This window comes from Gymnodraco acuticeps, unplaced genomic scaffold, assembly GCF_902827175.1.
Source record: "Gymnodraco acuticeps unplaced genomic scaffold, fGymAcu1.1, whole genome shotgun sequence".
Classification (NCBI taxonomy): domain Eukaryota; kingdom Metazoa; phylum Chordata; class Actinopteri; order Perciformes; family Bathydraconidae; genus Gymnodraco; species Gymnodraco acuticeps.
In genome coordinates, this window is record NW_022990110.1 from 187,229 (window position 1) to 327,012 (window position 139,784).

The 139,784-nt window shown below is 44.3% G+C and overlaps 3 protein-coding genes across 16 annotated transcripts; all 3 read left to right on the top strand.

The window, feature by feature from the left end:
* The first annotated feature begins 18,056 nt into the window (after positions 1 to 18,056).
* Positions 18,057 to 21,196, top strand: LOC117546332. Its single transcript, XM_034216532.1, has 7 exons — positions 18,057 to 18,207; positions 18,686 to 18,985; positions 19,531 to 19,584; positions 19,756 to 19,784; positions 19,931 to 19,972; positions 20,063 to 20,473; positions 20,883 to 21,196. Exons 2-7 carry the CDS (start codon positions 18,775 to 18,777, stop codon positions 21,174 to 21,176), a joined length of 1,041 nt encoding a protein of 346 aa, XP_034072423.1. The 5' UTR covers positions 18,057 to 18,207; positions 18,686 to 18,774; the 3' UTR covers positions 21,177 to 21,196.
* Positions 21,197 to 22,360: 1,164 nt separating this feature from the next.
* LOC117546331 (histone H1B-like) lies at positions 22,361 to 119,042 on the top strand. 11 transcript variants are annotated; one of them, XM_034216530.1, is made up of 12 exons: positions 22,361 to 22,459; positions 25,564 to 25,861; positions 36,081 to 36,140; positions 36,255 to 36,317; positions 37,748 to 37,810; positions 39,414 to 39,470; positions 39,719 to 39,781; positions 41,083 to 41,139; positions 114,886 to 114,942; positions 115,903 to 115,985; positions 116,090 to 116,174; positions 118,459 to 119,042. In XM_034216530.1, the coding sequence occupies exons 2-12, from the start codon at positions 25,564 to 25,566 to the stop codon at positions 118,497 to 118,499; spliced, it is 927 nt and encodes a 308-aa protein (XP_034072421.1). In that variant the 5' UTR covers positions 22,361 to 22,459; the 3' UTR covers positions 118,500 to 119,042. The 11 variants fall into 11 exon arrangements, with proteins under 11 accessions (XP_034072421.1, XP_034072411.1, XP_034072422.1 ...); XM_034216520.1 differs by having other exon boundaries at positions 116,109 to 116,174; XM_034216531.1 differs by lacking the exon at positions 118,459 to 119,042 and adding an exon at positions 117,556 to 117,894.
* On the top strand, positions 89,867 to 109,735 carry LOC117546333. 4 transcript variants are annotated; one of them, XM_034216536.1, is made up of 5 exons: positions 89,867 to 90,141; positions 99,502 to 99,799; positions 107,787 to 107,878; positions 108,593 to 108,766; positions 109,016 to 109,735. In XM_034216536.1, exons 2-5 carry the CDS (start codon positions 99,502 to 99,504, stop codon positions 109,277 to 109,279), a joined length of 828 nt encoding a protein of 275 aa, XP_034072427.1. In that variant the 5' UTR covers positions 89,867 to 90,141; the 3' UTR covers positions 109,280 to 109,735. The 4 variants fall into 4 exon arrangements, with proteins under 4 accessions (XP_034072427.1, XP_034072426.1, XP_034072428.1 ...); XM_034216535.1 differs by lacking the exon at positions 89,867 to 90,141 and adding an exon at positions 94,907 to 96,203; XM_034216537.1 differs by lacking the exon at positions 89,867 to 90,141 and adding an exon at positions 97,924 to 97,942.
* Positions 119,043 to 139,784: the final 20,742 nt, after the last annotated feature.

Consider the following 139,784-nt stretch of genomic DNA (forward strand, 5'->3'; position numbering starts at 1 on the left):
GTATTCTGATTCTGATGACCAACACAGGCCATGGAGCCAACGTGTAAGAGAGTTGGACAGACTAACAGGACTAAACTAAACAATACAAAATAAAAATAATAATTATGATTTGTGTGTTTGTCCAGGAGGGCCAGATGAGGACGATATGAAGTAATCAGATTACTCCGCACCAACAAGACAAACGCTCACCTGCAGGTGCAGTTTGAGGGTCGTCTGCGGAAAGTTTACGGAACAATTCAAGTCCTTTCTTTGAGTCATGTTGAGAGGTTTCAATCCTCTCCAATCTCATGCTTTACTAATAAAGAGATTCTAAAAGCATCGACTGTGTTTTTAATCCTGTGCTTCAATAAGTTGGTCCTTTTATTTTCTAATTGGTGGATAAAACTATGGATGTTCTCACAGCAGTTAAAATAGATAGTAAAAAGGGAATTATGACCCTCTCTCAGTTTTGAGATTCTCCTCGCTGCCCAGCAACTGGGAACAATAAATCCAGAGATCCAACAATAGCATGAACAAAATAATTTATTGCAAAATATCAACAAATGATCAGGAAACGTGCACACTAGGGATGTTAAGATTCACCGATTCGCGAGTGCTCCGGTTGAAAGAGTTCACATTCCAAAATGAAAATTATTTGGTGTGCCTATTTCCCAAGACAGATTGAACCTACATTGTTGATGAGTTATGAGCATTTCTTTCTAAGCCCCGCCTTTTTACGAGTATGTTTTGATTAATAGCGGCAATATTTATCGTCTGAACATGCTAATTTTCTACGGTAATGTGTCTGACCCTCCACCGATGCTGTATAAGAAGTTTGGTGTTGAAAAACTGAAAATAGAAATTTAAGTGAATATTTCACTGTTTATGTAAATTATACTATTTTTTTTTTTAAATCTTAGGGTTCCAATTGGATTATTTGTAGAGCAGGTCCTCCCGGATATGTGTGCAAAATGTCAGGACATTCGGAGTTACGGTGCGACTTTGTAAATGTATTCCGAAATGGGATTTTGATAGGTGGCGCTAGTGAGCAGGTTGGAATATTTAGCCCATTGACTCCAGAATATTGTAGTTTTCACCGGTCCTGGCGTCCGTGCAAAATTATAAAACTTTGTAAGTGTCGTAAAGGCCTCAAAAACAGGAAACGCCAGCAGAAACATAAAAATAATAATTCCACCAATAACAATAGGTTCCTCGCACTTCGTGCTCGGACCTTAAATACAACTAAAATGAAGTAATGATCCCTGTCGGTAAATTAAAGGACAAAATGAATAAGTAAGAAAATAAGACTAATAATGATGAAAAGGTGATGTTGCTAAAACAAGGCCAACCTGAAAAGTTGTTTAAACTGATGTTTCCTGGCGGCTTGTTCCACAGAAGACATTATATGGAAGCTAAATAGCCAACCCAGTCTCACAAAATAACGTGTAATACCTACGGTGGTCCACAACGTAGGACGTAGTATTTCTACAAAAACGCCTCTGAAATTGTAAGATGCCTACGTTTTTTTTCACCATTCATTCTAATGGCTGGCGTCTATGTCACGTGATCTTCTTTCTCCCTGCAGAAAAAAAAACATGGCCGAACTTCGTTTTATTTTAAGGTTAGTTTGGTCATTAAAATGCGTTTTGATGTCATTTGATGCGAAAAATATGAGTTGTTATTTCAGATGATGTGTGCAGTGGATGTACATGATCTTTAGTTTGCTAGTTATTACGAAGATTACTTCAGGAAATTGTGTCTAAACAACGTTTTCATTGTTACCAAGGTGGTTGCTAGGGATGCTGCTATCGATATTATTTCTGTTATGTTGTGTAAAATGGCGTTATCTTTATTGCTAAACCATTCTTTACTGGAGGGGGGACTGACTGGATGTCATGAGGGATCAACAATGACAGTTTGGAGAATATAACCCCTTTATAAAGTAGAGACACTACATACTGATATACAAGGCAAGGCAAGGCAAGGCAAGTTTATTTATATAGCACTTTTCAACACAAGGCAATTCAAAGTGCTTTACAAAAAATGAAAGACATTAAGAAAATGGAATTTTAAATCAGTCATTAAAAAGAAAAGCTAATCAAATAAACATTAAAAGAAAAAGTACATGGATAAAAGTTACAGTGCAGTCTAAGATATGAATAGTTCAATTAAAAGCAGCGACAAAAAGAAAAGTCTTCTTGCCTGGATTTAAAGTAGTCAGAGTTGCAGCGGACCTGCAGGTTTCTGGGAGTTTGTTCCAGATATTTGGAGCATAATAACTGAACGCTGCTTCTCCATGTTTAGTTCTGACTCTGGGGACAGAAAGCTGACCAGTCCCTGAAGACCTGAGAGATCTGGATGGTTCATCATTTAGCAGGAGGTCAGAAATGTATTTTGGGCCTAAACCATTCAGTGCTTTATAAACCAGCAGCAGTATTTAGAAATCTATTCTTTGACACACAGGAAGCCAGTGTAAAGACTTCAGAACAGGAGTGATCCACTTTCTTACGGCCCGTCCACACAGCAGCTTTTGGCGATTTGTCCACCGCTTCCAGCGCGTCTCCGCCCATTGACTTTGAATGGGGATGACGTCACTTTCCCTCGCTTGTCGCCGAATTGCATTGTGGGGGGGCGAGGCGAAGATTTCCAGGATTTCCAGGATGTTCAGGATTCCAAAGTTGAACATTGTTTAACTTTTGAGGCTGAGCTGGAAGCGACAGCCAATCAGATCCGTTTATGCAAATCTGACAGTTCAAGCGCTAGCCAATCAAACCGCGTGCAAGCTGGGAGAACCAGACCCGCAGTTCATTTCTATATTCCACAAAAATGGAGGAGAACTTAGTTATTGCGGTAGCAAATCACCCGGTTCTTTATAACCAGTCCCTATTTACTTACCGGGATACAAACCGGAGGAACCAGGCATGGGGGGAAGGCAGAGGCAGTGGGTGAAACTGGTAGGTTTTCGCTCGTTTGGGGATTTTATATCCAGTTTACTTCGTTGCTAGTTTACTTCGTTGCTAGCAAGCATAGACAGTATCATTAGCCAGCATGGAATGTAGCATAAAATAGCACCATAAACATTAATCTCATAAATGTTCAAAATGTTAAAAAAATAAATGTTCATCATAGCCTTTCCTATTTGACAATAGTGTAGAAGAACCGGGTTTTTTTGCTTTGTATGTCGGGGGCGGGATATTCATGTGATATTCATGTGATTGGTTGTTGGTCGCGAAATCCCCAAGCTGTCAGACACGCCCAGCTCCAGGATTTTCAAGATTTGGTCAAAGCTGCTGTGTGGACACACCGTTAGTGTTAGTGAGGACTCGAGCAGCGGTGTTCTGAATCAGCTGCAGCTTCCTAATAGATGTTTTAGTGAGACCTGTGAAGACACCATTGCAGTAGTCCAGTCTACTGAAGATAAAAGCATGGACAAGTTTTTCCAAATCCTGCTGTGACATTAGTCTTTTAATCCTAGATGTATTCTTCAGGTGATAGTAGGCTGATTTAGTACCAGTTTTAATGTGACTGTTGAAACTCAGGTCAGAGTCCATGACTACACCTAGAGTTCTGGCTTTATCTGTTGTTTTGAACATTGCAGACTGAAGCTCAGTGCTAACTTTTATACGTTCTGACTTGGCTCCAAAAACCATTACCTCAGTTTTATCTTTGTTTAATTGGAGAAAGTTCTGACACATCCAGTCATTGATTTGTTCAATGCACTTACTCAGTGTTTTAACTGGAGCATAGTCTCCTGGTGAAATTGTTACGTACATTTGTGTGTCATCTGCATAGCTATGGTAACTTATTTTGTTGTTCTTCATTATCTGAGCCAGTGGTAGCATGTAGATGTTAAAGAGAAGAGGCCCCAAGATGGAGCCTTGAGGAACCCCACATGTCATATTTGTCAACTCAGATGTGTATTTACCGATAGAAACAAAGTTGTAGAATATCCTTCACCCAGGTATTCTACATCCTTGATCGAAGGCCCTGGCCGTTGCACTGAATGAGAGCATACGTTTGGACTGACAGTTTGATCAACCAATCAGATATTGATTTGTAGCCAATGGGCGTGTTCTTCCAGAGTTTCCTTCGGTTCCAGGTGCTCTAGAAGGCCCGCTAGTTAACTGGCTCGAGACAGAGGATCTATGAATGCGACGAAGCAATTCATGCCGTTTTATTGTTTTTAACTTGGAAATGGAAAGTGCAACCGGTGAAGTTGTTGCGGAATTGTTGTGAGTACCCTTTTCGAGATGACAATTCAGTGAAAAGACGGACATTATAATGCCGCGGAGGGGGGGCGGGGGGTGTGTGTGTCTACAGAAGGTCCAGTTGTGATAGACACGGTTCGCCACTGCTGTAATATGACTTGAGAGATTTAAACTCCGCACACTGAGTTGATCTCTTTTCTATAGACGCCGGAGGCGGGCAGCGTCAGGTAAAAAAAGTTATTTAGCCTTCCCAAACCTGAGCCTCACGCGCCGCCTGTGCCAATCACACAAAAAACATGTTGCTGTGACTGTGAGCATTAAACATTAAACTAAACAAACACAACAGTACGTTATTGTCCTTATAAAATAAAAACATACATTTTGTCCACCGAGATATGAGGCACCTTACCCTCAAGAGATCCTCACGTGCTTTGAGAATCTCCCACAATCCATTGCCGTAACAAAGCTAATGCAGGCATACGTTTGTGACACCAGATGGCGCAATTGTGTATGTGCGTGTGGGGAGTCTTGCAGTAGAACATTCGACTGTAGCGCCGCCACTGTGGGCTAAGCCCCGAATGTTTCCAGGTCCAGGCGACGCCCCTGGGTCACACAATAGGCTCTTAACACACATTACCATAATGATCCCATTCTGAGTCCTTTACGACCACATTGTGTGACATGTTATTATTAACAATAAGTTTTATTACAGCTGATTTTTACTCCATATGTTATTCCTCTATTCCATCCATCCATCCATCCATCTTCTCCCGCTTATCCGTGGTCGGGTCGCGGGGGTAGCAGTTCCAGCAGAGAGCCCCAAACTTTCTTTTCCCTGGCGACATCAACCAGCTCTGACTGGGGGATCCCAAGGCGCTCCCAGGCCAGCGAAGAGATATAATCCCTCCACCTGGTCCTAGGTCTACCCCTTGGTCTCTTCCCAGCTGGACGTGCCTGGAACACCTCCCTAGGGAGGCGCCCAGGTGGCATCCTAACTAGGTGCCCGAACCACCTCAACTGGCTCCTTTCGACGCGAAGGAGGAGCGGCTCAACTCCGAGTCCCTCCCTGATGACCGAACTTCTCACCTTATCCCTAAGGGAGACACCAGCCACCCTGCGGAGAAGAAACCCATCTCGGCCGCTTGTATCCGCGATCTCGTTCTTTCGGTCATGACCCATCCTTCATGACCATAGGTGAGGGTAGAGAACGAAAATGGCCCGGTAGACAGAGAGCTTTGCCTTCTGGCTCAGCTCCCTTTTCGTCACAACGGTGCGGTAAAGCGACTGCAGTACCGCTCCCGCTGCTCCGATTCTCCGGCCCATCTCACGCTCCATTGTTCCCTCACTCGAGAACAAGACCCCAAGATACTTGAACTCCTTCACTTGGGTAAGGGACTCATTCCCTACTTGAAGTGGACAGTCCATCGGTTTCCTGCTGAGAACCATGGCCTCAGATTTGGAGGTGCTGATCCTCATCCCAGCCGCTTCACACTCGGTTGCGAACCGATCCAGTGAGTGCTGAAGGTCGCAGACCGATGAAGCCTCTATTCCATTGCAATGTAAATACTGTTATATCTTTTTATTATCTTTTATATTTTTCTAGTTCTCTACCTTTGTTTTTATGCAGCATGAAATCAAGTCAAATTCCTCGTACGTGTAAACCTACCTGGTAATAAACCTGTTTCTGATTTCTGATTATATTTTGTGCAAATATGTTTCAAATTATAATTTGAATGTATTTTTCTTTGATGATAAAAAAAAAACTGACTCAGGAGCAGCGACCAAGAAGAAGAAACCTGCAGCTGGTAAACACACACACACACACGCACACGCACACACACACACACACACACACACACACACACACACACACACACACACACACACACACACACACACACACACACACACACACACTGGATTCATTAAAAGGTCTCCTATCATGCAAAACGCACTCCTTGATGTCTTTTCTACATCACTATGTGTCCCCGGTGTGTCAGGCAATAAAACCCTCTCACATAGACCCACACAAACACATTAAATGTGTTTCGCGCACTTGTATGCCCATCCCCCCATGTTAACCACATCTGACACACACACACACACACACACACACACACACACACACACACACCACACACACACACACACAAACACACACACACACAGATGACTACTCTGTTCTGATTTAAAACAATAGTATTGTGACTACAGTTTGAAAGGATGTTAAAAAAACATCTGGATGATTCCGGGAACAGCAAAGTAAGAGGTGGGAAACGAACACAGCAGGAGGTTAAGCCAAACCATTCTTCACTGGAGGGGGGACTGACTGGATGTCATGAGGGATCAACAATGACAGTTTGGAGAATATAACCCCCCCACCCCTCTCCGTCATATATTTGTACTATTCCAGATTTAAAAAAAATCCAGATTTCATTTGGTACGATCCAAATATTTATATTAGGGCTGTCAGTCGATTAAAATATTTAATCGCAAATTAATCGCACATTTTTGATCTGTTCTAAATGTACCTTAGAGGAATATTTTTCAAGTTTTTAATACTCTTATCAGCATATGAGTGGACAAATATGCGTTATGCTAATGTTTATTATCATTTGAATAATGACAAATATTCTCATGAATATTAAACACAACAACCTGTGTGTGGGTGTGTGTGTGTGCGTGTGCGTGTGCGTGTGTGTGTGGTGTGTGTGTGTGTGTGTGTGGGGGTGTGTGTGTGTGTGTGTGTGTGTGTGTGTGTGTGTGTGTGTGTGTGTCTGTGTGTGTGTGTGTGTGTCAGAGTTCCCATTAGCCGGTAATTACCGGACTACGACCGGTAAAATATGCTGAAGACCGGCAAATCTAAATCTCTCCGGTCAAAGTGTCCGTTCAAAATAATTTCCGTTTAGCGCAATACCGCTTCAGTTGCGCAACCTGCGCCATTTATGTGACAGACAAGAATAGTCAATTATAATGTCTAACACGTAATGTGGAGAGAGAGATGTCCTGTATGGGTTGATTGTGCGTTGATCTGTTGGTAATGCCTCGGGGTTCCGGTGGGCATGTAAACAAATGCATAATGCTGCGCTATACTTTGCGGCCTCACCCGGTTGCATAGCGACACTTATTGTTTAGGTGTCTTTTAATAAGCAGGTAGTCATATCATTAGCTAGAACTAGCTGGATCTGATCGATATGGACATAAACGAGAGTCTAATCTGACGGGAGAGAGAGATCAGCTGCTGCTGACGAGACGCAGCTCTGCATGATCACATGCAGCGGTGAGCGGAACAAAACACACACCAGGTTAGAATATCACACGTAGCTATTTTAGTTACCTCTCAAACTACCGTAACTAGTTATAGATATGTTTAGTTTCACTGTCGGTCACTCATCACTGATCCACGAGCTGCATGATACTGACGGGCTGTCAGGAGAAGGAGAGCGCTCCGTTTATTATTCCCGTGTTATTGTAAATTACTGTTCACTTTTGAATAATGTAGTTAATCTATAATTAGTTTGTTTAATATCGAATCATATCAATTTGTTTTAAAGCTCAATAAATAACAAAGAAGACCTTTGACCGGCACTTTTCTCATTTTGTCCGGAAGATTTAAACTTTAACGGACACGTTGACCGGAGAAAAAATATTCTAACGGGAACTCTGGTGTGTGTGTGTGTGTGTGTGTGGTGTGTGTGTGTGTGTGTGTGTGTGGTGTGTGTGTGTGTGTGTGTGTGTGTGTGTGTGTGTGTGTGTGTGTGTGTGTGTGGGTGTGTGTGTGTGTGTGTGTGTGTGTGTGTGTGTGTGTGTGTGTGTGTGTGTGTGTGTGTGTGTGTGTGTGTGTGTGTGTGGTGTGTGTGTGTGTGTGTGTGTGTGTGTGTGTGTGTGTGTGTGTGTGTGTGTGTGTGTGTGTGTGTGTGTGTGTGTGTGTGTGTGTGTGTGTGTGTGTGTGTGTGTGTGTGTGTGTGTGTGTGTGTATGTTCTGCCACTGTCTGTGTTTAAGTGGATGTCATTAAAGAGATATTCAGACCCTTTGAGATAATTAAGTCCAGAGTGTGCCCCTTATTGTGCGTGGGCTCCGTCACATGCTGAGTCAGTCCATAGCTATCAAGAACACAAAACAGTTCTTTAGCCCCTCTGTCCTGGGGGTTGTCAACATGGATGTTAAAATCACCAACAATGACTAGACGGTCAAAGTCAATACACACTATAGACAGCAGTTTAGTAAAGTCATCAAAAAAGCTTGCACAGTATTTGGGTGGTCTATAGATATTTAGGAACAGAGCTCGAGAGGAGCATTTCAGCCGAAGGGCCACATATTCAAAAGAATCAAAGTTTCCATACGATGTCTTCCTGCATTGAAGGGAATCATTGAACAGAATAGCAACTCCACCCCCTTTCTTATGCATTCTTTCATGACTCATAAAACTAAAGTTGGGAGGGGTTGATTCGATAAGAACAGCTGCACTGTTATTCTGTTCAATCCAAGTTTCTGTTAAAAACATAAAATCGAGATTGTGCTCAGTGATAAAATCATTGATTAAAAATGTTTTACCTGCCAAAGACCTGACATTTAATAAAGCTAGTTTAAGTTTGTTAAACACACTATCAGTCAGGTTTTTTGTAACAAGCTGTGGCTGACATGGAATCACTGCTAAATTAGATAAACTCACACAAACTTTTGAGCGCTTCCTGTTTCTATGATTCACCGCTTTTAATCTATTACCTATCAACACAGATATCAGCAAAGCTACAGGCAGGCAGGGCCCTGGCATGTCCTGGAAAGAGTTGAGAGTGCCATACGCCCTTGAGCCTGGACTCAGCACATATCAGTAAGAGTTTGTTGTGTTTTGTACACACACACATCCTTATCAGGCTTCGGAGACTGCAGATGCCCCCTCGAAGGGAGGGGAGGTGGTCGACGTAGGCACGGTGATGGAGACGGGCGAGATGGTGCGGGGGTAGAGGACATGCTGCCAGGGGGGGGAGGTGGTTGACGTAGGCGCGGTGATGAGGACGGGGGAGATGGTGCGCGTCTCCGCGGTGATTTTGGTGGGCGTCGTTGAGGAGCGGGGGTAAAGGACATGGTGCCAGCCCTGCGTATCGCCTTCGTTTGGTCTTTGAACTCCAGGAAGGAATCGGTGCTAACCTTCTGTATCTCCTTTGTGTGTTCATCGATCTCCAGGAGGGTGGGCGAGGGTGAAAGGGTGAACGGAGTATCCTCAAAGGCGTTGACAGGGGGGGGGGGGGGGGGTGACGGGCAATGGAGACTCCTCCATGTGTGTCATAGGTCTCCCATAATCAGAACATTCCTCAGGCGGGTGCAGTGATAATTCTTCAGGGTTTTCTGCGTGATGTGTTGTGTCTTTCTCGTGTTTTGATTCCTCTTGCCGCTTGTCCTCAGCAGAGGGAACAGATTGATGACGCAGGCAGTTGAATATGTTAGAGATAAACAATTTCACTCCTGACTTGTTCAGGCAAACTCCATTTGCCTTAAAAAGATGTCTGCGATCCCAGAAAAAGTTAAAATTGTCAATAAAATGAACAGAATGGTCAGTACAGGCAGTTGAAAGCCAGGTGTTCAGTACACCTGAACATCAGCAGGAGAGGACTCTTTAAAGTAGAGACACTACATACTGATATACACCTGAACATCAGCAGGAGAGGACTCTTTAAAGTAGAGACACTACATACTGATATACACCTGAACATCAGCAGGAGAGGACTCTTTAAAGTAGAGACACTACATACTAATATACACCTGAACATCAGCAGGAGAGGACTCTTTAAAGTAGAGACACTATACTGATATACACTCGAACATCAGCAGGAGAGGACTCTTTAAAGTAGAGACACTATACTGATATACACCTGAACATCAGCAGGAGAGGACTCTTTAAAGTAGAGACACTACATACTGATATACACCTGAACATCAGCAGGAGAGGACTCTTTAAAGTAGAGACACTACATACTGATATACACCTGAACATCAGCAGGAGAGGACTCTTTAAAGTAGAGGACACTACATACTGATATACACCTGAACATCAGCAGGAGAGGACTCTTTAAAGTAGAGACACTACATACTGATATACACCTGAACATCTGCAGGAGAGGACTCTTTAAAGTAGAGACACTACATACTGATATACACCTGAACATCTGCAGGAGAGGACTCTTTAAAGTAGAGACACTACATACTGATATACACCTGAACATCAGCAGGAGAGGACTCTTTAAAGCAGAGACACTACATACTGATATACAGCTGAACATCAGCAGGAGAGGACTCTTTAAAGTAGAGACACTACATACTGATATACAGCTGAACATCAGCAGGAGAGGACTCTTTAAAGTACAGACACTACATACTGATATACACCTGAACATCAGCAGGAGAGGACTCTTTAAAGTAGAGACACTACATACTGATATACACCTGAACATCAGCAGGAGAGGACTCTTTAAAGTAGAGACACTACATACTGATATACACCTGAACATCAGCAGGAGAGGACTCTTTAAAGTAGAGACACTACATACTGATATACACCTGAACATCTGCAGGAGAGGACTCTTTAAAGTAGAGACACTACATACTGATATACACCTGAACATCTGCAGGAGAGGACTCTTTAAAGTAGAGACACTACATACTGATATACACCTGAACATCAGCAGGAGAGGACTCTTTAAAGCAGAGACACTACATACTGATATACACCTGAACATCAGCAGGAGAGAACTCTTTAAAGTAGAGACACTACATACTGATATACACCTGAACATCAGCAGGAGAGGACTCTTTAAAGTAGAGACACTACATACTGATATACACCTGAACATCAGCAGGAGAGGACTCTTTAAAGTAGAGACACTACATACTGATATACAGCTGAACATCAGCAGGAGAGGACTCTTTAAAGTACAGACACTACATACTGATATACACCTGAACATCAGCAGGAGAGAACTCTTTAAAGTAGAGACACTACATACTGATATACACCTGAACATCAGCAGGAGAGGACTCTTTAAAGTAGAGACACTACATACTGATATACACCTGAACATCAGCAGGAGAGGACTCTTTAAAGTAGAGACACTACATACTGATATACAGCTGAACATCAGCAGGAGAGGACTCTTTAAAGTACAGACACTACATACTGATATACACCTGAACATCAGCAGGAGAGAACTCTTTAAAGTAGAGACACTACATACTGATATACACCTGAACATCAGCAGGAGAGGACTCTTTAAAGTAGAGACACTACATACTGATATACAGCTGAACATCAGCAGGAGAGGACTCTTTAAAGTACAGACACTACATACTGATATACACCTGAACATCAGCAGGAGAGGACTCTTTAAAGTAGAGACACTACATACTAATATACACCTGAACATCAGCAGGAGAGGACTCTTTAAAGTAGAGACACTATACTGATATACACTCGAACATCAGCAGGAGAGGACTCTTTAAAGTAGAGACACTACATACTGATATACACCTGAACATCAGCAGGAGAGGACTCTTTAAAGTAGAGACACTACATACTGATATACACCTGAACATCAGCAGGAGAGGACTCTTTAAAGTAGAGACACTACATACTGATATACACCTGAACATCAGCAGGAGAGGACTCTTTAAAGTAGAGACACTACATACTGATATACACCTGAACATCAGCAGGAGAGGACTCTTTAAAGTAGAGACACTACATACTGATATACACCTGAACATCTGCAGGAGAGGACTCTTTAAAGTAGAGACACTACATACTGATATACACCTGAACATCTGCAGGAGAGGACTCTTTAAAGTAGAGACACTACATACTGATATACACCTGAACATCAGCAGGAGAGGACTCTTTAAAGCAGAGACACTACATACTGATATACAGCTGAACATCAGCAGGAGAGGACTCTTTAAAGTAGAGACACTACATACTGATATACAGCTGAACATCAGCAGGAGAGGACTCTTTAAAGTACAGACACTACATACTGATATACACCTGAACATCAGCAGGAGAGGACTCTTTAAAGTAGAGACACTACATACTGATATACACCTGAACATCAGCAGGAGAGGACTCTTTAAAGTAGAGACACTACATACTGATATACACCTGAACATCAGCAGGAGAGGACTCTTTAAAGTAGAGACACTACATACTGATATACACCTGAACATCTGCAGGAGAGGACTCTTTAAAGTAGAGACACTACATACTGATATACACCTGAACATCTGCAGGAGAGGACTCTTTAAAGTAGAGACACTACATACTGATATACACCTGAACATCAGCAGGAGAGGACTCTTTAAAGCAGAGACACTACATACTGATATACAGCTGAACATCAGCAGGAGAGGACTCTTTAAAGTAGAGACACTACATACTGATATACAGCTGAACATCAGCAGGAGAGGACTCTTTAAAGTACAGACACTACATACTGATATACACCTGAACATCAGCAGGAGAGGACTCTTTAAAGTAGAGACACTACATACTGATATACACCTGAATATCAGCAGGAGAGGACTCTTTAAAGTAGAGACACTACATACTGATATACACCTGAACATCAGCAGGAGAGGACTCTTTAAAGTAGAGACACTACATACTGATATACACCTGAACATCAGCAGGAGAGGACTCTTTAAAGTAGAGACACTACATACTGATATACACCTGAACATCAGCAGGAGAGGACTCTTTAAAGTAGAGACACTACATACTGATATACACCTGAACATCAGCAGGAGAGGACTCTTTAAAGTAGAGACACTACATACTGATATACACCTGAACATCTGCAGGAGAGGACTCTTTAAAGTAGAGACACTACATACTGATATACACCTGAACATCTGCAGGAGAGGACTCTTTAAAGTAGAGACACTACATACTGATATACACCTGAACATCAGCAGGAGAGGACTCTTTAAAGCAGAGACACTACATACTGATATACAGCTGAACATCAGCAGGAGAGGACTCTTTAAAGTAGAGACACTACATACTGATATACAGCTGAACATCAGCAGGAGAGGACTCTTTAAAGTACAGACACTACATACTGATATACACCTGAACATCAGCAGGAGAGGACTCTTTAAAGTAGAGACACTACATACTGATATACACCTGAACATCAGCAGGAGAGGACTCTTTAAAGTAGAGACACTACATACTGATATACACCTGAACATCAGCAGGAGAGGACTCTTTAAAGTAGAGACACTACATACTGATATACACCTGAACATCTGCAGGAGAGGACTCTTTAAAGTAGAGACACTACATACTGATATACACCTGAACATCTGCAGGAGAGGACTCTTTAAAGTAGAGACACTACATACTGATATACACCTGAACATCAGCAGGAGAGGACTCTTTAAAGCAGAGACACTACATACTGATATACAGCTGAACATCAGCAGGAGAGGACTCTTTAAAGTAGAGACACTACATACTGATATACAGCTGAACATCAGCAGGAGAGGACTCTTTAAAGTACAGACACTACATACTGATATACACCTGAACATCAGCAGGAGAGGACTCTTTAAAGTAGAGACACTACATACTGATATACACCTGAATATCAGCAGGAGAGGACTCTTTAAAGTAGAGACACTACATACTGATATACACCTGAACATCAGCAGGAGAGGACTCTTTAAAGTAGAGACACTACATACTGATATACACCTGAACATCTGCAGGAGAGGACTCTTTAAAGTAGAGACACTACATACTGATATACACCTGAACATCTGCAGGAGAGGACTCTTTAAAGTAGAGACACTACATACTGATATACACCTGAACATCAGCAGGAGAGGACTCTTTAAAGCAGAGACACTACATACTGATATACACCTGAACATCAGCAGGAGAGGACTCTTTAAAGTAGAGACACTACATACTGATATACACCTGAACATCAGCAGGAGAGGACTCTTTAAAGTAGAGACACTACATACTGATATACAGCTGAACATCAGCAGGAGAGGACTCTTTAAAGTACAGACACTACATACTGATATACAGCTGAACATCAGCAGGAGAGGACTCTTTAAAGTACAGACACTACATACTGATATACAGCTGAACATCAGCAGGAGAGGACTCTTTAAAGTACAGACACTACATACTGATATACACCTGAACATCAGCAGGAGAGGACTCTTTAAAGTAGAGACACTACATACTGATATACAGCTGAACATCAGCAGGAGAGGACTCTTTAAAGTAGAGACACTACATACTGATATACACCTGAACATCAGCAGGAGAGGACTCTTTAAAGTAGAGACACTACATACTGATATACACCTGAACATCAGCAGGAGAGGACTCTTTAAAGCAGAGACACTACATTCTGATATACACCTGAACATCAGCAGGAGAGGACTCTTAAAGCAGAGACACTACATACTGATATACACCTGAACATCAGCAGGAGAGGACTCTTTAAAGTAGAGACACTACATACTGATATACACCTGAACATCAGCTGGAGAGGACTCTTTAAAGTAGAGACACTACATACTGATATACAGCTGAACATCAGCAGGAGAGGACTCTTTAAAGTACAGACACTACATACTGATATACAGCTGAACATCAGCAGGAGAGGACTCTTTAAAGTACAGACACTACATACTGATATACAGCTGAACATCAGCAGGAGAGGACTCTTTAAAGTACAGACACTACATACTGATATACACCTGAACATCAGCAGGAGAGGACTCTTTAAAGTAGAGACACTACATACTGATATACAGCTGAACATCAGCAGGAGAGGACTCTTTAAAGTAGAGACACTACATACTGATATACACCTGAACATCAGCAGGAGAGGACTCTTTAAAGTAGAGACACTACATACTGATATACACCTGAACATCAGCAGGAGAGGACTCTTTAAAGCAGAGACACTACATTCTGATATACACCTGAACATCAGCAGGAGAGGACTCTTTAAAGCAGAGACACTACATACTGATATACACCTGAACATCAGCAGGAGAGGACTCTTTAAAGTAGAGACACTACATACTGATATACACCTGAACATCAGCTGGAGAGGACTCTTTAAAGTAGAGACACTACATACTGATATACACCTGAACATCAGCAGGAGAGGACTCTTTAAAGTAGAGACACTACATACTGATATACACCTGAACATCAGCAGGAGAGGACTCTTTAAAGTAGAGACACTACATACTGATATACACCTGAACATCAGCAGGAGAGGACTCTTTAAAGTAGAGACACTACATACTGATATACACCTGAACATCAGCAGGAGAGGACTCTTTAAAGTAGAGACACTACATACTGATATACACCTGAACATCAGCAGGAGAGGACTCTTTAAAGTAGAGACACTACATACTGATATACACCTGAACATCAGCTGGAGAGGACTCTTTAAAGTAGAGACACTACATTCTGATATACACCTGAACATCAGCAGGAGAGGACTCTTTAAAGTAGAGACACTACATACTGATATACACCTGAACATCAGCTGGAGAGGACTCTTTAAAGTAGAGACACTACATTCTGATATACACCTGAACATCAGCAGAAGAGAACTCTTTAAAGTAGATACACTACATACTGATATACACCTGAACATCAGCAGGAGAGGATTCTTTAAAGTACAGACACTACATACTGATATACACCTGAACATCAGCAGAAGAGAACTCTTTAAAGTAGATACACTACATACTGATATACAGCTGAACATCAGCAGGAGAGGATTCTTTAAAGTAGAGACACTACATACTGATATACACCTGAACATCAGCAGGAGAGGACTCTTTAAAGTAGAGACACTACATACTGATATACACCTGAACATCAGCAGGAGAGGACTCTTTAAAGTAGAGACACTACATACTGATATACAGCTGAACATCAGCAGGAGAGGATTCTTTAAAGTACAGACACTACATACTGATATACACCTGAACATCAGCAGGAGAGGACTCTTTAAAGTAGAGACACTACATACTGATATACACCTGAACATCAGCTGGAGAGGACTCTTTAAAGTAGAGACACTACATTCTGATATACACCTGAACATCAGCAGGAGAGGACTCTTTAAAGTAGAGACACTACATACTGATATACAGCTGAACATCAGCAGGAGAGGACTCTTTAAAGTAGAGACACTACATACTGATATACACCTGAACATCAGCAGGAGAGGACTCTTTAAAGCAGAGACACTACATTCTGATATACACCTGAACATCAGCAGGAGAGGACTCTTTAAAGTACAGACACTACATACTGATATACAGCTGAACATCAGCAGGAGAGGACTCTTTAAAGTACAGACACTACATACTGATATACACCTGAACATCAGCAGGAGAGGACTCTTTAAAGTAGAGACACTACATACTGATATACACCTGAACATCAGCAGGAGAGGACTCTTTAAAGTAGAGACACTACATACTGATATACACCTGAACATCAGCAGGAGAGGACTCTTTAAAGCAGAGACACTACATTCTGATATACACCTGAACATCAGCAGGAGAGGACTCTTTAAAGCAGAGACACTACATACTGATATACAGCTGAACATCAGCAGGAGAGGACTCTTTAAAGTAGAGACACTACATACTGATATACACCTGAACATCAGCAGGAGAGGACTCTTTAAAGTAGAGACACTACATACTGATATACACCTGAACATCAGCAGGAGAGGACTCTTTAAAGCAGAGACACTACATTCTGATATACACCTGAACATCAGCAGGAGAGGACTCTTTAAAGTAGAGACACTACATACTGATATACACCTGATCATCAGCAGGAGAGGACTCTTTAAAGTAGAGACACTACATACTGATATACACCTGAACATCAGCTGGAGAGGACTCTTTAAAGTAGAGACACTACATACTGATATACACCTGAACATCAGCAGGAGAGGACTCTTTAAAGTAGAGACACTACATACTGATATACACCTGAACATCAGCAGGAGAGGACTCTTTAAAGTAGAGACACTACATACTGATATACACCTGAACATCAGCAGGAGAGGACTCTTTAAAGTAGAGACACTACATACTGATATACACCTGAACATCAGCAGGAGAGGACTCTTTAAAGTAGAGACACTACATACTGATATACACCTGAACATCAGCAGGAGAGGACTCTTTAAAGTAGAGACACTACATACTGATATACACCTGAACATCAGCAGGAGAGGACTCTTTAAAGTAGAGACACTACATACTGATATACACCTGAACATCAGCAGGAGAGGACTCTTTAAAGTAGAGACACTACATACTGATATACACCTGAACATCAGCAGGAGAGGACTCTTTAAAGTAGAGACACTACATACTGATATACACCTGAACATCAGCAGGAGAGGACTCTTTAAAGTAGAGACACTACATACTGATATACACCTGAACATCAGCAGGAGAGGACTCTTTAAAGTAGAGACACTACATACTGATATACACCTGAACATCAGCAGGAGAGGACTCTTTAAAGTAGAGACACTACATACTGATATACACCTGAACATCAGCAGGAGAGGACTCTTTAAAGTAGAGACACTACATACTGATATACACCTGAACATCAGCAGGAGAGGACTCTTTAAAGTAGAGACACTACATACTGATATACACCTGAACATCAGCAGGAGAGGACTCTTTAAAGTAGAGACACTACATACTGATATACACCTGAACATCAGCAGGAGAGGACTCTTTAAAGTAGAGACACTACATACTGATATATATGATATATATGAGTCGTTGAATCTTTAAAAAACATTTTCTCCCTCCGCCTCGGACTATTTCTCCAGTTATTTTTCTTTTTCTTGCTGCACAAACAGAAAGTAACAGCTCCACAATCACCCAGAAAACCCGGACTGGATCAACAGAAAACCCGGACTGGAAGGACTGACTACCGTGAGTAAGAGGATAGATTAGATCAACTTTATTGATCCCTATTTGGGACATGTTACAGTCACAGCAGCATAGATAAGACATTACACATGAATTATAGGTAAATACAATACAATTTAAGATTTAAGATTCAGAATCAGTGCATTACAAGGTGGCATCCTTACACACCTCTTTTTTTTGGACTGTTTGTTAATTCAATATTCTGAAAGAAAGCCGAAGCGGTCTTTGAGATGGATTTTGAGGGAGATTCCAAAATTTACCTTTTTGATTTTCTTTTATACAGATATTGGTTGTGTGGTTATCTTCTTATCTTTGCATTGAAAGTGGTTCAATGTGTTGGGACTTACTTTACCTTTGACTTAACATATACACAACAATATCCAAATCGCAGGACATTTGTTGAAGCCAGAATATCCGTTAACATCTCGGAGTGGAGCTGCAGAAAACCAGCACAAACCGTTTCCTTTCTCTGGTGTTTCAGATGTCGGAAATCTCAGAGGAAGATTGGAAGAGAGATCTGACCATCATCCTGGAGGATCTGTCTTCAGCACAGTTCATAAAAATGAAGGAATGTTTGAGGGGTTTCCTTCAGGTTCTGAAGGACAGCCGGTCCAGAGAAGAGATGCCTGGGTCACGATCATTGAGTTCTACGGGAAAGAAAAGTCGATCCTCGAGATGGAGAGAGTGATGGAAGAGATACCGAAGAGAAAATCTTTAGTTCAGCATCTGCTGAAACCCTACGTTCAGAAAGTGAGGAGCAAACCGGAGAAACAGCAGCATGGTGAGGAAATCCACTAACAGAATTCATCCCACGCCTATGTTCAGTTAAGCATGCTCAATAACACTTTACTCAAGTGTGGGATTATACTTCAAAGATGTGTTTCAAAGCCAAGTTCTTAAAAAAGCTACTACCATGATGTTGTGACTTTGGATTGGATATAGAGAGCACAAGATGAACATGATTAACTCTACTGTCAACCAATCCAAATGATCCAGAGTCCAACACATCTTCCAAATGGAGCAAACCTGTATCAGAATCAGTCCAGAGATATGGCCGCTTTCTGGTTACAATCTGACGTATTTGTAATCTGCCATTTTTTAGATATTGTCTGCATATGCTAGTAAATGCAACTTGTGCTAATTGTGTAACTTCTGCAGGTTAGCATCCGGCAGTTTGTATGTGGACCCTACTCTACATTTCTAACATAAGACTTTGGGGTCTCAACATGTCCGGGTTCACAACAGGACTCTATGAGCTGCTACATAATAAACATAGGTGTAGAACAATCATGTTCTGCTGAGTAAATCATGTTTTAAATGTTCCAGAGAAGAAGAGGAGACGTGAGGAGGAGCCGGAGGAAGGAACCAGTCCTGCAGCAGGTAGGTGAAGTGTTGGTAGATTGGGGCCAATCACATCAAGTGCATCGTCCGTTGTTTAAAACATTAGGTTCAGTTCTGTTAGGTGGGCTGGTTGTCTTAACGAGACGTATTTTAAGCTGAAAGTCTGATTGATCACGAGACCCTGAGTGATGTTTGTTTCTCCTGTTAAAGATCAGCTGGAGGGAAGCCAACCTGTCAAGGTAAGAGTTGGAGAGGAAGAGGCTTGAGACGTTGTGGCACCTGTCGGCCACCGCAGTTACCCAACTCACAACATTCATCATTAAAGAGTCACGGCCGTAAACCTTTGTGTGATATAAAGTAAACATATTTCTTCCTGCCCTGTTAGAAACCGAAGACTCGTGACTCCCAGGATGGAAAAGCTCCATGGGTAAATCTTATTTCTTAATTATCACTTGCAGCTTTGAGACATTTACTTTCTCCAAGCTGAGTTCATGGAGAGGCTTTTCTTTGTGTGCAGAGGAAATCCATCTTTGATCTAAAATCCAGTGGAATTCTTGAGACGGAAGAGATTGTTGGGAAAGTTGTTAAAAAATCCGAGCTGCTCACATCCACGATAAAGACCTTTTATTTTTTTCTGGGCGTCGCCGACGAGTCGGCCAGCGTCAAACTGATGGTGTGCGGAAAAGATCACCATCGAAAAGTCAAAGAGGGGAGCTCCTACATCTTCAGGAATCTAACACAAGATGGAATATATGTGAAGGTCAACGCATCGAGCAAAGTGTCAGAAACAAAACCTGTCATCGTCCCGGAGGAGTTCGAGAGAGAAGCTGAGAGACTGGTTTATCCTGAGAGTCCGCTTACCTCCATTAAAGACATCAAATCATCTCGTCCCCAGACACACGTGAGCGTCAAAGGAACCGTCACCGAGGTGAGTTCAAACTGCAGACCTACTTTACTCTCAAAGAGCCTGGTTACGATGATAATGCATTCAAAATGATCCGCTTCGCCTCGGGCCGAACCACGCCCCTTAGCTGTGATATAATGAGCATATACCACGGCCTGTCGTGAGCTATTGCTTAAATATATATATACAGTGGGGCAAAAAAGTATTTAGTCAGCCACCAGTTGTGCAAGTTCTCCCACTTAAAAAGATGAGAGGCCTGTAATGTTCATCCTAGGTACACCTCAACTATGAGAGACAGGATGGGGGGAAGAATCCAGGAAATCACATTGTCTGATTTTATATATATATAAATATTTATATATATTTATAAGGCAGTTTGTTTTGAAATGTTGTGAAATATAAATCATTGTTGTTTCTCTGCTGCTTTTTTCAGATCTATCCCGTCAACAAAGTGAAGGTGAAACACAAGGAGAAGAAGACGAATCAGCGAAGCTTCAAACTGAGTCAGGAAGATGAGGAAATCAGCGTCACCATGTGGGACGAGGCCACCAAGCTGATTAAATACCTTTCAGTCGGACACGTCTTTCTTCTTGAATACATGAAGCCCAATGAGTACCGTGAGAAAGTGTCTCTCAACTCATCTAAGTTCACCAAAATCACCAAGGTACCTGCAGCCTCCAGTCGGACATGTTGTCTCTGTGATGACAGCTTTCCTCAACATTTCTAATTCTGACTTTTTCCTCAAAATTCTGATTTTTTCAGACTAATAATGATTCAAACTCAAACTAAAAGGTGATGTTGCTGAAACAAGGCCAACCTGAAAAGTAGTTTAAACTGATGTTTCCTGGCGGCTTGTTCCACAGAAGACATCATATGGAAGCTAAATAGCCCCCAAAGCAAAATGCTCCTCACCTTAATCTGAAGACTTTACCTGATGTTTTCTCACGTCCTGAACATTGACCGTTAACGTGTCTTCATGCAGGTTCAAAGTGTCGGCATCCGGAAAGTGACTCGAGATTAGAGGGATCAAGGAAGCCACGCTGAAGGAGACTCACCTGGAGGTGGAATTAGACGCAAAGCTGCGCACGCTCATCGTGGCGTCTCGACTTCTGGCGAAAACGCTCGACTTCCAGCTGAAGACAGGCTTTGGTGATGATCTCCTTGAAAGAATACCGCTCTCAGTGGAGGCTGAAATACAAGGAAACAGAATCATCAACATGGCAGACCCTGAGAACATCTGATGGGGAGTTCTGCAAATTAATGAAAAGCTCGAAATGTTGAACTTTTTCTAAAAATTCTGACTTTTTTCTCAAAATCTCAAAATTCTGACTTTAAAAAAAACTCAATCTTAATTTAATAATTGATCTCCCTGTTTTTTATAGCTTGTGTTTGAAGTTATTAGTTTAATAAACTTCACATTAATAAAGAACCTGGTGTTATTGTTGTGTTTATGAATCGGTCAACGTTCAGCGATCCAGAATCAGAAAAACAACGTAAACTAACAATAATTATCATGTATTTAAAATGTGTTTTTACATGTATTTATTTGTCATTTACATATTTTTTTAAATGTATTATAACGTAATAACTAATTAAAACGTTCCCCTATTCAATGTTCCCCCAGTCATTCATTTTTTTTACTTTAGTATTTATGGTTGATTTATTATTCATAAACAAAAACACCAAGCCTGAAGCTGATAATACAAAATAAAATGCCATTCAATTTAACAAAAATTATAAGAAAATAAATATTCCATCATAATCTTTAATCATTTCCCTTTATTTAACTCTTATTTAACATGTATTTATTTTTATATAAGACACACTTTTGTAATATGTTAATGAGATCCTGTTCTCAATAAATGAAACTTAAGGAAGGTTTATTTTGGGCCAAACCATTCTTCACTGGAGGGTGAAGTCCAAACAGCTTCAGACTTCCCGCTCCTCTGACTTCCTCTTTATAAATCTGATTAAAACATAAACCCGGCTGAGGTTCAAGGAAGAGACGCAGTAAGTTCACTCTCAGCTTGTTCAGAACATCTATCTGTGAGATACATGTCATTATACATTTACTTAAGGGTTACTTAAGGCTTAACTTAAGGGCTACTTTAAGGGTTACTTTAAGGGTTACTATAGCCCGCAGCGAGGGCACAAGTCTGATCATTGAGAAAGAAGCAAAGAGAACTGCAAACAAAAAGATATGTTATAAAAGACGAATAGTTTACATGATTACACAAATTATTTATTTGCAAGTTATAGCTTTACGTTTGAGATGAGGTTTCTGTAGCTTGACTGAGTTTTCTTTTCTCTTAAACTCTTAGTTTTGCTTGATCTTAACGGCACAACCTGATCCCATACGTCGGAGCTCCTTACAAAATATATATTATATGTCACGTTGCTCTATTCTAATATTCTCAATGTACAGCGTTTGGTAATGACAGCGTGCTCCTTCTGCAAGCGAGTGCTTGCAGGATCTGGAAATCCCACGTTCAGAGAGTATTGCTGACTTCTGATCACTTCCCTGAGAGAAATGTCTCCCGACTTCAAAACGTTGGCTGCGCAGCGCGGGCTCAGCCTTCAGAACAATGTCAAAACGAGCCATGAGAAGTCGTCCGAGGCAAAGACGCAAAACGTAACTGTCTATCGCCTCTGCAACGATCTCTATCGATGCGTTTGATTACGCATCGAGAGAGCACGCAGTTTATGTCCATGCGGACCAGGAGGAAGGCTTGAGTTCAGGCTGGGCTACATCAGGTCAATTCAGTTCATTTATTGTAAATGGTTTGTTCATATTTTGACAGAGGCGGCTGGTGGATTGTTTTCTAGGTCGGGCTGTGCCACGTGCAATCAATTTCAGCCAGGGGCGGCGGGTGCTGTAGGCTCGGGAAGGCTAAGCCCTCCCAAATATTTGTGTCATCCTGGTAAAATAAAAATATAATATTTGTGTCTTTGACATTAGCGCTGCTATGCAGCCACCTGTGCCCTGTACCACGAAGCCAGTTCAACAGACCCTGGATATGCTTGAGTTATCTTAACTAACCCTAACAAACGCGATCTCGCTAAACGGTCCTACGGCGCTGGTTATCAACTGGGTAAATCAAGCCAGGGTTTCTCTCTCCAGCTGAGAACGCGTTCACGTGAAAGGGGCGGGGTTAGCTACGTTTGACCAATCACAAACAGGGACAAGTGTACTGACAGCGCAGCGTCATACTTCATTAATGAAAAGTAAACTAATATTAGACAAATATGAACTTTAAACATCCATGACTTAAACATATAATCCAGGATACAAGCCACATAGTTGCACCTGCAAGGAGAATACAGAACAACTGGTTAAAAAATAACTACCAAGTGTTTCAAAGCGTACAGGTTTATGATATCACTGCCCCGTCTAAGACACGAGGGGATCTGACTTTAATTACATTTGACTCCAGTGTTTCCTCAACATAATGTGTTGCTTAAAATAATACTTCTGCATGCAGTCTGTGACGCTGTGAGTGTTGCACGGCCAGATACGGCTCAGCTGACTCAGATCAGGAGATATATGATACATTATGATATTATATCGATGTACTGATTGATGATGTGATATGAATGATAAGTTCGACACGTCGGCGTCTTCTCTGCATACGGCAGTTTAAACTCTATTTCCTTTATCCTGTAATATGACTTGAGAGATTTAAACTCCGCACACTGAGCTCTGATTGGTCAGCAGGCGGTGCTTTCACTGAGTTGATCTCTTTTCTATAGACGCCGGAGGCGAGCAGCGTCAGGTAAAAAAAAGTTATTTAGCCTTCAGTGTTAATTTACCAGTCTTTCATTTTAATGCCTTCATTAACTATTCAAGCATTTGAGACTGAGGACTACAAACACTTTAAAACAATGGCATTAGCAATACTTGCATACATATGTATGTATATATAATGTATAGGCCTATCATTTATATATATGTATGGAAATATATATATATATATATATATATGATATATGTAATGTATGTATATATATATATATATGGAAATATATATATATATATATAATAAATGTATGTATATGTAAGCTAACTCAAAAGCCCCACAAAACTTCATTATTTTGGATAAAATATGCCTGTTTTTATCCACCTCCTCATTGTGTTCCTAACCTCCTGTGGGCGTCGTCCAGCTGCGTAGCAGTTGCTTACTTGGGGTGATACAATAATCGCCCTTTTCGTATTAGTTTTGAGGACGCTGATTGGCTACATTTCATGACACATCTTGAATCAGCGATTGGCTAACCTGCTCCAGAGACTCCGTGGGGCTCCATCGCCCCAGAGCTGAACTTCAGTCATACAGTGAACTAGGAAAAGCATGTATTTTGCGCAAATTATTTAAAAATCATATTTTCCACATACAGTGGGGCAAAAAAGTATAAATCCTACAATGTTATTTCCTGGATTATTTCCCCCATCCTGTCTCTCATAGTTGAAGTGTACCTAGGATGACAATTACAGGCCTCTCATCTTTTTAAGTGGGAGAACTTGCACAATTAGTGGCTGACTAAATACTTTTTTGCCCCACTGTATTTCTGGGTGCATTCCATATTTTAAACACAAATGTTGACACTTTATATAATTAATTAGTATTATTATTAATATTAGTATTATTTTTTTTAATAATGTTTTTGTGTGTGGTTAAGGGAGGGTGGCCCTCTATCGCCCCCTACTGGCCAGACGCCACTGTATTTTTATTTGCCTGTTTAGGCACAATGGCTGCTAAAAAAAAAAATCATTCATCTTCATGTTGACATGAAAAGTGACCGCACTTCGGTGTCTCTGTTCATCTTTTTTCTCTCCATGCCCTTAAATGTTCTGTGTATGAATTGTTTAAAAAAATGAATGAATGAATGAACATTAGCGTCTGCTTAGTACCCAAACATTAAATATGTCTCATCATTTAAACATGAAAAGTAAAATGACGGGTAATAATGGATTATATCGGAAATGTTAGGATCCTGTCCGTCAAAATGACGAACAACGAAAAAGTCCAACACCACCACTGCTGTTGGTGTCACTGTTTAGCAGAGGGAAGACAGCACTAACAGACTGTTACCGCCCACCTCCTCCTGTTTGTGCTCAGATGGACCTGAAGGCGTTGGAGACGAAGTGGAGGACGGCGCTGAGCTCCATCCTGGACGAGCTGACGGAGAACGAGTTCCGGAAACTTCTGTTTAACCTGGAGAAGATCCCTCAGGGGAAGAAGGAGGGGCGGCCGCGGGGCGACATGCCCAGCGTCATCATCCAGTACTACAGCACCGAGATATCCATCGCACTCATCGACAAGCTGATGAAGAACCTGCCCAGGCTGGACGCCGCCGTGCAGCAGCCGCTCAGAGGCATCAAGGACGAGCTGAAGAAACTCCAGGAGAAAAGCAAAGGTCAGCTCAGCGGGGGTCGTGTTGGGCGAGAGCCAGACCTCCTTCTCAAAACGTTTTATATAACTCTTTAACTTATTTCGTAGCAGTACGAACTGAAACAGGATCAGAAGAAGTCGCTGCAAGCAGACAAAGTTCGAAAATAACTTATAAGACAGAAAACAGAACCCGAGCAGACCCCTGGAAACTCTGTTAAACAAACGTTGCATTTTGTATATTTCTAAATGTGTGGTGAAGGCCGATGAACCTCCTCTCTGATCCTTCGTACACATAACGTTTCCGTACACGTTTTTGTACCCGATTTTTTTACTTGTTCCCGGAAATGTTTCAGTACACGTTTCCGTACCGGATTCCGTGCACGTTTTCCAAACATGTTTCAGTGCACTTTTCCGTTTCCATAAAGTTTCCGGACACTTTTCCTTCAAGGGGACCTATCATGCAGAATGCACTTTTGTACGTCTTGTATACATGAAGATGTGTCCCCGGTGTGTCAGGGAACTCACCAAGTGTCAGAAAATACAACCCTCTCTCTTTTCCTCCGAACCCAAATCTCTAAAAACGGGGCTGCAGTGGATCCGATACAGACTGATCCAGATTTGAAATATCTCTGACGTCAGAAACGAGGAGCTCCGCCTATATGGGCAACTCTCCACCAATTAGGGGAATGAGAGGTTGGGCCACGGCCGGCCATTGCCGCTCGAAAGCGCTGGAGACGCTGTAGTACATATGCCAGGCCTGTAAATGGCGCTTATTAGGATAAGGTTCAAATGGGTACTTTAATTAAGTGGCGCGGTAATAAAACAAACAGAAGGTAGACGGGGAGAGAGAAGCTGCAGCTCCCTCTCCCCGTCCGGGCCGTGGTTAAGAGACCACAACGCTCCGTCACCTAACTATATCTCATAATTTGGCTCCTCCTCTTCAGTGGCGGCTGTGGTGACGTAGGGGGTCCGCTCGCCTCGGTCTTCAATGTCCGACATCGCGTTAAACAGAGGATTTCGACATTTTACATTCATTGCTTACTTCCACGCGCCTTTTCTCCCCCTTATTTCTTTCATGACTTTTTATTTAATGCATTATAACGGCTGTAATAGTTACTTTAGTAATACTGGAAGTGCTTTACGGCAGTTATCATTTACGGTAGCCCCGGACGTCATAGCTACTAGGGCTGTGCGATTATGGCAAAAATCATAATCACGATTATTTGGGTCAATAATTGATATCACGATTATTTTGACGATTATTCATTGACCATTTATTGAACTTTAAAACAAATAATATTTTACCAATAAACAAGATCAACAAATATGTTGGAGCGCACTTCCAAAACCATACTAAACATATATTAATATGATAAATAAAAATAAATTAGACCAAAATAAATGAAATCAAATATGATGCAGTGCACTGTCACAACCTACTGAACACTCCTTAACATATAGCCAACATGTTGGTAAAACATATTCAACATATTCCACTCAGTTAAACGTTGAAGGCTGGCCAACCGTCATGGTCCAGAAGTAACAGGAAATAAATGTTGAACTACAATTTAAGACCAAATAAAATGTTTAGGCCACCATGGCAAATGCTGGTAGGGCTGCTCGTGAAACACCAGCCTGTTGACATGGTCTGGTTTCAGAGATGAGCGCAGGCAGGTGACGATAACCTGCACTGAAGACCCTCTCTGAAGAGGAACTTGTGACAGTGCTGCCACATATGACACAGGAAGAAAAGAAAAGACTCTGAACCCTTTCTTTGCCATTATATAAAAATAGTGTTGCTCCAAAAGTATAAATGAGGCTTACTAATAAGACAACTCAGATCTGAAGCTCACAGGAATCTGCTGCCAAAGTGCAATAAAAAAAGACAACATTAATAGAATCAAACCCTTTTTTTGTTGCATTTTATTAGAGTATAAAAATAAATGCCTTTAAAATAGGATGCAAGCAACACTAGTTTCTTAACCTGAATTGATAATAGACTATAATCAATTTAAACAGAACAGATCTTAATGTTTGTGTGAGCCTCTCCGCTCACACAGAGTTCAAATATGGACGGAAAGAGCAGGTTCGTGTAACACAGGCGTTTATTAGCTCCAAACAAAAGTATCCACGGGTCTCCAACGTTGCCCGTGTGGCAACCTTCACAGGTCCTTTTGCCACCTTCCAGGATCCTGCCTACTGCACACAGCCCAGAACCAGGTTACGACATGCTTTTATTCCGGCACTGATTACTTGATTCCGATCAGCTGTCTGGCCTCCGGCCGAGCACCTCCCTTCACTCCAGCAGCCGGCGCCCTAACCACACCCCGCTGCCACAGTTTGCATTCTTATATTTTGTACAATAATTATAATGAATAAGTTCAAACAAACTCAAACTTACAGCAGATTAATAACGGTATCTAACTTGAGTTTTTATTATATCAAAAACCTGTTGAAATGCTTCTGTTATTTTTACTGTCCCCAAAAAGCGTGTCGGCAGCCTCCAGGAATGCTTCTTTCACAACTTCGCCGTCTTTGAAAGACTTCATGTGTTTCTCAAGAACGTGACTGACACGATAAGATGCTCTGGTAGCAGCCTTGCTCTTGTTGTTGGGCCTGGTGGAAATGGACTGCTGTGCATTTAGCTGTCCTTTCAGGCCCCTCCCCTTTTGGGAGCGTAGGGCAGAATTAGGAGGGAATTCCGTCTCGTAGCGTTTGTGCACTGTTTTGAAATGCCGCTCCTAAATTACCCTTCTTCGATAAAGCCACGCTCGCATTGCAGATGAGACAGATGGACTTTGAATTGGAATAGATACAAAAATAATCATCCTCCCACTCGGAGTGAAAATTATATATTTTGGGCTTTTTTGCTTCTGCCATAATAGCGGTCTTGTGTGTGTGCGGACTGTCACTCCTGTTGACACGGACAATGTCAGCGAAATACTGCCCACTGCCCACCAGCCACGCCCCGACACATGGGGTCACGCCGGCCAATCACAAAACTTTGATGCGTTCAGGTGCATTATTCTGGCACAGGAAGATTATGTTATAGGACATTAATGATAACACAGAATATTGTTGTTCTATTTTTAGACACATCTCGCGATCGACTGGGAATCTCCCCGCGACCCTTCTTTTTAATGAGTTGCTGCTCTTTTTCTGACATCTTCGCTTGCGCTGATCACTCACAACACATGTCGCTCCCACGTGGCCGAGTGGGCTTTTAGGGAGGGGCGAAAGCGCACCCAGCAAAAATAATCGTATTTTGTCAATTATGCTGTTTTCATAATCGTCGCAAGCCATAATCGTAATCGCGATTAAAATACGATGAATTGCACAGCCCTAATATATAACGTTAGCTTAGCCAAGCTACATTTAGAAAACACGCATTTTAAAAGGGTTTTTCGCCTGCCGTCTGTCTGCAGACTTGTCAAAGCATTAATTCATGGTTTTTACTAACCGGTATCAGTATGTTGTTACTTCGGCATCATTTTGAAACGTGTATTACAATTAAAACACGGTCAAATATGTTCATCTTGTTGTAGTTGTAGCCCCCTTGCCAGCGATTCTCTCTCTAGTTTAGCATACTCAGCCCGACTCAGCCTGGTTGTTCCTGGCCCTAGAACCACGATTTTATGGGGCCAGAAAAACTGTGAATTAGGACCCGCTAGCCGGTACTAGGCCAAGCGGAAACGCAACCAAAAACGGGTCCCGCACGGCTCGGCACGCTTAAAGCGAGCTCCGCGCTGCACTGGAAACGCGCCATTACATCACCAGAAGTCCTAATTTAAGGGGTCATTTCTCCCACCAAAAATATTTTCCACCAGCCGCCACTGCTGCTAATGTACAGGAGGAAGAGAGATACACTGTCTGTCTAGTTGGCTTACATAACAGTTAAAGTTTACAGCCTAAAAAACATGGAGCATTTTTTCCCCTTTTATTCATTTTGATGTCAATTTGCACATTTCATGGTGACGCTCAGCCTCTCCCCTTAACTCCTAACAATCATCGTCATGGTGACGCTCAGCCTCTCCCCTTAACTCCTAACAGTCATCATCATGGTGATGCTCAGCCTTTCCCCTTAACTCCTAACAGTCATCGTCATGGTGACGCTCAGCCTCTCCCCTTAACTCCTAGCAGTCATCATCATGGTGACGCTCAGCCTCTCCCCTTAACTCCTAACAGTCATCATCATGGTGACGCTCAGCCTCTCCCCTTAACTCCTAGCAGTCATCATCATGGTGACGCTCAGCCTCTCCCCTTAACTCCTAACAGTCATCGTCATGGTGACGCTCAGCCTCTCCCCTTAACTCCTAACAATCATCGTCATGGTGACGCTCAGCCTCTCCCCTTAACTCCTAGCAGTCATCATCATGGTGACGCTCAGCCTCTCCCCTTAACTCCTAACAGTCATCATCATGGTGACGCTCAGCCTCTCCCCTTAACTCCTAACAGTCATCATCATGGTGACGCTCAGCCTCTCCCCTTAACTCCTAACAGTCATCATCATGGTGATGCTCAGCCTCTCCCCTTAACTCCTAACAGTCATCATCATGGTGACGCTCAGCCTCTCCCCTTAACTCCTAACAGTCATCATCATGGTGACGCTCAGCCTCTCCCCTTAACTCCTAACAGTCATCATCATGGTGACGCTCAGCCTCTCCCCTTAACTCCTAACAGTCATCATCATGGTGACGCTCAGCCTCTCCCCTTAACTCCTAACAGTCATCATGGTGACGCTCAGCCTCTCCCCTTAACTCCTAACAGTCATCATCATGGTGATGCTCAGTCTCTCCCCTTAACTCCTAACAGTCATCATCATGGTGACGCTCAGCCTCTCCCCTTAACTCCTAACAGTCATCATCATGGTGACGCTCAGCCTCTCCCCTTAACTCCTAACAGTCATCATCATGGTGACGCTCAGCCTCTCCCCTTAACTCCTAACAGTCATCATCATGGTGACGCTCCTAGCCTTCTCCCCTTAACTCCTAACAGTCATCATCATGGTGACGCTCAGCCTCTCCCCTTAACTCCTAACAGTCATCATCATGGTGACGCTCAGCCTCTCCCCTTAACTCCTAACAGTCATCATCATGGTGACGCTCAGCCTCTCCCCTTAACTCCTAACAGTCATCATCATGGTGATGCTCAGCCTCTCTCCTTAACTCCTAACAGTCATCGTCATGGTGACGCTCAGCCTCTCCCCTTAACTCCTAACAGTCATCGTCATGGTGACGCTCAGCCTCTCCCCTTAACTCCTAACAGTCATCGTCATGGTGACGCTCAGCCTCTCCCCTTAACTCCTAACAGTCATCGTCATGGTGATGCTCAGCCTCTCCCCTTAACTCCTAACAGTCATCGTCATGGTGACGCTCAGCCTCTCCCCTTAACTCCTAACAGTCATCATCATGGTGACGCTCAGCCTCTCCCCTTAACTCCTAACAGTCATCGTCATGGTGACGCTCAGCCTCTCCCCTTAACTCCTAACAGTCATCGTCATGGAGACGCTCAGCCTCTCCCCTTAACTCCTAACAGTCATCATCATGGAGACGCTCAGCCTCTCCCCTTAACTCCTAACAGTCATCATCATGGTGACGCTCAGCCTCTCCCCTTAACTCCTAACAGTCATCATCATGGAGACGCTCAGCCTCTCCCCTTAACTCCTAACAGTCATCGTCATGGTGACGCTCAGCCTCTCCCCTTAACTCCTAACAGTCATCATCATGGTGACGCTCAGCCTCTCCCCTTAACTCCTAACAGTCATCATCATGGTGACGCTCAGCCTCTCCCCTTAACTCCTAACAGTCATCATCATGGTGACGCTCAGCCTCTCCCCTTAACTCCTAACAGTCATCATCATGGTGACGCTCAGCCTCTCCCCTTAACTCCTAACAGTCATCGTCATGGTGATGCTCAGCCTCTCCCCTTAACTCCTAACAGTCATCATCATGGTGACGCTCAGCCTCTCCCCTTAACTCCTAACAGTCATCATCATGGTGACGCTCAGCCTCTCCCCTTAACTCCTAACAGTCATCATGGTGACGCTCAGCCTCTCCCCTTAACTCCTAACAGTCATCATCATGGTGATGCTCAGCCTCTCCCCTTAACTCCTAACAGTCATCATCATGGTGACGCTCAGCCTCTCCCCTTAACTCCTAATAGTCATCATCATGGTGATGCTCAGCCTCTCCCCTTAACTCCTGACAGTCATCATCATGGTGACGCTCAGCCTCTCCCCTTAACTCCTAACAGTCATCATCATGGTGACGCTCAGCCTCTCCCCTTAACTCCTAACAGTCATCATCATGGTGACGCTCAGCCTCTCCCCTTAACTCCTAACAGTCCTCATCATGGTGACGCTCAGCCTCTCCCCTTAACTCCTAACAGTCATCATGGTGACGCTCAGCCTCTCCCCTTAACTCCTAACAGTCATCATCATGGTGATGCTCAGCCTCTCCCCTTAACTCCTGCAGTCATCATCATGGTGATGCTCAGCCTCTCCCCTTAACTCCTAACAGTCATCATCATGGTGACGCTCAGCCTCTCCCCTTAACTCCTAACAGTCATCATCATGGTGACGCTCAGCCTCTCCCCTTAACTCCTAACAGTCATCATGGTGACGCTCAGCCTCTCCCCTTAACTCCTAACAGTCATCATCATGGTGACGCTCAGCCTCTCCCCTTAACTCCTAACAGTCATCATCATGGTGATGCTCAGCCTCTCCCCTTAACTCCTAACAGTCATCATGGTGACGCTCAGCCTCTCCCCTTAACTCCTAACAGTCATCATCATGGTGATGCTCAGCCTCTCCCCTTAACTCCTAACAGTCATCATGGTGATGCTCAGCCTCTCCCCTTAACTCCTAACAGTCATCATCATGGTGACGCTCAGCCTCTCCCCTTAACTCCTAACAGTCATCATCATGGTGACGCTCAGCCTCTCCCCTTACCTCCTAACAGTCATCATCATGGTGACGCTCAGCCTCTCCCCTTAACTCCTAACAGTCATCATCATGGTGACGCTCAGCCTCTCCCCTTAACTCCTAACAGTCATCATCATGGTGACGCTCAGCCTCTCCCCTTAACTCCTAGCAGTCATCATCATGGTGACGCTCAGCCTTTCCCCTTAACTCCTAACAGTCATCATCATGGTGACGCTCAGCCTCTCCCCTTAACTCCTAACAGTCATCATCATGGTGACGCTCAGCCTCTCCCCTTAACTCCTAACAGTCATCATCATGGTGACGCTCAGCCTCTCCCCTTAACTCCTAACAGTCATCATGGTGATGCTCAGCCTCTCCCCTTAACTCCTAACAGTCATCATGGTGACGCTCAGCCTCTCCCCTTAACTCCTAACAGTCATCATCATGGTGACGCTCAGCCTTCCCCTTAACTCCTAACAGTCATCATCATGGTGATGCTCAGCCTCTCCCCTTAACTCCTAACAGTCATCATCATGGTGATGCTCAGCCTCTCCCCTTAACTCCTAACAGTCATCATCATGGTGATGCTCAGCCTCTCCCCTTAACTCCTAACAGTCATCATCATGGTGACGCTCAATCTCTCCCCTTAACTCCTAACAGTCATCATGGTGACGCTCAGCCTCTCCCCTTAACTCCTAACAGTCATCGTCATGGTGACGCTCAGCCTCTCCCCTTAACTCCTAACAGTCATCATCATGGTGACGATCAGCCTCTCCCCTTAACTCCTACAGGTCATCGTCATGGTGACGCTCAGCCTCTCCCCTTAACTCCTAACAGTCATCATCATGGTGACGCTCAGCCTCTCCCCTTAACTCCTACAGTCATCATCATGGTGACGCTCAAGCCTCTCCCCTTAACTCCTAACAGTCATCATCATGGTGACGCTCAGCCTCTCCCCTTAACTCCTAACAGTCATCATCATGGTGATGCTCAGCCTCTCCCCTTAACTCCTAACAGTCATCGTCATGGTGACGCTCAGCCTCTCCCCTTAACTCCTAACAGTCATCATCATGGTGATGCTCAGCCTCTCCCCTTAACTCCTAACAGTCATCATCATGGTGATGCTCAGCCTCTCCCCTTAACTCCTAACAGTCATCATCATGGTGACGCTCAGCCTCTCCCCTTAACTCCTAACAGTCATCATCATGGTGATGCTCAGCCTCTCCCCTTAACTCCTGCAGTCATCATCATGTCAACCACAACACAGAGAAATACTGATATAAATGTGTGTGTAGTTGTTGATATATTGCTGACAGAGGGAACTACGTTTGAATACAGATTTAAGAAATATCAGTTTTTGAGCATGTCATAAGCATGTTTTGTCTTGACTATATTATAATAAAACAATATAGTATTTTTATTATTGAATTGATTATGATTATCATTATTAGTAGAAGTAGTTTATTTGCTAGTATTTGGCAGGAAATGCAGACGTATCCGCATACTGAACGACATACATGCACATTTACCATTTACCTCACTGTATAAAAAGTAACTGTTGATAATAATAATAAACAGGAATTATATTTGCAAACATTTTTTCACTCCTGTCGGTTGGGGGGGGGGGGGCCTCATCTCACAATGTCGCTTGGGGCCCCAAGTTGGCAAGGGGCGGCCCTGCTGCTATCGAACACGCCGACACACCGTCCTCGTCCGATCCACCACTCGCACACTTCATCGTTATTGTAGTCCACAGGGAACCCGAAATGTTCCCACACAGCAGATTTAAAAGAAGCAGGTGGTTCTAGCTCCTGTGTGTTATCTGAAATCTCCAAACTAACTTTTCTTCTTCTTGTATTTTGTTCGTTTTGTTGTTGTGTTTCTTCTTGTTCTTCATGTGTTGTTTAAGGGCGGCTGGTAAACAGCTTTTAGGCGCAATACCGCCCCCTGGATTATATATAGTGTAGTGGATACTGCCCTGAAGGACAGACTTTTTTCCCACTCGTAAAAAAAAGGTGTATTCGTCGTGTGACTGCGTGTGTCGAACCGTGACGTCCGAACCGTGACGGTACGGGACGAATACGGATACCGTTACGCCCCTAGTATCAGCTGCTTGTGTGAGTCGGACAGTGAATACTTTAGAGCGGCCGCAGCAGTGTGAGCTAACCGGGAGCTAACGGGAGAATAAACTCCCGTGGAAGAGCAGCCAACACTGCAGCGGTCGGTAAATGCTGCAGAAACACATTAATAAACAATGAACCACGGCACTCTGGAGAAAAGCATAAGGTTGGAGAAGTCGTTATTCAATTTAATCTGGCTTCGTGTGATTAAAAGCAACACGATCATCGACCCGACGCAGTTCCCCGTTGTTGTTGTTGTTGTTGTTGTTGTTGTTGTTGTTGTTGTTGTTGTTGTTGTTGTGAGCGCCATAACGCCGTTGGGGAGCAAATCAGCGATGTAAACGGTGACGTCATGACGCAGCAGTGGCAGCACCAGTCGGGTGCTGGGCGGTGTGAACAGAGCGGGACCAGAAAAGGGAAACCGGAGCTGAACCAGAAAAACTCCCGCTCGGAGCTAGAAAGGGAAAAGCGCTGGTGTGAAAGCCGCAAGAGAGGAAGTCTGAAGGAAGGGGCAGATTTGTTTCGGTTGTGTACTTTCAAGTTCTAGCGCACTCGATACTTTGAAATGCAAAAGTCTGTGTGTGTGTGTGTGTGTGTGTGTGTGTGTGTGTGTGTGTGTGTGTGTGTGTGTGTGTGTGTGTGTGTGTGTGTGTGTGTGTACGAGAGCCTCTTTAATACAAATGTTCAACTCGAGCATCAAATTTGCGTGACGCGTTCTCGCGGTAGCTAATCAGCAGTGAGGATCTCAGCCACTGACGTTGAATCAGAAAACATCAGCCGTTAGCTGTTAGCTGTTAGCACACAGAGATCACAGCTCCTCATATCTCTTCAGAAACTGGACAAAAGTTAAACATGAACAAAACACAGACTGTTTGTGAGAGCAATGAGAATATTCGCATCGCGGCCGGTGTGAGCATAATGCAGTTCAGAGACCACTGTTCTGACGCTTTTAAAGCAACTTCGAGATTTTAACAGTGTGAGGGGCCCAGAGGCCACGGTGGCCGTAGAACGTACAATTATTTTAGGGGCATCACGGCCAGACCGAGGGGCTACCATGGCCGTCTTGAAATTCCTACCCTGGTAAACACAAACACACATACACACACATTTACACGCACACACACAGTATACATATTATTTATCATATATTTATTATCATTTTGATCATTTTCAGTGCTTTAAACTTAAATGTATTTGTTTAGCGACAACAAGCAAACAAAGTGACCCAGGAGCAGCGACTATGAAGAAGAAACCTGCAGCTGGTACACACACACACACACACACACACACACACACACACACACACAATTTATCATGTGTTATTATCATATTTATCATTTTCGGTGCGTTGAACTTTTTTAAATCTATTTGTTTAGCGGCGACGAGCAAACAAACGAATGGATCAGGAGCAGTGACTGAGAAGAAGAAACCTGCAGCTGGTAAACACACACACACACACACACACACACACACACACACACACACACACACACACACACACACTGGATCCATTTAAAGATAATCATGCAAAATGCACTTTTCGATGTCTCTTATACATACATATGTGTCCCCGTGTGTCCCCGGTGTGTCCCCGGTGTGTCCCCGGTGTGTCACGAGACTCTCAAAGTGTCCGAAGTGTCTCCTCCGTACCCACATCTCTAAAAACGGGGAACAACGGAGCTGATCCAGATTTGCTGCGTCATGACCACATTACTAAAATGTGGGCGGGCTTTACCCCCACGGGCCAATCAGAAAGGTTGCTGTCAGAAACAATGAGACGTGTTCTGGAAGTAATATGGTCTGTGTTCACATTAGCATGCTAACACTCAGAGCTAACCTGTACTGGAGAGAGTCTGTGTGAAGAAGCAGGAAATGAAAAGGAAGTCACCTTGTGGTAAACCTGAGAGAGAGAAAGAGTTTGAGCTCCATCCTGTTTCAGAGAGAATCCTTGATGTGGTTTGGAACAGGATGTGGAGTTTCATCACGGCAGCATTTCGCTGAGTTTCTGCTGGGAGACAGCCTTCTCTTCACAGAGCTCACTGCTTGCAAAAAACAAAACTGCACTTATATACTAACTAAGGGCTGGCTCATCTAAAGCTAGTTGAGTAGCACTTGAAATGTGTTGGCTCTATGAAACCTGATCTTATACTTATACGATTCAGTTTTCTTCTAGTTTGTATCTTCTTGGTCGAATGCACTTATTGTAAGTTGCTTTGGATAAAAGCCTCAGCTAAAAGAAATGTAATATAATGCTTGCATGCAGACGCTCCAAAGGGGCGTGGCCAGCAGCAGCTCCAAAGGGGCGTGGTCAGAAGCAGATCCAAAGGGGCGTGGCCAGCAGCAGCTCCAAAGGGGCGTGGCCAGCAGCAGATCCAAAGGGGCGTGACCAGCAGCAGATCCAAAGGGGCGTGGTCAGCAGCAGCTCGGTTACATTTAAAGGGCCAGAATCAGCACTTTAGTAACAGGCTGAAATAGAGGGGGATGAGGCTGGAATGGGTGATCTCAGAGACATGTTTTGTATAGATATGGCCCTGTAATATATTGTTCACATATAGCATAATAGGTGAGCTTTAACTCTTCAAACCGTAATTAAGGCCTTATTTTAGACCAATCGGATCAATGCTGTTGAACATCTCTGAGGATCTCCTAAAGAGGGATCATGTTCAGGTGATATGAATATTTAGAGCCTCTACTTTCACAGGGACCAAAGCTGCAGCTGGTACACACACACACACACACACACACACACACACACACACACACACACACACACACACACACACACACACACACACACACTATTTATCATGTGTTATTATTATATTTATCATTTTCGGTGCGTTGAACTTTTTAAAATCTATTTGTTTAGCGGCGACGAGCAAACAAACGAATGGATCAGGAGCAGCGCCTAACAAGAAGAAACCTGCAGCTGGTAAACACACACACACACACACACACACACACATACACACACACACACTCACACACTCACACACACACTCACACACACACACACACACACACACACACACACACACACACTGGATCCATTTAAAGATAATCATGCAAAATGCACTTTTCGATGTCTCTTATACATAAATATGTGTCCCCGGTGTGTCCCGGTGTGTCCCCGGTGTGTCCCCGTGTGTCCCCGGTGTGTCCCCGGTGTGTCCCGGTGTGTCCCCGGTGTGTCCCCGGTGTGTCCCCGTGTGTCCCCGGTGTGTCCCCGGTGTGTCCCCGTGTGTCCCCGGTGTGTCCTCGGTGTGTCCCCGGTGTGTCCCGGTGTGTCCCGGTGTGTCCCCGGTGTGTCCCCGGTGTGTCCCCGGTGTGTCCCTGGTGTGTCCCCGTGTGTCCCCGTGTGTCCCCGGTGTGTCCTCGGTGTGTCCCCGGTGTGTCCCCGTGTGTCCCGGTGTATCCCCGGTGTGTCCCCGGTGTGTCCCCGGTGTGTCCCCGGTGTGTCACGAGACTCTCAAAGTGTCAGGAAAATAACCCTCTCTCTTCTCCTCCGTACCCACATCTCTAAAAACGGGGAACAACGGAGCTGATCCAGATTTGCTGCGTCATGACCACATTACTAAAATGTGGGCGGGCTTTACCCCCACGGGCCAATCAGAAAGGTTGCTGTCAGAAACAATGAGACGTGTTCTGGAAGTAATATGGTCTGTGTTTACATTAGCATCGCTAACACTCAGAGCTAACCTGTACTGGAGAGTGTGTGTGAAGAAGCAGGAAATCAAAAGGAAGTCACCTTGTGGTAAACCTGAGAGAGAGAAAGAGTTTGAGCTCCATCCTGTTTCAGAGAGAATCCTTGATGTGGTTTGGAACAGGATGTGGAGTTTCATCACGGCAGCATTTCGCTGAGTTTCTGCTGGGAGACAGCCTTCTCTTCACAGAGCTCACTGCTTGCAAAAAACAAAACTGCACTTATATACTAACTAAGGGCTGGCTCATCTAAAGCTAGTTGAGTAGCACTTGAAATGTGTTGGCTCTATGAAACCTGATATTATACTTATACGATTCTGTTTTCTTCTAGTTTGTATCTTCTTGGTCGAATGCACTTATTGTAAGTTGCTTTGGATAAAAGCCTCAGCTAAAAGAAATGTAATATAATGCTTGCATGCAGACGCTCCAAAGGGGCGTGGCCAGCAGCAGATACAAAGGGGCGTGGTCAGCAGCAGATCCAAATGGGCGTGGCCAGCAGCAGATCCAAAGGGGCGTGGTCAGCAGCAGATCCAAAGGGGCGTGGTCAGCAGCAGCTCGGTTACATTTAAAGGGCCAGAATCAGCACTTTAGTAACAGGCTGAAATAGAGGGGGATGAGGCTGGAATGGGTGATCTCAGAGACATGTTTTGTATAGATATGGCCCTGTAATATATTGTTCACATATAGCATAATAGGTGAGCTTTAACTCTTCAAACCATAATTAAGGCCTTATTTTAGACCAATCGGATCAATGCTGTTGAACATCTCTGAGGATCTCCTAAAGAGGGATCATGTTCAGGTGATGTGAATATTTAGAGCCTCTACTTTCACAGGGACCAAAGCTGCAGCTGACTCAGGAGCAGCGCCTAAGAAGAAGAAACCTGCAGCTGGTACACACACACACACACACACACACACACACACACACACACACACACACACACACACACACCACACACACACACACACACACACACACACACACACACACACACACACACACACACACACACACACACACACACACACACACACACATACACCCACACACACACACACACACACACACACTATTTATCATGTGTTATTATATTTATCATTTTCGGTGCGTTGAACTTTTTAAAATCTATTTGTTTAGCGGCGACGAGCAAACAAACGAATGGATCAGGAGCAGCGCCTAAGAAGAAGAAACCTGCAGCTGGTACACACACACACACACACACACACACACACACACATACACACACACACACACACACACACACACACACACACACACACAACCACTGGATCCATTTAAAGATAATCATGCAAAATGCACTTTTCGATGTCTCTTATACATAAATATGTGTCCCCGGTGTGTCCCGGTGTGTCCCGGTGTGTCCCGGTGTGTCCCCGGTGTGTCCCCGTGTGTCCCCGGTGTGTCACGAGACTCACAAAGTGTCAGGAAATAAAACCCTCTCTCTTTTCCTCCGTGCCCACCATTGGGGGCGCCAGAGATTTTCTTTTCGGGGTGCTCTGGGGTATTTAGACGTTTCATAGAGGGGAACAATGGAGCTGATCCAGATTTGCTGCGTCATGACGACATTACTAAAATGTGGGCGGGCTTTACCCCCACGGGCCAATCAGAAACGTTGCTGTCAGAAACAATGAGACGTGTTCTGGAAGTAATATGGTCTGTGTTCACATTAGAATGCTAACACTCAGAGCTAACCTGTACTGGAGAGAGTCTGTGTGAAGAAGCAGGAAATGAAAAGGAAGTCACCTTGTGGTAAACCTGAGAGAGAAAGAGAGTTTGAGCTCCATCCTGTTTCAGAGAGAATCCTTGATGTGGTTTGGAACAGGATGTGGAGTTTCATGACGGCAGCATTTAGCTGAGTTTCTGCTGGGAGACAGCCTTCTCTTCACAGAGCTCACTGCTTGCAAAAAAACAAAACTGCACTTATATACTAACTAAGGGCTGGCTCATCTAAAGCTATTTGAGTAGCACTTGAAATGTGTTGGCTCTATGAAACCTGATCTTATACTTATACGATTCTGTTTTCTTCTAGTTTGTATCTTCTTGGTCGAATGCACTTATTGTAAGTTGCTTTGGATAAAAGCCTCAGCTAAAAGAAATGTAATATAATGCTTGCATGCAGACGCTCCAAAGGGGCGTGGCCAGCAGCAGATCCAAAGGGGCGTGACCAGCAGCAGATCCAAAGGGGCGTGGTCAGCAGCAGCTCGGTTACATTTAAAGGGCCAGAATCAGCACTTTAGTAACAGGCTGAAATAGAGGGGGATGAGGCTGGAATGGGTGATCTCAGAGACATGTTTTGTATAGATATGGCCCTGTAATATATTGTTCACATATAGCATAATAGGTGAGCTTTAACTCTTCAAACCGTAATTAAGGGCCTTATTTTAGACCAATCGGATCAATGCTGTTGAACATCTCTGAGGATCTCCTAAAGAGGGATCATGTTCAGGTGATATGAATATTTAGAGCCTCTACTTTCACAGGGACCAAAGCTGCATCTGACTCAGGAGCAGCGCCTAAGAAGAAGAAACCTGCAGCTGGTACACACACACACACACACACAAACACACACACACATACACACCCACACACACACACACACACTATTTATCATGTGTTATTATTATATTTATCATTTTCGGTGCGTTGAACTTTTTTAAATCTATTTGTTTAGCGGCGAAGAGCTAACAAACTGACTCAGGAGCAGCGACCAAGAAGAAGAAACCTGCAGCTGGTAAACACACACACACACACACACACACACACAATACTTAGTTACTGACCGGTATAGTATGCTGCTGTGTTTATTGTGTCTTTGTAACTCTGGCACAACAATTTCCTTCGGGATAAATAAAGTCCTTTCTTATCTGAGAGGTTGTTGGTACGACTGTGATTTGTGTCTTTTATTTAAATTTGTAATATTGAAGACACATAGAAAATACATTTGGTACATTGATAGGTGTTACGTCCCCCTCTAGAGGAGATTAACATACACCAGTATGGAATTGGTATAAATATAAGCGTTTATTTATAGATATAATAGCGGTATCAAAATAATAAAGCATGCAGCCTGGCACAAACAAAGGCCAACACAGGCGCAGGAATCACCACCGTGTAACAGAATGATCGATCATCAAGAGCGTGAGGTGTCTGTTCGCACAGCAGACCCTCCTGAATGTTCACAGTCCACAGCCTTTGTAGTCCTCCCCCGGAAGTTGTGTGCCGGATGTATGCAGGGATTGGAGGACGCCGACCCAATCACCTCTTCGGAAGCGAGGGCGGAACAGCCAATAACATCCAGGGAACCTCACAACTCATTTGCATACACACAGACAGATCACATACAGAATCAATAGGACCGGAGAGACGACGGCCGTAACAATAGGTTCGATTGAACAGTTCAAAGCTACTGGGTTCAGCTTAGTCTCTACCATTGTTCATCAATTGACAATCCATACATAGAAGAGCTTCACTTGAAGGCGTACAATATTTAAACCACAAGTATAACCACTATAAATACCAACCAACTATGTGCAGCATACATATATATATATATTGCACATATGCCGTTAATAACTGTGTAATATATACCTGGCTGCTAAATCCTCAGAACTGTTACAGGATGTGTATTTTGTAAATTGTGTAACTTTTTATTATAACTTTTTTTTAATTGAATACTTTGTTTGCTTCTAGGTAACATCAAGCTGCCTTTGTCTCTTTTCTGCTGTAACATGTACATTTCCCCTCTGTGGGACGAATACAGGTATTCTGATTCTGATGACCAACACAGGCCATGGAGCCAACGTGTAAGAGAGTTGGACAGACTAACAGGACTAAACTAAACAATACAAAATAAAAATAATAAAGAATAATTGTGATGTGTGTGTTTGTCCAGGATCAGAGTGCTGCTCCTCTGCAGATCAGGACGATTGAAGTAATCACATTACTCCGCACCACCAAAACAAGCGCTCACCTGCAGGTGCAGTTTGAAGTCCTTTCTGAGGGGATGGGCTTCCAAACCGTGGAGGAATTCAACAAAGGCTTTTTCCACATGCTGCCTCTCACTGTGACGGCGAACATGCGAGGAAAGAGGATCCTGGAGATGAGAATGATCTGACACGCCGTTTAGTTTGGGAAACGCTGTTTGCTTTGAGTGTTGTAGAGTTTCAATCCTCTCCAATCTCATGCTTTACTAATAAAGAGATTCTAAAAGCTGTGTTTTTAATCCTGTGCTTCAATAAGTTGGTCCTTTTATTTGCAATTGGTGGATAAAACTATGGATGTTCTCTCAGCAGTTTAAAATAGATATTAAAAAGGGAATTATGACCCTCTCTCAGTTTTGAGATTCTCCTCGCTGCCCAGCAACTGGAAACAATAAATCCAGAGAGATCCAAAGATAGCATGAAAAAATCTTTATTTCTACTTGACTTTATTAAAAAATACCAACAAATGATCAGGAAACGTGCACACTAGGGATGTTAAGATTCACAGATTCGCATCGGTGCAACGGCGTAAACGTTCAAAATGCGAGTGCACCGGGTGAAAGAGTGCACATCGGCTACAGTTTGGGTTGAACTCGCGATGCATTGATTGTAGCTTCTTTGCATCGGTAAAAAAAAGTACTCATCACTCAGCAGAGATGATCGTTGATCTTTGCTTCGCCACTACGGAGGAGCCGCGTCACAGTTATCAACAAACATGGAAGTCCACTGTTACGTGCCAGGCAGGCTGTACTGGTGTGGTTTTCCTTCCCTCCTGTGTTTCTCTCTTCTCCCTGTCTTCTGCACAGCTAATCAGCAGCTGATCGGTAGCTGCCTGTGCACCTGAGTCTGATGGCTGATTGGATCCTCTCACCCTCAGCTGGCCTATCAGCAGCCAGGGCCGACCATAAAGGAGGCACCCAGGAAGTCTTCTCGCTCTCTCACTCTGGGCCTGTTGCTGATGAAGGAGCCTGCAGTATTTAGCCACTAAATTTCTTTGTATTGTCTGACCTTATTGAAAGTGTGTTGAGAGGTGGAGGAGTTAGGTAAGTCCGGGGTACCCTGTACATTTCTCACCACGTAGCTAACTAATGTTTAGACACACTAGGTTAGCGGATTGTTGCCACCCCTGTATATTGTTTTGTCAAAGTCTTTGTAGTTTAGTTAGTGAGGGTTTTTGTTTGAGTTTTGGTTTCAAAGGATAGATGTAGAGATAGGCCTGGTTTTGTTATGCTTGTTTCTTTTGTTTGGCGCAATCCTTTGACTCCTCCTCCTCCTCACCAACTAAGGTTTCAGTTACATGTCTGTTCGGTTCTGGGTTAAGAAAATAAACCTTTTGTAAACTGTTACGCTGACTCCCTCATTAATTATTGGTTGTATGTTATTGTCTCCAGGTCCCCTAGACCTTAGTGGGGACGTAACAAGTGGGGGCTCGACCGGGAAATCTATTTTCCTGAGCTAAAAACAACCAATAATTGAGAAGTCATTGTAGGTGTAGGTGCTGAAAAATGGGTTTTGACTTACAGGACTTTATTGAAAGTCCAAGTGTTGATACGTTGTATTCCTGTCGCAAAGATGACATGTTATGTATTGCAGCTCACTTTAACATTTCAGTAGACAAGTATAAAGTAAAAAAAGAGATAAGAGAGAAAATCCTGCAAAAACTAGAGGAGTTAAAGATTCTTGAAATCCCAAGCATGTCAACTCAGCCTAGGGCTGAAGTGTCTATTGAAGATGATAGGGAAGGTGTATTAGCTACACCTAGAGTTGACAAGTTTAGTCCTGAAGCTCCTCCTGCAACGCTTCCTAGGTTAGAGGCTTTCTCTCCGGGTAGTTTAGGTGCAAGTAGTAATGCCAAACTAAAAGTTCGTCTTGCCCGTCTTCAGCTGGAGGTCCAGGAGAAGGAAATGGTGCGTAGAGCAGACTATGATTACAAACTGCAGATTCGCAAGTTAGAGATAGAAGCTGAGAAAGAAATCACGTTAAAGCGGCTTGAAGTTGATGCCCTGAGAATCTCTTCAGAGCAGACATTTGAGAGGTCAATACCTTCTCATACAAAAAGTTTTGATGTTAGTAAAAATATTGCTTTAGTGCCAACTTTTAGAGAGTCAGAGGTTGACTCATATTTTTGTGCTTTTGAGAGAATTGCTACCGCACTAGTCTGGCCTAAAGACATGTGGCCAATCCTACTTCAGTGCAAATTAGTAGGTAAGGCTCAGGAAGTGGTATCTTCACTTTCTTTGGAAGAAAGCTTGCAGTACGAAGTGCTTAAGGAGTCGATCTTGCATGCTTATGAGCTTGTGCCGGAGGCCTACAGACAAAAGTTCAGACACCATAAAAAGTCTGCTACGCAGACATTTGTTGAGTTTGCGCGAGAGAAGGGCATTCTCTTTGATAAATGGTGTGCGGCTAATGAAGTGAAGGATCATTTTGAGAGTCTTCGTCAGTTACTTCTCTTGGAAGATTTTAAGAATTCTTTGCCTGAAAGAATGGTGATATTCTTAAATGAACAAAAGGTCACTTCACTGGCTAAAGCAGCTGTTTTAGCGGATGAATTTATGCTCACTCACAAGACTGTGTTTTCTTCACCCTTGCGCCCAGATAGAGCTTCAATATCACAAACCGGAAGACCTGATCTTGGCCCAACAACTTTTGAAAGGTCAAGAGGACCACCATCACCTCCACGGGGGCCCCGTGAGTGTAGCTACTGCCATAAAACAGGACACCTTATTTCAGGGTGTCATTTCTTAAAGCGTAAGCAACAAGTTTCACAACGCTTTCAGACGCCAAAAGGAATGGGACTCATTAAAGGAGTTTCCCTATCAGACATAGAAATGTCCCAGGAAGATGATGTACCTGATCCCTGTTTCAAACCCTTTATTTCCAAGGGCTTTGTTTCTTTAACAGGGGATCCTAAAGACCAGCTGCCAGTACAGGTACTTAGGGACACAGGAGGTTCTCAGTCCATAATTAGAGAAGGCATCTTACCTTTAACCTCCAAATCATCATGTGGATCAAGTGCTGTTGTTCAAGGGGTAGGCATGACACTAAGTGCGGCTCCTTTGCACAATGTTTATATTCACTCATCTCTTGTCAAAGGATTCTTTAAAGTTGCTGTCCTCCCTGCCTTACCCATCAAAGGTGTTGATTTCATCCTCAGTAATGACTTGGCTGGGGGCAAAGTTAAGCCAGTACCTGAGGTCATTGATTCTCTGGATCTAAGTTTAGACGCTGAGAAATCAGCTGAAGTATCTCCCGAAATCTTTCCTGCTTGTGTTGTTTACAAGGGCCCAGTCAAAGAAATATGGAGAGGATTTGTCTGATTCTTTTCTTGCTACAGGGCAGTTTCTTGAGGACGTGACTGAGTCGGACCGACTGCCAGAGGAGGCCCGGTCTGCTGGTGCTGGATCACCCAGTAACAGCTCAGAGCTTGTACAACTGCCTGCCACTCGGGAAGAATTCATGGCAGCCCAATTAAGTGATGAAACACTTTCTAAATGTCTCTCTTCTGTTATCAGTCAGGAAGAGGCCAAGTCAAAGAAGATGGCATACATTATGGAAGATGACCTATTAATGCGTCGCTGGATTAGTGATGCCTGTGAGGAGTTGGACTCCTTGGCAATTTATCAGGTTGTTGTGCCAACAGCCTATCGTTCTCAGGTGATGTCCTTGGCTCATGATCATCCATGGTCGGGTCACATGGGGGTAACAAAAACGTATGAAAGAGTTTTTAAAACACTTCTTTTGGCCAGGACTTAAGTCTGATGTAGTTTCTTTATTGTCGAACATGTCATGTGTGCCAAGTTGTTGGTAAACCGAATCAGGTGATTCACCCTGCTCCTCTCATTCCTATTCCAGTAATGGGAGAGCCATTTGAAAGGGTGATTGTGGATTGTGTGGGACCCTTGCCTAAAACTAAACTGGAAACCAGTTTCTCTTAACTGTCATGTGTGCTTCCACTAGGTTCCCAGAAGCCATCCCACTACGGAAAATCACTGCTCCGGTCATCACCAAGGCACTTCTGAAGTTTTTCTCCATGTTTGGTCTACCGAAGGTAGTTCAAACAGACCAAGGTACCAACTTCATGTCTAAAGTGTTTGCCCGGGTACTTGACACCTTAGGTATCAAGCATGTGACATCCAGCCCATATCATCCTGAAAGTCAGGGGGCATTAGAGAGGTTTCACCAGACTATGAAAAGCATGTTAAGAAAACATTGCCACGAGTCTCATAAAGATTGGGATGACGGTGTTCCTTTGGTGTTATTTGCTGCCCGTGAAGCTGTTCAGGAGTCTCTAGGTTTTAGTCCTGCTGAGCTAGTGTTTGGACATGAGGTCAGAGGTCCTTTAAGAGTTCTTAAAGAGCATTTGATCATGCCAACGAAAAAAGTTTGTAGTATCCCGGAGTATGTCGCCAAACTTAAGGATCGTCTACATCGTGCTTGCTCCTTGGCTAGGGAAGCTCTGACTTCTACCCAGGGGAACATGAAAAAACGCTACGACCAAAAGGCGGTAGCGCGCTTGTTTCAGCCAGGTGACAAGGTGTTGGTTCTATTGCCTGTACCTGGGTCTGCTCTGTCTACTAAATTTGCTGGTCCTTATGTTGTAGATAAGAAGCTCGGTGAAACAAACTACGTCATTCAAACACCTGACCGCAGACGTCCTACCAGAGTGTGTCATATCAACATGCTAAAGAAGTACTGCACCAGGGAAGACCAAAGTGAGTCTCCAAAAGCTCACCAGGTGGAGACAACAGTCTCTCCTATGGCTTCAGTTTCAAAAGTGAGCTCGGATGAGGATGAGTTGGTGATGCGCAGTGCAACACCACAGGGGGCCAGACTAAGCAATACTGAGGTATTGGCTGATTTGCCCAATTACTTGTCTCACCTTCCTTATATCCAAGGAAGTGAGATACGGAAACTGATATTTGACTTTGCATGTCTTTTTAATGACACTCCCTCACAAACTTCTGTCCTAGCTCATGATGTGGTTTTGACCAACCCCTCGCCCATCAAACAGCGTGCGTACAGGGTTAATCCAGTTAAGAGAGAGGTTATGAAAAGGGAAGTTGAGTATCTACTTAAAAACGGATTTGCAAGGCCTAGTTCCAGTCCCTGGAGTTCCCCTTGTGTGCTAGACACAAAGTCAGATGGAAGTCCCAGATTCTGCACTGACTTTCGCAAAGTTAATGCTGTCACTGTCCCCGATGCACACCCATTACCGCTCATTGATGACTGTATCGATGAAATTGGTCCTGCACAATTTGTCAGTAAGCTGGACATGTTAAAGGGATACTGGCAAGTTCCTTTAACACAGCGTGCTTCTGACATCTCGGCCTTTGTGACACCTGACAGTTTCCTTCAGTATACTGTGATGCCTTTCGGTATGTGTAATGCACCTGCCACTTTTCAGAGGCTTGTAAATCTTGTATTAGGACATGTTCCAAACTGTAAGGCATATCTGGACGACATTGTTGTCTATTCTAATGACTGGTCTAGCCACATGTCTACCTTAAGAGAAGTTTTTAAATGCTTGTCGGCCGCTTCCCTAACGCTTAACCTTGCCAAATGTGAGTTTGGAAAAGGTACCGTTCTCTACCTTGGTCAGCAGGTTGGTCGAGGGCAGGTGTGCCCTGCTGATGCAAAAATCAGGGCAATTGCCTCCCTCCCGGTGCCAACCACCAGGAGGGAACTTCGCCGCTTCCTAGGAATGGCAGGGTACTATCGCCGTTTCTGCAGAAACTTCTCATCGGTGGCGGACCCACTCACTACGTTGACCAGTCCCTCAAAGCCTTTCGTTTGGTCCGGTGAGTGTCAACAGTCATTTGAGAGCCTAAAAGGTATTCTGTGTTGTACTCCTGTTCTTTCTGCACCAGACTTTTCGAAGCCATTCAAGCTCGAGGTCGATGCCAGTGGAGTTGGGACAGGGGCTGTTCTTCTACAAGAAGATGCACAGGCTATCGATCACCCCGTGAGCTACTTCTCCCGAAAGTTCAACAAACATCAGTTGAAGTACTCTACTATTGAAAAAGAAGCTTTAGCTCTATTGTTTGCCTTGCAGCACTTTGAGGTGTATCTTGGCTCCAGTGTAAAACCTATTAAGGTATACACTGATCACAATCCGCTGGTTTTTCTTTCAAGGATGTACAACCACAATCAACGCCTTATGCGGTGGTCATTGATTGTCCAGAACTACAACCTTGACATAAGCCATAAAAAGGGCTCCGATAATGTTCTTGCCGATGCACTATCTCGTGCTATGTAAATAGAAAATGTTCATTGTAAGGTCCAAACATACTGTTTAGATTTATATGTGTGGGGGTGTTACGTGCCAGGCAGGCTGTACTGGTGTGGTTTTCCTTCCCTCCTGTGTTTCTCTCTTCTCCCTGTCTTCTGCACAGCTAATCAGCAGCTGATCGGTAGCTGCCTGTGCACCTGAGTCTGATGGCTGATTGGATCCTCTCACCCTCAGCTGGCCTATCAGCAGCCAGGGCCGACCATAAAGGAGGCACCCAGGAAGTCTTCTCGCTCTCTCACTCTGGGCCTGTTGCTGATGAAGGAGCCTGCAGTATTTAGCCACTAAATTTCTTTGTATTGTCTGACCTTATTGAAAGTGTGTTGAGAGGTGGAGGAGTTAGGTAAGTCTGGGGGTACCCTGTACATTTCTCACCACGTAGCTAACTAATGTTTAGACACACTAGGTTAGCGGATTGTTGCCACCCCTGTATATTGTTTTGTCAAAGTCTTTGTAGTTTAGTTAGTGAGGGTTTTTGTTTGAGTTTTGGTTTCAAAGGATAGATGTAGAGATAGGCCTGGTTTTGTTATGCTTGTTTCTTTTGTTTGGCGCAATCCTTTGACTCCTCCTCCTCCTCACCAACTAAGGTTTCAGTTACATGTCTGTTCGGTTCTGGGTTAAGAAAATAAACCTTTTGTAAACTGTTACGCTGAGTCCCTCATTAATTATTGGTTGTATGTTATTGTCTCCAGGTCCCCTAGACCTTAGTGGGGACGTAACTGACTTTTTCCTCAAAATCTAAAAATTTCGATTTTTTTTTTCCCAAAAATCTGTCTTTTTCCTCAAAATCTGAAATGTTTTCAAAGTCCTGACTTTTTCCTCAGAATCCTGACTTTTTCCCCAAAATCTCAAAATCCTGACTTTTTCCTATAAGTCTCAAAATGATGACTTTCTCAAAATCCGGACATTATGTATTTTTCCTCAAATCTGACTTTTTCCTCAAAATCCTGGCTTTTTCCTCAAAATCTGACTTTTTTCTCAAAATCCTGGCTTTTTCCTCAAAACTGACTTTTTTCTCAAAAATCTGACTTTTTTCTTAAAATGTTGACTTTTTCCTCAAAATCTGACTTTTTCCTCAAAAACTCAAAATCCTGACTTTTTCCTAAGAATCCTGACTTTTTCCTATACAGTAAATCTCACGATTCTGTATTTTTCTCAAAATCAATTTTTTTTTCATTTTTTTATATAATTCTCAAGATCCGGACATTCTGTCTTTTTCCTTAAAATTCTGACTTTTTCCTCAAAATCTAAAAATTCTGACTTTTTCCTCAAAATCGCAAACTTCTGACTGGTTCCTCAGACATGTTTAATCTGTGATGACGGTATTCTAAAGTAATGCTCATATGGATGTAGCTTAAATGTATTTGTGGTTTTGAGTCTTTGTGTAGCTCTCTCTTTGTCCTGATCCATTTATATAAAAACCTGTCTGAAAATCAGCTGATCAGATTTGTGTCACTTTTTGATGTCACTATGTTTCTTTGAGTTGTGTTACCATTAGCCAATCACCAACCAATCCAGCTTTATAATCCTGAACGTCACCGAGCTCTGGTCCCAGCTGTGTGCGTCACTCTTTAGTGTCCCCTGGTCTCCCAGCTGTGTGCGTCACTCTTTAGTGTCCCCTGGTCTCCAGCTGTGTGCGTCACTCTTTAGTGTCCCCTGGTCTCCCAGCTGTGTGCGTCACTCTTTAGTGTCCCATGGTCTCCCAGCTGTGTGCGTCATTCTTTAATGTCCCCTGGTCTCCCAGCTGTGTGCGTCACTCTTTAGTGTCCCCTGGTCTCCCAGCTGTGTGCGTCACTCTTTAGTGTCCCCTGGTCTCCCAGCTGTGTGCGTCACTCTTTAGTGTCCCCTGGTCTCCCAGCTGTGTGCGTCACTCTTTAGTGTCCCCTGGTCTCCAGCTGTGTGCGTCACTCTTTAGTGTCCCCTGGTCTCCCAGCTGTGTGCATCACTCTTTAGTGTCCCCTGGTCTCCCAGCTGTGTGCGTCACTCTTTAGTGTCCCCTGGTCTCCCAGCTGTGTGCGTCACTCTTTAGTGTCCCCTGGTCTCCAGCTGTGTGCGTCACTCTTTAGTGTCCCCTGGTCTCCCAGCTGTGTGCGTCACTCTTTAGTGTCCCATGGTCTCCCAGCTCTGTGCGTCATTCTTTAATGTCCCCTGGTCTCCCAGCTGTGTGCGTCACTCTTTAGTGTCCCCTGGTCTCCCAGCTGTGTGCGTCACTCTTTAGTGTCCCCTGGTCTCCCAGCTGTGTGCGTCACTCTTTAGTGTCCCCTGGTCTCCAGCTGTGTGCGTCACTCTTTAGTGTCCCCTGGTCTCCCAGCTGTGTGCGTCACTCTTTAGTGTCCCCTGGTCTCCCAGCTGTGTGCGTCACTCTTTAGTGTCCCCTGGTCTCCCAGCTGTGTGCGTCACTCTGTAGTGTCCCCTGGTCTCCCAGCTGTGTACGTCACTCTTTAGTGTCCCCTGGTTCTGTAGTGTCCCCTGGTCTCCCAGCTGTGTACGTCACTCTTTAGTGTCCCCTGGTCTCCCAGCTGTGTGCGTCACTCTTTAGTGTCCCCTGGTCTCCCAACTGTGTGCGTCACTTTTTAGTGTCCCCTGGTCTCCCAGCTGTGTGCGTCACTTTTTAGTGTCCCCTGGTCTCCCAGCTGTGTGCGTCACTCTTTAGTGTCCCCTGGTCTCCCAGCTGTGTGCGTCACTCTTTAGTGTCCCCTGGTCTCCCAACTGTGTGCGTCACTCTTTAGTGTCCCCTGGTCTCCCAGCTGTGTGCGTCACTCTTTAGTGTCGCCTGGTCTCCCAGCTGTGTGCGTCACTCTTTAGTGTCCCCTGGTCTCCCAGCTGTGTGCGTCACTCTTTAGTGTCCCCTGGTCTCCCAGCTGTGTGCGTCACTCTTTAGTGTCCCCTGGTCTCACAGCTGTGTGCGTCACTTTTTAGTGTCCCCTGGTCTCCCAGCTGTGTGTGTCACTCTTTAGTGTCCCCTGGTCTCCCAGCTGTGTGCGTCACTCTTTAGTGTCCCCTGGTCTCCAAAGCTGTGTGCGTCACTCTTTAGTGTCCCCTGGTCTCCCAGCTGTGTGCGTCACTTTTTAGTGTCCCCTGGTCTCCCAGCTGTGTGCGTCACTTTTTAGTGTCCCCTGGTCTCCAGCTGTGTGCGTCACTCTTTAGTGTCCCCTGGTCTCCCAGCTGTGTGCGTCACTCTTTAGTATCCCCTGGTCTCCCAGCTGTGTGCGTCACTTTTTAGTGTCCCCTGGTCTCCCAGCTGTGTGCGTCACTCTTTAGTGTCCCCTGGTCTCCCAGCTGTGTGCGTCACTTTTTAGTGTCCCCTGGTCTCCCAGCTGTGTGCGTCACTCTTTAGTGTCCCCTGGTCTCCCAGCTGTGTGCGTCACTTTTTAGTGTCCCCTGGTCTCCCAGCTGTGTGTGTCACTCTTAAGTGTCCCCTGGTCTCCCAGCTGTGTGCGTCACTCTTTAGTGTCCCCTGGTCTCCCAGCTGTGTGCGTCACTTTTTAGTGTCCCCTGGTCTCCCAGCTGTGTGCGTCACTTTTTAGTGTCCCCTGGTCTCCCAGCTGTGTGCGTCACTCTTTAGTGTCCCCTGGTCTCCCAGCTGTGTGCGTCACTCTTTAGTGTCCCCTGGTCTCCCAGCTGTGTGAGTCACTCTTTAGTGTCCCCTGGTCTCCCAGCTGTGTGCGTCACTCTTTAGTGTCCCCTGGTCTCCCAGCTGTGTGCGTCACTCTTTAGTGTCGCCTGGTCTCCCAGCTGTGTGTGTCACTCTTTAGTGTCCCCTGGTCTCCCAGCTGTGTGCGTCACTCTTTAGTGTCCCCTGGTCTCCCAGCTGTGTGCGTCACTCTTTAGTGTCCCCTGGTCTCCCAGCTGTGTGCGTCACTTTTTAGTGTCCCCTGGTCTCCCAGCTGTGTGTGTCACTCTTTAGTGTCCCCTGGTCTCCCAGCTGTGTGCGTCCCTCTTTAGTGTCCCCTGGTCTCCAAAGCTGTGTGCGTCACTCTTTAGTGTCCCCTGGTCTCCCAGCTGTGTGCGTCACTTTTTAGTGTCCCCTGGTCTCCCAGCTGTGTGCGTCACTTTTTAGTGTCCCCTGGTCTCCAGCTGTGTGCGTCACTCTTTAGTGTCCCCTGGTCTCCCAGCTGTGTGCGTCACTCTTTAGTATCCCCTGGTCTCCCAGCTGTGTGCGTCACTTTTTAGTGTCCCCTGGTCTCCCAGCTGTGTGCGTCACTCTTTAGTGTCCCCTGGTCTCCCAGCTGTGTGCGTCACTTTTTAGTGTCCCCTGGTCTCCCAGCTGTGTGCGTCACTCTTTAGTGTCCCCTGGTCTCCCAGCTGTGTGCGTCACTTTTTAGTGTCCCCTGGTCTCCCAGCTGTGTGTGTCACTCTTAGTGTCCCCTGGTCTCCCAGCTGTGTGCGTCACTCTTTAGTGTCCCCTGGTCTCCCAGCTGTGTGCGTCACTCTTTAGTGTCCCCTGGTCTCCCAGCTGTGTGCGTCACTCTTTAGTGTCCCTGGTCTCCCAGCTGTGTGCGTCCTCAGTTCAGCTGTGTGCGTCACTTTTAGTGTCCCCTGGTCTCCAGCTGTGTGCGTCACTCTTTAGTGTCCCCTGGTCTCCCAGCTGTGTGCGTCACTCTTTAGTATCCCCTGGTCTCCCAGCTGTGTGCGTCACTTTTTAGTGTCCCCTGGTCTCCCAGCTGTGTGCGTCACTCTTTAGTGTCCCCTGGTCTCCCAGCTGTGTGCGTCACTTTTTAGTGTCCCCTGGTCTCCCAGCTGTGTGCGTCACTCTTTAGTGTCCCCTGGTCTCCCAGCTGTGTGCGTCACTTTTAGTGTCCCCTGGTCTCCCAGCTGTGTGTGTCACTCTTAAGTGTCCCCTGGTCTCCCAGCTGTGTGCGTCACTCTTTAGTGTCCCCTGGTCTCCCAGCTGTGTGCGTCACTTTTAGTGTCCCCTGGTCTCCCAGCTGTGTGCGTCACTTTTTAGTGTCCCCTGGTCTCCCAGCTGTGTGCGTCACTCTTTAGTGTCCCCTGGTCTCCCAGTTGTGTGCGTCACTCTTTAGTGTCCCCTGGTCTCCCAGCTGTGTGAGTCACTCTTTAGTGTCCCCTGGTCTCCCAGCTGTGTGCGTCACTCTTTACTGTCCCCTGGTCTCCCAGCTGTGTGCGTCACTCTTTAGTGTCCCCTGGTCTCCCAGCTGTGTGCGTCACTCTTTAGTGTCCCCTGGTCTCCCAGCTGTGTGAGTCACTTTTTAGTGTCCCCTGGTCTCCAAGCAGAGCTTTCAGTCGGAGACGTCCTTCTTCTTAACAACATGAAGCGCAATGAGTACTTTAGGAAAGTGTCTCTCAACTCAACTCAGTTCACCAAAATCACCAAGGTACCTGCAGTCAGATGTTTAATCTGTGATCACAGCTTTCCTCAGAATCACATATTCTGACTTTTCCCCTGGAAAACATCGTTAAACAAACATTGCATTTTGTATGATATATATGATACACATAACGCTTCCGTCCACATAACAGCACATGTTTCCGTAAACATTTGTGCACGTTTTCGGTACGCGTTTTCCTAACACGTTCCTGAACATATTTTGTACACAATTTCCGTAGACGTTTCCGAACACGTTCCAGTACACGTATGTGTAAAGAAGCAGAATATAAAAGGAGCTCACCTTGTGGTAAAACCCGAGAGAGAAAAAGAGTTTAAGCTCCATACTGTTTCAGAAAATATGCTTGATGATATTGCGTTTAATCACGGCAGCGTTTAGCTGAGTTTTTGCCGGTAGACAGCCTTCTCTTCAGAGAGCTGAAACAGAGGGGCATGAGGCTAGAACGGGTGACTTGTTTGGTATTTTGAGCAAAACACTTCAGAGACATGTTTTGTATAGATATGGCCCTGTAATATATTGTTCACATATAGCATAATAGGTGAGCTTTAACTCTCTTAACCCTAATTAAGGCCTTATTTTAGACCAATCGGATCAATGCTGTTGAACATCTCTGAGGATCTCCTAAAGAGGGATCATGTTCAGGTGATATGAATATTTAGAGCCTCTACTTTCACAGGGACCTAACCTGCAGCTGGTACACACACACACACACACACACACACACACACACACACACACACACACACACACACACACACACACACACACACACACACACACACACACACACACACACACACACACACACACACACACACACACACACACACACAACTACTAAAAAGGAATCTAACTTCGATACAACCAACGTTAATATCTAGGCCGTCTCCGATACCGAGCTCCGGTGCTGATAAGGCTCCGGTGAACGGCCGTCCAATCTTTTTAGGACTAAACCCCAGAATCTACACGCAAGATCACCGTAATCTGCTCAGGGGGGCGCTTACAGCGTGGCCTCTTTCACCAGCTGCCCGTCGTATCCCTATTTCAGGCACTTCAGCCTCGGATGTCCGACCACCAGGATAGCAAAACGGAGTGTGTCGTGTAGTAGGTGTTGGTGGGCTGGTAGAACCCCAGAGCAGTATCTAAACTGCCCCTTGAGGAGAGACCCTGTGTCGTTGGGAGACCCCCTGGTAATTAGGGCAGCTTCAGGACCCACAGTCCCTAACCCCCAATGTTGATCCCCAGTTATACCAATCAAAACAATGCAAGTGTAATATCCAACACAGCCAAACCTTAATATCACAGCAGTGACATCACCACATCAGCAGAGCATATATTTCAGCATCAATCAAAACCACATCAACCACAGTGACCAATGTGAAACTACAGTCTAACCTCAGCAGAGTTTCTATTCCCTTAAACTATTTCAAATCCAAATCATCAACTAATGTCAGCCTTTTCCAAGGAATAATATGCAATGTTAACAAGAGGGAATATGAACAGTTTTCATGAAAGCAGAACACATTGTTAATGTCATGACTTTAGAATCAAGTTCATTTTTCTTTAAACATTTAATTTCAAATGTGCAAACTTTATACTTTAATTTATGAACAGAGGCAACAAGGAAAGCTTGTCTCTAAGATTCGCTGGCCCAGGAAGTTGACTCAAATCTTTACGTAGTCCGTCTACATCCTGTGCTCATTGTCTTCGTCAATCGTTGTAACCGTTGTCAAGGTGTCAAAAACCACAACGCCTACCCAGAATTGTGGTTGGAACTTTTATGCTTTGCTTGCACCTTCTAAAATGCATAATGTGCACAGGTCAAGAGTTCAGGGTGTTCTGTCTGGTTTCACATGTCTGATAAGACATGATGGAAACATGCACCCTTTCCCTCAAACCAAATTACAGCCAATTTAACCATTTGTATTAATGGAAAGCTTAATAGAGGTAGGTGAGGTAAAGGAGAGGTCTGTCACGGCCACTTAAACAGCAGATCTGTCCACAATACACACACACAGTATAAATATTCTGTCATAGTCTGCTCCATCATTCACCAGTAGTTTTCCATTCACCTGTCTCACCTGTTTTCCACACCCACTCGTTAGCTCTCTCTCTTTCTCTTCTGCACCCATTAGCTTCTGCCAGTATTTAAACCCACACCTTACACACACTCTTTGCCAGATTGTACTTTGCCTCATGCTTGTCTTTCCCGCGTTTGAAACTAGATTGCCTACCCGGTTCCGACCCTGCCTGTCCTCGATCTGCCTGCTCTGCCTGTTCCCTGATCCTGCCTGTCCCTCGACTATCCTGTCTGGCCTGTTATCCGACCCTGCCTGTATCCCCGCTGACCGCCTCGCTTACTCCCTGACTCTCTGCCTGTCCCTGACTCACCTTCTGCCCGCTGTCCTCCGGTGCGTTAAACTGCTCGGTTGGTATTCCTCAGATCCAGTGGAATCTCCAATAACGTTTATTACCAATTCTCCTTGGTTTCTCGAGTGCTGCATTTGGGTTCTCCTTAAAGTTGTGACAGAACAATCTGGCCAGAACATGGACCCAGCGCACTCCTCTTCACCTAGAGACCGTTTCGAGAGAGTTGATGACGCTCTCCAGAGGCAGGAAGCCTCGATAGCCGCCCTGGCCACCGAGGCTCATCATGCTAACTCTTCACATGACCAGACGCTAACCTATTTATCTGCACAGCTACAGCAGCTAACGGCTACTGTGCAGCAGCTAGTGGCAGGAGTGGCCGCTCCAGCGCCTCTTCCTATGCCGTCGACACCCGCTTCTGCATCACCTCTGATGGGATTTACCCCGGAGCCTCGGGTGGGAACTCCGGAGTGCTACGCCGGGGAACCGGAGGGCTGCAGCCCGTTTCTTACGAACTGTTATATCCTGTTTGCGCTGCAGCCACACACTTTCGCTTCTGAAGCTGCTCGTGTGGCGTTCACGGTCAATCATTTGACTGGGAAAGCCCGACTGTGGGGCACAGCGGAATGGGAGCAACAAACACCCGCCTGCTCTTCGTTCCCTGCTTTTTCTGCGGAGCTGCGCAAGGTGTTTGGACCCGTGTCTGTGTGTCCAGACGCTGCAGGAGGACTACTGAACCTGAGCCAGGGTAATGGATCAGTGGTGGATTATGCCATTGAGTTTCGCACCCGGAGCCGCCTCAGCAACTGGAATTCTGCAGCCCAGTGTGACGCCTATCTGCGTGGCGGATTACATTAAAGACGAGCTGGTGTCGTTTGTTCTGCCCAACTCACTGGATGGTTTGATTGAGCTGACTTCCCGCATGGATCGGCGCATCCAGACACGGAGACGGGAGCGACGATCGGAGGGAGTTCAACATGCCTGGGCGCCCCGACGTCCGAGTTTGGCTGCGACTCCTCACCTCACTCCAGAGCCGCAACCAGGGGGGGATGAGCCCATGCAGGTGGGTCGCACCAACCTCACTTTGGAGGAACGTGAGCATTGCAGACGTCGTAACCTGTGGCCGGGCCGGCCATTTTGTTTCTCGCTGCCCAGTAAAAGGCAGGACTCAGCAGTAATGGGGAACATACTGGTGAGCCAAACCCCTGGATTTGTTCCCGCTCAGAGACCATTGAGCCACGCCAGGTTGCTATTACTGGATAGCTCTCAGGCTCTTGCAGTTTTTATTGACTCTGGTTCGGACGCGAATATTATGGACGAGAAGCTTATGCTGCAGTTGGGAATAGACCGGGTTCTTTTGTCTCGCCCAGTTCCAGCCAAAACCTTAGACGGTCACCTGCTGGGGACAGTGACTCATCAGACTGTACCCGTTCACATGCTCCTGTCCGGGAACCATCACGAAACTATTCAGTTTCCACATATTCCGCTGATCCTGGGTTATCCATGGCTCCGCCACCACAACCCTAACATTGACTGGGAGACGGGAGCCATTTTGGGTTGGAGTCCTTCTTGTCATCTGATCTGCCTGAAACAGGCTGCCGCGCCTCAGCGTTCTGTGAACCCCAGCCAAGTTCCAGATGTTACAGGGGTTCCACCGGAATATCTGGACTTCAAGGAAGTATTCAGCAAGTCGAGGGCTACTTCCTTACCACCACACCGGCCCTACGACTGTGCCATCGACCTGCATCCCGGCACCAGCCCTCCCAGGGGTCGATTGTACTCCCTGTCTGCTCTGGAAAGAGTTTCCATGGAGACTTATATCAATGACTCTTTGGCGGCTGGGATTATTCGCCGTCCTCATCACCTGCTGGCGCGGGGTTCTTCTTTGTGGAGAAGAAAGACAAGACCCTAAGGCCCTGTATCAACTTTCGGGGACTTAATGACATTACGATCAAGAATCGATACCCACTGCCTCTTATCTCTTCTGCATTCGAGTTGCTGCTGGGGGCAACCATATTCATAAAGCTGGACTTGCGTAACGCGTACCACTTGGTACGTATTCGCGAGGGGGATGAGTGGAAGACCGCCTTCAACAGCACCTCGGGGCACTACGAGTATCTAGTCATGCCTTTTGGGCTTACCAACACCCCTGCAGTATTCCAGGCGTTGATAAATGACGTGCTCCGAGACATGTTGGACCGACACGTGTTTGTTTACTTGGATGACATCCTGATCTTTTCCAAGACGCTGAAAGAACACGTGCACCACGTCCAGGTGGTTCTCAGGAGATTGCTCGAGAATTCGCTGTTTGTTAAAACGGAGAAGTGCGAGTTTCACACATCCTCTGTCTCTTTTCTGGGATACATCGTGGGACAGGGGAGCATCGAGATGGATCCTTCCAAGGTTGATGCAGTCACTTCCTGGCCGGTTCCAGAATCCCGGAAGCGGCTACAACAGTTCCTCGGGTTCGCAACTTCTACCGGAGGTTCATTCGTGGATACAGTACCTTGGCCGCTCCTCTCACAGCCCTGACCTCCTCTAAGGTTATGTTCCAGTGGTCCTCCTCGGCTGAGGAGGCGTTCCAGAACCTTAAGGCCAGGTTCACCGCCGCCCCATCCTCCGAGTACCCGATCCTGTAAGACAGTTTGTTTTGGAGGTGTTGGCTTCTGATATGGGGGTGGGAGCCATCCTGTCTCAGCGAGCAATGAACAGCCAAAAACTCCATCCCTGTGCTTTCTTTTCAAGGCGTATGATGTAGGAAACCGGGAGCTGCTAGCAGTGAAGTTGGCTCTGGAGGAGTGGCGTCACTGGCTCGAGGGGACCAGTCAACCTTTCCTGGTGTGGACCGACCACAAGAATTTGGAGTACATCCGGTCGGCCCGCAGACTGAATTCCCGACAGGCTAGATGGGGCCTTTTCTTCACTCGGTTCAATTTCTCCCTCTCCTACCGCCCTGGTTCTCGAACATTAAGGCTGACGCTCTTTCTCGTCAGTTTGGGGAGGGAGGAACATTCCCAGGGGCTTGGACACCATCCTTCCGACTCCTCAGCTCGTCGCCGCCCTCATCTGGGAGGTGGAGGAGAGGGTCAAGGCCGCCCAGCAGGACCAGCCGGGACCCAGTGCCTGTCCTCTGAACCACTTGTTCGTTCCGCAGACGTTGAGGTCTGATGTTATCCAGTGGGCTCATAACTCCAGACTCACCTGCCATCCTGGGATCCAACGTACATGGGAGGTAGTCCAGCAAAGGTTCTGGTGGGCAACACTTAAGGAGGACACCAGGGAATTTGTTAATGCCTGCCCTGTTTGCAATCAAAACAAGTCTTCTCACCAAGCTCCTGCTGGTCTCCTACGACCTCTGCCTATCCCTCATCGCCCCTGGTCTCACATTTCTCTGGACTTTGTTACTGGTCTGCCACCGTCCAACGGACACACTACCATCTTGACGGTGGTAGACCGATTCAGTAAGATGGCTCATTTTGTGCCGATACCCAAGCTCCCCTCAGCTAAAGAGACGGCGGAGCTGGTTCTGCTCCATGTGTTCCGGCTCCATGGGCTGCCTACTGATGTGGTTTCTGATCGTGGTCCTTAATTTACCTCGGTGTTCTGGAGGGAATTCTGCACGCTCCTTAGGGCCACGGTCAGTCTGTCATCCGGTTTCCATCCGCAATCCAACGGTCAGACAGAAAGAAAGAACCAGGAGATGGAGACGACCTTACGCTGTATAGTCTCCAAGCACCCAGCGGCCTGGGCTAAACAACTGCTCTGGGTCGAGTACGCCCACAACACTCTGGTCAGTTCGGCCACCAAGCTGTCCCCATTTCAGTGTGCTTACGGGTTTCAACCCCCTCTGTTTCCGGCCCTGGAGAGGGAGGTTACCTGTCCGTCCGTCCAGGCTTTCATCCGTCGTTGTCGACGGACCTGGAATCAAGCCCGGAGAACTCTCGTTTGTTCGGCCAACCGGTACGCCTCCTCTGCCAACCGCCGACGTTCCAAAGCACTCTACCAGGTGGGCCAAAAGGTATGGCTTTCCTCCCGGGATATTCCTTTACGGGTGGATTCGAAGAAGCTTGCACCTAGATTCATTGGACCTTTTGAGATTGTCAGGATAATCAATCCCGCAGCAGTAAGGCTAAGACTGCCTCGGACTCCATCCCACCTTCCACGTTTCCAGGATCAAACCTGTCCGAGAGAGTGCCTTGGTTCCTGCGGTCCCTCCCCCACCACCCCCCCGGATGATTGACGGCGGGGCTACGTACACTCTCCGACGACTTCTTCGTTCCCGTCGCAGAGGAAGAGGAGTCCAGTACCTGGTGGACTGGGAGGGTTACGGCCCTGAGGAGAGGGCTTGGGTTCCAGCTCGTCATGTGTTGGACCCCCGGCTCATCAGAGAGTTCCATCGGCGTAATCTCGAGCAACCGTCTAAGACCGTCACGTCGACGGGCAGAGACACAGGGAGAGTCTCTCCTCTTACCGTCAGCTCTTCAGAGGAGGACAGCGAGGGGCCGGCTTCTGATGAGGACGCAGATTCCCACAGGGGGCAGGAGAGGGAGGCCGAAAGAACTTTTTCAGATGAGTATTAATCCCACCTCCCACCCTCCTCTGTAGATTAGCATTTAGGGACGTCAGGAGCCGTCCATTAAGGGGGGGGTTCTGTCATAGTCTGCTCCATCATTCACCAGTAGTTTTCCATTCACCTGTCTCACCTGTTTTCCACATCCACTCGTTAGCTCTCTCTCTTTCTCTTCTGCACCCATTAGCTTCTGCCAGTATTTAAACCCACACCTTACACACACTCTTACTTTGCCTCATGCTTGTCTTTCCCGCGTTTGAAACTAGATTGCCTACCCGGTTCCGACCCTGCCTGTCCTCGATCTGCCTGCTCTGCCTGTTCTCTGATCCTGCCTGTCCCTCGACTATCCTGTCTGGCCTGTTATCCGACCCTGCCTGTATCTACGCTGACCTTTGGCTTACTCCCTGACTCTCTGCCTGTCCCTGACTCACCTTCTGCCCGCTGTCCTCCGGTGCGTTAAACTGCTCGGTTGGTATTCCTCAGATCCAGTGGAATCTCCAATAAAGTTTATTGCCGATTCTCCTTGGTTTCTCGAGTGCTGCATTTGGGTTCTCCTTAAAGTTGTGACATATTATTTATCATATATTATTATATTTATAATTTTCAGTGCATTAAACTTTTTAAAATGTGTTTGTTTAGCCACGGCGAGCAAATAAACTGACTCAGGAGCAGCAACTGAGAAGAAGAAACCTGCAGCTGGTAAACACACACTCTCTTTCACACACACACACACACACACACACACACACACACACACACACACACACACACAAACACTTAGTATAAATATTATTTATCATATATTATTAATAATATTATTATTTTATCATTTTCAGCGAGATGGACCAGGAAGGTTTCTAACGTTTTTTTGTGTGACTCCACCCGGAAACTCACCCTGAGCCCTCAGGTAGAAAATGTGCTCGGACTGGTTTGTCTTTGTTGCACAACAACGGAAAAACACCCAGCCTGATTATCAAGAATCCTGGCTGAAGAGTCAAACAAGGAAGCCATTCAAAGTTGATTTAACAATCAATGGGCAGATCCACTATGTTTGCCAACGTGCTGCATTCAAGAGGTACAACAGGAGACCCCAATGGTGGTTTACTCATGGACTCAAGCACTCTACTTAGTAGGGCTGGGAATCACCAGGCTCCCCACGATACGATACTATCGCGATACTTAAGCCACGATACGATAGTATTGTGATTCTACGATATGCTAAGTATTGCGATATATTGTGATACTGCAGATCACATGCGTCATGTCCATGTCCGTCTTCCCTTCCTGGTTAAAACATGTATTTGCAATATGAATAGTTTATGTAAATAACCCAATGTGTGTTGACGCTAAGGGCCCCCCCCTTGCGTTGAAAATGGACGCTAAGGCCCCCCCCCTTGCGTTGGAAAAAGCCGACAGGGGACTTGACATAACGTCAACATAGGCCGACCAGGGAGTGAGGATGTGTTGGTTAAAACATGTATTTGCAATATCAATAGTTTATGAAAATAACCCAATGTGTGTTCTTTGAACCTCAAAGGAGTTGTTTTTGTTGCTTTCATTGCGATTGTATTCATGTCTTAACGTAACTTCCTGTTTTATATAAACATGCTGTTATTTTGAAGGCGACTTTGTGCTATTAGCAGAAAGTTCAGCTAAATAACCAATTCAGCTTTATAATCCTGACCTTCACCAAGCGCTCCAGTCCCAGCTGTGTGCGTCACTCTTTAGTGTCCCCTGGTCTCCAGCTGTGTGCATCACTCTTTAGTGTCCCCTGGTCTCCCAGCTGTGTGCGTCACTCTTTAGTGTCCCCTGGTCTCCAGCTGTGTGCATCACTTTTTAGTTTCCCCTGGTCTCCCAGCTGTGTGTGTCACTCTTTACGGCCCGTCCACACAGCAGCTTTTGGCGATTTGTCCACCGCTTCCAGCGCGTTCCACCGCCCATTGACTTTGAATGGGGATGACGTCACTTTCCCTCGCTTGTCGCCGAACTGCATTGTGGGGGGGCGAGGCGAAGATTTCCAGGATGTTCAGGATTCCAAAGTTGAACAATGTTCAACTTTTGAGGCTGAGCTGGAAGCGACAGCCAATCAGATCCGTTTATGCAAATCTGACAGTAGAAGCTCTAGCCAATCAAACCGCGTGTAAGCAGGGAGAGCCAGACCGCAGTTCATTTCCTCATATTCCAAACGAGAAATTACGGTAGCAAATCACCCGGTTCTTTACGACCAGACTATTTACCGGGATACAAACCGGAGGAACCAGGCATGGGGGGAGGTGGCAGAGACCGTGGGTGAAACTGGTAGGTTTTCGCCTGTTTGGGGAGTTTATATATATATATATTGCTCGCATAAAATCCCCGGTTTTTTTTGCTTTGTATGTCGGGGGCGGGGAATTCATGTGATTGGTTGTTGGTCGTGTTGCTCGCAAAAAATCCCCAAGCTGTCAGACACGCCCAGCTCCAAGATTTTCAAGATTTGTTCAAAGCTGCTGTGTGGACGCACCGTTAGTGTCCCCTGGTCTCCCAGCTGTGTGCGTCACTGTTTTGTGTCCCCTAGTCTCCAAGCAGAGCTTTCAGTCGGAGACGTCCTTCTTCTTAACAACATGAAGCCCAATGAGTACTTTAGGAAAGTGTCTCTCAACTCAACTCAGTTCACCAAAATCACCAAGGTACCTGCAGTCAGATGTTTAATCTGTGATGACAGTTTTGCTCAAAATGTCAAATTCTGACTTTTTCCTAAAAATTCTGACTTTTTCCTCAAAATCACATGAATATACACAAACACACACATCTATACACACACACACACACATATATATATTATTGATTATATATTATTATTATTATTTTTTATCATTTTCAGCTAAATCGACCAGGAATATTTCTAACGTTTCTTTTTTTAATCTCGTGTTTGTTCAGAGGTTTCCGGCGGCAGCGGTGAAACCCCCGTCAGGAATGACTCCACCCGGAAACTCACCCTGAAACTTCAGATAGAAAATGTGCTCGGACTGGTTTGTCTTTGTTGCAAGACAACGGAAAAACACCCAGCCTGATTATCAAGAATCCTGGCTGAAGAGTCAAACAAGGAAGCCATTCAAAGTTGATTTAACAATCAATGGGCAGAGCCACTATGTTTGCCAAAGTGCTGCATTCAAGAGGTACAACAGGAGACCCCAATGGTGGTTTACTCATGGACTCAAGCACTCTACTTAGTAGGGCTGGGAATCACCAGACTCCCCACGATACCATACTATCGCGATACTTAAGCCACGATACGATAGTATTGCGATTCTACGATATGCTAAGTATTGCGATATATTGTGATACTGCAGATCACATGCGTCATGTCCATGTCCGTCTTCCCTTCCTGGTTAAAACCAACACATCCTCGCTCCCAGGTCGGCCTATGTTGACGTTATGTCAAGTCCCCTGTCGGCTTTTTCCTACGCAAGGGGGGGGGCCTTAGCGTCCATTTTCAACGAAAGGGGGGGGGGGCCCCCCCCTTAGCGTCCATTTTCAGCTTTCCGGGATATCCATATGCTTCTATGGACGCTCATGGAAGCACGGCGTTCGTTTGTGTCGACTGCCCTTAAAGGGCAATGTGAGCATCCATTCTCATTGGATAACGGAGAATTGTACACCCGGAAGTAAGTATTCCCCTTACTGTGGATTGATTTTACAGTAATATCTGCACTACTCATCGACTAAAAAACACCAGATTATCCTTGTTAATTACACAACATTGATTGGTTTAAATTGTGTGCAATGCTTTTGTATTTTTCCCCTTCGATTCGGAGAAACAAATATTTTTTCGGAGTAAAGGATGGCAGAAGACACTACACTACCCAGAATCCCCAGCTATCGTTTGGACTACACCATGTGCTCTGTTTGACAAACCCCGTGATAGTCCTCAAGCTCTGTGATTGGAGAGTGTGCTCCGAGGGTTACGCCGAGCCTCGAACAGCACTTGAAATGGGATGGAATCACGGCAGACTGTCCAAAACTGGATTTGAACGGGTCCACCGCGTCCCCCCCTCCCCCCCCCGTCCCCCCCTCCCCCACCCCGTCCCCAGAACTACACATGCTGGCTATTCTGTTTCGCAACATGTTCTCGTATCTATGGCACGTCTCTACTGGGAGTTGTAGTTTTAAAAGACGTTTTCGTATTTCCCATAATAAGAAGTTGCCAGTATTAAACTGTGTACATCCCTGGAGGTTTAGGGGATAGGAAACACTCACATTTAAAACATATAATTAATAAATGGGTGAAAATTGCTTGTGCCCATAATGGGCAGCATTAATATATATATATACACACATGCCAGCTAAGGTCAGAAGAGCTTTATTTAACAGCTGGTCTTATGTTTGTGACCCCTGTTGTTAATTGATAACATTACATTACATTAATTGTAAAGCCTGAAACATGCACTTGTTAAGGTTCAGAGGCACATTTTGCAAATATGGCAGTATAGCCATCGATCAGCTTAAGATAAGATATACTTTATTGATCTCAAGTTGGAACATTTGCATTACATCAGCATGTGTAACAGTTAAATATGCAGTGGTGTTTATTTGTAAATCATTTAGTATAATCACACAAATTCTGTGTTTTATATTCAACAATTCTGTGTTCTTTATTTATTGATTGTTCAATACCTGACAAGGCCGGAGATGAAATATCTACATACATCTTATAAGAGTATAATACATTATGTATAATATCAGTTAAAATAAGTGCTTCAACATAGTTAACATTGCTGGAGGTACGCACAAATATTGATAGATGTCTTGTAATGCACTATTGAGGAACCTGCGACCCAAGTTTTTCATTCAATGCAGAACTACACCATAGTTGTGTAGGCCTATATGATATGTCAATAAACCTTAGAAAATCTTGAAATCTTGAAAGGGATGTGCAAAATAGTCATTATATACAGTCTTTAATGAACTATTAGTAGAGAATAACGAGTAATGAATATACTTTATAGGGATCCTATTAATATCTAATAATAAAAATAATGAAATTCAATAACATGCTTTAACCACTAGGTGTCCCTTTATATCAGCTGTGCACCTTTATGGTGTAAATACAGCCTATCTACCAATTGGATCAAATATAAAAGTCAGCCGAATTAGTGTTGATACTGCAAGGAGACGTATTGTGTGAAAAGAAATGTAAGATGTTGTTTAATGGCTGATATATTTATGATCCACGTCACGTTTTCAGTTCTCATGTTTGTCTAGAAGTCTTCTCATCAGGGCTCTATAAATACAGAACTACGGCAGATATGTAGTATTTAATGCAGCCGAACCGTGTATTACCATGCCGTTATGTGATGACTTCCAAAGAGAAAAGCAAGCACACTCGGAATAAAGTATTATTGTAATTTTTTTAAAATGTTTTCGGTCTGTTTCCGGTATTTGTTCATGACGATGTGCTGTGAGATGTAAGACTGGAATTGCACAGGGGGAAATAACGTGTTTGCGCTGTGGACCAACACTACACATTGACGGGGAAGGGGGTAGCAATAAAGATAACACCATTAAACAGTTACACAACATAACATAAATAATATCGATAGCAGCGTCCCTAGCAACCACCTTGGTAACAATGAAAACGTTATGGACGCAATTTCCTGAAGTAATCTTCGTAATAACTAGCAAACTAAAGATCATGTACATCCACTGCACACATAATCTGAAATAACAACTCATATTTCTCGCATCAAATGACATCAAAACGCATTTTAATGGCCAAACTAACTTTAAAATAGGCATTTTCCATCGAGAATAAAACGAAGTTCGGCCATGTTTTTTTTTTCTGCAGGGAGACATTTGAAGATCACGTGACGTCAAACAGAGCACATGGTGTAGTCCAAACGATAGCTGGGGATTCTGGGTAGTGTAGTGTCTTCTGCCATCCTTTACTCCGAAAACATATTTGTTTCTCCGAATCGAAGGGGAAAAATACAAAAGCATTGCACACAATTTAAACCAATCAATGTTGTGTAATTAACAAGGATAATCTGGTGTTTTTTAGTCGATGAGTAGTGCAGATATCACTGTAAAATCAATCGACAGTAAGGGGAATACTTACTTCCGGGTGTACAATTCTCCGTTATCCAATGAGAATGGACGCTCACATTGCCTTTAAGGGCAGTCGACACAAACGAATGCCGTGCTTCCAAGAGCGTCCATAGAAGCATATGGACATCCCGGAAAGCTGAAAATGGACGCTAAGGCCCCCCCCCCCTTGCGTTGAAAATGGACGCTAAGGCCCCCCCCCTTGCGTTGGAAAAAGCCGACAGGGGACTTGACATAACGTCAACATAGGCCGACCAGGGAGTGAGGATGTGTTGGTTAAAACATGTATTTGCAATATCAATAGTTTATGAAAATAACCCAATGTGTGTTCTTTGAACCTCAAAGGAGTTGTTTTTGTTGCTTTCATTGCGATTGTATTCATGTTTTAATGTAACATCCTGTTTTATATAAACATGCTTTTATTTTGAAGGCGACTTTGCGCTATTAGCAGAAAGTTCAGCTAAATAACTAATTCAGCTTTATAATCCTGACCTTCACCAAGCGCTCCAGTTCCAGCTGTGTGCGTCACTCTTTAGTGTCCCCTGGTCTCCAGCTGTGTGCGTCACTTTTAAGTGTCCCCTGGTCTCCCAGCTGTGTGCGTCACTCTTTAGTGTCCCCTGGTCTCCCAGCTGTGTGCGTCACTTTTTAGTGTCCCCTGGTCTCCCAGCTGTGTGCGTCACTCTTTAGTGTCCCCTGGTCTCCCAGCTGTGTGCGTCACTCTTTAGTGTCCTCTGGTCTCCCAGCTGTGTGCGTCACTCTTTAGTGTCCCCTGGTCTCCCAGCTGTGTGCGTCACTCTTTAGTGTCCCTTGGTCTCCAGCTGTGTGCGTCACTCTTTAGTGTCCCCTGGTCTCCCAGCTGTGTGCGTCACTCTTTAGTGTCCCTTGGTCTCCAGCTGTGTGCGTCACTCTTTAGTGTCCTCTGGTCTCCCAGCTGTGTGCGTCAGTCTTTAGTGTCCCCTGGTCTCCCAGCTGTGTGCGTCAGTCTTTAGTGTCCCCTGGTCTCCCAGCTGTGTGCGTCAGTCTTTAGTGTCCCCTGGTCTCCCAGCTGTGTGCATCACTCTTTAGTGTCCTCTGGTCTCCCAGCTGTGTGCGTCAGTCTTTAGTGTCCCCTGGTCTCCCAGCTGTGTGCGTCAGTCTTTAGTGTCCCCTGGTCTCCCAGCTGTGTGCGTCAGTCTTTAGTGTCCCCTGGTCTCCCAGCTGTGTGCGTCACTCTTTAGTGTCCCCTGGTCTCCCAGCTGTGTGCATCACTCTTTAGTGTCCCCTGGTCTCCCAGCTGTGTGCGTCAGTCTTTAGTGTCCCCTGGTCTCCCAGCTGTGTGCGTCACTCTTTAGTGTCCCCTGGTCTCCCAGCTGTGTGCGTCACTCTTTAGTATCCCCTGGTCTCCCAGCTGTGCGCGTCACTCTTTAGTGTCCCCTGGTCTCCCAGCTGTGTGCGTCACTCTTTAGTGTCCTCTGGTCTCCCAGCTGTGTGCGTCACTCTTTAGTGTCCCCTGGTCTCCAGCTGTGTGCGTCACTCTTTAGTGTCCCCTGGTCTCCCAGCTGTGTGCGTCACTCTTTAGTGTCCCTTGGTCTCCAGCTGTGTGCATCACTCTTTACTGTCCCCTGGTCTCCCAGCTGTGTGCGTCACTCTTTAGTGTCCCCTGGTCTCCAGCTGTGTGCGTCACTCTTTAGTGTCCCCTGGTCTCCCAGCTGTGTGCGTCACTCTTTAGTGTCCCTTGGTCTCCAGCTGTGTGCGTCACTCTTTACTGTCCCCTGGTCTCCCAGCTGTGTGCGTCACTCTTTAGTGTCCTCTGGTCTCCCAGTTGTGTGCGTCAGTCTTTAGTGTCCCCTGGTCTCCAGCTGTGTGCGTCACTTTTTACTTTCCCCTGTTCTCCAAGCAGAGCAAAGAGCTTTCAGTCGGAGACGTTAACATGAAGCCCAATGAGTACTTTAGGAAAGTGTCTCTCAACTCAACTCAGTTCACCAAAATCACCAAGGTACCTGACTGTCAGTAAATCTCTCTAAATAGGTCAAATGTCTCTTGTTTTACATCAATCTTGATACAGGGTACTTATTATATGTTATAGTTTGGATTCCTAAAGCTTTTTGTCTACTATCCCATCATTCAAGGTTAGGTTTCACTATAAGTAATGTTTTTTTGGATGGAAACTATAAACCAAACCGTTCTTCACTGGAGGGGGGGACTCCCTTACATATTTGTACTGTTCCAACTTGACAGAAAATCAAGATTTGAGTTTGTAGGATCCAAACAGGTTCTGACTTCCTTCTCCTCTGACTTCCTCTCTATAAATCTGATTAAAAAATCTACCAAGTGTGAAAACCCAGGCTGAGGTTGAAGGAAGAGACGCAGTAAGTTCACTCTCAGCTTGTTCAGAAAATCTATCTGTGAGTAACATGTAATTATGATTTTACTTAAGGGTTACTTTAAGGGTTACTTTAAGGGGTTTTAGTATTCCCTGCTACTTTAAACTGTACTTCACTTCAGAGGTAAATCTCCTCCTGTTGGGTGGAAACCATGAATCCTATCAGTATCTAAAAAATGGGAAAAGAAAAGAAAAAATATATCCTGAGAGGTTAGGGTTAGTACACTACTACTAACGCTCTATAAATACAATGCAGATCGTGTACTTGAGTTAAAGTAGAAGAACCAGAGATTTTTTGTTTTATATTTTATGTATGCACCATGACATCAAGTCAAATTCCTCATACGTGTGAACCTACCTGGCAATAAACCCGTTTCTGATTCTGATTTTCTGTAGGAATACTCTGTTACAGTAAAAAGTAGAAGTACTCAGATCTTGTACTTGAGTCAAAGTAGAAGTACACAGATCTTGTACATGAATAAAAGTAGAAGTAATCTGATCTTGTACTTGAGTAAAAGTAGAAGTACTCAGATCTTGTACTTGAGTAAAAGTAGAAGTACTCAGATCTTGTACTTGAGTAAAAGTAGAAGTACTCAGAACTTGTACTTGAGTAAAAGTAGAAGTACCAGAGTGTAGGAATACTCTGTTACAGTAAAAGCATTCAAAATGTTCCTCAAGTGAAAGTATAAAAGTATTCTCATCAAAATATAGTGAAAGACAGTAAAAGTAGTCGTTGTGCAGATTGGTCCATTTCAGAATATTATATATGATATGTTTTATAATGATTGATCATGAAAGTGTTCTCAAAGCTGGTGAAGGTGCAGCTAGTTTGAAGTACTTTGTATACTGCAGGGTAGCTGGTGGATTTACTCCAGGTGGAACTAAAGTCTGATTCAACACTTGGTTAGATTTCACATCATTCATCCAGATCTGTGAAGTAACTAAAGGTATTAATACATGTAGTGGAGGAAAAGTACACCATGTACCTCTGAACTGTAGTGGAGTCGAAGTACCTCAAAGTTGTTCTTATGTAAAGTACTTGAGTAAATGTAGTTACTCTACACCTCCTCCTGTTTGTGCTCAGATGGCCCTGAGGGAATTGGAGACAGAGTGGAGGACGGTGCTGAGCTCCATCCTGGACGAGCTGACGGATGACGAGTTCCAGAAACTTCTGTTTAACCTGGAGAAGATCCCTCATGAGGTGAAGGAGGGGCGGCTGCGGGGCGACATGCCCAGCCTCATCATCAAGACCTACAGCACCGAGGGATCCATCGCACTCATCGACCGCCAGATGAAGATCCTGCCCAGGCTGGACGCCGCCGTGCTGCAGCCGCTCAAAGAGATCAAGGAGCTGAAGAAACTCCTGCAGAAAAACAAAGGTCAGAAATAAATACATGTAGAAATAAATCCTGGTCAGCTCAGCGGGGGGCGTGTCCTTCTCGAAACGTTTACAATTATTCTTTAACTTATTTCGTAGCAGTACGAAATGAAACAGGATCAGAAGAAGTCGCTGGTCGCAGACGCAAAATAAGTTTGATGCAAAATAACCTATAAGACAGAAAACAGAACCAGAGCAGACCCTGGAACACATTGTTAAACAAACATTGCATTTTGTATTTGATTTATATGAAACACATAACGCTTCCGTTCACATATCAGTACACGTTTTCCAAACTAGTTTCAGTACACATTTTTGTACACGTTTCCGTGGACGTAAACCCACGACAGAGAAAGCGTTTCAGAACTGTTACAGGATGTGTATTTTGTAAATTGTGTAACTTTTTATTATACTTTTTTTACTTTGTTTGCTTCTAGGTAACATCAAGCTGCCTTTGTCTCTTTTCTGCTGTAACATGTACATTTCCCCTCTGTGGGACGAATACAGGTATTCTGATTCTGATTACCAACACAGGCCATGGAGCCAACATGTAAGAGAGTTGTACAGACTAACAGGACTAAACTAAACAATACAAAATAAAAATAATAATTGTGACGCTTCCGTTATTCAGTACACGTTTTCATACACTTTTCCGTACCGGATTCTGAAACACGTTTTCCAAACATGTTTCAGTACACATTTTTGTATACGTTTCCGCAGCGTAAACCCACGACAGAGAAAGAGTTTGAGCTCCATACTGTTTCAGAAATAGTCCTTGATGTGGTTTGAAACATGATATGGAGTTTCATCACGGCAGCATTTAGCTGAGTTTCTGCTGGTCGACAGCCTTCTCTTCACAGAGATCACTGCTTGAATGCGGACGCTCCAAAGGGGCGTGGCCATCCGCAGCTCCAAAGGGGCGTGGCCAGCAGCAGCTCGGTTACATTTAAAGGGCCAGAATCATCAATAGAGGGGAATGAGGCTGGAATGATCTGTATGGTATTTGAGCAAAACACTTCAGAGACATGTTTTGTATAGATATGGCTCTATAACATGTGACCTGCTCTATCGAAATCAGTCGCATTGACCCGAAGACATATTTTGAGTTGTAAACACTGTTGGAAAGAGGAGATTCCTAGCTTTCTAATGATATCAGGATTGTTTTTTTACCACACCACGCTGCTCCTCCGCTCTGCATCAGCCAAACAGCTCGCTGCACCCGCACTGCGAGGGGGACCCAAGTTCCCATCAGCAGAAACCCGTAAAAGCGTCAGCTAAATGCAATGTAATGTTTTTTGCACTCCAAATATACATTATATAAAAACTCATCATGAGTCATCATGTTGATAAAAATGCCTTCAAAGTTTCCTCTTCTCTGGAATCCATCGATCTTATTCATTATTAGCAGCTAATAAATTATCAAAGTAGTACGGGGGAAAATATTTTCGTTTGGATTACTGGTCTGGGGGAAGCTTGCGAGTGTATGTGTGTGTGTGTGTGTGTGTGTGTGTGTTTGTGTATTTTTGCGTTTGTGTGTATTGTGTTTGTTTCCCGGGGAAACCCCTCACGACAAACACCGGCTGTTGTTATGCCTGCTGTGACGTTAAGTTACTCCGCTCTCCGCTTGTAATTATGCCGAAGCTTCAAAGTTGTATTTATCACCTGAATTCGCCGAAACAAGTTTAATATTCTGAAAGCCAAGACGTTGTTTATTTGAAACCAGATGAAAACAAACTGTAACGGACCCTGCGTGTTATCTATGATTACTATGCCTTACATTCATAATGTCAGCAGAGGGAGGGGGGGCGGCGCTGCGGAACAGCAGAGTGCGAGGGAGAGCTGTCATCTTCCCTTCACAAGCTTCAAACATGTATTTATCGTGTGATTTTGGAAATAAAAGTTTCATATTCTGAAAGCCAAGACTTTGTTTATTTAAAATCTAACAAAACACCCGAACCCCGAAAAACTATTTTTTTACGCAAATCCACGTTTATTTTGAAATGAGCCGTTGCGACTTCCGACTGATTTCGATAGAGCGGGTCACATATATTATTATTATTATTATCATTTTTGGTGCGTTGAACTTTTTTAAATGTATTTGTTTAGCCGTGACGAGCAAACAAACAAGCTCAACAGCAGCAACCAAGAAGAAGAAACCTGCAGCTGGTAAACAGACACACAACACACACACAACACACACACACACACACACTATTTATCATGTGTTATTGTTATATTTTTAATTTTCGGTGCGTTTAACTTTTTTAAATGTATTTGTTTAGCGGTGAGGAGCAAACAAACTGACTCAGGAGCAGCGACCAAGAAGAAGAAACCTGCAGCTGGTAAATACACACACACAATAAATACATTATGTATCATGTGTTACATTACATTACATTTAGCTGAGGATTTTATCCAAAGCGACTTACAATAAGTGACCAAGAAGATACAACCTTGAAGAAAACAGAATCATAAAGTACATCAGGCTTCATAGAGCAAAAACATTTCAAGTGCTACTCAACTGGCTTTAGATAAGCCAGTCCTTTATTAGTATATAAGTGCTTTGTTAATAGTTCTATCGCTCGAAGTGGAGTCGAAAGAGATGAGTTTTCAGTCTGGAAGGTGTGTAAGCTTTCTGCTGTCCTGAAGTCAATGGGGAGCTCATTCCACCATCTTGGAGCCAGGATAGCAAACCCACGTGTTTCTGCTGATGGGAACTTGGGTCCACTTCGCAGCGAGGGCGCAGCGAGTCGTTTGGCTGATGCAGAGCGGAGTGCACGCGCTGGGGTGTACGGTTTAACCATGTCCTGGATGTAGGAAGGGCCAGATCCATTCGCAGCATGGTAAGCAAGTACCATTGTCTTGAAGTGGATTCTAGCAGTTACCGGAAGCCAGTGAAGGGAGCGGAGGAGCGGAGTGGTGTGGGAAAATTTAGGAAGGTTGAAGACCAGACGAGCCGCTGCATTCTGGGTGAGCTGCAGAGGTCGGATGGCACATGCAGGTAGACCAGCCAGGAGGGAGTTGCAGTAGTCTAGGCGTGAGGTGACGAGAGCCTGGACCAGAACCTGCGTGGCTTTCTGGGTCAGCTGGGGACGTATCTTCCTGATGTTGTAAAGCGTGTATCTGCAGCAGCGGGTTGTAGCAGCGATGTTTGCAGTGAAGGACAGGTTGTTATCTAGGGTCACACCCAGATTCCTTGCAGTCTGAGTCGGGGAAACAACTGAGGTGCCGATGTTGATTGTTAGGTCAAGAGTGGGACAATCTTTTCCCGGAAGGAAGAGCAGCTCAGTCTTGTCAAGGTTGAGCTTGAGGTGATGATCAGACATCCACTGAGAGATGTCAGCTAGACAAGCAGAGATGCGTGCGACGACCTGGGTCTCTGAGCGGGGGAAGGACAGAATAAATTGGGTGTCGTCAGCGTAGCAGTGGTATGAAAAACCATGCGGGCTAATGACTGATCTGAGCGAGTTTGTGTACGAGGAGAAGAGGAGGGGACCAAGAACAGAGCCCTGAGGGACCCCTGTAGTTAATTGACAAGGGTCGGACTCAGACCCTCTCCAAGTTACCCTGTAGGTGCGGTCTTTCAGGTATGAGGTGAGGAGGGAAAGTGCAGAGCCAGAAACTCCAAGTTCTTGGAGAGTGCGAAGGAGGATCTGATGATTCACCGTGTCGAATGCAGCAGACAGGTCCAACAGAATGATGACAGAGGAGAGGGATGCTACTTTAGCCGTGTGCAGTTCCTCAGAGATGTATATTATATTTTTCCTTTTCGGTGCGTTTAACTTTTTTAAATGTATTTGTTTAGCCGTGACGAGCAAACAAACTGACACAGGAGCAGTGACCAAGAAGAAGAAACCTGCAGCTGGTAAACACACACACACACACACACACACACACACACACACACTATTTATCATGTGTTATTATTATATTTTTCATTTTCGGTGCGTTTAACTTTTTTAAATGTATTTGTTTAGTGGCGAGGAGCAAACAAACTGACTCAGGAGCAGCGACCAAGAAGAAGAAACCTGCAGCTGGTAAACACACACACACACACACACACACACAATAAATACATTGTGTATCATGTGTTACATTACATTACATTTAGCTGAGGCTTTTATCCAAAGCGACTTACAATAAGTACATTCGACCAACAAGACACAAACTTGAAGAAAACAGAATCATAAAGTACATCAGGTTTCATAGAGCCAAACATTTCAAATGCTACTCAACTGGCTTTAGATAAGCCAGTCCTTTATTAGTATAAGTGCTTTGTTAATAGTTCTATCGCTCGAAGTGGAGTCGAAAGAGATGAGTTTTCAGTCTGGAAGGTGTGTAAGCTTTCTGCTGTCCTGATGTCAATGGGGAGCTCATTCCACCATTTAGGAGCCAGGATAGCAAACCCACGTGTTTTTGCTGATGGGAACTTGGGTCCCCCTCGCAGCGAGGGTGCAGCGAGCCGTTTGGTTGATGCAGAGCGTAGTGCACGTGCTGGGGTGTACGGTTTAACCATGTCCTGGATGTACGAAGGGCCAGATCCATTCACAGCATGGTAAGCAAGTACCATTGTCTTGAAGTGGATTCTAGCAGTTACCGGAAGCCAGTGAAGGGAGCGGATGAGCGGAGTGGTGTGGGAGAATTTAGGAAGGTTGAAGACCAGACGAGCCGCTGCATTCTGGGTGAGCTGCAGAGGTCGGATGGCACATGCAGGTAGACCAGCCAGGAGGGAGTTGCAGTAGTCTAGGCGTGAGATGACGAGAGCCTGGACCAGAACCTGAGTCGCTTTCTGGGTCAGCTGGGGACGTATCTTCCTGATGTTGTAAAGCGTGTATCTGCAGCAACGGGTTGTAGCAGCGATGTTTGCAGTGAAGGACAGGTTGTTATCTAGGGTCACACCCAGAGTCCTTGCAGTCTGAGTCGGGGAAACAACAGAGGTGCCGATGTTGATTGTTAGGTCAAGAGTGGGACAATCTTTTCCCGGAAGGAAGAGCAGCTCAGTCTTGTCAAGGTTGAGCTTGAGATGATGATCAGACATCCACTGAGAGATGTCAGCTAGACAAGCAGAGATGCGTGCGACGACCTGGGTCTCTGAGCGGGGAAAGGACAGAATTAATTGGGTGTCGTCAGCGTAGCAGTGGTATGAAAAACCATGCGGGCTAATGACTGATCCGAGCGAGTTTGTGTAGAAGAAGAAGAGGAGGGGACCAAGAACAGAGCCCTGAGGGACCCCTGTAGTTAATTGACAAGGGTCGGACTCCGACCCTCTCCAAGTCACCCTGTAGGTACGGTCTTTGAGGTATGAGGTGAGGAGGGAAAGTGCAGAGCCTGAAACTCCAAGTTCTTGGAGAGTGTGAAGGAGGATCTGATGATTCACCGTGTCGAATGCAGCAGACAGGTCCAACATGATGATGACAGAGGAGAGGGAGGCTGCTTTAGCAGTGTGCAGTTCCTCAGAGATGTATATTATATTTTTCATTTTCGGTGCGTTTAACTTTTTTAAATGTATTTGTTTAGCGGCGATGAGCAAACAAACTGACTCAGGAGCAGTGACCAAGAAGAAGAAACCTGCAGCTGGTAAACACACACACACACACACACACACACACACACACACACACACACACACATACACACACACACACACACACACACACACACACACACACACACACACACACACACACACACATACACTGTTACGTTCCCTATTAGGCTAGGGGAACTAAAGGGAAGGAACACAACCAGATTGGTATTGGTATTATTTATAAGTGATTTATTTTAAGTATCAGCGGTAAACAAAATGGAAGGCGTGCAGCCTGGAACAAACAAAAGGGCCAAAAGGGCACAGGTTGACAGATAACCAAACTAAGGGAGGACTCTTAAAAAGGAGTCTGTGTACATACAAAGAAATAACACTCACACTAAATAAGGAACTAAACAAAACCTCACTTTAAAAGTGGTACAGACTAACACAGGGAATGTATACAAAACACACAGCTAAACTAAAGCCAACAGTCACAAAACCCTAAGCTACTCTAAACACTATATAAACTACTCTAACCTCTAACTAAGCTACTCTAGGCACTACTAACACACAAGATCACACGGACTATAAACTTTCAACACAAGTCGTGTGCACATTTACTACACCACTGAACATACTTACATTTAAATGTGTACTGCCTGGATTCAGCCATTCTCACCAAACATGTTGGAAATTGTTGCATGAGCAAAGCATTGTGGGGATTCATTTCCCGCAACGAAGGATTCAGTCCTCAGTAGAATTCCAAGGATCCTGGACATCGCGACGTGGGAAGCAAACCCAGACATCACACCACGTAGCGTTACGGAGCAAACACGGAGAAAACTCTTGTTGCTGTTTCTGATCAAAAGTCGTGTTCAATGGCATTAAAACGATAAAAACGCTGCTGAAGGTGAATCCAATGTGTCTGTGTCACTTTGAAATGATTACTGATAATCCATCTTCATATTTACTAGTTTGAGCCTAGGTTTCAGTTTTCAGAGCGTAACATAGCTTTCGACTGCGTGCACTCTCACTCTTCAATGGTAACGTGTGTGTGTGTATGTGGAACTTCCCCTTTGATTCTATTGGCTCTAACGGTTCAAAATCGACCAATGGGTTCCAGAGAAACGGCAAATCCACCCGAATCCACCCAAATGAACACAAAGGTGAGTTTTTATTTGCAAAACTCTCTAAAAAGGTCAGATTTCACTTGTTTTGCATCAATCTTGATACAGGGTACTTATTATATGTTATAGTTTGGATTCTTAAAGCTTTTAGTCTACTATCCCATCATTCAAGGGTGGTTTTCACTATAAGTAATGTTTAGTTTTTTTGACGGACACTATAATTTACATTTGTGTACTATGTTCAATCTATAGTATAATAATAAGTACCCTGTATCAAGATTGATGCAAAGCAAGTGACATTTTACCTTTTTAGAGAGGTTTAGGAAAAAAACCCACCTCTGGGGTCATTTGGGTGGATTTGCCCTATCTCTGGAACTCATCGGTCGCTTTTGACGGCGCGCTATGCATGGGGACCCCTTGAGGGGGTTTCCCGACATGTCGTTGCAGTAAATTAAAGGGTGTTTCATATTGTCGTTGCTGTGGACCTTCTTAATCTACCTTCTTTGGGGGCCCCCTTCTGGTCCGGGGCCCCAAGCAGTTGCCTGCCTTGCCTGCATACTTGCCAACCCTCCCGATTTTCGCGGGAGACTCCCGATTTCATTGCCCTCTCCCGGTTTCCTCCCGGGGTCATATTTCTCCCGCATTTCTGACAAAATCAGATTTACATTTACTCAGGACTGTTTCCACTCGGACTTTAATACAGCTACACCATTGTTTGGTTTCCATGGTAGCACGAGCAACTGAAAGTCTGAGAGGGTGAGGAAGATAGTCACAGAAAACAGAACAAGAATAGACAACTATCAACACACTATGCTCCATCAAGGATGGTGCTACAGGCAGCAAGGCACTTAGAACTACAATAAGCATGGTAATATTAATCTAATACAGCTCCGGCGATCCACTAGCACACGTGTCCCCCCCCCCCCCCGCGGTGGTTTTCAAATCCTCCCGATTTCTGAGGTCTCAAGGTTGGCAAGTATGCTTGCCTGTCTGCAAAGTGCGACCCTGTGGCCCTCCCTACACACAGATCACGCAGACTTCTTGGGGCATCATCTTGCGGAGGGGGCCTCATGTTATGTGTAAATGCGGTGCAATTATGCCTTGTGTACAGACCCGGGGGGCATAACCGCGGGAAGTAGGGGTGCTGGAGGTGCTACATTTGAAAAAGTGAGCAACCACCTAAATAAAAATTATTAAACTAAATAAAATAGTTCTGATTTTACTTCAAATAAAATTAGCTGTATACAGTAGCATATAATAGTCATAGGGCTTTTTTGCCGGTTGCTATTATGTTCATGTTACTGTTGAAATCTCTCCCCACTTTTGGCCGCACCCCCTAAATGACTTCCCGCGGCTATGCTGGGGGGCCTCATGAAACACCTTTGCGTGGGGCCACAAGTTGGCCAGGGGCAGCCCTGCATATATGTATGTATAATGTATATAATATATATTTTATTATATAAACGCATATGCGTTTATATGCGTTTTCTAAAACAATAATAATAAATAATTAAATTCATATCGAGCCGATGCAGTAGCACTGTTTGAAGTTTGTATCTTCATGCAAACAGCTCAATGAAGAGGGAGGTGTTTCTAACGAGGGAAAGATTATTCGAAAAGATTCAGCCATTCGAATATGAGTTATGAATATGTATTTAATTTGTATGGGAGGGGTTCCTAAGTTGATTACATATTATCAAAAGGATTAATTCAATGACATTTTAAATATCTTAAGACAAATATCAAAGAAAACTTGTTTTGGTTTCTATATTTATTTGAAAATATATTTGTTATTAAAGGTTTTGTATTTTTTGTATTCTTTTAAACATTAAAACAAAAACGGGTGGCGCAGTGGTCTGTGCGTTTGATCATCAGATCAAGGGGGCGTTGGGGAACTCCAGTTCGAAACCCGCTCCCGCCCCACTGCGTCAGGCCGTTGTGTCCTTGGGCAAGACACTTCACCCTGAATTTGCTCCTGTGGGTATTGTCCACAGTAAATGACCATTACCTGTATGATCTGTATGTGTAATGTGTATTTGTAAAGCGCTTTGAGAGTCTTTGATAAAGCGCTATAATAAATATAAGGATTATTATTATTATTATAAAAACACAAAAACATTTATATGATTACATTACACCGGTTAACCGTTTTTTTGGGGGTCGAATATTCGAATATAAATTTGCTTTCAAATTTATATTCCTATTTCTAACTCTGTCCTCCAGGGGGTGAGCGTCTTCTTCACGAGGAGGAGGAGGGAGAAGAGGACGACAAGGAGGAGGAAGAGGAGGAGGAAGAGGAGGAAGAGGAGGAGGAAGAGGAGGAGGAAGATGAGGACGAAGAGGAGGAGGAGGAAGAGGAGGAGGAGGAGGAAGAGGAGGAGGAAGAGGAGGAGGAGGAGGAGGAGGAGGAAGAAGATGAGGATGAGGAAGATGAGGAGGAGGAGGAGGAAGATGAGGAGGAGGAGGAGGAAGAGGAAGATGAGGAAGAGGAGGAGGAGGAGGAAGATGAGGAGGAGGAAGATGAGGAAGAGGAAGAGGAGGAGGAAGAGGAGGAAGAGGAGGAGGAAGATGAGGATGAGGAGGAGTAAGAGGAGGAGGAGGAGGAGGAGGAGGGAGGAGGAGGAGGAGGAGGAGGAGGAGGAGGAGGAGGAAGAGGAGGAGGAGGAGGAAGAGGAGGAGGAGGAGGAAGATGAGGATGAGGAGGAAGATGAGGACGAGGAGGAGGAGGAGGAAGATGAGGAGGAGGAAGAGGAGGAGGAAGATGAGGAGGAGGAGTAAGAAGATGAGGAGGAGGAGGAGGAGTAAGAAGAGGAGGAGGAGGAGGAGGAGCAGGAGCCTGAGCCTTCATGACCACAGTCAGCAGGTCTGCGTTGATGCACAGAGCCGGCAGAAGACCTTGTTGATATCATCGTATTGAAGCCAACTCCATCCATCCATCCAGCGGCCCTCTCCCTCTCCTTCTCCTTCTCCCGTCACTCTCCTTTAACTCCTCCGGTGACTTTATTTTATTTTGAAGATTGTTCCCGGGAGCTCGGCGGCGCTCGACTCCGCAGTCTCCCATCCCATCATTCAAGGGTGTTTTCCACTATAAGTAATGTTTTTACTATGTTCAATCTGAATTTACTTTAAAATAAAAACATCTATATTGATTCTGACTCTTCTACATCCAACTCACAGGTTTATCGTTACTTTGCGAAAAAAGATTATTAATTTAACCCTTTTAGAAGTTATAGTCATTTGTTCTGGGAAAGTCATTTGGAGCCTGAGACCTGAACCACAGGCTCAGGGCTGAACAGGTTAATGGGAGTTTACGGAGCAGATGGAAAGACACAGAAAGACAGAAGCACAATAACAAGTATATGTAGGTGTTTTTTTGTAAATAACCGTCAGTGTCAAGAGGAAGTAAAGTCCCTCTCATGAGAAAACTCAAAATCAATTTTCCACAATCCGACACTAGAGGTGGTCTTAACGCACCGGCACCAATACAGTATCTGGTTTAAAACACTTTTGTGGTCATACTGTGGAATGAGTTCACACTGAAACGAGTTCTTCATTCAACATTTCGCGGGCAATTACATATAAGAAGAAGGAGAAGAAGAAGTAGTAAAATAAGTAGTAGAAGAAGAATGAAGCTGCTAACGCTAAATGCTAAAGCTAAGGCTACAATAATTGTATTGCTGCGAACGAGCACCACGCCATTGAAACATCAACTTTGTTCCAATTTTATTTCTCCTTGCTTTGTGTTTTTAAAGCATATTTAAAAACGGGGACATTTCCGGGGACAGATTGTAAAATAAGATATGAATGAACAAAAAAATAAAATACGTTACTTGTATTTGTTATTGGCTATGGAAGGTTATTGGTTGTGTTCACATACTTATTTGGTTATTAAAATGTAAACCGATCTTTGTCATATGGGTGTTTAGAGTTGTACCCCCTAGATCTAGTCTCTAGTCATTCTGCTCAAAGTGCACCAGATTGAAGCATTTTACTAAAATGTTAAAAAAATCTTTCCCCTCCGGACCCCCCTAGAGGATGTGACGTCCAACCCCCAATTAAAACATGTTCATACAATACTGAATACATTTGAAACCTTCTTTATGTATATTAAGCAACATGTCAATAGGTTTCAGGTTTTGTAGTGTATTGATCTTTTGTAGAGATGTTTCATTTATTCTTTATATATTCTATTGTGTATTGCTTGGAGGGGGGGGGGGGGTACCAAATCATAATCTCGCCTAGGGAACCAAAATGTCTAGAGCCGGCCCTGGAACCGGATTAGGGGGGGCTCGAAAAAGGTTGGGAACCACTGATAAAAGATAAGATAAGATGGAACTTTATTTATGTATCCCCCTGTGAGTCACAACATGTTTTAGATTAAAGCATGTTCCTGTGAATGTAGAGTAAAAGTATGAAGTAGCAGGAAATGGTAACGGTATTACACTACTGCAGTATCTGAGTACTTAGTTACTCTCTAACACTGATCAGAACTACACCACTGTCAGGATTTAAATACAAGTTTGAAGTTAAGCTTTTATTTTAAAGTTTGCATTGATTTTAAAGTTTGTAAAGTTTGTAAATGAAAACTCACTGTGAGCTGCTTCTCCTCTCAGGTCCGACACTCCTCCACTGCTCCTCACACAGGGAGGAGGAGGAGGAGTAGGAGGAGGAGGAGGAGGAGGAGGAGGAGGAGGAGGAGGAGGAGGAGGAGGAGGAGGAGGAGGAGGAGGAGGAGGAGGAGGAGGAGGAGGAGGAGGAGGAGGAGGAGGAGGAGCTAGTGTGAGCAGCAGGTGGAGCCAAATGTACACATCACTTAACAACTCATTCTACTATCAGTGAATTATAGTCGCCCCCTGCTGGTGATATGAGAGAATGCAGCCCTATAGGCAAGGCAAGTTCATTTATACAGCACCTTTCAACACAAGGCAATTCAAAGTGCTTTCCCAAAATGAAAGACATTAAGAAAAAGGCATTTAAAAACAGTCATTAAAAAGCAAAGATAACCAAACAAACATTAAAAGACAAAATACATGAATAAAAGTTACAGTGCAGTTTAAGATGTGAATAGTTCAATTAAAAGCAGCGGCAAAAAGAAAAGTCTTCTTGCTGGATTTAAAAGTAGTCAGAGTTGCAGCGGACCTGCAGGTTTGTTCCAGATGTTTGGAGCATCATAACTGAACTCCTCCAGGTTTAGTTCTGACTCTGGGGACAGAGAGCTGACCTGAAGACCTGAGAGATCTGGTTCTGGGGACAGAGAGCAGACCTGAAGACCTGAGAGTTCTGGTTCTGGGGACAGAAAGCAGACCTGAAGACCTGAGAGATCTGGATGGTTCATCATTTAGCAGGAGGTCAGAAATGTATTTTGGGCCTAAACCATTCAAAGCTTTATAAACCAGCAGCAGTATTTAGAAATCAATTATTTGACACACAGGAAGCCGGTGTAAAGACTATAGGGACACAACTGGAAACAAAATGTTCTCTCTGGTGCAGTAAGAAATATATATTCATATTTTATTATATATAATTCTTACATTCTTAACATTATTCAGTGGCACAGGATCATCTGCCAATACAAGCTCTTTTGTTCATGTTCAATCCATAATAATATATACAATTATAGATATTTTTGTCTTGTTATTATTAGCAGAGAAAATGTAATGTTTGTACAACTATGTCACGATTCTTGTGTTGTGTCACGTTTTTAGTTTTGTGTGTCTGGTAGTGGGTGTTTTTCTGTTCTCCTTGTCATGTTTTCCTCCCTGTGTTTTCCTGTCTGTCGTTAGTTTCCCTGGGTTGCGTTCCAATAGTCCGTTTAGTTTAGGACCCTTCCTAACGGAGTGAAATGACCCGGAAGTCCCTCAGTGGCAGCCATGATAAGTGCCGTTCCAATTCTCCAAATGAAAGGAAAGGAGGTTTCAAACTTCCTTTATCACCTCCTTTAGCTTAGGAACCACTGGACCTCCCTCACCGAAAGGAGAGGAGAAAATGCTGCCCCACAATGCATTGCAGCTGCAGCATTTGCCGTCACTCAATAATCGGCCGTTCACGGAAACAACCGATTATGACGTAGAAATGATATCATGAAAGTTACGGTGCTTATTAAGCTTTTTAAAACGTATGTGGTAAGTTGCCAAAGTGCTTTGTTCTGAACGTTCATCAGTATTATAATCAAAGAGAGAAATATGAACGTTAGTTTTTACTGAAATGATCAAATAAAGTCAACATCTCACAGTCTTCACTGAGCTGTGTGGAGTTTGTTCAACTTTTAAAAGATGTTTGAATGGTGATGTACACAGTGATAGATGTTAAGGACTAACGTTTATAATAAATACATCTGTATTGATTTAAGATCTTTCCATCAATCATACGTATTGGGATCATTTGTATTAATGAGGACCGGAGGGAGAGGGTGACGAGCAGAAGCTTCACTTTCCTTTTTATTTCAATTCCAGCTTTGGTCCTGAAGAATCTGTTTCTCTGTTGTCCACGTTCATAAAGCATAAAGCAACAGCGTCAGAGCACAGAGTCTCTAGATGAGTTCACAGGAGTCCCTCGTTCTTATTGAACATCCATGTTGTAGTCCTCTGTATAGAGAACTGTAGTTTCCATAGTTTCCCCACAGCAGCAGACGCTCATTCAGGACGTCCGCTGGCGCATCAGAAACACGTCGGATTCTCTAAAGTACCGCAGTCTCTTCTCCTAAGTCCTTTTGAATTCTCCTATCCACTATCCCTTAACCCCGTGACCTTTCACTCAGAGGTCAAGGAATAGGAGATACGGTTAGAATTTAGGAGCTGATTTTTGGATTATCGGAACGCAACCAAGGTGTGTCTAATTTCCTGATTGTTTTCACCTGTCATCCCTTCTGTGTCTCCTGTGCTCATCAGCGTCAGTCCCGCCCCTGATTGTTCCCACCTGTGTCTTATTGTCATGTGTTTAAATTCCCCTGTCTCCCAGAGTTCCTTGTCAGTTCGTCTTGTCTCTTGTCATGGTCAGGTCTATGCTCTTTTTGTGCTCTCGTAAAGTTTTGATCCTCACAACGTGAGTGCTTTCTTTTTGTTCTCATTTTTGTAATCTCAGCTAGAGATTTGATAGTGACCATTTTTTGTTGTTCATTTTGCTGTTCTTGGAAAAATAAAGTATCTTCCAAATACTTTACCTCTGTCTCCCGGGTCGTGCAATTGGGTCCTACATCTTAAGTGCCTGAGTTCTTAACAGAACGAGCTGACCATTATGGACCAGCCTTTTTGATGCTACAGGCGGAACGTCTTGGGTACTCTATGGAGTACATTTGTTATACGTGGAATGGCGCTTCATCTAGACAAGGTAAAGAGTCTGCGTTGAAGGAGGCACGTCAGGAGGTTGCTCGCAAGCCCTGGCTCAGGAGCATGTTGCCTGAGTGGCTACAACTTTTCACAAGTTGTCCTGAGGACTTGTCCGAAGCCTCTAACCCTTTCCTGGGGTATGACCAGGCCTTGGGAGGCCCACGAATCCTCAAAAGAATCTCTAGGAGATGCAAGACCAAGAGTCCAGCCCGTGCTCCAGTGGTTCCAGTTCCAGTGCCGGCTCACACAGCCATGTTTCCGGCTCCAGTTCTGGCCCCAGCAGCCATGGTTCCGGCCCCAGTTTCGGCCCCTGCTGCCATGGTTCTGGCAATGGTTCCAGCCTCAGTTCTGGCCCCAGGAGCCATGGTTTCGGCTCCAGTACTGGCTCTCCGGCCGACGCCAGCTCCCCGTGTCCTGTCGGTGTACCGACCATCTCAAGTCCCCTCTCGAGTCCCCTCTGGAGTCTCCTCTGGAGTTCCCTCTCGAGTCCCCTCTCGAGCCCTCTCTCGAGCCCTCTCTCGAGTCACCTCTCGAGTCCCCTTTCAAGACACTTCTCAAGTCCCCTCTCGAGTCACCTCTCAAGTCACCTCTAGAGTCCCCTGTCAAGTTCCTTCTCAAGTTCCCTCTCGATTTCCTTTTCAAGTCATCTCTCGAGAGCCCTCTCAAGTCACCTCTCAAGTGCCCTCTCGAGTCCCCTCTCGAGTTCCCTCTCGAGCCTCCTCTCGAGCCACCTCTCAGTTTCTCCCTCGAGTCCCTGCTCAAGTTCCCTCTCAAGTCTCCTCTCGAGTTCCCTCTCAAGTCCCAATGTCCTGGTCCGTTGGAGGTTCCGCTGGGGGTCCTGCCAACCCTATGTCCTGTGCCGTTGGAGGTCCGGCCGACACCTTTTTCGTCGGGGGTCCTGCCAACCCTGTGCCCTGTGCCATTGGAGGCCCCGCCGACTGCTCTTCTGCCGGGGGTCCTGCCAATCCTGTGTTCTGTGCTGTTGGAGACCCCGCCGACTACTCTTTTGAGTGGGAGGACTTTTGAGTGGCAAGCGAGTAAACTCAAAGGAGTTTGTTTGTTTTGAGTACTTACATCCAGTTTTGGAATATGTATTAATAATCTGCAGCCCTATTTAGCAATTATATCCACATAGCTATTATTATTCATCAAACACCTTTGTGTGTAAATATATTAGATTGTGTCCACATAGCCCCGCCCTAATCCATTCTAGTTTCATCATTTTGTGTTTGTGTGAAATTGTTTATGTTGTTTTCAGGGCGGGCAGTACGAGTTGAACAGCCAGCCCACCGGCCTCTGCCTGATCATAAACAACACACATTTTAGAGATGGTGACGTGAGAGAAGGAACTGATATAGACGCTGGTATGTTACAGAGTTGACAGATGTATATCATCCCGCCCTCTGGGAGCACAGAGCCAGTGTCTCATTTGTTCAGAGACCGTGGCGCTCATTAAAAGAGAAACGCCACTGAGACAAAACACCAAGTGTTTCACCAAACATTCCCTCTCAACTCAGAACTGAGGTCACAACACTTTATTTATCTAAAGTCAAGCACTTTTAAGATGCACACATTTTCAAAAACTTTTATTTATTTTCTCTTTTATTTTTAAATGCAGCCTGAGGGAACATTACACATATCCACAGTATTTACTGTATATCTTTATAGTTCATTGACAATAAATATTGTTGTTTATGAATTGTACTTTCTTTATTTGATTGGCAGTCAGTTGTTGATGACATGCAGACGTTGATAAAGCTACAGCTACTTCAATATCACAATAATTCATAAAGCAACTTTGATGTTCCGGACCTTTGCATGGGGACATTTTCTCTAACTGGACCTCATTGCATTTTAGTTGAATACCCCTCTAGAGGCTCCTCAGCATGGCGATGCCTTCATCTGCTGTGTTCTCAGTCACGGAAACAAGGGCGGCGTATTGGGCATTGATGGGCAGCCCCTCCCTATCAAACAAATAACGAGACCCTTCAGGGCAACTCCTCAATCTCCCCTCACTGCCAAGCCCAAAGTGTTCCTGATCCAGGCCTGCCAGGGGCGGCAGATACATCCTGGGGTGTTATCAGACGGTCTGCAGGCTGATGACTCTGACTCGACATCCATCCCAAAGGAAGCAGATTATTTTCTTTCCAATAAGCCAATGTTGAAGATCACATTGCTATAAGAACCCCAACGAAGGGGAGCTGGTTCATCCAATCTGTCTGTGAGCAGCTAGAAGTGGGCTGTCTCTATTTTTCTAATCATTACTTTTTTTATATTGTCACAGATTTTGGTTGCAGAATAAATCTGTCTTTATACCCAAAGAATGATGATCGCTGGTTGGTCCATGTGTTGGTAACGGGGGGTGGGGGGGGGGGCTCTGGGGACATGTGCACACATTTGTTTCCTGGACACATGGAGGACTTTAGAACGGATTCAACACATGATGAATAAATAGGATTTCTGTGCAGGGGCGCTTTTTCTCCAAAATGAAAGTTTTTAATATTACGATCTATTGGCTTTACTCAGAGGTGCTCTCACTTTTTCAGCTTGGGAGCTGCTTTTAAAATGACCAAGTCAAAATGATCTACCTACTTTAAAAATGCCAAACATATATTTATATATATATACTGAGTATACCTGATGTTGGTGAACCTGCATAACTGCATGAACCCGTATGGCACAATACAACTCAGTGCTTGGTCATTACGTCAATTTGATAGCCTTTCTTTAGTAGAATTGTATAAATTGGAAGGCTAACCAGGTAATCAGCTCGCCGGTGATTTGCAGCTGGCGCGGTTGACAGCGCATGCGCGGTGAACTGCGTGTTAGAAAATATGAGATCTCAGACTGGCTTACCTGTGCGTCAATCAAGTGGCAAATGCCAAAGTAAGGATGGATGATGGGCTAACTTTTCTTTTCTTTTTTCAATGCCATGCGATCTACCCACACTACCTTTGCGAACGACGTATTGGGCACCCCTGGCTTTACTGGTGCGATAGGCGGAACTAATGTTCCTCTGCATTCTGCAGGGGTCTGCAGTCAGACCCCTTTCAGCGGTACACCGCCGATGGCTGAAGCGCGTTTGAGACACACCTGTCGGCCACCGCAGTTACCCAACTCACAACATTCATCATTAAAGAGTCACGGCCGTAAACCTTTGTGTGATATAAAGTCAACATATTTCTTCCTGCCCTGTTAGAAACCGAAGACTCGTGACTCCCAGGATGGAAAAGCTCCATGGGTAAATCTTATTTCTTAATTATCACTTGCAGCTTTGAGACATTTACTTTCTCCAAGCTGAGTTCATGGAGAGGCTTTTCTTTGTGTGCAGAGGAAATCCATCTTTGATCTAAAATCCAGTGGAATTCTTGAGACGGAAGAGATTGTTGGGAAAGTTGTAAAAAAATCCGAGCTGCTCACATCCACGATAAAGACCTTTTATTTTTTTCTGGGTGTCGCCGACTCGTCGGCCAGCGTCAAACTGATGGTGTGCGGAAAAGATCACCATCGACAAATCAAAGAGGGGAGCTCCTACATCTTCAGGAATCTAACACAAGATGGAATATATGTGAAGGTCAACGCATCGAGCAAAGTGTCAGAAACAAAACCTGTCATCGTCCCGGAGGAGTTCGAGAGAGAAGCTGAGAGACTGGTTTATCCAGAGAGTCCGCTTACCTCCATTAAAGACATCAAATCATCTCGTCCCCAGACACACGTGAGCGTCAAAGGAACCGTCACCGAGGTGAGTTCAAACTGCAGACCTGCTTTCATGCACTGGAGCCTGGTTAGGTTGGTAATGCATTCAACAAATGTGTCTTTTACATGTTTTAAATGCCTTTTCAAGATCTTAGAAACCTATTTATTGACAGATAACTAAAGATAAACCAATGGACCAATTATATTTATCAAACAAAGGCAGTTTGTTTTGAAATGTTGTGAAATAGAAATCATTGTTGTTTCTCTGCTGCTTTTTCCAGATCTATCCCGTCAACAAAGTGAAGGTGCAACACAAGGAGAAGAAGACGAATCAGCGAAGCTTCAAACTGAGTCAGGAAGATGAGGAAATCAGCGTCACCATGTGGGACGAGGCCACCGAGCAGAGCAAAGACCTTTCAGTCGGAGACGTCCTTCTTCTTGAATACATGAAGCCCAATGAGTGCCGTGAGAAAGTGTCTCTCAACTCAGTTCCTCAAAATGTAGACTTTTTTACTCAAAATCACAAAATGTAGAGTTTTTCTTCAAAATCGCAACATTTTGACTTTGTCTTCAAAGTTCTGGCTGTGATAATAAAACACAATAACATAAGTAATGTTCCCTCTCTGCAAAATAAAGGATGACATAAGATAAAATGAATAAATAAGAAAATAAATAACGTGTCTTCATGCAGGTTCAAAGTGTCGGCATCCTGGATGTCATGAGGGTTAACAATGACAGTTGGAGAATAACCCCCCCCCCCCTCTCCATTATATATTTGTACTATTACAAATTAACAGGGCAGCAAATCAAGATTTCATTTGGTACGATCCAAACCTCTTCAGACTTCCTCTTTCTAACTCTGATACACACACACACACATTAGATGTGTTTCACACACTTATCATCCCCCCATGTTAGCCACATCTGACACGCACACGCACACACACACACACACACACACACACACACGCACACACACACACACACACACACACACACACACACACACACACACACACACACACACACACACACACACACACACACACACACACACACGTTGATGTTCTAATATGCTTTGGATTTGGTTTTTAAAAATATGTTAAAAGTATTGTGTATCTATTCTTTGTATACTTAATGCAGTTTTTGAAGTCTACCAGTCGTCTGATAAATAGTTTACAGTTTGAAAGGATGTTAAAAAAGGTGTGGGAAACGAACACAACAGGAAGTTAAGTCAGGCCAAACCATTCTTCACTGGAGGGGGGACTGACTGGATGTCCTGAGGGATTAACATGAACGTTTGGAGAAAATAACCCCCCCTCTCTCCTTTATATATTTGTTCTATTCCAGATTGACAGCAAATCAAGATTTCAGTTGGTAGGATCCAAACAGGTTCTGACTTCCTTCTCCTCTGACTTCCTCTCTATACATCTGATTAAAAAATCTACCAAGTGTGAAAACCCGGGCTGAGGTTGAAGGAAGAGACGCAGTAAGTTCACTCTCAGTTTGTTCAGAAAATCTATCTGTGAGTAACATGTCATTATGATTTTACTTAAGGGTTACTTTAAGGGTTACTTTAAGGGGTTTTAGTATTCCCTGCTACTTTAAACTGTACTTCACTTCAGAGGTAAATCTCCTCCTGTTCGGTGGAAACCATGAATCCTATCAGTATTGAAAAAATGGGAAAAGAAAAGAAAAAATATATCCTGAGAGATTAGGGTTAGTACATTACTACTAACGCTCTATAGATACAATGCAGATCGTGTACTTGAGTTAAAGTAGAAGTACTCAGATCGTGTACTGGAGTTAAAGTAGAAGTACTCAGATCTTGTACTGGAGTTAAAGTAGAAGTACTCAGATCTTGTACTTGAGTAAAAGTAGAAGTACTCAGATCGTGTACTTGAGTAAAAGTAGAAGTACTCAGATCTTGTACTGGAGTAAAAGTAGAAGTACTCAGATCTTGTACTTGAGTAAAATAGAAGTACTCAGATCTTGTACTTGAGTAAAAGTAGAAGTACTAAGACCTTGTACTGGAGTAAAAGTAGAAGTACTCAGATATTGTACTTGAGTAAAATAGAAGTACTCAGATCTTGTACTTGAGTAAAAGTAGAAGTACTGAGATCTTGTACTTGAGTAAAAGTAGAAGTACTCAGACCTTGTACTTGAGTAAAAGTAGAAGTACTCAGATCTTGTACTTGAGTAAAAGTAGAAGTACTCAGGTCTTGTACTTGAGTAAAAGTAGAAGTACTCAGATCTTGTACTTGAGTAAAGTAGAAGTACTCAGATATTGTACTTGAGTAAAAGTAGAAGTACTCAGATATTGTACTTGAGTAAAATAGAAGTACTCAGATCTTGTACTTGAGTAAAAGTAGAAGTACTCAGATCTTGTACTTGAGTGAAAGTAGAAGTACTCAGATCTTGTACTTGAGTAAAAGTAGAAGTACTCAGATCTTGTACTTGAGTAAAAGTAGAAGTACTCAGATCTTGTACTTGAGTAAAAGTAGAAGTACTCAGATCTTGTACTTGAGTAAAGTAGAAGTACTCAGATCTTGTACTGGAGTAAAAGTAGAAGTACTCAGATCTTGTACTTGAGTAAAATAGAAGTACTCAGATCTTGTACTTGAGTAAAAGTAGAAGTACTAAGACCTTGTACTGGAGTAAAAGTAGAAGTACTCAGATATTGTACTTGAGTAAAATAGAAGTACACAGATCTTGTACTTGAGTAAAAGTAGAAGTACTGAGATCTTGTACTTGAGTAAAAGTAGAAGTACTCAGACCTTGTACTTGAGTAAAAGTAGAAGTACTCAGATCTTGTACTTGAGTAAAAGTAGAAGTACTCAGGTCTTGTACTTGAGTAAAAGTAGAAGTACTCAGATCTTGTACTTGAGTAAAAGTAGAAGTACTCAGATCTTGTACTGGAGTAAAAGTAGAAGTACTCAGATATTGTACTTGAGTAAAATAGAAGTACTCAGATCTTGTACTTGAGTAAAAGTAGAAGTACTCAGATCTTGTACTTGAGTGAAAGTAGAAGTACTCAGATCTTGTACTTGAGTAAAAGTAGAAGTACTCAGATCTTGTACTTGAGTAAAAGTAGAAGTACTCAGATCTTGTACTTGAGTAAAAGTAGAAGTACTCAGATCTTGTACTTGAGTAAAATAGAAGTACTCAGATATTGAGAAGTACTCAGATCTTGTACTTGAGTAAAAGTAGAAGTACTCAGATCTTGTACTGGAGTAAAAGTAGAAGTACTCAGATATTGTACTTGAGTAAAATAGAAGTACTCAGATCTTGTACTTGAGTAAAAGTAGAAGTACTCAGATCTTGTACTTGAGTGAAAGTAGAAGTACTCAGATCTTGTACTTGAGTAAAAGTAGAAGTACTCAGATCTTGTACTGGAGTAAAAGTAGAAGTACTCAGATATTGTACTTGAGTAAAATAGAAGTACTCAGATCTTGTACTTGAGTAAAAGTAGAAGTACTCAGATCTTGTACTTGAGTAAAAGTAGAAGTACTCAGATCTTGTTCTTCAGTAAAAGTAGAAGTACTCAGGTCTTGTTCTTGAGTAAAAGTAGAAGTACTCAGTTCTTGTTCTGGAGTAAAAGTAGAAGTACCAGAGTGTAGGAATACTCTGTCACAGTAAAAGTCCTGCATTCAAAATGTTCCTCAAGTAAAAGTAGAAAAGTATTCTTATCAAAATATAGTGAAAGTAGCGACAGTAAAAGTATTCGTTGTGCAGATTGGTCCATTTCAGAATAATATATATGATATGTGTTATAATGATTGATCATGAAAGTGTTCTCAAAGCTGGTGAAGGTGCAGCTAGTTTGAAGTACTTTGTATACTGCAGGGTAGCTGGTGGATTTACTCCAGGTGGAACTAAAGTCTGATTCAACACTTGGTTAGATTTACCATCATTCATCCAGATCTGTGAAGTAACTAAAGGTATTAATACATGTAGTGGAGGAAAAGTACACCATGTACCTCTGAACTGTAGTGGAGTCGAAGTACCTCAAAGTTGTTCTTATGTAAAGTACTTGAGTAAATGTAGTTACTCTACACCTCCTCCTGTTTGTGCTCAGATGGCCCTGAAGGAATTGGAGACAGAGTGGAGGACGGCGCTGAGCTCCATCCTGGACGAGCTGACGGATGACGAGTTCCAGAAACTTCTGTTTAACCTGGAGAAGATCCCTCAGGAGGTGAAGGAGGGGCGGCTGCGGGGCGACATGCCCAGCCTCATCATCAAGACCTACAGCACCGAGGGATCCATCGCACTCATCGACCGCCAGATGAAGATCCTGCCCAGGCTGGACGCCGCCTTTCACTTATTTCGTAGCAGCTAAAATAAAGGACGACATAAGACAAAATGAATAAGTAAGAAAATAAGACTAATAATGTTGAAAAGGTGATGTTGCTAAAACAAGGCCAACCTGAAAAGTTGTTTAAACTGATGTTTCCTGGCGGCTTGTTCCACAGAAGACATCATATGGAAGCTAAATAGCCCCCAAAGCAAAATGCTCCTCACCTTAATCTGAAGACTTTACCTGATGTTGTATCACGTCCTGAACATTGACCGTTAACGTGTCTTCATGCAGGTTCAAAGTGTCGGCATCCGGAAAGTGACTCTTGAGGTTATAGGGATCAAGGAAGCCACGCTGAAGGAGACTCACCTGGAGGTGGATTTAGACACGAAGCTGCTCACGCTCATCGTGGCGTCTCGACTTCCAGCTGAAGACAGGCTTTGGTGATGATCTCCTTGACACTAGAACCGCCAGGGGTTCAAATGTACCCGCTATTAGAATGCATTGATTTTCAAGGTACAATGTTCTTTTATTTATCATACTAGAACACAGGGTTAACAGTGAGTTTCCACAGTGATGAAACGTATACCAATATAATCTGTGGACTCTCAGCTTTCATATGATATCTACTTTGTGCAGATTGCATGAAGTGTAAAAGATCGCTAACGTAAATTATGTGCAAAGTGTATCTATTTATCTCTCTATCTCTATATCTCTCTCTCTATCCATCCATCCATCGTTCCATGTATCTATCTACATATCTATCCATCTCGCTATCTATCTATAAGGAACTGCAGTAAACAACAGGCATTGCTATAGCAACAGGTCATGTTTATGTTTACGCGCGAGATCAATAGCGCGAAAATCACTGTATTTTCTATCAGGTAAATATTACCTGCTGGCGCTGATGGGTATAAATGGCAATTTTTTCAATCTGACTTGATATTGAAACATTTAACAACAGATTGTGCTACAAAAAACACTTTCAGGAAAAGTCACAGACTGGGAGACTTGAATATTTTGTTGAAAGAAGTTACACACAATCAAGAAACAGCTGTGGGTAGAATGTTGGCGGTTCTAGTGTTGAAAGAATACCGCTCTCAGTGGAGGCTGAAACACGAGGAAACAGAAGCATCAAACTGACAGACCCTGAGAACATCTGAAGTTCTGCAAATGAATTTTTTCCTCAAAATCTCAAAATTCAGACTTTATTTAGAAAATCTCGAAATGTTGACTTTTTAAAAAACTCAAAAAACTTAATTTAATAATTTACCTCCCTGTTTTTGATAGCTTGTTTTGGTAGTTATTAGTTTAATACACTTTAGATCAGTGGTCACCAACCGGTCGATCGCGTGGTTAGATCGCGCACCGTTAAAAAAAAGAAAGTAACAAAAGAAAGAAAGTAAAAAACAAAAGATAATGCTTTTTTTTAGTGTATAGATGTCATCTATCATCCACCACCCCGTTAGCACGTGCCACTTGATTGACGTATCTTTGAGGCATTCCCTGTCGTTCCCAAAAATAATAGACTGACTTAAAGTGATGCTGCATATTGTTGAACTCAATGCACTTATGGGAGATACCAACTACAACAAGATGAACATATTTGACCGTGATTTAATTGTAATACACGTTTCTAAATGATGCCGAAGTAACAACATACTGATACCGGTTAGTAAGAACCATGAATTAATGCTTTGACAAGTCTGCAGACAGACGGCAGAGAAACACCTTTTAAAATGCGTGTTTTCTGAATGGAGATCGGCTAAGCTAACGTTATATATGCTCTGACCGTCCACACTCACAACAACGGCCTACATACATAAATAAAGCAGCGACTGTATTCTCCATGACACAGGCAGTCTGTGGTTTGTACTTGTTTAACTTCTGTCTAGTTTCTGAACAGATATGAGGAGCTGTGAGCTCTGAGTGCTAACAGCTAACAGCTAACGGCTGATGTTTTGGTTTTCTGATTCAACGTCAGTGACGGCAGTCTGAGATGCTCACCGCTGATTGGCTACCCCGTCTTGCATTGACTTTACATGTAATCGCGCCGCCCCCAGAAGTCGCATCTCGTCCGGTGTGAACGCACGGATAAAGAAGGTTGTTAGAATTTTGAATTTGTAAGAATTGTGTTAAAAATAACTAGTTTTAATGTTAATGTTAAATGTTGCACTGCATGAAGCTTCAGTGGATAAGCCTCACGGTTTAAATGGCACTTTGTTATCTGCTCACTGCAAAGTGTTGTTTTTTTCTTTGTTGTTGTTGCTGTCAACAAAATAATTTACTCATTCGCTCAAACAAATGGAAAATAAGCTACATACATTTATATTTAGGATTGTAATGAAGGAATGAATGAAACTCAAAATGATAGGTATGATGTGAATATATATATGTATCTTTTTGACATGGTAGTTATGTTGTGTTCTTGGTTTAATCGAATTGGAAGTTGCACCAAATGATTTGATGTCATTCACAATTAGCCGACATAAAGGCCTCACATTGGAAGTTCTGTCCGGGCGTCTTTTTCACTCAATTCTGCAACAGGTCGATCTCGCCTTTCGCCGAGGTCGGGGATCTTGGGCTTAAAAAGGTTGGTGACCACTGCTGTAGATTAATAAAGCACCTGCTGTTGAGATTTGTGTGTTTATGAAATTCAGAAAAACAACGTTAACCAACAATAATGATCAGGTATTTTAAATGTATGTATTTGTCATTTAACTTTTTTTAATGTATTATAACGTCATTAACTAATTAAAACGTTCCCCTATTCAATGTTCCCAGTCATATATTTTGTTTACTTTAGTATTTATCTGGTCTGATTTATTATTCATAAACAAAAACACCAAGCCTGAAGCTGACTAAATAAAATGCCATTCAATTGAACAAAAATGATAATAAATACATATTTCCATCACCATTTTTACTCCCATTTATTTATTTAATAATTTCCCTTTATTTAACTCTTATTTAAATGTATTTATTTTATATAAGACACATTTTTATAATATGTTAATGAGATCCTGTTCACAATAAATGGGCCAAACCATTCTTCACTGGAGGGGGGGACTGACTGGATGTCATGAGGAGAATATAACCCCCCCCTTATATATTTGTTCTATTCCAAATTGACAGCAAATCAAGATTTCAGTTGGTACGATCCAAACAAATTCAGACTTCCCGCTCCTCTGACTTCCTCTTTAGAAATCTGATTAAAACATAAACCCCGGGCTGAGGTTGAAGGAAGAGACGCAGTAAGTTCACTCTCAGTTTGTTCAGAAAATCTATCTGTGAGATACATGTCATTATACATTTACTTAAGGCTTACTTTAAGGGTTACTTTAAGGGTTACTTAAAGGTTACTTTAAGGGTTACTTAAGGGTTACTTAAGGGTTACTTTAAGGGTTACTTAAGGCTTACTTTAAGGGTTACTATAAGGGTTACTATAAGGGTTACTTTAAGGGTTACTATAAGGCTTACTTTAAGGGTTACTTTAAGGGTTACTTAAGGGTTACTTTAAGGCTTACTTTAAGGGTTACTTAAGGCTTACTTTAAGGCTTACTCTAAGGGTTACTTTAAGGGTTACTCCAAGGGTTACTCTAAGCGTTACTCTAAGGGTTACTCTAAGGGTTACTCTAAGGGTTACTCTAAGGGTTACTATAGCCCGCAGCGAGGTCTGAACGAAGCAAAGAGAGCTGTGTAAACTATAGCTGTAAATATGCTATGATGTCCTTTTAGTTGTTCGGTTATGTGTTGTGTTTCATGTGGATACTTGCAGCAGGACTCCCTTGAAAAAGAGATCAATGATCTCAATGGGATTCACCTGCATAAATAAAGGTTTGAAATTAAATGAGCTGCAAACAAAGAGACGAATAATTCAAATTATTTGTTTGCAAGTTATAGCTTTACGTTTGAGATGAGTTTCTGTAGCTTGACTGAGTTTTCTCTTAAACTCTCTTAGTGTTGCTTGATCTTAACGGCACGACCCTGATCCCATATATCGGAGCTCCTTACAGAATATACTATATATTATATCTCACGTTGCTCTATTCTCAATGTAAAGCGTTTGGGATGCTGCAGGCACTGACCCTAATATCTGACTTTGTAAAGAAGATAAGACATACAGATACAATGTTCGAAAAATAAAAGAGTATTGAAAGTCAGACAATTTACAATATGCTAAATTCACTGGCTGTGACAGATGCTTGCTCAGCCTGGACCAGGAGGTGGGCTTGAGTTCAGGCTGGGCTACAGCAGGTCAATTCAGTTCATTTCTTGTAAATGGTTTGTTCATATTTGTACAGTGGCGGCGGGTGGATTGTTTAGGTCGGGCTGCGCCACGTGAACCCATTTCAGCAAACATCCCAGAATGACTTCATGCAAAATAACAAGAGTTTTCAGTGTTAACTTACAGTCTTTCATTTTAATGCCTTCATAAACAATTCAAGCATTTGAGACTATGTACAAAAACTGAACAACAAAACAATGGCATTAGCAATACTTGCATACATATATGTATGTATATATATATATACATATATATATGTATATATATATATATATACATATATATATGTATATATATATATTAGTGCTGTCAAAATTATCGCGTTAACGGCGGTAATTAATTTTTTGAATTAATTGCGTTAAAATATTTAACGCATTTAACGCATGTGCAGAATGGCCCGCCCCATACGTGCCACCAGTGGCAGCGCCAGGGTATGGCTGGGGTAGGCTACACCCATACCAAGAAATGGCTTAGCCCCACCATGAAAAATGATGTTAAAGGAAGCAAAATAAAGTCTGCCAACTCGCGCGGAGTAAATTGCACAGACAGCAGTTAGTAAGATTGATTTCAGTAGCCACGGTTTTGAAAACTTTTGTCACGTAGTGATCGTCTTCTCAATAGAACATCTTTGATAACGGCGTGGTGTTGTTGCAGGAAGTCCCGACGGAGAATACTTTTGCTGTAGTACAGGGGTGCACATAACTGGTACGCAGGTTATGTGAGTAATCTGAAATGCGTACCGTCACTTGTGTCACAAAGCGCATTTGCGTACCGACGTACTTGTGAAACTTTTCCAGAAGGCGGTTAGATCACCGGACGACAGAGTCGGTCTCCGTGTGCACAGACAGGGCTGCTGTTAACGTCGGTCTGTACAACGGAATTGTGCCAAAACTACGCCAACCGGCTGCGGAGGGAGACTGCATATCCCCACCGTGCAATAATCATGATCTGTCTCTATGTATACACTGTAATATTTATCATATATATTTGATCATAATTATATTTTATTCATTTATTTATTTATTAATCCTGGTCATCTACAGGTCGATCCGAAGCTGTGTGCGCTACTTGCTGGTCGTAACTGTCAGACCTTTTAATCTGTGTTTTAATATGTCTGTTTTCAAAGCACTCGGTGGAATTAGAAATCTTGTTGTATTCTGTACAATGAAAAGCTTTTGAATTTGAATATAATGTATATAAAATGTAGGAGAGGGGAGCGTGCTCTGAGATCAGCTGCTGGGCTGTCAGAAGAGGAGGAGAAAAAGAGATCTCCGTCCTCCGTGTGTTATTCTTATAGAAGTAAGAAGAGAAGTAACGGGGCAGAAACCCTCCTTTTTACGCAGCGGTCCAGACATAGACATCAAACCTGCGACACATATTCAGTTGGCAGTTACTTTGGCATTAGGGCAGGGATATCTAGATACTTTCCAAGGTTCGACATCATGAAGTGTGCTACTTTTAAAACAAGCAACGATGTTTTCAAATCTGTGATCAAAAAGCTCCTCAAAAACACTATCGAAGTAGTTCCTGCCGTTGCTACGTTAGTTCAAACAGTAACAACGGACTACTTTTCTTAGCGGATGCATGTCAATTAAAATAAATACATAAAACTATTTTTTAAATCAATAAAATCATTTTCTAAATCCATAAAAGCATTTCAATTAATATTGGGAGTAATGTCGTTACTTTGTTGAGAATGTGGCCATGTAATAAGCGGGATAATGTGCACATTGCACAATGTGCCTTCATGCCGATCTAGATCCCTCCGCAAAAAAAACCCAAAAAAAAACGGCTCGTTCTTGGGCGAGAGCCGGCTCCCGTCGTTCACTTAAAAGAGCCGGCTCTTCGCGACCGACACATCACTACCCCATACGTAGCGAGGTTTTAATAAGTGCAGTCTTCCTCACTGTCCTCTATTTCCTCTTCTTGCATGCTAGATGATGAAGATGATGCACATCCCTGTCTCTTTTTAAGCCTCCGATTTGCTTTCTCCAAAATGTGTTGCCAAAACTGTGAAGTCCTTGTATTTCTGAGGCCAAGTTGAAGGATCAAATACTAAGAAATGATCACATGACTTGAAGTCATATGAGTTCTTCTTTGACGTGCCTTTAAAAACGGTGGCGGTCTTCAGGCGCTCCTCCTCCTCCAGCACAGCGTAGGAAACTAAACCAACCAATCCCCTGAAAATACCGGGGTTGACTGAAGAGTCTCGTCATGCCCACAAAGCCAACTCCAAAGCCTCACAAAACTTCATTATTTTGCAGATGGACCTGAAGGCGTTGGAGACGAAGTGGAGGACGGCGCTGAGCTCCATCCTGGACGAGCTGACGGCCGACGAGTTCCGGAAACTTCTGTTTAACCTGGAGAAGATCCCTCAGGGGAAGAAGGAGGGGCGGCTGCGGGGCGACATGCCAAGCGTCATCATCCAGTACTACAGCACCAAGGGATCCATCGCACTCATCGACCGCCTGATGAAGGACCTTCCCAGGCTGGACAACAGAGTGCAGCAGCCGCTCAGAGGCATGAAGGACGAGCTGAAGAAACTCCGGCAGAAAAGCAAAGGTCAGCTCAGCGGGGGTCGTGTTGGGCGAGAGCCAGACCTCCTTCTCAAAACGTTTTACATAACTCTTTCACTCATTTCGTAGCAGTACAAAATGAAACAGAACCCGAGCAGACCCCTGGAAAACTCTGTTAAACAAACGTTGCATTTTGTATATTTCTAAATGTGTGGAACGTGGTGAAGGCCGGTGAACGTCCTCTTGTGAAGCTGACAATTGAGCGGCCCGACCAAGCAAGGAGGCAGAGGCAGAACGTCCAAAAATATAACCCGGTGTGGCATTTATTAAACTTGAGCACAGGACACAGCCTCAATCTTGCTGTTCCTGTGAACACAGTCACCAGCTGCCAGCCTCCAAACAGACAGGGCAACAGACCCTAAATACACACACTAATCAGCAATTCGACACAGGTGGGGGGGAGGAGACAACACAGGGCACCAGGTGCACACAATCAACAGCCACAGACATGGGGGAAGGGGAACACTTTTAACATGAAACCAGGAAACAGAGACAAACTAGTTACATCAATTACATATATTCCCATGCTTCCTGTGCAATGTTTTTAGTGCTATATTACCCGTAACGGAGGCCGAGATCTATGGGCCCAGAGATCACCTCCGTTACAGTACACATAACGTTTCCGTACACGTTTCCGTACACGTCCCCACATACGTTTCCGTACACGTCCCGTTTCGGTACACGTCCTGTTTCCGTACACGTTCCCGTACACGTCCCCACATACGTTTCCGTACACGTCCCGTTTCCGTACACGTTTCCGTACACGTTCCCACATACGTTTCCGTACACGTCCCGTTTCCGTACACGTCCCGTTTCCGTACACGTTCCCGTACAAGTCCCGTTCCCGTACACGTCCCCACATACGTTTCCGTACACGTTCCCGTACACGTCCCCACATACGTTCCCGTACACGTCCCCACATACGTTTTCGTATATGTCCCGTTTCCGTACACGTCCCCACATACGTCACGTTCCCACATACGTCACGTTCCCGCATACGTTTCCGTACACGTCCCGTTTCCGTACACGTCCCGTTTCCGTACACGTTTCCGTACACGTTCCCACATACGTTTCCGTACACGTCCCGTTTCCGTACACGTCCCGTTTCCGTACACGTTCCCGTACAAGTCCCGTTCCCGTACACGTCCCCACATACGTTTCCGTACACGTTCCCGTACACGTCCCCACATACGTTCCCGTACACGTCCCCACATACGTTTTCGTATATGTCCCGTTTCCGTACACGTCCCCACATACGTCACGTTCCCACATACGTCACGTTCCCGCATACGTTTCCGTACACGTCCCGTTTCCATACTGTTGTAGCAGACGTCATTCTTTGGCGGGGCTCTAAGGCCCCCCCCCTCTGCCTCCGCGCGTCCTTTTGTGAATGGGTCAGATTAACAGAGGAAGAATTCACAGCAACCATTGGTAAGGTTATAACAAATATGCTGATTTAATGGCAAAAGATACAATAACACAACATCACGAAGTAATCCGGATTACCCCGGCCGTGGTCCTAATGCCGGGAGAACATCATCAGTCTTGACGGCAGGAGGAAAAGAGACCGGACACAAGGACTCAACAGGAGATATTGTAAAAACAACGGGAGGAGCTGTGTGGATGGTACTCCCATACAGGTCATCTATTGGCCCATATACAAACGATGGGCTTTCGTAGCGTATCAGCGCGCGCCAGCCGAGATGATCCGGAAACAGTCCCTTAGTTTGAAGCAAAACAACCACATCTGGTGTTCGCTGTCTCATTTTGTTGCTTTCACACACACACATTCTTCAGACCTCCCTCCCCCATCTAGTCTCCTGTCCTGCACAACTGCACCCCCCCCCCCCTTTATGCAGAGTAATACAACATGTTTAAGCTAACTACTCCACAATGTTGTAGCAATTTTACCCACACATGAAAGAATACAGCAGAGAAGCACAATTTAATACATACATTTTATTCAGACCTTAATTGTGTGACCCAATTCTCAAGGCCCTTTTTATAGGTCTGCCTGACATGCATCATTAACTACAAGAATGTAACTGCCTTCTCTCTGGGGAAAATGTCTCTTGGAGTTCCCCTGTTATTTTGCAAAGACCATTGATGATTACCTCAGAAACTCATGGCCTATAACTGCAACAAGAGGCGCATTCACACTGAGGTACTTTTCCCACAAAGGTTCATGTGAACTTAGTTCATGTGAACTCTTTTATCGCGTTCACACCAAAAAGAGCCGGTACTAAAATTAGTTCATGTGAACCTTTTTACCCCCTCGAAAGTCCCTGCTAGAGAGCAGGGACTTTCGTACGGCTCTCTTGTGAGAAAAGAGCTATATTTCTGATTGGCTGGGCGGATTGCAAACCATGCCCCGTAAAACTCCCAAAAAGTTTTGTGAAGCCGCCATTTTATTATCCTTGCATTAGCATTATTAGCATTAGCCCAGCGCAGAAATGCAGAGAGACTAACTTATGGCAACACAAAATAAAACATGGGAGCGGTGGAGATGAGGAGGTGTCGGCATTCTGGCGATTTACTCGGAAGGCTTCAGTAGAAGCTGCTGGGACTCCCAGCAGCCTTCCCCAACTCCGGGGACTTCCGGCCGGGGACTTTGGGCGGCAGTATACGCCTTGAAGTGGTTTGCGGCCTGCCAGTAAGCCCAAATCAGAAGAAGAACAAGTGACGTCAGCGGCTTCATTTGCCTAATCCACCCCCAGGGACTTTTTCCAGTGTGAACGCGATCTGTACTTAGTTCATGAGAACTAGAGAGTTCACATGAACTAAGTTCACGTGAACCTTTGTGGGAAAAGTACCGCAGTGTGAATGCGCCTAAGGCTTTCTGAAAAACACTTAACGGGTAATTTTTTCACTCAAAACAGAACTCACAAGTTATACTGCACCTTACTTACTTACAAATAGCCAAAACACCACCCTTTTGATTATATGTCAAAGTGGAAGAAAAAGACTATTGCGCTAATCTACTTTTAAGAAAAAAGGAACATTGTTGAATATCTAAAAAACCTCTATATTTAAGAGGAAAAATGTACTTTGTTCCTTCAACTATTAACACACAGGAATGTATAAAACCACACATATATTAGTGATAACATGATGCAACACACCTCTTATAGATCAGGTGACATTAAGATGAATATACCAAAAATACGCTGTATTAACTTTTCACTTCAAATCTTCAAGTTACTTCAATATTCGCACAATACACGTCCCGTTTCCATACACGTCCCGTTTCCATACACGTCCCCAGATACGTTTCCGTACACGTTCTCACGTACGTTTCCGTACACGTCCCCACGTACACGTTCCCACGTACGTTCCGTACACGTTCCAACGTACACGTTCCCACGTACGTTTCCGTACACGTTCCCACGTACGTTTCCGTACACGTTCCCACGTACGTTTCCGTACACGTTCCCACGTACACGTTCCCACGTACACATTCCCACGTACGTTTCCGTACACGTTCCCACGTACGTTTCCGTACACGTTCCCACGTACGTTTCCGTACACGTCCCGTTTCCGTACACGTCCCGTTTCCGTACACGTCCCCACGTACGTTTCCGTACACGTCCCGTTTCCGTACACGTCCCCACGTACGTTTCCGTACACGTCCCGTTTCCGTACACGTCCCCACGTACGTTTCCGTACACGTCCCCACGTACGTTTCCGTACACGTTCCCACTTACGTTTCCGTACACGTTCCCACTTACGTTTCCGTACACGTTCCCACTTACGTTTCCGTACACGTTCCCACTTACGTTTCCGTACACGTTCCCACTTACGTTTCCGTACACGTTCCCACGTACGTTTCCGTACACGTTCCCACGTACGTTTCCGTACACGTTCCCACGTACGTTTCCGTACACGTTCCCACGTACGTTTCCGTACACGTCCCGTTTCCGTACACGTCCCCACGTACACGTCCCGTTTCCGTACACGTCCCCACGTACACGTCCCGTTTCCGTACACGTCCCCACGTACGTTTCCGTACACGTTCCCACGTACGTTTCCGTACACGTTCCCACGTACGTTTCCGTACACGTCCCGTTTCCGTACACGTCCCGTTTCCGTACACGTCCCGTTTCCGTACACGTCCCCACCAGGGTTTCCGTTAGGATTTTTTCTCGCCGGTCAAATGTCCGGGCAGAATTTATTTTACCGGACAAATTTGAAACTTACCGGTCATATTTCAATAATAATAGTAAGAGTTGTGTAGCAGAGTTTCCGTTAGCAGGTAATGACCGGACTATGAGCAGATATGCTTCAGTTTAAAACTCAGTTCACGGGGCTCATTTTTATATTGCTTCAGTCTATAATCGTAACAGATCGAAAAATTCAGATCCATTTTTCAATAAATGATTCCACAAACAACAAACAACATAATTATTACATTCAAACAAACTACTTGTAGTAGATGAAGTACATTATTCAAAAGTGTACATTAACTTTGAATAATCACACGGGAGAAACGGATCCTCTCTTTTCCTCTCTCCCTCTCTCTCTCTCTCCTGACAGCCCGTCAGTTTCTCATGCAGCTCCTGCAGCTCGCTAAACAGTGGGCGGGGCTTCAGGTGATTATGCAGAGCTGCGTGTCTCGGTCTGACTATGCAGCTGATCTGATCTCTCTCTCGTGTCCGGTTACACTTCACTCGCGTTTATGTCCATATCGATCAGTTCCAGCTCTCCTGATCGTTCTTTATAGAGAGCACCGATCAAACTATTAAGAGTGAATATCGGCCAATAATGACCGGTGGCCGATCTATCGGAGCCTTCCTAATTATTACCAGACATTTTGACCGGCAGGTTTTGAATTTACCGGTTTTTAATTAATGTTACCAGCTAAAAACCGGTAATTACCGGCTAACGGAAACCCTGGTCCCCACGTACGTTTCCGTACACGTCCCCACGTACGTTTCCGTACACGTTCCCACTTACGTTTCCGTACACGTTCCCACGTACGTTTCCGTACACGTTCCGACGTACACGTTCCCACGTACGTTTCCGTACACGTTCCCACGTACACGTTCCCACGTACGTTTCCGTACGTTTCCGTACACGTTCCCACGTACACGTTCCCACGTACGTTTCCGTACACGTTCCCACGTACGTTTCCGTACACGTTCCCACGTACACGTTCCCACGTACGTTTCCGTACACGTTCCCACGTACGTTTCCGTACACGTCCCGTTTCCGTACACGTCCCCACGTACGTTTCCGTACACGTCCCCACGTACACGTTCCCACGTACGTTTCCGTACGCGTTCCCACGTACGCGTTCCCACGTACGCGTTCCCACGTACGCGTTCCCACGTACGCGTTCCCACGTACGTTTCCGTACACGTTCCCACGTACATTTCCGTACACGTTCCCACGTACGTTTCCGTACACGTTCCCACGTACGTTTCCGTACACGTCCCGTTTCCATACACGTCCCGTTTCCATACACGTCCCCACATACGTTTCCGTACACGTTCCCACGTACGTTTCCGTACACGTTCCCACGTACGTTTCCGTACACGTTCCCACTTACGTTTCCGTACACGTTCCCACTTACGTTTCCGAACACGTTCCCACGTACACACGTACGTTTCCGTACACGTTCCCACGTACACGTCCCGTTTTCGTACACGTCCCGTTTCCGTACACGTTCCCACATACGTTTCCGTACACGTCCCCACATACGTTTCCGTACACGTCCCCACATACGTTTCCGTACACGTCCCCACATACGTTTCCGTACACGTCCCCACAAACGTTTCCGTACACGTCCCGTTTCCGTACACGTCCCGTTTCCGTACACGTCCCGTTTCCGTACACATCCCGTTTCCGCACACATTCCCACATACGTTTTCGTACACGTCCCGTTGCCGTACACGTTCCCACATACGTTTCCGTACACGTCCCCACATACGTTTCCGTACACGTCCCCACATACGTTTCCGTACACGTCCCCACAAACGTTTCCGTACACGTCCCGTTTCCGCACACGTTCCCACATACGTTCCCGTACACGTCCCGTTTCCGCACACGTTCCCACATACGTTTTCGTACACGTCCCGTTTCCGCACACGTCCCACATACGTTTTCGTACACGTCCCCACATACGTTTCCATACACGTCCCCACAAACGTTTCCGTACACGTCCCGTTTCCGCACACGTTCCCACATACGTTCCCGTACACGTCCCGTTTCCGCACACGTTCCCACATACGTTTTCGTACACGTCCCGTTTCCGCACACGTTCCCACATACGTTTTCATACACGTCCCCACATACGTTTCCGTACACATCCCGTTGCCGTACACGTTCCCACATACGTTTCCGTACACGTTCCCACATACGTTTCCGTACACGTCCCCACATACGTTTCCGTACACGTTCCCACATACGTTTCCGTACACGTCCCCACATACGTTTCCGTACACGTCCCCACATACGTTTCCGTACACGTCCCGTTTCCGCACACGTTCCCACATACGTTCCCGTACACGTCCCGTTTCCGCACACGTTCCCACATACGTTTTCGTACACGTCCCGTTTCCGCACACGTTCCCACATACGTTTTCGTACACGTCCCCACATACGTTTCCATACACGTCCCCACATACGTTTCCGTACACGTCCCGTTTCCGCACACGTTCCCACATACGTTTCCGCACACGTTCCCACATACGTTTCCGCACACGTTCCCACATACGTTTTCGTACACGTCCCCACATACATTTCCACACACGTTCCCACATACGTTTTCGTACACGTCCCCACATACGTTTCCGTACACGTCCCGTTTCCGTACACGTCCTCACATACGTTTCCGCACACGTTCCCACATACGTTTCCGTACACGTCCCGTTTCCGTACACGTTCCCACATACGTTTCCATACACGTTCCCACATACGTTTCCGTACACGTCCCGTTTCCGTACACGTTCCCACATACGTTTCCGTACACGTTCCCACATACGTTTCCGTACACGTCCCCACATACGTTTCCGTACACGTCACTGTTACGGCTGCTGCCTTCCTGGTCGCCTTGATTGTGTTGTGTGATATGCAAATGAGCTGTGCGGTTGCCCTGCCGTCATTGGCTGCCATCTCCTGGTCCATCCTCCTGAGAATTGTGATTGGAGCACGCCGGGCCCAACGCAGTCTAATCGCAGCACACAGCCGGTGCGCACCTGCTGGAGACAACTACAAAGCCTACAAAGGGAAATCATCATTCTGGAGGCTCTGTGATGTGGGACAGACGCCTGTAGCCTCTTGTTGTGATTACTCGTTTGTTTGATGATTGAGTGACTTCTCTGTGTTCAGTTATACTGCTTAGCAGCATGTTGAAGTAGTGTTCTGTGTTTAGCGTAGTATGTGTGTGTAAAGAAGATCCAGGTTAGCTTAGCGGGTAGCGCCTGTTGATCAGCAGCAGCTGTGTTGTGTTACAGCTTTTTCAGTTTCCTGTACCACGTTTCAGTGAGGTTTTTGTTTCTCTTTTGGGTACTAATTATTACTGTGTATACTCTATCTCTTTTTGTTGATTGTTAAACAATCAGTATTTGGCACTTTGTTTATGCCAGGCTGCACGCCTTTATTATTTTGTCACCACTATTTAACTATAATAAATCCCTATAACTATTACCAATTCCAACTGGTGTGTGTTGCACTTCCTCATCCCTAGTGGGGACGTAACAGTCCCCACATACGTTGCCGTACACGTCCCCACATACGTTTCCGTACACGTTCCCACGTACGTTTCCATACACGTCCCCACATACGTTTCCGTACACGTTCCCCCATACGTTTCCGTACACGTTCCCCCATACGTTTCCGTACACGTCCCCACATACGTCACGTCCCCACATACGTTTCCGTACACGTCCCCACATATTATTATTATTATTTTATCATTTTCAGCTAAATGGACCAGGAAGATTTCTAACGTTTTTTATCCTGTGTTTGTTCAGAGGTTCCCGGTGGTAGCGGTGAAACCCAGAGCCTGGATGACTCCATCGAGAAACTCATCGAGAACCTCAGCCTGAGCCCTCAGGCTCCACAGGTAGAAAATGTGCCTGACTGGTTTGTCTTTCTGTCGGCACGACAACAGAAAAACACCCAGCCTGATTATCAAGAATCCTGGCTGAAGAGTCAAACAAGGAAGCCATTCAAAGTTGATTTAACAATCAATGGGCAGATCCACTATGTTTGCCAAAGTGCTGCATTCAAGATGTACAACAGGAGACCCCAATGGTGGTTTACTCATGGACTCAAGCACTCTACTTAGTAGGGCTGGGAATCACCAGACTCCCCACGATACGATACTATCGCGATACTTAAGCCACGATACGATAGTATTGCGATTCTACGATATACTAAGTATTGCGATACTGCAGATCACATGCGTCATGTCCATGTCCGTCTTCCCTTCCTGGTTAAAACATGTATTTGCAATATGAATAGTTTATGTAAATAACCCAATGTTTGTTCTTTGAACCTCAAAGGAGTTGTTTTTGTTACTTTCATTGCAATTGTATTCATGTCTTAACTTAACTTCCTGTTTTATATAGAGCTAATATATTTGTATAAAGGCAGGAAATGGAATTAAATCGAGAAACATTTTCATTGCGGAGGACCCTCTGTTTTGTGTGTCCCCCACTTCTCAAACCAAAGTTACACCCTTGGGTAAATGCTTATTTCTTATTTATCACTTACAGCTTTGAGACATGTTTTGTATTTACGTTCATTGAGAGGCTTTTCTTTTCTTTGCGTGCAGGAGGAATCCATCTTTGATCTAAAATCCAGTGGAATTCTTGAGACGGAAGCAATTGTTGGGAAAGTTGTTAAAAAATCCGAGCTGCTTTATCCTGAGAGTCCACTTACCTCCATTAAAGACATCAAATCATCTCCTCTCAAGACATACGTGAGCGTCGAAGGAACCGTCACCCAGGTGAGTTCAAACTGCAGACCTACTTCACACACTGGAGCCTGGTTAGGTTGGTAATGCATTCAACAAATGTGTCTTTAACATGTTTTAAATGCCTTTTCAAGATCTTAGAAACCTATTTATTCAGGGATAACTAAAGATAAACTAATGGACCAGTCATTGATATGATATTTATTTATATATATTTATATTTGTTTTGAAATGTTGTGAAATAGAAATCATTTGTGCGCTTTCTCTGCTGCTTTTTTTCAGGTTGATCCCATCAAAAAAGTGAAGGTGCAACACGAGGAGAAGAAGACGAAAAGGTTCAATCTGAAACAGGAAGCTGATGAAATCAGCGTCACCATGTGGGACGAGGCCATCCAGCAGACCAAAGACGTTTCAGTCGGAGACGTCATTCTTCTTAACAACATGAAGCGCAAGGTGTACTTAAGGGAAGTGTATCTCAACTCAACTCAGTTCACCAAAATCACCAAGGTGCCTGCAGGGAGTTCTGCAAATGAATTTTTTCCTTGAAATTTAAAACTTCGAAATGTGGACTTTTTGCAAAATATATAAAAATTCTGACTTTTTGGTAAAAGGCTCGAAATGCTGACTTTTTCAAAAAATCAGAAAATGTTGAACTTTTTCAAAAAATCTAAAAAATCTTCATTATTTTTAAAAATGTTGACATTTTTCTCAAAATTCTGACTTTTTCTCAAAATTCTGACTTTTTAAAAAACTCAATCTTACTTTAATTCTTTATCTCCCTGTTTTTTATAGCTTGTTTTTGAAGTTATTAGTTTAATAAACTGTACATGAATAAAGAACCTGGTGTTATTGTTGTGTTTATGAATCGGTCAACGTTCAGCGATCCAGAATCAGAAAAACAACGTAAACTAACAATAATTATCATGTATTTAAAATGTGTTTTTACATGTATTTTTTTTAAATGTATTATACCGCAATAACTAATTAAAACGTTCCCCTATTCAATGTTCCCGCAGTAATTTATTTTGTACAAAAACACCAAGCCTGAAGCTGATAATACAAAATAAAATGCCATTCAATTTAACAAAAATAAGAAATAAATATTTTCATCATAATCTTTAATCATTTCCCTTATTGATTTATTTAACTCTTATTTAACATGTATTTATTTTTATATAAGACACACTTTTATAATATGTTAATGAGATCCTGTTCTCAATAAATGAAACTTAAGGAAGGTTTATTTTGGGCCAAACCATTCTTCACTGGACTGGTTGTCACGAGGGTTAACAATGACAGTTGGAGAATAACCCCCGGGGGGGGGGCTTCTCCGTTATATATTTGTACTATTACAAATCAACAGGGCAGCAAATCAAGATTTCATTTGGTACGATCCAAACCGGTTCAGACTTCCTCTTTCTAACTCTGATACATTATACACACACACATTAGATGTGTTTCGCGCACTTACGTGTCCATCCCCCCATGTTAGTCAAATCAAGATTTCAGTTGGTACACTCCAAACAGGTTCTGACTTCCTTCTCCTCTGACTTCCTCTCTATAAATCTGATAAAAAAATCTACCAAGTGTGAAAACCCAGGCTGAGGTTGAAGGAAGAGACGCAGTAAGTTCACTCTCAGTTTGTTCAGAAAATCTATCTGTGAGTAACATGTCATTATGATTTTACTTAAGGGTTACTTTAAGGGTTACTTTAAGGTGTTTTAGTATTCCCTGCTACTTCAGACTGTACTTCACTTCAGAGGTAAATCTCCTCCTGTTCGGTGGAAACCATGAATCCTATCAGTATTGAAAAATGGGGAAAGAAAAAGTCAAATATATCCTGAGATACGATACGATATTACTTTATTTGTCAGATCAAGTCTGAAATTTGACTTGCGTCACAGCAGCTCCATGTCCAACATCAACAGACAAGTATGCATACACAATACATGAAACACAAACAACAAACATTTAACATAACAGCACAATCAGTGAGAGAAAAGCTGCTCAGAGAGCCTTCAGCTGATCTGATCTGGGGTCAGCTCTGTGTTGACTGTGAGGACTGACTGATGCTCAAAGGATGCTTCAGTCTGACCTTATTGAATGGTGGGACCCTGTATCTCCGATCAGATGGTAGCAGTTCATACTCACTGTTCAGAACATGGTTTGGGTCAGAGATGATGTGGTTGGACAGCCTCACTAGGTAGTTATGATGAGTCATAGAGTCTCTCACAGGTGGACCAACGATCTTTGAGCAGATTTTCAACAGGTGGAGCAGTTTTGATTTTAAAGCTGCTGACAAAGGTTAGGGTTAGTACACTACTACTAACGCTCTATAAATACTAGGGGTGCACCGAATGGGAAATTCTTGGCCGAAACCGATACCGAAAATAGGAAATAGTTGGCCGAAAACCGAATGCCGAAAGGCCAAAAATGATTAATAGAAATATATATATATAATGTATACATTTTTTACCAATGTTGTTCTGATTATGGAAATGTTTTCCTGCCGGCCGCCGTAAAATAGACATGATTATGGCAAAACTTAACTTAAATAATAATCACTATTATGGGTCCATAAAACATTTATTCAGCACTTTTGAATGCATACAGTACATTTATATATGTCATGTATTATTGCTAAAAAACATGATATCGCAGTCTTAGTGTCGCCAACTCGTTTCTAATATGCAAAGACAACAAATGCGTCTATGATGTATTTTCGATCAGACGAGATCTCTCTCCCGTCTGTGTGCGAGGGGGCGGGGCAGTTTACACACACGCAGCTGCTACATGCAGCGGAGCACACTGCGGAGATGGCGGAGAGAACGCGCTCCGGGGTGTGGTTCAACTTTACCCGTCTCGATGTGGAGAATACTTGTTACCATAAGTGCAATAAGAGTTTAGCATGTAAGCACGAGCAATTTGTCTAAACATTTAGCAAAAGTGCACCGCATGCAGACGGAGGAATGTACCGGGTTCGACCGTCTTTCTAGCAGCTCTGTAGCCCCATCACGAGTAACGTTTCCACGTCAGGTGTTCTGTATGCTAGCAGCAACACACGGAGTTAACTACATGATACAAACATGGGTTAATGATTAGAGGAAACTGAGTTATTTAGTTTGTTAAAATTTCAGCTATTCTGTTTACAGTCTGTCATCAGATTATTTAATACGATTTGTTAAAGGCTCAGGGCAATCTCGATGACAAAGGTCAATGTCCCCCCCCCCCTGTGAGCCAGCCGCGAGCATGGTCGCCGCGTCTTTATTACGTCATCACAACAACACGTTAGGTTACCAACGTAAGCCTGTTCTGACATTCGGTGATATTTTTTCGGTGCTAAAACCCTTTCGGCCGAAAGGGCCTTTTTAACCATTTTCGGCCGATAATCTTCGGTGGCCGAATATTCGGTGCATCCCTAATAAATACAATGCAGATCTTGTTACTGAGTAACAGTTGAAGTCAGTGGAGGCGTAAGGGTATGGCTAGGGTAGGCTACAGCCATACCAAGAAATGGCTTAGCCCCACCTTGAAAAATGATGTTAAAGTAAGCAAAATAAAGTCCGCCAACTCGCACAGAGTAAACTGCACAGACAGCAGTTAGTCACATTGATTTCAGCCTCTCGTCTGGAAATACCGAAGACCAGAAACGGCTTTGAAAACGTTTGTCACGTAGTGATCATCTTCCCAATAGAACATCTTTGATAATGTCTTCTGGCCAATCAGAATCAAGATAACGGCGTGGTGTTGTTGCAGGAAGTCCCAACGGAGAATACTTTAGCTGTAGTACATCTCTATATACATCGATACAACATTACGTGTTGATAGAAATCAACACGTAATGAAATAAGACCCCACGGTTTGATGATTGATAAGTGTGTGGGCTGTCTTTCATTTTGACACACAGAACAATGGGGGCTATCCACCCTTATCCACAATGTAAAGTCATTCACAGCCTCTTCCCTCTTCTCTCTGAGGAGCAGCAGGTTCAGCTTTCAGAACAAAGTAACACAAAACTAAAATAGCATTATTTTTTTTAAATATGTCGTGTAGTAATAGATGTATTTTTTTTTCTTCTCAAGAGAGTACCAGAATGTGTATTTTATGTTAGTATTTCAAAAAATCTCCTGGGGGAGAATCCCCCCAGACCCCCCTACAGAGGTTGGGTTTTCAGCAGGTCAACTCTTTCACCTGTGGGGAAGTTGCAGGATTGGCTCCAGGTCGCCCTTTTATTTACTACAAGACAAATGTGCCTTTTTATTTCATACAGTTGAATTTGGATTGAGACGGGGAAATAATCTAAACCTCACGCGTGGCGTTTCACTGTCAAGGGGAGCGTGTATGTAATTACATTGCAAAAACTGACTTGAGCCCCAGCACCACTGTATGGGTTAGCCCTACCATAGATTACCCAACACAAATACTCTGGAGCCGCCACTGGTAGAAGTACTCAGATCTTGTACTTGAGTAAAAGTAGAAGTACCAGAGTGTAGGAATACTCTGTTACAGTAAAAGTCCTGCATTCAAAATGTTCCTCAAGTGAAAGTAAAAAGTATTCTCATCAAAATATAGTCAAAGTAGTCGTTGTGCAGATTGGTCCATTTCAGAATAATATACACTGAACAAAAATATAAACGCAACACTTTTGTTTTTGCTCCCATTCTTCATGAGATGAACTCAAAGATCTAAAACATTTTCTATAAACACAAAATAACCATTTCTCTCAAATATTGTTCACAAATCTGAAAGAATCTGTGATAGTGAGCACTTCTCCTTTGCCGAGATAATCCATCCCACCTCACAGGTGTGGCATATCAAGATGCTGATTAGACAGCAGGATTATTGCACAGGTGAGCCTTAGGCTGGCCACAATAAAAGGCCACTCTGAAACGTGCAGTTTTGCTTTATTGGGGGGGTCTGGGGGGGTCCGAAAACCAGTCAGTATCTGGTGTGAGGGGTAGGATTAGGGTTAGGGTAATGTTGTGAATCGAGTGGCCTGTGTTCGTTGTCCATAACATACGCCTGCCCATACCATAACCCCACCACCACCATGGGCCACTCGATTCACAACATTACCCTACCCCTACCCCTAACCCTAAAAAAATGAATGAATGAACATTAGCGTCTGCTTAGTACCCAAACATAAACATTAAATATGTCTCATCATTTAAACATGAAAAGTAAAATGACGGGTAATAATGGATTATATCGGAAATGTTAGGATCCTGTCCGTCAAAATGACTTACAACGAAAAAGTCCAACACCACCACTGCTGTTGGTGTCAGCGTTTAGCAGAGGGAAGACAGCTCTAACAGACTGTTACCGCCCACCTCCTCCTGTTTGTGCTCAGATGGACCTGAAGGCGTTGGAGACGAAGTGGAGGACGGCGCTGAGCTCCATCCTGGACGAGCTGACGGAGGAACATTTTCGGAAACTTCTGTGTCTTTTGGAGAAGATCCCTCAGGGGTTGAAGCAGGGGAGGGTGCGGGGCGACATGCCCAGCGTCATCATCCAGTACTACGGCACCGAGGGATCCATCGCAGTCATCGACAACCTGGTGAAGTTACTGCCCAGGCTGGACGCCGCCGTGCAGCAGCCGCTCGAAGAAATTAAGGAGCTGAAGAAACTCCGCGAGAAAAAAAAAGGTCAGCTCAGCGGGGTCGTGTTGGACGAGAGCCAGACCTCCTTCTCCAAACGTTTTAAATAACTCTTTAACTTATTTCGTAGCAGTTCCGTAAAAGTTTTCCGTGCATGTTTCAGTACACAGTCCCGTACACGTTTTCCTCTCATTGATGATTTATTAGTGAGAAATTGTTTGTAAAATGTCACATTTATTTTGAGCCTTGATGAAACGGTGGTTTGTAAATGTTTCCGCACACATTAGTAACAGGGCTGAAACAGAGGGGGATGAGGCGACAACGAGTCATCTGTTTGGTATGTTGAGCTAAACACTTCAGAGACATGTTTTGTATAGATATGGCCCTGTAATATATTGTTCACATATAGCATAATAGGTGAGCTTTAACTCTTCAAACCATAATTAAGGGCTTATTTTAGACCAATCGGATCAATGCTGTTGAACATCTCTGAGGATCTCCTAAAGAGGGATCATGTTCAGGTGATATGAATATTTAGAGCCTCTACTTTCACAGGGACCAAAGCTGCAGCTGACTCAGGAGCAGCGCCTAAGAAGAAGAAACCTGCAGCTGGTACACACACACACACACACACACACACACACACACACACACACACACACACACACACACACACACACACACACACAGTATACATATTATTTATCATATATAATTATATTTATCATTTTCAGTTCGTTAAACTTTTTTAAATGTATTTGTTTAGCGGCGACAAGCAATGAAACTGACTCAGGAGCCCAGGCTGCTAAGAAGAGAAACCGCAGCTGGTACACACACACACACACCACACAACCACACCCACACACACACACGTACACACAACACGCACACACACAACACACACCACACACACAACACGTACACACACCTTACACACACAACACGTACACACACCTTACACACACACCACGTACACACACACACACACAACACGTACACACACCTTACACACACACCACGTACACACACCTTACACACACAACACGTACACACACACACACAACACGTACACACACACAACAATTTACACACACAACACGTACACACACACACACACAACACGTACACACACCTTACACACACCACACGTACACACACCTTACACACACCACCACACACACGTACACACACACATACACCCACACACATACCATCACACACCACACACACGTACACACACAGTCCACACACACGTACAACACCACGCTACACACAACACAACACACACCACACGCACCAACCACACACATACACACACATACACACACGTACACACACACACACCTTACACACACGTACACACACAACACACACATACACACACACACGTACACACACACACACACACACACACAGTACACACACACATACACACACACACACACGTACACACACACGTACACACACACACACACGTACACACACACACACACACACACACACACACACACCACACACACACAAGAAATGGGGGCAGGAACGTGTGTTTTTTTAAATCTCATGTTTGTTCAGAGGTTTCCGGCGGCAGTGGTGAAACCCAGATCATGGGTCGAGACTCAACCCCGAACCCAGCCTGGTTCCTCCCAAAAGCAAAGGTAGTTGAGAGATGTTGTTTTGTTTGTTTGTTAGCAAGATGACATCGAACCACTGGCCCGATGTTTCTGAAACCTGGTGGGAGAAAGAATCTAACGTTGGAAAGTCTTTGGTGTTTTGTTCAGAAGCTTCCAGTCGGAGCTGTGGAGCCTCAACCGAAGGAACCAGCCGGAGCCACACTGAAGCCAAAGGTAGGACATCAGCTATGGTTCCACAGAAGTGTCAGGAGGTTCATGACGTCGTGTACGAAGAGAGTCCAGTAGATGTGAACTTTATCACAATGTCGTTTTTATTGCACTAAAACTAAGGAAATAGTCCTGGTGTGACCGCGGACATGTTGAGACCCCAAAGTGACATGATAGAAATGTATCGTAGGGTCTTTAGCACATAGAAACTGCTGGATGCTAACCTGCATATCTTGGGACATTTTCACAATTACCATATGAAGATAATAGTTTAGAAATGTCTTGGCCGATGTGGAACGTTTTGGAGTGTTTTGGGGGGTTATTGGGGATGCTGAATCCATTTCTGACGTTTTCAGGGTCAGAAATTACAGTTTTAACCAGAAAGAGACCATATTTGTACTTTTGTTTTACTAATTCTGGGTCGATTTGAAAGTTTTAGGGGACACTAAACTGACATTGTTGATCCTGAAAGTGTCAGAATTGGACTAAGCATCATCACACACTTCAATTCGTAATTCAACTTGTATATTTTCTACTTTTTAATGCAATTTTATTTCTATTTGAGATGTTTACATTTTGGATCGATTATTTCTTTTAATTTCTCTCATATAAAATGCTTGCTGCTACCAGTCGGACTTTTTCCTAAAAATCTCAAAAATTCTGACTTTTTCCTCTTGTCGACTAAATCTTCCAAATGGAACCAAGATTAATCTAAATCAGCCCAAAGAGTACAGGTACGTCCCCTTTCTGGTTCAAACTGGCATTTCTGATCCTAAAACTGTCAGAAATCGGCTCAATAACCCCAAAACACCAAAATGGGCCAAACCATTTGTAAATATTGTCTGCATATGCTAATTAACGCAACTTATGGTAATTGTGCAAATTGTCCCCACATGCAGGTTATCCGGCAGTTTCTATGTGCCGAAGACACTACTATACATTTCTATCTTAAAACTTTGGGGTACTCAACATTTCCGGGTTCAAACTGTCGACGATGATGTGACCCCTGGACTAACGCCCCTGATTTAACTCCTTTATCAAACTCTATAGCTCCCTTCAGCAAAGGGACTGAGAACTTCCACACCACCACTATGTGCAAAATAAATACCATTACCATCACTCTCTGCTATATAACATGTGCAATATTATTATTATTAATATTATTAATAATGTTCTATAATAACGTGCAATTACGTCTCTGCCACTACGGTTTTTTGCACTACTAAATACTGCTCGTCACTGTACAGTATTTTACATTCATTATGTGCGCGTCTTTGTTTCCTGTAGTTATTTAATTGCTCTGTTCGTGTTCAGTTTTAACGGATAAATAAAGTCCTATCTTATCTGAGAAGTTGTTGGTATGACTGTGATGTGTGTGTTTGTCCAGGATCAGAGTGCTGCTCCTCTGCAGATAAGGAAGATTAAAGTAATCACATTACTCCGCACCACCAAAACAAACGCTCACCTGCAGGTGCAGTTTGAGGGTTGTTTTCTGGAAGTTTACGGAAAGACTGAAGTCCTTTCTGAGGGGATGGGCTTCCAAACCGTGGAGGAATTCAACAAAGGCTTTTTCCACATGCTACCTCTCACTGTGACGGCGAACATGCGAGGAAAGAGGATCCTGGAGATGAGAATGATCTGAAACACTGTTTGCTTTGAATCATGTTGAGAGGTTTCAATCCTCTCCAATCTCATGTTTTACTAATAAAGAGATTCTAAAAGCAGAGACAGTGTTTTTAATCCTGTGCTTCAATAAGTTGGTCCTTTTATTTTCTAATTGGTGGATAAAACTATGGATGTTCTCACAGCAGTTTAAAATAGATATTAAAAAGGGAATTATGACCCTCTCTCAGTTTTGAGATTCTCCTCGCTGCCCAGCAACTGGAAACAATAAATCCAGAGAGATCCAAAAATATCATGAAAAAATCTTTATTTCTACTTGACTTTATTAAAAAATATCAACAAAATGAAAAAAAAATTCTCAAATTTTAATATTCTGAATTGTTCTCAAAGTTCTGACTTTTTTCACAAAATCATAAAATTCTCACTTTTTTCTCAAAATCTCAAACTTCTGACTTTTTCCTATAGTCGGAGTCGGAAAAGCGTGCACAGCTTGTCATGTGACGAGGAACAACCAATCACAGCCGAGAGATATCTTTACATCCGTCAACATAAGTGTGCAGAAAATATGAAGGGGGCGGAGCATAAAATGCTCCTCACCTTAATCTGAAGACTTTATCTGATGTTTTCTCACGTCCTGAACATTGACCGTTTACGTGTCTTCATGCAGGTTCAAAGTGTCGGCATCCGGAAAGTGACCCTCAAGATTAGAGGGATCAAGGAAGCCACGCTGAAGGAGACTCACCTGGAGGTGGATTTAGACACAAAGCTGCTCACGCTCGTCGTGGCGTCTCGACTTCTGGCGAACACGCTCGACTTCCAGCTGAAGACAGGCTTTGGTGATGATCTCCTTAAGGCTGGCGTCACACTGTCCCGAAATTGACACCAGATGGACACACGAATATGGAATTGTGAATTTTGCACGAAGATGGCCCCGAACTTGGTCAACAGCCAAGCAACAGCCAAAGCAAGTACGATGCCTAGAGAAGGCCACACGATGGCAACACGAAGATGTGCATTTTTATAGTAGTCTATACCCGCAGGACACACGAAGGCTCTTCGGGGGGTGCTAATATTTAAACATACACTTTATTCTTTACTTTCTCCGTCTTTATATGTAGAAGATATTACTTTTCTCCGTCATGTTGTTTCCATAGCAACAACAACTTCCTGTCAACAGCGTAAACTCGCCTTCAAAATAAAAGCATCTAAATAAAACAGGAAGTTAACCTAAATTACATTTAAGACATACAACTGCAACGAAAGTAACAACAAGGATGTAATATCCTTTTCAGTTTCACAGAACACAAATTGGGTTATTTACATAATATGTTTACATGATTTTGTTGTGCAATAAAACAACCAGAGAAGCAATCTGCAAGGAAACATAGCACACCGTGTCCACATGCTCCTGTTTCACCTGCTTAATACAGGTATCATCACTGCTACTGATTTTGATAGAGCATTTGTGATGAATTGTGATTGAAGCTTTGGGAGTTACACACGCCTCTGCTCTGTAGAGTTGCTCAGGACTGACTGAGGAAGATGCTCTGAGGCTGGCCTTTTATATGTCCACGTTACCATGACACATGGGAAACGCTTGAGCTACTCAAATTCGGCTGTCTTCGCCGACACCGTGGTCCCATCTTGATGTCATCGTACTATAATACAATGGCTACACGACGGCATTGCGAGGGCTTCACGTAGTCGTGTTGCCTTCCTAAGACAATCGGGCAGCTTCTTGTTTCCTTCGTATTGTCTTCGTGAGGCGAAAAATGCCCGATGGCACCGATGATCACACGAAGTAAAGACGAAGATGACACGATTTGACAAGATGCCCTCACGCTGGCCTTACGAAGGGCAAAATGGACACACAAATGAAACACGAAAATGAACCTTCGCAAGGTCTTTCGACACTTTTTTGGCATGCCAAAGATTTTTCCACCGCTCACAAAGTTGCTGCCGGAGCCTGAGAAACTCCACCGGCGGTCATACGATGGCTTAAGATGCCCTCACGAATGGCCCGATGTTGCTACGATCAGAGCCGAATTTGAACATTGCCTTTATCGTGTGTCCATCGGGTGTCAATTTCGGGACAGTGTGAAGCAGGCTTGAAAGAATACCGCTCTCAGTGGAGTCCGACATAAAAGGAAACAGAATCATCAACATGTCAGTCCCTGAGAAGATCTGAAGGGGAGTTCTGCAAATTAATGTTTTACTCAAAATCTCAAAATTCTGACTTTTTAAAAAAACTAAAAAATCTTAATTTAATCATTTATCTCCCTGTTTTTGTAGTTATTAGCTTAATAAACTTCACATTAATAAAGAACATGGTGTTGAGATTTATGTGTTTATGAAATGGTCAATTTTCAGCGATCCAGAACATTATCATGTATTTGAAATGTGTTTTTACATGTATTTATTTGTCCTTTAACATGTATTATAATGTAATTAACTAATTAAAACGTTCCCCTATTCAATGTTCCCCCAGTAATTTATTTTGTTTACTTTAGTATTTATCTGGTTGATTTATTATTCATAAACAAAAACACCAAGTCTGAAGCTGACAGATAATACAAAAATAAAATGCCATTCAATTTAACAAAAATTATATTAAATCATAATCTTTATTCCCATTCATTTATTTAATCATTTCCCTTTATTTAACTCTTATTTAAAATGTATGTATTTGATATAAGACACACTTTTATAATATGTTAATGAGATCCTGTTCACAATAAATGAAACTTAAGGAAGGTTTCTTTCGGGCCAAACCATTCTTCACAGATTGCTGGTATACTAACTGGAGGTTCCTTGTACCTGGCTGCAGGCTTAGAATTTAAATTAACCGAGAGCTATATCACATGCTATACCTGACTCCTCTCTCTTATACATTCTGGTAGAGTAAAACCCCTAATCCTCTGATTCTACAGAACACCCCGAGTCTGTGAAAAGTATAATATGTGTTGTAAGCAAGAGTGTTACGTGCCAGGCAGGCTGTACTGGTGTGGTTTTCCTTCCCTCCTGTGTTTCTCTCTTCTCCCTGTCTTCTGCACAGCTAATCAGCAGCTGATCGGTATCTGCCTGTGCACCTGAGTCTGATGGCTGATTGGATCCTCTCACCCTCAGCTGGCCTATCAGCAGCCAGGGCCGACCATAAAGGAGGCACCCAGGAAGTCTTCTCGCTCTCTCACTCTGGGCCTGTTGCTGATTGAGGAGCCTGCAATAGACTGCAGTGTTTAGCAACTCATGCTCCTTGTATTGTCTGACCTTTTTGAAAGTGTGTGTGTTGAGAGGTGGAGGAGTTAGGTAAGTCCGGGGTACCCTGTATATTTCTCACCACGTAGCTAACTAATGTTTAGACACACTAGGTTAGCGGATTGTTGCCACCCCTGTATATTGTTTTGTCAAAGTCTTTGTAGTTTAGTTAGTGAGGGTTTTTGTTTGAGTTTTGGTTTCAAAGGATAGATGTAGAGAGAGGCCTGGTGTTGTTATGCTTGTTTCTTTTGTTTGGCGCAATCCTTTGACTCCTCCTCCTCACCAACTAAGGTTTCAGTTATATGTCTGTTCGGTTCTGGGTTTACAAAATAAACCTTGTGTAAACTGTTACGCTGACTCCCGCATAATTATTGGTTGTATGTTATTGTCTCCAGGTCCCCTAGACCAGTGATTCTGAAATGGGGGTACGCGGACCCCTGGGGGTACGTTGGGGTACTGCAGGGGTTTTGTTTTTTTATATAAAACATTCCTAGAACCACCATGGGGGTCCTCATATAAACATGTAAAATGTGTGTATTGTATTTTATAGTTTTTCACAATAACAACATATTACTTAAATTGAAAAACTCCTTTGGAAAAATCTGTTTTATAAAAGTGTTGTTATTTTTTTTTCATGCATAAAATGAAAATATCCTTAGTTTGTTGTCATGCATACCACGAAGGAGTTAATACATCACACACTGAGGGAACATCACTATATTGTAGTTATTTATATAGGCTTTTTCGATCAAAAATGTTCGGGATCGGTCAGGGGGTACTTGGCTGAGAAAATGTTTCAAAGGGGGGACATGACTGAAAAAAGTTTGAGAAGCACTGCCCTAGACCTTAGTGGGGACGTAACAATGGGGGCTCGTCCAGGATTTCTATTTTCCTGAGCTAAAAACAACCAATAATTGAGAAGTCATTGTAGGTGTAGGTGCTGAAAAATGGGTTTTGACTTACAGGACTTTATTGAAAGTCCAAGTGTTGATAAGTTGTATTCCTGTCGTAAAGACGACATGTTATGTATTGCAGCTCACTTTAACATTTCAGTAGACAAGTATAAAGTAAAAAAAGAGATGAGAGAGAAAATCCTGCAAAAACTAGAGGAGTTAAAGATTCTTGTAATTCCAAGCATGTCAACTCAGCCTAGGGCTAAAGAGTCTATTGAAGATGATAGGGAAAGTGTATTAGCTACACCTAGAGTTGACAAGTTTAGTCCTGAAGCTCCTCCTGCAACGCTTCCTATGTTTGAGGCTTTCTCTCCGGGTAGCTTAGGTGCAAGTAGTAATGCCAAACTAAAAGTTCGTCTTGCCCGGCTTCAGCTGGAGTTCCAGGAGAAGGAAATGGTGCGTAGAGCGGACTATGAACACAAACTGCAGATTCGCAAGTTATAGATAGAAGCTGAGAAAGAAATCACGTTAAAGCGGCTTGAAGTTGATGCCCTGAGAATCTCTTCAGAGCAGACCTTTGAGAGGTCAATACCTTCGCATACAGTCTCTCACAAAAAAAAAAAAACTTTCAACATGCCTTCCAGCTATAAAGGTGTTGTCCATGTGAACACAAAGGTACTTGTATGAGAGAACTTCATTGATTTGTTCATCGTGTATAATTTCCAACAATACAGTGATGGACCTATGCATTTGTGAAGAGGATACATACATATACACACACAGACATACTGATTACTGTAGCTGAGGCCTGCTCTCACCGGCTCAGCTCTGCTGTGCTACTGTAGCTGAGGCCTGCTCTCACCTGCCCTACTCTGCTGTGCTGCTGTAGCTGAGGCCTGCTCTCACGAGGCCTGCTCTCACCTGCCCTGCTCTGCTGTGCTGCTGTAGCTGAGGCCTGCTCTCACCGGCTCTGCTCTGCTGTGCTGCTGTAGCTGAGGCCTGCTCTCACCGGCTCTGCTGTGCTGCTGTAGCTGAGGCCTGCTCTCACCGGCTCTGCTATGCTGCTGTAGCTGAGGCCTGCTCTCTCCGGCTCTGCTCTGCTGTGCTGCTGTAGCTGAGGACTGCTCTCACCGGCTCTGCTCTGCTGTGCTGCTGTAGCTGAGGCCTGCTCTCACCTGCCATGATCTGCTGTGCTGCTGTAGCTGAGGCCTGCTCTCACCGGCTCTGCTGTGCTGCTGTAGCTGAGGCCTGCTCTCACCGGCTCTGCTGTGCTGTGCTGCTGTAGCTGAGGCCTGCTCTCACCGGCTCTGCTCTGCTGCTGTAGCTGAGGCCTGCTCTCATTGGCTCTGCTCTGCTGTGCTGCTGTAGCTGAGGCCTGCTCTCACCGGCTCTGCTGTGCTGCTGTAGCTGAGGCCTGCTCTCACCGGCTCTGCTCTGCTGCTGTAGCTGAGGCCTGCTCTCACCGGCTCTGATCTGCTGTGCTGCTGTAGCTGAGGCCTGCTCTCACCTGCCCTGCTCTGCTGTGCTGCTGTAGCTGAGGCCTGCTCTCACCGGCTCTGCTCTGCTGTGCTGCTGTAGCTGAGGCCTGGTTCCACCTGCCCTGCTGCTAGCTACCTGCTAGCTAACCAACCAGTTAGCTTGCTGGACTACGGACTGCTAACCTCTGGATAACCACGATCTATCGATATTATATACTGATACCAAGGACTGTTGACCTCTGGGTGAGTGCTGCTTCCTACCTTCACTGGACTAACAATGGTTAATCCCAAACTGTACTGCTTTTTCTTTGCGTTATTCGCTGCCTCCCCACCCCCCCCCTCTACATAACAAATGCGAACCGACGCACTTAACATCAGCAGTGCTGCCCACCTGTGTAACAAACTGTATCCATACAATAGGCAGAGACTATGACTCGTTGATGATATTCAGGTTCCTTGGGCTAACGCCAAACATAAACTCTGACACCATGCCACTACTATCATGTGTGATTATGAGGTCTCTACACGAGATGATTACGCTACATTACGCTAACCTGGCCAACCTCATACATCTCCAGCCTGCCACCACCCCTCCAACCCCCCACTTGACCAATTTTGCCCTCCTCAATATCCGGTCACTTAACAATAAAGCCCACATCCTCCACGAAATAATTCTGGACAAATCCATCGACTTCTTTCTGCTCACTGAAACCTGGCAACAACCCAATGACTTCTTCTCCCTCAACCAAACTTCCCCCCCTGGTTTTAATTACATCACTAAACCCCGCCCCTCACGCTGTGGTGGTGGGCTGGCTGTCATCTACAACCACAACATCCGGACTACAGAACTCACCCTCCCCTCAGTACCATCCTTCGAATTCCTCGCCTTCAAAGCCCCTCCCTCACTGACAGTTATCCTCATTTACCGCCCCCCCAAACCACACCCCTCCTTCCTCTCTGATCTCACTGAACTCCTCACCATTGCTTCATCCCTCTCCCCACGTCTGTTACTCCTCGGCGACCTCAACATCCACATGGACTCCCCCACCTGCAAACTCGCTTCTGAATTCTCCTCTCTTCTGGACAATTTCTCAATTACCCAATATGTCACCTTCCCCACCCATGATAAAGGACACATCCTTGACCTTGTCTGCTCCACCAACCTCCCAGTACTCGACCTCCACCCCTGCCCCTTTCCCCTCTCTGACCACAAACTCATACAGTTCACCATCGCCTCCCCCGTCCGCCACCCCCCCCCCCCTCCCATCCAGGAACATCACTTTCTGTAATTTATGCTCTTTCGATACCCAGCACCTCTCCGAGCTGCTATCCTCTACTCTCCCCCTGGACTCGAACCTCAGCTCACCCGATGAACAACTCAACCACCTTAATTCCACCCTACTCGCCTCCCTCAACAGCCTGGCCCCCCTCAAAAGGAAAAATGTCACTTTTAAAACCTCCTCAACCTGGTTCACCCCTGCACTCCGTAAGCTGAAGCAAACCGGCCGCCAGCTTGAACGCCTAACCAATAAATCATCCCTCACAGTTCACCATGAATCCTACAAACTCCATCTCACTACCTACAGAGACGCCCTCACTGCCGCAAAAACTGCTTATCTCTCCACCATCTTTACCGACCCCTCCCATAACCCCAGGACCCTCTTCTCCACCGTCAACAAGCTCCTCAAACCCCGTGCTGACACCCTCCCTTCCTCCACTTCCACTTTATGCAGTTCATTCCTCCAGTTTTTCTCTGACAAAATCACTCCCATTAATCTCTCCCTATCCGCTGCATCTGACACACATACATCTCCCCCAACATCCACCGCCACAATTTCTCCCCCATCTCCCTGGACCTCCCGAGCCCTCCTCCCCACGGCCGCCTCTCCCAGTTCACTCTGGTTCCCCCCCCTGAAATACTCAAACTGATCATCTCCTCCAAACCCACAACCTGCTCGCTTGACCCTCCCCACCCCTCTACTGAAGTCCTGCCTCCCCGTCCTCTGCCCCTACCTTGTCAACCTTTTCAACTCCTCCCTGTCCCAAGGAACCGTTCCCTCTGCCTTCAAAACTGCTGCTGTCACTCCCATCCTCAAGAAACCCGGTCTGGATCCCTCCTCCCTCAGTAATTACCGTCCCATCTCCAACCTCCCCTTTCTCTCAAAAACAATAGAACGCATTATCTCCAAACAACTCCACTGCCTTCTCCAAACCAACCAGCTTTTTGAACCCCTTCAGTCTGGTTTTCGTCCCCACCACAGCACAGAAACGGCCCTCATCAAAGTCCTCAATTACCTCCTCACCTCTGCTGACACCGGTTCCCTCAACATCCTCATCCTCCTCGACCTGAGTGCAGCCTTCGATACCGTGAGCCACAACATCCTGGTTACCCGACTCCAGGACATCGGTATCGAAGGTACTGCACTCAGGTGGCTCCAGTCCTACCTCTCCGACAGATCCCACTTCATCTCCCTCAACAACCACTCCTCTGCCACAGCTTCAGTCACCCAAGGTGTTCCCCAAGGTTCAGTACTCGGCCCCCTCCTCTTCATCATCTACATCCTCCCCCTTGGTCAGATTCTCCGCCAATACAACCTGGACTTTCACTGTTACGCCAACGACACCCAGATTTACCTCAGCACCAAATCCCCCAACAACCCCCCCCCCTCACCCACATCGAATCCTGTGTGACTGCAATAAAATCCTGGATGCAACACAACTTCCTCAAACTCAACAGCAATAAAAACTGAACTCCTCCTCATCGGCTCCAAATCCACCCTCAGCAAAACCCCCAACCTGACAGTCACCATTGATGGCACCCCTGTTTCCCCCTCCACCCAGGAACGCAACCTTGGCGTTATATTTGACCCCACCCTCTCCCTCGAGCCCCACATCCGTCAAGTTGTAAAAACCTAATTTTTCCACCTCCGCAATATTGCCAAACTCCGTCCCTCTCTCACCCGCCCTAAAGCTGAGCGACTCATTCACGCCTTCATCTCCTCCCGCCTTGACTACTGCAACTCACTCCTCTACGGCATCAGCTCCACATCCCTCAGTAGACTCCAGCGTGTCCAGAACACAGCCGCCAGACTCCTCACCCACACCAAATCATGGCATCACATCACCCCGGTCCTCAAAGAACTCAACTGGCTCCCCGTTTCACACCGCATCCACTACAAACTCCTGGTCCTCACTTTCAAAGCCCTCCACCATCTGGCCCCCCCCCGCCCTACCTCACTGACCTCCTCATCCTCTACCAACCACCCCGGTCCCTCAGATCCACCTCAGCCGGTTTGCTTTCCATCCCCAAGGCCAAACTCTGGAGCTTCGGGGACAGAGCCTTCTCTGTGGCAGCCCCGAAGCTCTGGAACTCCCTCCCCCAATACCTCTGTGAGTCTGAGTCCCTCACCCTGTTCCAGTCCCGCCTCAAACCCACCTCTTCAACTCTGTATCCATAAGCCCCCCCCCCTCTCAATCAACTTCCTCCTGACTGCTTTTCTGTTTTGTTTAGTTTCTTTTTGGCATTGTCTTTGTTTTGTTTGTCTACCCTCCCTCCCAAATGTAAAGCGTCTTTGGGTTCAAGAAAAGCGCTATAGAAATAAAATGTATTATTATTATTACATTCCACTGTCATTGTGCGCACAAAACAAACTAGGCATTGTGACTCACTGCTAGCTCTTGGCCGTGCCCTGATTGTATTACTACTGATGATATCGGGCAATGTGCATGTTCATCCTGGACCTTCTATTGTATGTAGCCCTAGTTCTGACCTGTGCCCTGATGTCAATCTTTGTCACAATGATCTGAGTTTCCCTGACTTCTGCTCTCGTAAAGCTTTAGGTTTTCTACATGTAAATGCTAGAAGCTTACTGCCAAAAATTTACCAGATAAAAGCACTCGTTCACAGCTCAAATCCGGAGGTACTTGTCATCACTGAGTCTTGGCTGAAGAAGAATATCCCAGACTCTGACATCGGCATCGCTGGTTATAATGTATTTAGGCAGGATAGATCATCTAAAGCTGGTGGAGTAGTTATATTCACAAAGCAACACCTCCAGTGTTCTATCGCCACTAGTAAATCTGTCCCCAAACAATTTGACCTACTTATCGTAACCATTAAACTGGCAAATAACTCTACACTGACAGTCGCTGGCTGCTATCGCCCACCCTCTGCCCCAGCATGTACCCTACCTGCTCTCAGCACCCTCCTGGCACCCCACACTCATTCTGAGTTTGTGCTACTGGGGGATCTAAACTGGGACATGCTCAACCCTCCTGCGCAGGTCCAAAAACAATGGGACTCTCTTAACCTCTCGCAGATTTAGAAAGTAACTCAGCTACATTAAAATCCATGTTAGCCGGTATAGACCGGCAAGAGGTAGCTTGTACTAGCCGTCCCCCGGTAACTCCCGAGCAACTAGGAGACTGGGTGACTGTTCAGAAGGGGCATAACGCGAGACTCGCAGGTCCCCACCAACCCGTTCACGTATCTAACAGATATTCCCCACTCAGCGAGACACCCGCTGAGAAGTCAACTCTGGTTATTGGTAGCTCTATTATGAGACACGTGAATTTAGAGACCGAAGCCTCCACAGTCACATGCATTCCGGGGGCCAGAGCGGGCGACGTTGAGGCGTATCTTAAACTGCTGGCTAAGAATAAACGTAAATACAGTAAGATTGTTATTCACGTCGGTGGTAATGATGTTCGTATACGCCAATCAGAATGCACCAAACTTAATGTGGAGTCGGTGTGTAGTTATGCTAAAACAATGTCGGACACCGTAATCTTCTCTGGTCCCCTCCCCAATCTGATCAATGATGACATGTATAGCCAGATGTCATCATTTCAGCACTGGTTGTCTTGGTGGTGCCCAGCAAACAATGTGGGCTTCGTAAATAATTGGACAGCCTTCTGGGGAAAACCTGGTCTGATTAAGAGAGACGGCATTCATCCTACTTTGGAAGGTGCAGATCTCATTTCGGCAAACATTTCAGGGCTTTGTGGACTTAATCCATGACAAACTGGAGTTGAGACCAGGAGGCGGAGTCGCAGTCTTACACGCTTCTCTGCGCTCTCTCCTAGGCAGTCATCCATAGGAATCCCGAACCCAATACAATACCCAATATTAGCGGTGTGTGTGTCTGCCCAAGGACAAGTTAAGGTAAAACCTAATAGAGGTGTCTTACATAATAACCTAATAAAAGTAAATGTAACAACTACTACAGTGCAACAAAACAGGAAGATTAAATGTGGTCTCTTAAACATAAGATCTCTAGCATCTAAAGCAATATTGGTAAATGAATTAATATCAGATTATAATATTGATATATGCTGTCTCACTGAAACTTGGTTGAGACATGAAGATTATGTCAGCATAAATGAGGCCACTCCACCCAGCCATATCAATACTCATATTGCCCGAGGCACGGGCCGAGGAGGTGGAGTTGCAGCCATCTTTGACTCAAGTTTACTTATCAATACTAAACCAAAATTAAATTATACCTCCTTTGAAAGCCTCGTTTTTAGTCTTACGCATCCGACCTGGAAAACTTTGCAGCCAATCTTATTTGTTACAGTGTACCGTGCACCAGGTCCTTATTCAGAATTCTTATCTGAATTCTCTGAGTTTTTATCAACTTTGGTTCTTAAAACAGATAAAGTCATTATCGGACGATGATAAAAATAGCCTTACTGTTGCATTTAACTCTATATTAGATTCTGTTGGTTTTTGTCAGTGTAAATAAACCAACCCACTGCTATAATCACACTCTCGACCTTGTTCTGACTTATGGTACTGAAATTGAGCAACTATTAGTCGAACCGCATAATCCTGCTTTATCGGACCATTTCTTAGTAACTTTTGAAGTACTGTTACGAGACTACAAAGCATTAGTCAAAAGCTCCTGCAGCAGAAACCTATCTGTTAGTGCTATAGCCAAATTTAAGGAAGAGATTCCACCAATACTTAACTCGATAGCATGTCTGCATGTAAGGGAGGAAACTTATACAAAATGTACACCACCCCAAATTGATCATGTTGTTGATAGTGCTACAGATGCGCTGCGAATAAAGTTAGACTCTGTTGCTCCTTTGAAAAAGAAGAAAATAAAACAACATAGACTAGCTCCATGGCATAATGCCGAAACCCGCAAAATAAAGCAAAAGTCGAGACAACTTGAAAGGATATGGCGTTCCACTAAACTTGAAGAATCTCGTTTAATTTGGCATATTACTCTCAATGAATATAAGAAAGCACTGCGTAAAGCGAGAGCAGCTTACTTCATTAATAGATGAGAATAAGAATAATGCAAGATTTCTTTTCAGCACTGTAGCCAGGCTGACAGAGAGCCACAGCTCGATTGAGCCTTCTATTCCCATAGCACTCAGTAGCAATGATTTTATGTGCTTTTTTTTAACGATAAAATTGTTACTCTTAGAAACAAAATGAATGACCTCTTGCCTTTGACCAGTATAGTGTTATCAACAGCTCCCAGAAATGTAAGCTCTAATATTACACTAGATAGTAAACTAGAATGCTTTTCAGCCATAAACCTTGAACAATTAAATTCAATGATTCTCTCTTCTAAACCATCAACGTGTATGTTAGACCCAATTCCAACTAAGCTGTTGAAGGAAGTTTTTCCATTAATTAGCACTTCTTTATTAAATATTATGAATATGTCTTTATTATCAGGCTATGTTCCACAATCATTCAAAGTAGCAGTGATAAAACCGCTTCTTCAAAAGCACAACCTCGATCCAGAGGTTTTAGCCAACTATAGACCTATTTCTAATCTTCCGTTCCTCTCAAACATTCTTGAGAAAGCGGTCGCAAAACAGCTGATTACTTAAAAAACAATGATTTATTTGAAGATGTTCAGTCTGGCTTTAGAACACATCATAGCACAGAGACAGCTCTGGTTAAAGTCACAAATGACATTCTAATAGCCTCAAACAAGGGACGTGTCTCTATTCTTGTTTTGCTCGATCTCAGTGCTGCATTTGATACTATCGACCATGATATCCTATTGCAAAGACTAGAGCACTTAGTTGGCATACAAGGAACTGCTTTAGGCTGGTTTAGGTCCTATCTATCTGAACGCTCTCAGTTTGTACGTGTCAACGATGAATCTTCCACGCAAACCAAAGTGAGCCATGGAGTGCCACAGGGCTCAGTGCTCGGACCTATTTTGTTCACATTATATATGCTTCCGTTAGGCAATATTATAAGGAATCATTCTGTAAACTTTCATTGTTATGCGGATGATACTCAACTATATTTATCAATCAAGCCTGATGAAATTAATCATCTAAATAAAATTCAAGACTGCCTCAAGGACTTAAAAACATGGATGACCTTAAACTTTTTGATGTTAAACACGACCAAAACTGAAGTTATTGTACTCGGCCCAAAGAATCTACAAAACAAATTATCTAAGGATATACTAACTATGGATGGCATTCATTTGGCCTCCAGTGAGACTGTAAGGAATCTTGGTGTTATATTTGATCAGGATTTATCCTTTAACGCCCACATAAAATCAATTTCAAGGACCGCCTACTTCCATCTACGCAACATTGCCAACATTAGGCATATCTTGCCTCAAAACGATGCAGAGAAACTAGTCCATGCATTTGTTACTTCAAGGCTGGATTATTGTAACTCCTTATTATCAGGGTGTACCAAGAAGTCAGTCAAGTGGCTTCAGCTGATTCAAAATGCTGCAGCTCGTGTACTAACAACACATCCTCACTCCCAGGTCGTCCTATGTTGACGTTATGTCAAGTCCCCTGTCGTCTTTTTCCAACGCAAGGGGGGGGGCCTTAGCGTCCATTTTCAACGCAAGGGGGGGGCCCTTAGCGTCCATTTTCAGCTTTCCGGGATGTCCATATGCTTCTATGGACGCTCATGGAAGCACGGCGTTCGTTTGTGTCGACTGCCCTTCAAGGCAATGTGAGCGTCCATTCTCATTGGATAACGGAGAATTGTACACCCGGAAGTAAGTATTCCCCTTACTGTCGATTGATTTTACAGTGATGTCTGCACTACTCATCGACTAAAAAACACCAGATTATCCTTGTTAATTACACAACATTGATTGGTTTAAATTGTGTGCAATGCTTTTGTATTTTTCCCCTTCGATTCGGAGAAACAAATGTTTTTTCGGAGTAAAGGATGGCAGAAGACACTACACTACCCAGAATCCCCAGCTATCGTTTGGACTACACCATGTGCTCTGTTTGACAAACCCCGTGATAGTCCTCAAGCTCTGTGATTGGAGAGTGTGCTCCGAGGGTTACGCCTAGCCTCGAACAGCACTTGAAATGGGATGGAACCACGGCAGACTGTCCAAAACTGGATTTGAACGGGTCCACCGCGTCCCCCCCTCCCCCACCCCGTCCCCAGAACTACACATGCTAGCTATTGTGTTTCGCAACATGTTCTCTATCTATGGCACGTCTCTACTGGGAGTTGTAGTTTTAAAAGACGTTTTCGTATTTCCCATAATAAGAAGTTGCCAGTATTAAACTGTGTACATCCCTGGAGGTTTAGGGGGTAGGAAACACTCAAATTTAAAACATATAATTAATAAATGGGTGAAAATTGCTTGTGCCCATAATGGGCAGCATTAATATATATACACACATGCCAGCTAAGGTCAGAAGAGCTTTATTTAACAGCTGGTCTTATGTTTGTGACCCCTGTTGTTAATTGATAACATTACATTACATTAATTGTAAAGCCTGAAACATGCACTTGTCAAGGTTCAGAGGCACATTTTGCAAATATGGCAGTAGCCATCGATCAGCTTAAGATAAGATATACTTTATTGATCCCAAGTTGGAACATTTGCGTTACATCAGCATGTGTAACAGTTAAATATGCAGTGGTGTTTATTTGTAAATCATTTAGTATAATCACACAAATTCTGTGTTTTATATTCAACAATTCTGTGTTCTTTATTTATTGATTGTTCAATACCGGACAAGGCCGGAGATGAAATATCTACATACGCAATACGCAATCCAATTTCACTGCTACGCGGATGACACCCAGCTCTATTTTTCCACCAAACCCACTTCCACTCTCCCCCCCACTGCCCTTTCCGACTGCTTGCTGGAAATCAAATCCTGGTTCTCATCCAACTTCTTAAAACTCAACAGTGATAAAACGGAGTTTCTCCTAGTTGGCTCCAAGTCCACTCTGGCTAAAACTGACAAATTCTTCCTCACTATTGACAATTCCACAGTCTCACCCTCCCCCCAAGTTAAGAGTCTGGGTGTCATCCTTGACAGCACCTTATCATTTGAAGCTCACATCAACAACATCACTCGATCTGCCTAGTTCCACCTTCGCAATATTAACCGCCTCCGCCCATCACTCACACCCAACAGCACCGCCATCCTCGTCCACGCCCTCGTTACGTCCCGTATCGATTATTGCAACTCCATCCTCTCTGGTCTTCCTCAGAAATCCCTACGTAAGCTCCAACAGGTCCAAAACTCAGCCGCCTGTATCATCACCAGAACTCCTTTCATTAATCATATCACTCCGGTTCTCCAACAACTCCATTGGCTCCCCGTTAAGCACCGCATAGACTTCAAAGTGTTGCTCCTCACCTTCAAGGCCCTTCACACTCTTGCCCCTCCATATCTCTCTGAGCTCCTTCACATCTACACTCCCTCTCGTACTCTCGGATCCTCCTCTGCCTTCCAACTCACTGTACCTTTTACATTATTACATTACATTGCATTTAGCTGACGCTTTTGTCCAAAGCGACTTACAATAAGTACATTCGACCAGGAAGACACAACCTTGAAGAAAACAGAATCATATAAGTATATCAGGTTTCATAGAGCCAAACATTTCAAGTGCTACTCAACTGGCTTTAGGTAATCCAGTCCTTTATTAGTATAAAAGTGCTTTGTTAATAGTTCTATCGCTCGAAGTGGAGTCGAAAGAGATGAGTTTTCAGTTTGCGCCGGAAGATGTGCAAGCTATCTGCCGTCCTGATGTCAATGGGGAGCTCATTCCACCATCTTGGAGCCAGGATAGCAAACCCACGTGTTTTCGCCGATGGGAACTTGGGTCCCCCTCGCAGCGAGGGCGCAGCGAGTCGTTTGGCTGATGCAGAGCGTAGTGCACGCGCTGGGGTGTACGGTTTAACCATGTCCTGGATGTAGGAAGGGCCAGATCCATTCGCAGCACGGTAAGCAAGTACCAGTGTCTTGAAGTGGATTCTAGCAGTTACCGGAAGCCAGTGAAGGGAGCGGAGGAGCGGAGTGGTGTGGGAGAATTTAGGAAGGTTGAAAACCAGACGAGCCGCTGCATTCTGGATGAGCTGCAGAGGTCGGATGGCACATGCAGGTAGACCAGCCAGGAGGGAGTTGCAGTAGTCTAGGCGTGAGATGACGAGAGCCTGGACCAGAACCTGAGTCGCTTTCTGAGTCAGCTGGGGACGTATCTTCCTGATGTTGTAAAGCGTGTATCTGCAGCAGCGGGTTGTAGCAGCGATGTTTGCAGTGAAGGACAGGTTGTTATCTAGGGTCACACCCAGAGTCCTTGCAGTCTGAGTCGGGGAAACAACTGAGGTGCCGATGTTGATTGTCAGGTCAAGAGTTGGATAATCTTTTCCCGGGAGGAAGAGCAGCTCAGTCTTGTCAAGGTTGAGCTTGAGGTGGTGAGCAGACATCCACTGAGAGATGTCAGCTAGACAAGCAGAGATGCGTGCGACGACCTGGGTCTCTGAGCGGGGAAAGGACAGAATTAATTGGGTGTCGTCAGCGTAGCAGTGGTAAGAAAAACCATGCGGGCTAATGACTGATCCGAGCGAGTTTGTGTACAAGGAGAAGAGGAGGGGACCAAGAACAGAGCCCTGAGGGACCCCCGTAGTTAATTGACAAGGGTCGGACTCAGACCCTCTCCAAGTCACCCTGTAGGTACGGTCTTTCAGGTATGAGGTGAGGAGGGAAAGTGCAGAGCCTGAAACTCCAAGTTCTTGGAGAGTGCGAAGGAGGATCTGATGATTCACCGTGTCGAATGCAGCAGACAGGTCCAACAGGATGATGACAGAGGAGAGGGATGCAGTTTTGGCAGTGTGCAGTTCCTCCGTGACAGCAATGAGAGCAGTTTCTGTGGAGTGACCTGCCTTGAAACCAGACTGGTGCGGATCCAGAAGGTTGTTCTGATTGAGATAACAGGAGAGTTGTTTAAAGACAGCGCGTTCAAGTGATTTAGACAGGAACGGGAGGAGAGAGACAGGCCTGTAGTTTATAACATCAGACGGGTTGAGAGTGGGTTTCTTTAGGAGAGGGTTTACTCTTGCCTCCTTGAGACTGTTTGGAAAGTGACCAGAAGTTAGAGAAGTGTTGATGAAATGGGTGAGAAACGGTAGAATATCAGGAGCGATAGTCTGAAGGAGGTTTGAAGGGATAGGGTCCAGAGGACAGGTGGTAGGGCGGGCAGAGGTAATGAGGGTAAGAACCTCACTTGGAGAGAGAGGGGAAAAGGAGGTTAGTGTGTTGGTGGAAGGAAGGGTCTGGTGACCCAGCGGTGAGTAAAGGTGAGTCAGAAAAAGAAGAGCGAATATCATTAACCTTTTTTTCAAAGTGGGTAACAAAGTCGCTTGACAGAAGTGAGGAGGGGGGAGGAGCTTTTGGAGGGTCCAAGAGGGTGGAGAAGATGGAAATAGTTTTTTAGGATTGGAATAGGAAGATTGGATCTTATCTTGAAAGAAAGTGCTTTTTGCCTGAGAGATCGAAGCAGAGAAAGAGGAGAGGAGAGCTTGATAGGTTAGGAGGTCGTCACGGTGTTTGGATTTCCACCATTTCCGCTCTGCTGCCCTAAGGACGGTTCTATTAGCACGCAGTGCATCATTTAGCCAGGGAGCCGGAGGGGACTGACGAGCCTGCCGAGATGTCAGAGGACAGAGCGAGTCCAGAGTGGATGAGAGAGTAGAGAGGAGAGTTTCTGCAGCAGAGTTTGGAGGCAGTAGTTGGAACGAATCAGAGGAAGGGAGGGCTGAGAGCATCGACGAGGCAAAGGTAGAGGGAGAGAGGGAGCGAAGGTTACGGCGGACAAGTGTAGGATGGGAAGAGATTAGTTTGTTATGTTTGGAAAGGGATAGAGAGAATGAAATGAAGAAGTGATCGGATGTGTGGAGCGGGTTTACAGAGAGGTTAGAAGTAGCGCAGTTCCTTGAGAATATGAGATCAAGGACATTGCCAGCTTTATGAGTCGGTGGGGACGGAGAGAGTGAGAAAGCAAAGGCGGTTAACAGAGATGTTAGTTCGTCTATCTTCCCCATAAGGAGGTTGAAGTCTCCGAGAAGTACAGCGGGAGGGCCAGTTTCAGGGATGTGTGAGAGGAGATGATCTAATTCCTCCAAGAAGTCCCCCAAGGCGCCTGGTGGACGGTAGAGAACAACAATGGTTAACTGTATAGGATGGGTTACTGTGACGGCATGGAACTCAAAGGTGGAAGGAGTAAAGTTAGGTAGCTTGAAGAGGGAAAAGCTCCATTTGGGAGAGAGCAGGAGACCAGTGCCACCTCCTCTGCCAGTGGGTCTGGGTGTATGGGAGAAGGAATATGCAGTGGAGAGAGCTGCTGGGGTGGATGTGTTGGATGGAGTAATCCAGGTCTCAGTGAGAGCAAGGAAATCCAGAGACTGCAGGGAGGCGTAGCCAGAGATGAAGTCAGCCTTAGGAACAGCTGACTGGCAGTTCCACAGGCCACCTGAAACTAGATGTTGGATCTCAGTGGAGCATGTGGGATAGACGAGAGCAGGCCGGTTATATCGATTAGGAGATACACGGGGCCAGTGATAATTGCGAGAAGACACATGAACAGGAATGGAGAAAATACACATGATTATAGCATGAGGGGCTAAACAACAAAATTAAAAATTAAAAACACCAACGATACTTAGCTCAATCAAAGTAGGATTTGCCTCCTCTTTGCCTCCCTCATGACTCCTGTAGGACTCTAATGTCTTTGTCAGTCTTACTCCTGTAGGACTCTAATGTCTTTGTCAGTCTTACTCCTGTAGGACTCTAATGTCTTTGTCAGTCTTAGCCTGTCTGCCGCTGAAGCTGACGCTCCAGGAAAGAGCTACCCGAAATGGACGCCTGATTGCTCAGTTCTCACAGCTGAAGTTAACTATCTACAGCTGATGGGCGACAATAGACTGGCCCTGCCTATGTTAATAATGCAGGCTTGAGTGCTGAGAGCTGTAAAGCAGGTTTCGCCTGAGCAGATCTGAGATTTAAAATCTCTCAAAAGCGATTTAGCCGTTTAAGCTACAGTAACAATTATACAGAGTCGAATAAATGAAACCGAGAAGTCTAATTAAACAAGAATATAACTTACAGTGGTTGCTGCGTCAATAGGTAATGTTGTCACCGGGTCCAGATGCACACAGCCTTCTGCCCGCCTGATCACCATGGGGTCACGAGCCTTCAGCCACTCTGCCCCCCGTCTCTGGAACTCTCTCCCACAAGACATCCGCAATATGGACTCACTCCCAACCTTCAAATCCAGCCTGAAAACACACATTTTTAAACTGGCGTATTCTATTTCTTAATCTCTGCTAAACTGATTGTTGTTTTTAAGTCTCTGTTTTTTAAGTCTCTGTTATTTAAGTATTTTTTTAAGTCTTGTATTACTGTGTGCTCTTCTTTGTTGATTGTTTTTAATTATGCTCTGTAAGGTGTCCTTGAGAGCATTGAAAGGCGCCCATAAATAAAATGCATTATTATTATTATTATTATACATCTTATAAGAGTATAATACATTATGTATAATATCAGTTAAAATAAGTGCTTCAACATAGTTAACATTGCTGGAGGTACGCACAAATATTGATAGATGTCTTGTAATGCACTATTGAGGAACCTGCGACCCAAGTTTTTCATTCAATACAGAACTACACCATAGTTGTGTGGGCCTATATGATATGTCAATAAACCTTAGAAAATCTTGAAATCTTGAAAGGGATGTGCAAAATAGTCATTATATACAGTCTTTAATTAACTATTAGTAGAGAATAACGAATATACTTTATAGGGATCCTATTAATATCTAATAATAAAAATAATGAAATTCAATAACATGCTTTAACCACTAGGTGTCCCTTTATATCAGCTGTGCACCTTTATGGTGTAAATACAGCCTATCTACCAATTGGATCAAATATAAAAGTCAGCCGAATTAGTGTTGATACTGCAAGGAGACGTATTGTGTGAAAAGAAATGTAAGATGTTGTTTAATGGCTGATATATTTATGATCCACGTCACGTTTTCAGTTCCTCATGTTTGTCGAGAAGTCTTCTCATCAGGGCTCTATAAATACAGAACTACGGCAGATATGTAATATTTAATGCAGCCGAACCGTGTATTACAATGGCGTTATGTGATGACTTTCAAAGAGAAAAGCAAGCACACTCGGAATAAAGTATTTTTTTTTTTTTTTTAATGTTTTCGGTCTGTTTCCGGTATTTGTTAATGACGATGTGCTGTGAGATGTGAGACTGGAATTGCACAGGGGAAAATAACGTAGGCTATCTTTAGATGCGGATTTTGTTAAACTAATATGTTTGCGCTGTGGACCAACACTATACATTGACGGGGAAGGGGGGTAGCAATAAAGATAACACCATTAAACAGTTACACAACATAACAGAAATAATATCGATAGCAGCGTCCCTAGCAACCACCTTGGTAACAATGAAAACGTTATGGACGCAATTTCCTGAAGTAATCTTCTTAATAACTAGCAAACTAAAGATCATGTACATCCACTGCACACATAATCTGAAATAACAACTCACATTTCTCGCATCAAATGACATCAAAACGCATTTTAATGGCCAAACTAACTTTAAAATAGGCATTTTCCACCGAGAATAAAACGAAGTTCGGCCATGTTTTTTTCTTCTGCAGGGAGAAATTTGAAGATCACGTGACGTCAAACAGAGCACATGGTGTAGTCCAAACGATAGCTGGGGATTCTGGGTAGTGTAGTGTCTTCTGCCATCCTTTACTCTGAAAAAATATCAATGTTGTGTAATTAACAAGGATAATCTGGTGTTTTTTAGTCGATGAGTAGTGCAGATATCACTGTAAAATCAATCGACAGTAAGAGGAATACTTACTTCCGGGTGTACAATTCTCCGTTATCCAATGAGAATGGACGCTCACATTGCCTTTAAGGGCAGCCGACACAAACGAACGCCGTGCTTCCATGAGCGTCCATAGAAGCATATGGACATCCCGGAAAGCTGAAAATGGACGATAAGGCCCCCCCCTTGCGTTGGAAAAAGCCGACAGGGGACTTGACATAATGTCAACATAGGCCGACATGGGAGTGAGGATGTGTTGGTACTAACCAGAGTTAGGAAAAGGGACCACATTACTCCTGTTCTGGCTGCCTTACACTGGCTCCCTATAGAACACAGGATATCATTTAAAATTCTTCTTCTCGCCTACAAAGCCCTTAATGGGCAGGCGCCATCTTACCTTAAAGAACTCATTATACCCTACTGTCCTACTAGGGCATTGCGTTCCAAGAATGCAGGGTTGTTGGTTGTTCCTAGAGTCTCTGAAAGTACAATGGGAGCCAGAGCCTTTTCTTATCAAGCTCCACATTTGTGGAATCAGCTTCCAGTTTGTGTTCGGGCGGCAGACACCCTATCCGTTTTTAAGAGTGCGCTTAAGACCTTCCTTTTTGATAAAGCTTATAGTTAGGGCTGATTAGATTCAGCCCCTAGTTTTGCTGATATAGGCTTAGTTTGTCGGGGACATCTTACTTCTTCCTTCTCTCTGTCTATACCTGTGTACTCTCATGTTCCCATTAACCCAGCTTCCCCAAATGTCTTTCTTTTTGGTGTCTATATACGCCGGGATCCGGAGTCATGGATGATCCTGCGCTCCTCTGTCCTGGATCGCGAGCCCTGGATCTTGAGTCGTGGCTGTGGTCCTGGATCATAGGTCCTGGATGGATATCCTCGTGGATTCATCTTCCTATTATACACACATGCATTTCCAAACATTTGGACTACCTATGTTGCAAATGTATTATCTTTTTAATTTACACACGGCATCTATTGCACGTCTGTCCGTCCTGGGAGAGAGATCCCTCCTCTGTTGCTCTCCCTGAGGTTTCTCCCATTTTTCCCTTTAAACTGTGGGTTTTCTCTTGTACGATGTGAGGGTCTAAGGACAGAGGGTCTAAGGACAGAGGGTCTGAGGACAGAGGGTCTAAGGACAGAGGGTCTAAGGACAGAGGGTCTGAGGACAGAGGGTCTGAGGACAGAGGGTCTAAGGACAGAGGGTCTAAGGACAGAGGGTCTAAGGACAAGAGGGT

Excerpts from the sequence above, each read along its gene's own strand:
- LOC117546331 (XM_034216519.1), top strand. The coding sequence starts at position 25,564 with ATGGACCTGAAGGCGTTGGAGACGAAGTGGAGGACGGCGCTGAGCTCC. Across the intron at positions 25,862-36,080 it reads ACTCCAGGAGAAAAGCAAAG|CGACAACAAGCAAACAAAGT; the intron begins GTCAGCTCAGCG and ends GTATTTGTTTAG. Across the intron at positions 39,471-39,718 it reads GAAGAAGAAACCTGCAGCTG|CGGCGACGAGCAAACAAACG; the intron begins GTACACACACAC and ends CTATTTGTTTAG.
- LOC117546333 (XM_034216533.1), top strand. Across the intron at positions 99,800-107,786 it reads ACTCCGGCAGAAAAGCAAAG|AGGTTCCCGGTGGTAGCGGT; the intron begins GTCAGCTCAGCG and ends GTGTTTGTTCAG. Across the intron at positions 108,767-109,015 it reads TCGAAGGAACCGTCACCCAG|GTTGATCCCATCAAAAAAGT; the intron begins GTGAGTTCAAAC and ends GCTTTTTTTCAG.
- LOC117546332 (XM_034216532.1), top strand. The coding sequence starts at position 18,775 with ATGTTTGAGGGGTTTCCTTCAGGTTCTGAAGGACAGCCGGTCCAGAGA. Across the intron at positions 19,585-19,755 it reads AGGAACCAGTCCTGCAGCAG|ATCAGCTGGAGGGAAGCCAA; the intron begins GTAGGTGAAGTG and ends CTCCTGTTAAAG. Across the intron at positions 20,474-20,882 it reads TCAAAGGAACCGTCACCGAG|ATCTATCCCGTCAACAAAGT; the intron begins GTGAGTTCAAAC and ends TGCTTTTTTCAG.